Source organism: Zonotrichia leucophrys, chromosome 26, assembly GCF_028769735.1.
Source record: "Zonotrichia leucophrys gambelii isolate GWCS_2022_RI chromosome 26, RI_Zleu_2.0, whole genome shotgun sequence".
Lineage (NCBI taxonomy): Eukaryota > Metazoa > Chordata > Aves > Passeriformes > Passerellidae > Zonotrichia > Zonotrichia leucophrys.
This window is the reverse complement of record NC_088195.1, coordinates 6,209,087-6,316,661: the sequence shown is the minus strand read 5'-3', so window position 1 is coordinate 6,316,661 and position 107,575 is coordinate 6,209,087. Positions and strand designations below refer to the sequence as shown.

Sequence of the window (107,575 nt, the reverse complement as noted above, 5' to 3'; positions counted from 1 at the left end):
CAGATGCACTTCTGCACTCAGACCATCTCCATCCTGGGGGAAATCCTCTTTCCTCTGAGAGCCCATCAGCATCCCAGTCCATGGTGAGGGATGCTCTCCTCGCCCACAGCTCCTCCTGTTTGAAAGCTCTGGAGTTTATCAAGTGAGCACCTGGTCACTGATGTGCTGCCACCAGCAGAACTTGGGGTTCACTCTTGTTCTTGTGCTGTCTAATAACAAATGTTCAAGGCCAGGATGGGACTTGGAACAATCTTATCTAGAGGAAAGTGTCCTTTCCAACAGCCCAGGGTGGAACAAGATGGGCTTTAAGGTCCCTTCCAACCCCAGCCAGTCTGGGATTCTGCAATTCTGCAATTCCAATCTTTTGCAACCTGGATTGAATATTTTCTGTAAAAGCAGAAGGAGCAGCTTGGGATCCTACACAACCCAAGCCTGGGTTCAGCTCCCTGCAGGCTCAGGGAGTGTCCTGCTGCCCCCATCCTGCAGCCCCACAGCTCCAGCCCTGCCCCTCTGCCAGCTCACACCAGCACCAGAACCCAAAGGCAGAACCCACGTGCCCAGCACCAGCCCCCAGCCCCCCTGGGTCCCCTCCTCACCCTCCTGCCTGCTCTCCAGGCCTGGGCAGCTCCTGCAAGGGCAGCTTCACATCAGCAAAGATGGCAGAGGGGACACAAAGTGCCTCTGGAAGCTCCTCTGTGCTCACCTGAGACACAGCCTGGGCAGCTGTGGTGAGAGCAATCAATTCCCATCTCACACAAACTTCCCAAGAATGAAGTCAGGTTTCCTTCTGCAGAAGTTGGGCTGCTGGGCCAACTCCTTTCCCCCCAGATAAACAGGAGCAGGGGCCATACCCCAGACAAGACCTGCTCTCCCTGGCACAGCACAGAGAGGCCACTCCCAACCAGAGGCACAGCCACAACCAGGACAGGCTGGGACTTTTGTAGAAGAGAAGGGCACATTTTTCTCTAGCAAGAGAAGGGCACATTTCAGCCACACTGCCCCACCCAGACTGGGCCCTGCCCCGAGCAACCAGGGAGCTCCTGCCCTTCCTCTGTCCTTGCTGGCCCCAGAGAGGTCTCTGCAAGGGGAATGTTTGATTTTTCACTCCTGTTCTTCCCAATCCAAAATGCTGCTTCTGCTGGAGGAATAAATACCTATTTTTATGTGTGACTTCTGCAAGCTCAGGGCCATCACTCATCTCTGCACTGTCCCAGGATTTCAGCCTAATGGAAAACATAAGTGAGCTGCTGCTGCACCACAATCAGTGAGGCAGGTGCTCCAGATCTCTTCTCCCAGGAAATAAGGGATAGGACAAGAAGCAGCAGCCTTGAGTTGCTCCAGGGGAGGTTCAGGTCGGGTATGAAGGAAAATTTCCTCCCAAAAGGGTGCTCAGGCCCTGGCACAGCTGCCCAGGGCAGTGGTGGGGTCACCATCCCTGGGAGTGCTCAGAGGATGTGTGGATGTGGCACCTGGGGACAGGGTTTAGTGGTGAATATGGCAGAGCTGGAGGAATGGTTGGATTTGAGGATCTTGGAGGGTTTTTCCAGCCCTGTTGAGTCTGTGGTTCTCTGACCCCATCCCAGCAGGCTCTCACTGCCCCTCAGTGCCAGCGCCAGATCTGACACATCTCTGCAAGTATCTGTTAGGAAGGAACAAACATTATCACAATGGCAACAGTTTCCTCTGCTTTACAAACACATTGCAATGAAAGAGGATGAGGTTTAGTGAGAGGAGGGGTATCCCAGAGCAATGCCAGCCTAGCCCAGCTCCTTTTAGCTGAAGTGATGCATAACCACGCTGAATGTGCCAGCTCATCCTTCTGTATTTGTAGAAACTCCATTTCTTTGGATCTTCCAGGCTTTTCCAAGTTTGAATTCCCACCTGTCTGGGCATTGCACAGGCTCTTCACAGGTTTCTGCAGGGATCCCTCATGCAAAGTCAGCACTCAGAGCTTGCTGGTCTAATACAAGCTTGGTCTCCAAGCCCAACCCCAGTGCTGTCATCCCTTCTTTGGGAGGACACTTCCCTCACCACAAAAAGACATTCTTGGCACGCAGAGGTGTTTTATGGTGAGCTCCCTGTTTCTGCCTTTGCTGTTTCAGCTCCAAGCACAGCTCTGAGCTCCCCCCACAGACCCATCCCCAGCAGACCCCACAGGAAGGTGGCATGGGACTATTGGAACAAGCAAAAATCCCCCAAGGAATATCAGGGCAGCACATGGAGCAGGAAAGGATCAGCTGGGTTAGACGGTGCTAGCCCAGCCTGTCCCCTGCTTGGTTAAAATTAACTCCAGACAGTAACAAAAACATAAAAAGCCAAAATCCCAACAGACACCAAAGCAGCCCAAACACTTGACCCACACTCTCCAGTACTGGTTTTATCTTCTTTTATCTTTTCTCTAATAAAGCCTGGATGATGGAGAGACTCTTCAAGTGAATTCCATGTGCTTTAGACAGAGGGCTGCTGCTTTTACTTTACATGTTTAGAAGCTCAGTTCTCACAATGAACAAACACACACACACACACACTTTTACATATATATAAATATATAAAAAATTATATATGTCTATATATAGAGATATAAAATCTGTATTTTAATATTGTTTAATCAGTATTATGATTAAACAAACAGCTAAATTCCTTTAAAACACTACTGTAAGCAGTTTTTCAGAACTTGAAAAACTGAGGTCCACAAGGAGCCTTTGTGTAGCTGCACCTCTGAATTTATTTCCTCACTATTTCTTTTCAACCACCTTGGAGCAAACCTTCTTCTAAGCAAGTGGAATTTTGGACCTGGCAGTCCATCGCATGTTCACATGGGCTTTTCTTTTTGTCATAAAAGACAAAAATTTGTTCCTTCTACCAAGGCCTTTGGGTAGAAAATATTTGTTCCTTCTACCCAAGGCCTTTTTCCTTGATCCTAGATTTTCCTTTTACTACTTGATCCCAGTCTTGTCTGGCTCTAAGAGCAGTTGAGAGCTGAACCTGCAGCTCCATTCTTCTCCTGTGGCTGTTTTATCTCCACTGATGCTCTCAGTGAGGAGCTGTTTCCTCACAGACTGCGGTGCTCACATCCTCAAGGAGAGCTCTCAGTGTGAGATTTGTTCCCTTCTAAATGAAGTGTATGGCCATTTGTCAGGGCTGTACTTCAGCCCCTCTCTCAGAGCAGCACACTCATTTCTGGATTCACAGAAGAGCTGTCTCAGCTCCTTATATTGCTGTGTGTGCATTCTAGAGAAGGTTCCTTCCTGAATCCTGTGTGACACGTGCAGTTGTGTCTTACAGATTATCTCCTGCAGCCAAAGCATCCATCCTTTCCCTGCCCTGGCAGGATCCTGGCAGCTGAACCCCTGCTGGAAGCCCCAATTCCCTGAGCTGCACTGACCCTGGAGCAGCCCAAGCACTCAGCAAATGCTCCCCAACGTTGGTTTTATCTTCTATAAAGCCTGGGTGATGGAGAGTCTTTGAGTGAATTCTGTGTTCTGTAAGGATAAGCTCATGGAATCACAGAATCCCAGGCTGGTTTGGGTTAGAGGGGACCTTAAAGCCCATGCCATTCCATCCCCTGCCATGGCAGGGACACCTTCCACTGTCCCAGGGTGCTCCAAGCTCTGCCCAGCCTGGCCTTGGGCACTTCCAGGGATCCAGGGGCAGCCACAGCTGCTCTGGGCTCTGTGCCAGGGCCTGCCCACCCTCACAGCCAAGAATTCCTTCCCAATATCCCATCTAACCCTGCCCTCTGGCAATGGCGAGTCATTCTCCCTTGTCCTGTCCCTCCATCCCTTGTCCAAAGTCCCTCTCCAAGTTTCCTGGAGCCCCTTTGGGCACTGGAAGGGGCTCTGAGGTCTCTCCAGAGTCTTCTCTGCTCCAGGTGAACACCCCCAGCCCTCCCTGGGGTGTTGGAGCATCTCTGCAGCACCTGAATGGGTGAAATCAAAGCCCTGAGCCTTCCTTGGGTGAGTCACAGGTGCTGTGTGAGCACCCTGGGCTGTTCTGATGCTCCTGGGGTATCACACAACGCAGGAACATCCCATGGACTAAAGGTGGCACAACAGGTACAACCTCAGGATCTGGGCACATGGCACAAACAGGATTTAAACCTGAGTTTTCAGCCTGAAATCCACAGGGAGGGTTATGTAATTTCATTTTTGTCCTGTTTTATGATTAAATGAATGGAGAAACCATAGATTATTCTTATTAAATAAAGAGTTAGGACTTGAGCAATCCAGGGAGGTTTGATGTATTTGGTTGCTACATTAGAAAAATAAATAAAATAAAGAAAAGCAGCAGAATGAGGTGAGAGAGACCTGTTCCCTGTTCTGGTTTAGCCTTTGGAAATCTGGGGTGCACAAAAGAAGGGATGAAAGGGGCAGCTCACCCTCCCAGACTCTGAGCATGTTCTGCCCTCATCACCCTCCCTGAGGATGAGGAATGTGCAAGGGCACACAGCAGAGCCCACCCCAAAGTGAACAAATCTCTCTTGTTTTGTTTCACAGAAGTCAAACCCCAATTTCATCAAGTCTGAGCATCCACATGGGGATGAAAGCCAAGGGTGGGTCTGTGGCATGGAGGCACTGTCACCTCTTCCAGCCTCCAGCCACTGTCCAGGGGCCACAGCTCCAGCAGGAAATGAGAGAAATGAGACACCAATCCTGCAGCAGTTCTGAAGGCACAGCCACCCATGGACTGGGGGCTCCATTTCTTGAATAATTTCAAGCAAAAATGTGGTCATTTCCAAAAAGTTGCACTCTAATTCTGCTCAGTCAATAATCCTGATAATAAATGCTGCTGTTGGAACTCCAGAAGTGTCCTCTGAGCCCCCAGCCCCCAAACTGACAATGGCTGGTCCTGTATGGAATCACCATGCTGAACTCAACTGCATCCCATTCCCTCTGGCACTTTTTGATAAACAGCCATTTCTTCAATGGAAAAAAATAAAGGGGACACAGAGAAACATCTGTAATGATTCAGCTGCATCAGACACTGTGCCAGCTCCAGCTCCAGTTTGTCTGTCTGTCCCCTCTGAAAGGAAGTTATTACAGAGCAGTGGTTTTCCCCAGCATTGCACAAAAATTCTTCCAAGCAAAAAGAGGAAAAAAACCCCAATTTCTCATCCTTTTGGTACTTAAATAAAAAGAACCAGTTATACCATGGAAGCATAGGCACAACTCCTGTACACAGGCTCAAGGCTCTCCTTTACCTCAGCACTTTCAGATAGATCACTTGAGCCAGGCTGAAGATTCTTTTTACAGTCAAAAATTAATGTTTTTTTTAAAAAAAACCCTAACCAAACCCCTGTGGGACCAAATTCCTGCCCAGTTCTGATCCACCCACAGACCCTCCCTGTCACCATCAGCCACAGATGCCCCAAGGCGCTGCCCTACCCCAGTGACTCTGTGCACTGCTGCCCATGGGAAAAGAGGTAAAACCAGCAGGGAAAAAACTTACCAGCAAATTCCTCCTGGTGATGAGGGGAGGGAACACCAAGCCCACCCCGGTTCTGCTGAGGAGAAGCTGTGATGGAGAGTGCTGTGCCTGGGACAAAGATCTGCAGCCCTCCTGTCTCCCTGGGCTCCTGCAGTTCCACCTCTGGCAGGCCCTGGAGCCACATCCCAGCCATGGGGCCCTCCCAGCTGTGTCCTGCAGCAGAGGCTGCTCCCCAAGGGGTTTGGGGGCAGCCCCCTGTGGGCCTGGACACCCAGGGGGTGATGCTCAGAGCCCCAGGCTCCTCTGGCAGCCACACCTGCAGTGCCCCAGCTACAGGCCCTGAACAGCCTTTGGGAGAAGCAGAAATCTCCTTATTGCTCAGGCTTCTGGGATAATTGCAGGTGGGAGCAGCTGAAGGGATCCACCCAGAGGCAGAGCAGAGCTTGCTGTGGCCACAGCCTGGGCAGTGAGGGAAGGTCTCTGCTTTCCGGCAGGAGAAGCTGCCCCACACGGGAATCCTCCATTCCTGCCCCTGCCAAGTCCCAAATTGTGCCTTCAATTCTTCACACATTCAACCTGCAAATAATTTCAGCTTTGGAAAAGCTTTGCAAAACTCTTGGAAAAGCTTTTTTTTTTCTTTTTGTTGTAACATTTTGACCTCCCTCCTCCTTCCAAATCTGAACAGACAAGAATCATCACAGCTTCTGCATTGCTTCTTTGGAAGGTGATTATTTCTTGTCTAAGAGAACCCAGCGATGCAGTGTGGATTCAGAGGGAAATAAAACTGCATTTCAAACTCTCTAAAAACACCAACATTTAATTTTATAACATAACCAGGGGTTTATTCCACAATATAAACTGCAACATTTGATACAAGCTACCCAAAAAAGGAGAAAGCCAAAATACAGCTGTGGCAATTACTTTACAGATTTTTTTTTTCCTGTCTTCTACATCACAGGGCCCTCAGTGACACTAGGATCTAACATTTGCTGTCTGTACATCAACCAATGCTAGAAGCAACACGCTGTTCAGTTGTCATTCCAGTCACTGAAACCAGACATAGAAGTTATTGCTCAGATAAATAAACCTAGTCTACGAAAAACGAAGTGGAAAAAAACTAAAGTCTCCAAAGAGTTAACAGAGTAAACAGGGATTTCCTCAAAAGAGGATTATTGGAAAATTCATGGTGCAGGGGTTTTTTTTTTTGTTTGTTTGTTTTTGCACCCAAACCAAGCTGAATTAAATATGTCTGTAAATCCCAGAGGTAACTGAATGCTGTACAATAAAGGTGCATTTGTCAAATGCCTTCCCAATCGGTGGAAACCCCTGCAAACAGTCAGCATCTCAAACCTCAACAACCACAAACAGATCAAGGGAAAATACAAAAGTGTCAAAAATTGTTCTGAGTTCTGGAAAATGATCCCATAAGGATAGAAGTAGCACCATTTGCAATCTGGTTCTTAAACCAGCCCCTGTGGCTTAACTGGAAAACTGGGAACCTTCTTTACTCGAGTCCTGAAGGGTTTCTGGGGGTTCACTTGCGGCCCTGGGCGTCCTTGCCGGCGCAGCTGGCACAGATGTAATCCTCCTTCTCTGCCATCTCGGGGGAGATGCCCACACACACCTGGTGGAACCACTGGTTGCAGCTGCCATCACACTGGACCCAGTCGACCTGGTGAGGAGCAGACACAGGGGTCAGAGCAGGGCCAGGCCAGGTGTCCCACACTCCTGGGTCATCCTGGGGCTCCTGGTCTATTGGAAATGTCTGATCCACAGCTGGTGCTGGACATTCACTGTGCTCCCTGCTCCCCCAGGCTGTGGGCAGGGCACACCCTCCCTTATCTCCTCACTGCTTTCCCACCTATCACAGACTCAACATCCCTCTTCTCCATTTCCAGCGTGGATGGGCCTGAGCAGAGACCCAGGCACTGCCCACACGACAGAGCCCATCCACACCTGGATCCCAAGAGCAGCCAGGACACAGTGTCAGCATGTCTGTCTGCCCCCTCCCATGGTGTGCAGTTGTTCTGATGTCCCATGGGTGTCCCAGGGCAGGTGGGGTGGGTCCTGCCCATCCCAGCTTCACAGACACCAGCCCTGGGTTAGCCAGGGCCTCTCACAGCCAGGACACAGTGTCTGCACAGCCCCACCTGCCCCCTCCCATGGTGTGCAGATGTTCTGATGTGACACAGCTGCCCCAGGGCAGGTGGGGTGGGTCCTGCCCATCCCAGCTGCACAAACACCAGCCCTGGGTTAGCCAGGGCCTCTCACCCACTCATGAACAGCTTCTCTGCAGTCAAACAGTCCCAGGGCAGCTCCCTGCCCCAGACCCCACCCCTGGGAACACCATGGTGGGTCTGCCCCTCCTGACCTCATCCCCCTCGGGCTGGAGGCAGTTCACAGCTGGGCAGATGGCATCCTCATCCTCGGAGTCCTCCTGCTCAGAGAAGGACGTGTCTGAGGGCAGCAGGTGGCTGTCACTGCAACGCTGCAGCTCCAGGAGCCGCTCCCGCTCTCGCTCCAGTTTGTTACTGCACAGATCCTTTGAGTGACTCAGTTTCAGTTTCTTCTTTTTGGGTGTTCTCATCTTTTTTACTCTCGCTCTCTTCTCACCACAGAAGGTCTCTCTCTCGAAACGCCGCTTCAGCTTTCTCTCCATGTAACTCATGCCGTCCTTCTTCCCTCGGCAACACTCGCTCTGTGGGAAGGACATTTGGCAGGGTTGGAAGCGTGCAGCTAACACCCATTATCCTGTTATTTCAGACCCTGATTTTAGGAATAGGTTTAAGTACAAGTGCAGTGTTTGACAATGCTGCATTTTCAGTAGCATGAGATGTGCAAGAGGAGCCAAGGGCAGGGTCAGGCACCAGGGACAGAACTCAGAGAGAAAACCATCCTCATTTCCTGCCTCTGAGCCCACAGCTTCCACAGCAGCTCCCTTGGAAAGCCTCAACACAGGACAAGAGTCAAGTGTTCAAGGCCAGGATGGGACTTGGAACAATCTGAGCTAGTGGAAGATGCCCCTGCCCACGGCAAGGGGTGCAACAAAAAGAACTTTAAGGTCCCTTCCAACCCAAGCCAGTCTGGGATTCTGCAATTCTATGAAATCAGGACAGATGAACGTAAAGTACAGAGACTGACCATAAACACAGATCTAAATTTCAAAAATCTATTAGGCCACAAATTGTATTCAATATTTTGTAACTAATTTATTACCGACTTCTTGACTCCTTTTGTACACGGAAAATGTATTTTCATGGAAGTGAAATGAAAAAAAGCCCAGTAAAGCCCAAGGGCTGAGGCAGAGCCTCCCCCAGGGTGCCCCAGCTCAGGGCTGCTGTTGGACACTTGCCTTGTCTGCTGTGGCTGTGCTGGGTGACCTCTGCTCTGGCTGCAGGGCTGGGCTCTGCTTTGTGAACAGGGCCTGGTAGAGCTCCTGGATCTCGGGCAGAGAAACCTGCAGCAGCTGGGCTTCCATCATCAGCTCGTCCAGCTCGGTGCTAACCACTAGTGTGAAACACAAGGAGACACAGCAGGAATTCTTCAGTGACAACAACTGCACACATAATGAAAAATCTCAACAAAATCACAACAAAAAAAGGTAAAATACTTTAAAGACTTTAAATCTGCAACTGCATGAGTTAGTTCTTATCTGCTCCCTCTCAACCGCTCATTTTTAACAGCAGGGTTAAAAGGAAAGACAAAGGCTTGCACAGAAGCTCCTGCACTGTGGCTCAGCACCCTGCCATGCTCCCATTCCCTGCTGGTTCAAGGATAAGGCATTGCCATCATTCCTGGCAAATTCTCCTGCTTTGGGAGCTGCAGGAGTGTGACAATCCCCTCACTACCTCAGGGGTGGGTAACATGAACAGACTGTGAGGCCTGTACAGGGAGCCAGAAGAGGAAGAGGAAGAGGAAGAGGAAGGAAGGCTGAGGTTAAGCCTGATGACAAGGCCCTGCTCCATGGTCACTGCCCACTGCTGCTACTGGCTCCAAACTCCAAAGCTCATGCAGGGCTCTGAAACAATCCCAGCTGGAGAGGCAAAAATCTTTGCATAAGTAACAGCTTATTAATACACTACAACTCAAATATGAAAAATAAACCTGGTGACACAAAGAACTGCCTTGTTTGATGTGAACTGTAACATTCCACCATTCCATTTTCTAGCACTGGTATGGACTGAGCTGCACACTCATGAAGTTAAGTCTAGACTTGTGTCCCTGGAGCATTATGCATGAGGAGGGAAGAAATGATAATTAATTTCTGTCACAGTCATAAAATGATGCAATTCACAGCTTGTCTCTTAGTCCAACCCACTGAGCCTGAGGTGAGGATGGCCCAGAGCCTGTGCTGAGCAGAGCAGCCCCAGACCCTGACAGCTGGACAGTTGTGCTGCAGCAAAGCTCACATGGACTCGTGTCCTGTGCATTCAGTATCCCATGGCCTCCAGCACCACATCCCTGCTGCTCCCATCCACCTCCTACACTTCCAGTGGCCCCTCCTCTTTCCTTCCCCCTTCCTGGGGCACAGCCTGGGGGAGCTGTTCTGGTGGGAAGGGGCCAGCCCTCCTGATTCCTCATCCCATTGTGCCACACCTTTTCATCTCACATGGGAAATTCCTATCCTTGAGCAATGCACCCCTCTGCCAAAGCTGGACACTGAGCTCCAAAGTTGCTGAGGAGATGGAGAAACAACCAGGGCTATGCAGACACAGGCCTGCTCAGCCATTTCCTGGGGACCAGGACACCCTCCCTGTCCCACCAAACACAGGGGAAAAAAGGAAGGGGCAGGGGGAAACCTCCCAAACCAAAGTGAAGATTACAAACCATGAAGTGGGATGCAGTGCTGTCCTGTAGAGAATGGAGAATGCAAATACATGGTTCTGTTATCCCAGTCATGAGGCATGGAGAATGACATTGCCCCAATTGTCTGTGACACCTAGAAAACAAAACACAGATAGTTTCACTAAACATGGAGTTTGAAATGCAGAATAACTGTGATAGGATCAAGACTTGTTTCTCTTACAGCAACTGAAAACTTATATCTGCAGGGACACACCAACAGCAAACCCTGCCCCTCCTGACACTGCCAGGGGCCTCTCACCAGGATGAGATCACCCTCTGCCTTCCACAACACCCACACCTCACTAACCCAAGTGCCTGAGCCCCTTGCAGAACAAGGCTCTCCTCAATCCCCACTGCTGCTCCCAAGGGAATTGTTCAAACTCACCCACATTCCTCACTTTGGGCAGTGTCAAAGCAGCCCAGCTCCAGAGGTTACTGAAGAGCTTCTTGTGTGGAAGTGAGTGCTGAATTAGCCCAGATGACAGGGAGAACAGAACTGGGACAGGACAGCCATGGTGAGACTGGATTCACCAGAAAACCACCTCAAACCCAGGGAGCCTGAAGTTTCAGCTCACACCTGCTGGGGGCCTGCCTCAGGAGGGTCCCTGCCTCAGGCACACTGAGGGACCCAGGCAGGGGGACCTGGTCAGAGGCTCTTCCACTGAGCTTCCCAGGGACCTCTGACTTGGAAATGTTGGCACAAGGACCTGGACAAGCTCAGCCAGAAATACTCTGATTTGGAAGGTTTACTGACTTATGGTCCAGACCCCCCAGAAATGGTTACACTGCTCTGGGTGGGAGGAACCTCACAGCTCCACACTCAGCTAACACCATCAGGCAAATAAAATGAAACTGTTTCAATTTCTGGCCGAAACATCAACTTCTGTTTCCAAAATCGTGGCCAGTTCTTTTCAGCTACACTAGCTGACTTAGCAAAATGATACTTTCAGACCTAAATGACCAGGCAAAAATCTCTTAAACACCTAAAGATATTTTAATTTCTATATCTTGACTTGCATGTTTGAAAAATTTGGTCCACTAGCTACTGGCACAGCTGGGTGAATGAGAAGCAGCTGCAACACCCTGTCAGGTGTGGCATGGTTTGTGCTTTAATGTAAGTGAACATGAAAACAGAAACACAGCCTAACTGTAGCTGGACTAGACTAACTAAATTAAGGTGTTTCAAAATGTAAAACCAACAGAGTACATTCCATTTTGGGGTATTTCATGTTCTTCATATAGCACAGAACTTTGATCTCTGCTATTTTTCTGCATTTGTTATTCTCAGGAAAATTCTTTACCTCTTTTCCTTCTTTATGTCTGCTTTTTGCTGATCTTCACTGAAAAAAGACCAACTCCCTCACTGCCCCACCTGAAACAGCTGCTGTGGCCAAACCCAGCAATATGAGCAGAATATTCAGCTTGGGAGGTCTAGAGGAAGTGAGGAGAGGCAGCAAAGGATGAAGACACTTTGTTGAAAACAGCTTTGCCTGAGAGCCAAGCTGGTAATGCACAGGGCAGTTTGTGCCTCTGTCAGTAATTCTCAACACTTATTTGAATACTTGTAGGAGCAGAATGTAAAGACCAACTGAACAGTAGGTGTGACAGTGTTTGCAGGGGTCTTAGGACGAGGGAAGAGACGAGGATCTGACTCCATGTTTCAGAAGGCTGATTTATTATTTTATGATATATATTATATTAAAACTATACTAAAAAGAATAGAAGAAAGGATTTCATCAGAAGACCAGCTAAGAATAGAAAAGAAAAGGAATGAATAACAAAGGCTTGTGTATCAGACAGAGAGTCCGAGCCAGCTGACTGTGATTGACCAATTATTAGAAATAACTCTATGAGACCAATCACAGATGCACCTGTTGCATTCCACAGCAGAAGATAACCATTGGTTACATTTTGTTCCTGAGACCTCTCAGCTTCTCAGGAGAAAAAAATCCTAAGGAAAGATTTTTTAGAAAACACCATGGCTACAAGCATGCACTCCAGAAACAATAACTCAGCAGCTCTGTCCTTAGTGTTGCCACAGCAGAACACAAGAGCTAGAAGAGGAGAGGGGAAAACCAGGCTCTTTGGGAGGAATTGTTCCTGGACTCCAGCAGAAGGGAGCAGGAAGCTGCTGCTGGGGCACACACACATCCTGGCTGAGGGGCACAGCAGGATCAGCTCCTGGCAGCTGTAAAGCAGCAACAAACCCTCTGCCTTGTGGGGTTTTTTGGGAGCTCCAGCAGACCCAAACCCAGAGCACCACCACCCCCTGTCCTCACTGACCCCATGCCCCAGTCCCAAAGCCCATCCCTGGCCCAGCCTCACCTTGTTTGTCTCCGGCAGCTGTCCCGCCGAGCCTTGCCACCTGCTGTACAGTAATCCTGAGCCAACTTTGTCCTGGATGCGTTTTAGATTCCCTGAATACAACATTTGTTGTGCTCTGTGCTGCCAGTTCACAGTTCTCTCGATCATGTAGCGCAGGGCGTCGCCCTCGGGCAGCCGCACGCGGATGCGCTGCAGGGACGCCAGCAGCGGCAGGATCTTCTCCAGCGGCGGCTTCTCGGAGCGCCGGCACTGCGGGCACAGCCACACGCGCGGCCCCGGCGCGGCGCCGGGCACGGGCACGCAGCCCGTGTGGAAGAAACCCCTGCAGAGCTCACACTGGATCATGGGAGCAGCCGGCTCCTTCTGGCACAGACACACCTTGAGCTCGGCGTCCTCCTCGCTCGCCAGCACCTTCAGCTCGTTGGCCGCTCGCAGGGCACGCAGCGCCTCCATCTCCCTCAGCCGCGCCTCCCCCAGCGTGGCCATCTGAAAGGGAGGCAAAGGATGGATGTGGAAAACCAGGGCAGACAGGGAATATTTCTCTGACCTCCAGGGAAGTGTTGCAGCCTGAATTGCTGCTGGTAAAGTCCAAAGTAAAGAAGCAAAAACGGCCTTTACATAATATCTATAGATGTTTAATTCAGCCTTGCAGTGAGATGTTCAGGTTCCAGCCACACACCCATTTCGGGTCCTGCCTTCTCCCCTCCGGGGGCTGACCTTGGTCTCAGAGCAGGATAAAGGTGAGGGGTAATTAGGGAAATGGGAGGGAGTGGCTCAGGAACACGTCTGTTCAGACATAGGAACAGGGGAAGGAGCCAATGGGTGTAACTTAGGAGCTGCCCCCCCAGGGGTCCACAACAGAGCACTGACTTTGACCCTCATCCATGGAGAAAGCTTCCTAGACTTTAAGACAGACTATAATCCACAAAATTGTGAAATAGATTATAGAGAGTAGTGTAGGTGCATCACTTGGTGAGAAATTGAGGTTTTGGGATTTTTAGTGTGTTGTGGATGGAAGCAAGATGGAGGGCACAGGGTGTCCTCCTGAGTTTCTTCTTCATGCTTCTTCGTCCTTCTTCATGGGTTTGGGTGGCATTTTGTAATTGGGCAGAAAAGTCTGCATTGTGGGCTCTGTGGGATGAGTTATTGGGTTAAAAGGGAAAATAATCCAGGTGTCAGTTCTTAATTGGATAGTTTAGTCTTAAAAGACCTTGTAACAAGAGACTGTTGGCCATTTTGTGATTTCTAATGAAAAGCTGCAGAACTCACAGTAGTGAGACTGTTTTACTGATAAGAAATAATGAACACCTGAGTCCAAACACGAACTACTGTCCCAAGTGCTTTCAATCCAGAGTCAGAGAAACTGATGACAGTACCCCAGCAACTGGGACCCCCACAGATGCACTGCTTGTAACAAACAGGGTGCCCCCTGCTCTGTCACCCTGCACACACACCAGTCTCCAGGGCTTTAAATGGTAGAATGAAGCAAGGATGGGGATGTGCAGTGGGGCAGCAAATGGGACTCGAGGGGCAGCACTGGGGATGTGCTGTGGTGTGACTTCAATTCCCTTCCATTTTCTCATGAGGCCCTGAGAGAAAAAGCTTAACCCTTCATAAAAAATAGCTCCTAACCCCTTCTCTCTTCCAAGCTTTTGTGTTTTGTACTACAAAACCACAGTCTGCCTCAAGCAGCTGAAATGCTGAAGAAGTGCAAGTTTGGATTGCAGACACTGCTCTGGCAATGTCTCTCAGCTGTCTGACTCTGGATACTCAGAAAAGCTTCCTGGGCAGTTTTTACAAATGTAGATTTACCTCTCACCCTCACTTTGTACATGCTGAACAGTGCTCAGGGCCATGCCCTGACCTGCAAACTTGCTCTGGGGATTGTGAACAGCAAAGTTCAGGCGTACCCTGGATGTGCTGTTTACCCTCTCTGCAAAAGCTCATTATTCTTTTTTCAGGAATCTTTAACACTAGCTCCTATAAAGACAGCAATGTATTTCAGTTCCATAAAAGCTGTGCAGACCAGCTGCAACTAATTAATTCTATGCGTTTTATAATGTATATGAACACACTGAGAAGGGTTTATAGATATATACAAAGTGGTTATTTCTCACACCATAGCTTTCAGGCATAATTCCTGGACTAAAATCAGCTCTGGAAAAGTTAGACAGCTGTGTCCATGCTGGGCAGACATGGGACTGGGACAGCACATTCTGATGTGCACACAGCTGCTGAGCTGGGTTGGAGTGTGGGAAGGTTCTGGTTCTCCTCGTGTGTCAGAAGCAAACCCTGCCACACTGAATGACCTCTCCCTCTCCTGGGTGCAGCCCCTGGGGTGCCCTGGGTCTCCTTGGCCAGGGGTCCTGGAGTCACCGAGGGCTGAGTGTGACCCAGGGCCCAGCCTGTCCCCACAGGGCCACAACAGGGCCAGTGCTCCAGCTCGGGGCCAGACAAGAGAGGCCAACACCAAAGCACTGAAAGTACAAGTTTCAAGTAGTTGCCATAGGTTAAAACTTAAACGTCCCACATTAAATGACATTCAAACCCCACCCAATGAGCCCCTACTGTACAAGACATCATTACCTGGCCCAGGCAGAGGCCCTGCACTAGATCTGCTGCAATGAAGCCCTTCCCCATCAGCAACTGAGTCTGGTCCGCCCAGAGCAATGTCTCAGTGACTCCATAACTCATGAGGTTTCCTTTAATTATTTAGAATGTTTGTTTTAATTATAAATGGTGCTGGATTATTGTGTTCTTTGAGAAGATCAGACTTGGCCAAACCCTATCCCATTTTTAACAAGGTTTAGGTATGGTAGGGGAAAACAGGTCTCCATTTTTTGTTTTCCTGTGCTCTGCTCAGCTACAGGCACTGCCTAGCAAACTGTGAGGCTGCTTAATGCACAAAGCAACAGATGTTGTTTCCACTGAAAGCAATTTTGGGAAGCCTGAAGCAAACACAGCAAAGTGCAGTTCAGAAATCCTGCAGAGCAGGCACAGTAAAAACAGGGTGGAAGCCACACTCCTGCACAGGAGGCAAACAGAAAGAAGGATTCAAGGACTCAGAAGAAATTCCAGTTAGAAGAGATGTGAGCACTTACTGCAGATGCAGTGTCCTTGCTTTCAGAGAGTGCCCGCTCCAGGTCACTCAGTGTCTCCAGCTTAGTGCTTTTCTTCTTGCCACTTGGCACTGGCTCCTTCAGCTTCTTCTGCTTCCTCTTCAGACTGAGCATCCCGATGTCACACCAGGGACACAACACCTGAGGGACAGAACAGCAGTGTCCCACATGCAGCAGTGTTACACCTGCACTGTTCCTAATGCACCTTCCTGCCTGGATGCAGCCACAGGCAACTGGTGAGAACTACAGTTCCTGCAGTTATTCCATCAAAGATCTGAGGGACTAGGATAAGGTTATCTGGAAGGCAGGGAGAGCTGAGAAGTTGGAACTTCAACTTTGTAAAATGCCCAGACCCAAACAACCCTTGTGTTTCACCCAGACTACTGGGAGGGAGAGAGAGAGAGGGAGGGAGAGGGAGGGAGACAAAATGCTGAACAGCCTCCATGGGACTGAAACTGCAAACTCTGGGAAAGAGCAGAGATTCCAGAGGTTGCCCTACATTCCTGTCTGTCCCAATAGGAGGGGGCTCAGAGAGCCTCAGTGCTGGGCAGAGTGTACACTGCTCATGGACTGCAGGTGTGACACAGCCACAGCTCCAGAGGGGCAGCAAACACAGCCCCAGCCTCGCCCTGGCACACCTGACCCTGAGGAGGATGGAGCAGGTAGGAACCTGCTCACCTGCAGCTCAGCCTGATGCCCTGGAGTTAATCCAGTGCCACAGATTTGTCAGTATTCCCACATTCATATGGAAAATGTTAGACACTGGCACTGCCTGCTCTTGTTAGCCGCTGATTAAGAAGAATAGAGAAAACATAGCTAAATCTTAAGCATTTTAGAAGTTTAAAACTATTATTAGAGCTATAGGACACTAACAAAAGTTCTTATTAAAACAGTTTGTGTAATCCTAAAGCAATTCTGCACATATACTTAATATTTACTGCTCCCTCCTGGCACACACTGAGGAAGCAGCAAATGCACACGCATGACTGAGCTGATCCCCACCCAGGCCTCACCTCCAGAAGGGAATACGGAGAGTTCTCACACAGGAAGGTGTTTGCTGCACACTCCTTCCAGGCCTGCACTTCAGCCACCAGGGCCTCCAGCCTGGGCAGCTGCTCCAGGTGCACGGGGAGGGAGCGGCCCCTTGAGACGAGCTCCACCAGCGTGTCCAGCACGGGCACACGGCCCCCAGCCTGCCAGGGGGAAATGAGGAGATGCTGCATGCACCCAGCACCCAGCACTGCCCAGGTCACAGCAGCCACTCAAGGAGTTCAGGGCAGAGTTGTAAAAATTAATTTAATGCTCAAACAGCTCAGTGACCTGCACTATCAGCCCAACATTTGTGCTGCTTGTGCACTTAGTCATGGACTACCAGACAAAACTAACAACACATTTGGGGGCTGGGATGTGATCAAGTGATCCTTTAAAAAGATAACAGAACAAAATCAGAGACTGCCAACAATATAAGAAGTCTCCCAGTCTCACAGTGCATTCACAGCAGAAAATCAAAATAATTCTGAAATTATAAAATTATACAGTTATTAACATTGAAAAAAGATCTCCAAGATCAATTTCAGCAATTAACCCAGCATTGCCAAAGCTGCCACTTGTCCCCAAGTGGCACATCCACGCACATTTAAATCCCTCCAGGGATGGTGACTCTACCCTGGGCAGGCTGTGCCAGGGCCTGACCATTCCTTTCAGTAAAGAAATTTTCCCCAACATCCAACCTGAACCTCCCCAGGTGCAACTTGAGGCAATTTCCTCTCACCCTGTCCCTTGTTCCTTGGGAGGAAACTCTTGATTCCCTGGCTCCAGCCTCCTTTCAGGTACTGCAGGGAGCTCCAGCACCAGAAGACAATTTAACCCAGGCTGTGCCAGGCCAAGAGTGAGAACCACCCCCAGTATCCCATGTGCCATTTGAGAGCAAGCTCTGGCCATTGCCTTGGCACCCCACACCTCAGGCAATGCAGGCACCACACACCCAGAGGTAAAGCAGCACAAGAGTAATTCCAGAGGTAATTACTAGAACAGGCAGTTGATGTTGGACTGGAGAAATATTCACCAAAACAACCCCAACATCTCTAGCAACTTCAAAGTCCTGATGCCAAGAACTTCCTGCAAGTCACAGTGACTGCAGGCATTTAACAAAACCTTCACAGAACCAAAGCAGAAATTTTTGGTGCAGACAGAACTAGTTTTCCACATTCAAGAGGCAGAATTTCAGAGTCCAGACCAAGAGATTAGCAAGTGCCAAGAAAAAAAAAACCACTCAAATTCTTTCAAGACAGCCCTCAAATGAAAGTTAGTATAACATGAATTTTATTCCTTAAAAATATTTAAATCCAGGAAAATTAGTTTTTTAAATAAGAGCTCAAATTAAATTTTTATTGAAAGCTGAATTTAGGCCAGACAGGCCTGAAAATACCCCTAAGTTAAATTAGAGCTCACTTTATAGAAAAAAAAAAAAGAGGACAAATGAAAATATTGGGCAATTTATACCAAAATGTGAAATCAGGGCTATCCCAGTGCCACTCTGGGCTGATCTGGGCAGTCCCACTGACCCCTGGCTTGAGCACTTTGCAAGGCTGAGCCAGGAACTAGTTTTGTATCACCACTCTGTACCTCAGTGTAGCACAAAAATGTGATTAACAAGGAGTTGTGACTGAGCAACTCAGAAACAGTGACCTTAAGTTGAAGTTCCATAATGCAGTAACTTTTTAACTTTAGATTTTTGCTAATAGCTGTTTTACAGATTTTATTGCAGGCAGTTAATTGCAAAGGTGAAGGAATACAGACCAGAAACAGAAGCAAGAATCAGTGGGTGTAGCTGCTCCATGGCTGAGGAACCAATGTCCCAGACTGGGAGCTCAGAGTGACACCAGAGCCCAGGAGCACACACGGGGAGTGGGGTGGCTCTGGTGACATGAGCAGGGTCACTGTCCCTGCCCAGCAGCCAGGCTCACGTACCTGCAGAGCCTCCACCTCCTGCAGCCAGTCCTTGGCCTTCTGCACGGCATCCTTCAGTGCTGCTCCGTTTGGGAGGTAGGCTGGGATCTCCTCCAGCTCCTTCACTGCTGCTGCCAGGCTGCTCAGGGACTGCCGGGGCCTGGGGGAGCACAAGAGCCCAGATGGGAGATGCTGCTTACAGGGGGGCTCTTCCACTCACCTGGGTTGTTAAATCAGAGGGCCACACCAACTGATGATGTTACTGATGATGTTCAGTACTGGCTGCACCCAGCAGAGCTGGGGTGTCAGGAGCATGGGGGTTTAGAAATGAATGTTTGCTTACTCTTGCCTCCTACTAGAAATATTCTCACATTTGGACTTAAAGAAGATGTACCTTTTATTAACTTTTGGATGACAGACATCCACCAAACCCCAGACCAGCACCGAGAGATTCTGCATTTGAAGGTTAAAACCCTGAAGTGGGCTTTTCTGTATTTCCCAGTTTGATTCTGAGGTTTTAGAAAGGTACAAACACTACACAGCTCCCTATAGAACGTTGAACCCAAGCTTAGTCATTAATGTGCTATTTAAGCTCTCTTAAAACACTGGTTAGTAGTGGGTAAGAAATGTTCCAATACTTCAGGTATGACAAAATTAAAAAAAGAAAGGAATCTTGAGGGAAGAAACCTGGACTTAAGTTTGTGCCACGTTCCTAATTTTAAGTCCTCTCCCCTGCTTTATTTTATAAATCAGAAGGTAAAAATCACAAGAAAATTTTTCTTAGTAAGGATGTACTTGGCTTATTTCCTTCTTCCCTGCACCAATTAATCTGGAAAAATCTCCTCCTTGTTAGTGAGAAACAGTCCTACATGGACTCTATGGACTATGAATTTTTACCTGTTGGTGACACCTATCTGAGCTTGGTCTGAACATGTGTCCTCCAGCCTGAAACTGGGGAGGGGAGAAGGTGGAAAAGAAGGAAGAGGCATCTTAAACCCCTTTCTTGAGTATCCTGGTTTGATAACTTTTCTCGGCATTGTGGTAGCATCAAACCACGACACTGTGGCACAAGGAGAATTTACACAAGATAGTTGAGCAACACAGACACTGCAAGGCAACCCTGACACCTGAAACTGCTCCATTCCCTCTTCTCCCTCCTCCAGCCCGTCCCTTCTGGCTGGCACAAACTTTGCCTTCATCATACTGAAGTCATTGTGTGAATGACATGCTGAACAGCCTCCATGGGACTGAAACTGCAAACCCTGGGAAAGAGCAGAGATTCCAGAGGTTGCCCTACATTCCTGTCTGTCCCAATAGGAGGGGACTCAGAGAGCCTCAGTGCTGGGCAGAGTGTACACTGCTCATGGATGAACAAAGGGGAAAGGGGAGCCCTTCCAAGAGACAGGGCACTTCCATCTGAAACAATGAATTCCAACTCATGGAACTACAAAATGCCACACTGAGATTTAGCTCTACCTGGCCTTTATCAGGTTCCTGGCTTTGTCATCCCAGTGCTCGGACACGGTGAGCAGCTCCTGCAGCTTGGCCATGGCCTTCTCCACAGCGGGGTAGGGCGCGAGCCCCACGCCGGAGTCGATGAGGCGCCTCATGTCGTCCAGGGTGAGGGAGCTGTGCTCGGAGCAGGCCAGCTGCACGTCCTCCAGCCAGCGCGCCTGCTCCAGCCGCGCCCGCAGCTCCGGCAGCTGCGGCAGCTCCACGTCAAAGTCAAAGCTGACGTCCAGCAGCTCCTGCAGCTCCGCAGCGCTGGGCATCTCCTCAGAAAGGAGCTTTTGGCTTTGCTGTTGGAAAGTTTCCACACGGTCAAGGAGATCCTGAAATACACAAATGCAACAATGAATCAGATGAAAAGTCCTCTGCCAAGTCGCTTGACCATGGAAGCGCAGGGTTAACAATGGGAGCACAGGCTCCTGGCAAACCCCCTGCTGCAATGCCACAGTGCACATGGCAAATTACCCAGATGGATGTCTCCTATTTCCTATATTTCTCCTCTCAAGATGTGTGTTTTGCTCCTGAAACTTTCCCTAATTATGAAGGATTTAAGAGTTTTCATTGTGATAGTCTAATGTTATAGTGTTGTTTTTTTTTTTGTTTTTGGTACAAGATGGTGCACCCTGTGCCATTTGATCAGAATGACAGCAGACCCCCACTATTCACTGTCTCCTCATCCACCAGTAACCCCAACACACCCCTATAGCAAGCCCCACCACAACAACCAACCCCATCCCAAGGCCATAACCAACAACACCCCAGCTGGCCCAGGCTTCTGGGTAAGGATCCACTGCCAATGACACTGAATAAACAAACACTATCAACATCCCCCCTAAATAAACCATAACAAGCACCAAAGACACAAAGGAAACCCCCAAGCTTACCAGCCAGCCACACCCTGCAACTGCTGCTACAACCAGCCCCAGCACCCCGTAATAAGGGGAGGGGTTAGATGCAATTAATAACTTATATTAAACCTTATGTGCCAGAGAAAGGAGGTGTGGAAACATAAGAAAAAGTACCAGGAGCTTTTTGTAAATGGCACATGGCAAGTTATCCTGAGGGCTGAAACACTACAATAGTGTCTTCAACACACAGTGTGGCCAGCACTTCCCCATGTGTAGCACGGCCACAAGCTTGGGTACCCCAGAACAAGGCAATCCCAGTGACAGGGTGCCAGAAAGAGGGCTCCAAAGAACAGAAAGGATGGAAAAGGAAATGGAGAACTCCATGGGTGTTGCTGCCTGGCTTTGTTTTGGAATGGTTGAGGCAGCTGAGGAACAGCAAGGCGAGGAATATGAAACAAAACACTGGGAAGGGTACAGAATTTCTGAAGTTCATTTCTGCTGCACTGCTAAGGCTTTTGAGCTGCACCCCACAGTCCCAGCGAGCCACAGGCTCTCCATGCACTCAGCAGCTCATTACCCCAAAAGGTGTTTCTGGGGCTGTTTGCACTTTCCCCAGGATAAAGTACAGCCATCCACAGCAATCCCACAGTGAAGGCTGGGATTATTCTGTATGAAGCAACCTGCCCAGTACCCCCAGTGCTGTCTGAAATGCTGTTCCTGCAGGAAATTCTTCCCTCACAGCTGACACCTTGGCATTTTGCCAGTGAGGCTGTTTCCCAGGGTGGGCAACCTCCCCCAGCATGGAATCAAACATTTTTTAGAGATAGACTGAATTGTGAACCCATCTCCAGTAATATTGGTCATTGATATTAACAGCCTAATTTGCACAATGACACATAATTGAGGCTTGTTGAGGATAACACAAAGGAACACTCTGACCATATGTGTTTGTTATTCCCCTGTTCAGGAATACCAGATGGAGAGGAACTGTTTGCATGTCTGGCATTTCCAAATTTCTGCTTTTCAATCAGCAAGAAAACTTCACAGCTTCAGTGCTACAAACAAATAACTGTAAATAGGACTGCATCGAATCTGATCCACACACTGCAGGGCAGATAAAGCTTCCAAAGCAGCAGTCAAAGCTGAGTAGAACTGGTTTGTTCCCATTCATCTCCATGGCACCATCTGGCATCTCAGTGTTGGGTGGATACTTGAGGGACAGTTCAAGAACTGGACATGGCATCTCCTGGTTTCAAGTGTCACGAATACGCAACGCTCTTCTCCTTTAAGACAGGAATTGCAGCTGCACAGAATTTTTTTTAATTACCCCTCAGTGTGATATGGAACATTTTGGCAAATTCTGAAACAAGATCTTGAATTACTTTCAGTTTGCCTGAGGGCTCATCATGTGGGGAGCACAGAACCAACACAGCTGGTGGTGGTGGGATTCAAAGTGCTCTGACTCCAGGCAGCAGCAGGTTCTCTGCTAGAGAGAGGATTTGGCCAGCCTGGGCTGGGTTTGGCTGGAGTTATCTGTGGAGTTTCCTGGAATGTGGTTAGAGAGCACAAGGAGGGATCTAATTACAAAACTGAGAAAGCTGATTCTGGATTAACAAAGAAGGAAAGTGGAAAGGATGACAGAGCTGTCCCTCAGAGCACTGGGAAGTTTGAATGTTCTCAGATTAACCTGGCTTTACTCGTAAGAGCAGAGCAGTTAACTGACCCCAAACTTTTAACCTGTAGTTACCCAGGTCATCCTGCTCCTTCTCCTACAATCCTTCACACAACATGAATGGTTTGATTTGCCTGTGCATAATAACCTCTTATCAGGCCTTATCATAAGCAGAGCATGAGCCCGGGATCTCTGTCTCCGGGGGGACAGAGTGCCAGAAGCCGGCTCGCTCAGACCAAGAAGCTGTGGTTCAAACCCCCAGCAAGCAGGGTGATATTCAGCACTTATAGTGATTAACCAGCTCATAAGATTTCAGCTTGCTGCTGGGTAAGTTTGCCCTTGGCTGGAGGCTTCAGCAGACTGAGAGAGGAGAAGGAAGAAGATGCCAGCTATTCCACGGAGAAGGCTTTTTAGGGGAGTGAAGGGTCTCAGCTCTTCTTCTTCTAAGTTAGTAGGGATACAGTATGCTACTTTTATAGCCTTGGCCAGAATCCAAGCTTGACCAATGGCAAAGGGTTAGAGGGACCATAAAGTGACCAACAGGTAAGGGTTACAAGCTTTTTCCTTAAAAGGGTATAAAGATAGGTTCTGAGTCGGGGAGTCAGGAACTTCTCTGCTGCTGTGTCAGCATTCCTATTGTTAAATTCTCCATGGCGCCTTTGATAAGGAGAATTTGAGCCTGTGGGCTTTACTACATGTGCAGTATAAAACTCTGCTGACCACAAACAGCAGCTGGCCAGAGCTCCTTTCGTCACCATCCCATGTGCACGAGTCACCCCAGCCTGCAGTGCCCAGTATTAACTCTTGGAGCAAGCAGCGAGATGGGAGATGAAGGCAGTGCAAACCCATCACTCTGTGAATGCTCCTGCTCCCCTCCCAAGGCTTCCCCAGTTACCTTCAGCAGTGGTGTCTGGCTGAGGACACAGGGCAGGGCGTAGAGCTGCCTCACGAAGAGCCGCAGCTCGTTCACCGTCAGCTGGTTCTGGCACTTCCCTCCCCCGGAGCGGTACCTGCAACGACACATTCAGCCTTCAGCTTATCACTGAACAGAAAAATAAACACCAGGAATCAGCTCTGAGGCCAGGCTGGACAGGGCTTGGAGCAACCTGGTCTAGTGGAAGGTGTCCCTGCAGGCAGTGGAAAAGAGGAGCTTTAAGGTCCCTTCCCACACAAACCATTCTGTGATTTATTGATTGCCTGACATCTGCTTATGATTTCATGTCAGCCAGGCCTTCTTCAGGAACAGCAGAATATTCACAAGCATCTAAGCAGCCCAGGGCTCACACACGTGGGAAACCTCAGTCTGCCACTGCAGAACGAGCTATTGTTGAAACACTCATATTAAACAGGATTCTGGAACAACGACTCAGCCTTGGAAGGGCACTGGTTATTATGGAATAAAATTAAGCTTTTTTTTCCAGAACACAAAGCAACTGTGGATAAACTATTCAGTTATGTTGCAGTAGCTGTTGTAGTCAGCTCTGCCCATGTCCACACCAAAAGAGAACAAATCCCAATTCTGAATGGGTTTTATATTGACAGGTTGTGTAGGCACTTCTGAAAAATCCTCTCTACACTGAAATCAGCATTTTTATTTTTATCTAAAAGCTTTGTAGCAAATGAGTGGCTTATAAGTGTTAACAAATGGCCCAATATTAAAAGCCTCTCTAAACTCAAGCCAGTATTAATGAGGTCTGAGAACCCTGAACAGAAAAGGAAAGAGATCCCTTACAATGCTGGCTCCAGTTGAATCCACAGTGTGTTATTTATACAAAAGAGGAGAACAGCCCAGCAGGATATGCCAGCATGACTGGAATGTGAACTCTGTAAAATAAATTTTCATTTACCATTCTGTGTTAAAAATAGGTATTTTTAACAGATACACAGAATCACATTGAGAGTTCCAAACCCCACAGTCAGCTGAACAATAAAATGAATTCAAAGCCTCAGGTACAACGCAGGTTTCTTTACAGTCTGCTTTGTTCTACTGGTGTTTGAGTAAGCTCCACAGCGTCTTCCAAAGAAAAGCACAAGTTTTTAAATACATAAATATTTATATACATATATATACACATATCTAAATGGCAAAGCTGTCACAAGATGTTTTTGAAAACCAGAAATTACATGAGCCTAAGAAAAACCATTGACAGAAGCCAAACCCTTGTTCATCCAGGGTTAATAATCACAAAGATCTCCAAGCACAAACTCTCTAGAGACTCTAAGGAACAGAACAGGCTTCAAGAGACCTAAAGAAGAAAGGGGATAGACAGGAAAAACATGGCAGCAGGGCAGGAACACTGCTGCCTTCCAGTGCCAGGAGAACAAGGGCCACACTGTGCTCCAGCCCCATTCAGATGCTCACAGAGCATCTCCAAACCTGCATCTGTGAGTGTATAATCCCCAGCACCAAGAGAACCAGAGGAAACAGAGATGTACAGCCCATTTTCATCTCTTCAGGTACTGCAGAGGAGCTGGTGAGCAGGAGTCACAGGATTTACTATGATTTATTACCTTCTGTCCTGGTCTTCTCCCCATGAACTGCTGTGTTTACTGCACTGAAAAAGATCCCCCAATGTCACTGACTGCTGTGACTGACAGGGACAACCTTCCTACAGGAAACAAGTCTCCTGCATGACTCTTCCAAAATCAGGATCAGACCAAAATGCTCAGTCCATAATAGAAAGTTTGTCAACAGCACAAATCAAATTTTTGGCAGAATCCATAATCTTTCCTAACCAACATCTGGCACTGGGTGTGATGGAGATTGTCAAGCATCCTGCAGATGTGAGCTTCAGGCATATCAATCTGCATGTGATGTAACATGTATTAGGATTTTAAGCAGGTAATTATCTTCTTTAAGCAGGTAATTGTCTTTCTTCAAAAGTTGTGAGCATTCCCCACTTCAACCTTGTGAGAAAAAAATTAATCAACTAACACAGGTTTTAAAACAACTAAAACTTATGAAGACATGAAATTGGACTTTTCCCAGAAACATGCCAAAAAAGATTCAAGAAGAAACTGTGAGAGGAGGACAAAACCTCTTCTAGAGCAAATAAGAATCTCAATGCAAGCACTGCCTCAACACTGTGCACAGCAGCAGCACAGGGTCAATTACTTGTCACAGCCTGAGATGCTGCAGGAGCTGGCAGGCCCAGCTGTGAGGAAGGCTGAGAGCCTCTCATGGTGACAAAAGAACAGATCTAGTCAAGGAGATGAAAATAAGAATTGCTCCCAGCTCTTCTCAGTCCAAACAAAGTCAGGGACACATTCAGTGCAGGAAGGACCCAGCTGGCACAGAGGAGCAGGGAAGGGCCTGGCTGCTGCTCCCAGTTCAGCACTGGGAGCCCTGAACAAGCACCAGGGATGGGAGAGCACAGGCTGGGGATGCCAGATGGCTCAGCACCAAATGAAGGAGGAGATCAGAAGTGGACAAGTCCTTTGATGATGGTGCCCAAAATCTCTAGGTTGGAGGTTCCCTATCTGGCAGAAGTCATGCCTGTGGGAGTGCTGAATTTCTCATTCCCTGTTGCAGTATTTTCATGTTGCTGTGACAGAGGCTTCATCCTCCTGTATGTGCAGGACAGCAAAAGTGAATTTTTATCAAGTTGCTACTACAAAGGCTTACAGAGGGAACAGCAGGAAGGAAAACAAGAATCATGTCTAAGTGTGACAGCAACATTCAGCTACAGACAGTGTGACAGAACATTGTACCCTAAAGTCCTTCCAAGCCAGTCTTCAAGGTACTGCAAAAGCACAGCAGTGAGGAGCTCTGGCCCCTGCTGAGGCAGGTGACATGCAGGAACCACAGGTGCACTTCTACCAGCACAAAAGGCAACTGCTCCAATAAACACCACGTTGCTCAAAGCAGCAGAAATGGGTGAAAATTCTCCAAATGGGACAAATTACAATCAATTTTTTCTGAAGTACACCACACTTAAGATTGGTGGACATGAATCATACTGTTCTCCACATACATAAACCAAACATTTTCTTAGAAATCACCATCCTGCAAGGCTCAGTGTGCCCATGGTGAGTCTGAGTGCCCTGATCAATGGCTTTAAGTTGAAGTAGAGCAGGGATAGATGGGATATTGGGAAAGAATTGTTCCCTGTGAGGGTGGTGAGACCCTGGCACAGGTTGCCCAGAGAAGCTGCAGCTGCCTCATCCCTGGAAGTGGCCAAGGTCAGGTTGGAGAGGGTTTGGAGCAGCCTGGGATAGTGGAAGGTGTCCCTGCCCATGGTAGGGAGGTGGAATGAGATGAACTTTAAGGTCCCTCCCAACCCACACCAGTCTGGGATCTATGGGTGAAGAATGACATAACAGAAGATGGCAATTTGTGAATCCTGAGAGAAAGGCTCTTACATCAATACAGGCACAACTAGACTTGTGCAATGAGGAGAACTGGCCTTAGCCTTCTGTTCTGGCTCTTTTCAGCTAATTTCAGACATGGAGTGCCAGCAGGACCAGGTAGGCAGTTCACAAATGACACTGCCTCACTTCAAATCCCTTGAGCAAATAACCTGTCTGAAAGATTCAATGTAAAAAGCAGGTATTTTTTCAGACCTCCCATACAACATTGCCACAGCAGCAGCTCAGGGAGTTAAGGCACTTTGTTTTTTCCACAGTACAGAGGGTAATGAATGAAACAACACCTGCACTATGGACAGATTTACAGTGCCCACAGCACAAAGACAAGGGGATTGTATCTTGCTGAGGGTTACTTTGTCAAACATACCACACCATTCTTTCTTTTCAGGGAACACTGGAATGAATTTACAAACTGTCAAACACAGAGGAAGAAGAGATTTGAAAACTCAGGATGTTTAACTTATTACATATAGTAAAGCTGAATCTCCCTGTCAAAGATGCTCTGCTGAGGAGACAAAGATTCTTTTAAATTTTTAAGTCTTGCAGAGCACTAGCAGCCATCACTGGCCACTGACATCCATCTCTGGAGCCCAATTTTGCTGCAGACATGGAGTGGCACTTACCTGGTCTGTCTCTTGCCATTCAACAGCTGCTGGGCCACCGAGGCACATTTGTCTGCGTCCTGTGTCACCAGCCGGAGGTGTCGCAGCAGGTCATTGTCTGGGAACTTTTTCATTTCTGATTCTTCTATCAAAGCCTTGAAACTGATGAGACCTGTTGGGAAAAACATTACGTTAAGAAGTCTCCCTTTGTGAGGGATTTTCCATGGTAAGGCTTAGAAACACAACACATTAAATGTATTTCTATTTCTACTTCAGTTACACTTTGTGTCAAAATGATTTATGGTCTTGTCACACAGAGACAGCTTAGCATCATTCCTGGGACTGTAACAGCTAAAATATTTACTTAAAAACACAAAGTGATAAATGATTTCTTTTGATTATCACATAAGAGAAAAGTTACTACAGTTTGGAAACTAAACACTGAAAAAACAGTCCTTTTAAATGATGTGCTACAGGCAGTAGGTAAAATCCTCACTTTTTTTGTTGTTGATCTTTGCCTCCAGGGCCTCGCTGACGTTGGAAGCCCACTCGTTGTAGGACTCGGCGCGCATCTTGAGCGCGTTCATCATCGGGTACAGCTCCTCCAGGGTGTAGCGGTACCTGCGGGCAGCACACGACTCAAACCCCCGCAACACCGCGGCTGCACGAGGGCCCAGGCTGGGTGGGACTGCTGGAAGGTGCCCCTGCCCATGGCATGGATGGAACGGGATGAGCTTTAAGGTCCCTTCCAGACCAAACCATTTGGTAATTCTAAGATGTGTTGGTCAGTACAACACAGAAATAAGTTTCTGTGTGCTCAGGGTTACACAATTAAGACCTTACAACCACACCATTCCTTTTGAGATAAATGTTGTAATTGCTTCCAAAAGCAATTTCTATGGGACAATTAAGGAGTTTGGACACTGTCTTAGAGCAAGCTACATTCATGTAGGACAAACGACGTACTAAAGAGCACAGCAAAGTTAACAATGGGAAAGAAAGCTCCAAAAAGCACAACAATACTCCTTGGCAAGGACTGGATCTAAGGGACACTGACCTGGTTGCTATAAATAAAAATGCAAACTAACTTAGCTAGCAATTTTTGCCATTATAGAACAAGTAGAGCTGAATGCTGAAGAGGCTTTGTGTGTGAGCACAAAACAGTCCCATTGTTGTGGGGGCACTGGATTTGCAAAGGACTGAAACAGAAACAGAGGGCAGCCCTACTGACAGCAGAGATTACCAAATCACAGTACCTACACAGACAGTACTATCTCCAGATCACGGTGTTAGTTACTACCTCAAGCTTACCCCAGTTTGTATTTGTAGGTGGGACAGGAGCAGAGGTCCTCAACGTGGTACAAGCACACCAAGAGCCCAGGTTTGCAGGGACAATAAACTGCTGACATGAAGCAGGTGGTTTTACACTTCAGGCACTGTCGCTCATCGTCAGGGAACAGCTCAAACGTCACCCTCTCTGAGTCAGTCACTCCCTGCAAGAGTGGCACATCAAAGCCTAATGAAGAAGTGACTGTTCCAAAGAGGAGGTTATTTCAAGCTAAAACATCAAAAGGTGAATTTATCAAAAGAATAATGAAGTTTAGATATAAGATATTCAACTCAGGTAGACAGAAATCTTGGTTAATGAAAGAATCAGTTTTTCTGACCAAATGACTGGAAGTACAAATATTACCTTTAAAGTGACATTCTGAGCAACATTAAAGGGCAGGTACTAAAATAAGGTGCATGATCAATGATTCTTTACCCAGGTGCTCCTCTGAAATCCACAACTTAGGAAGGGACTAAGTACCTCTAAGCCTCTGACACCCCAGTACAAGAACCAGCATGTTCTCACATCACTGTTTCAACTGTTACTTCATTCATTATAATGAATTCCATCCCTCCAAGTGCTCAAGCCCAGGTTGGATAGGGCTGGCAACAACCTGGTCTAATGGAAAGTGTCCTTGCCCATGGCAGGGGATGGAATGAGATGACCTCGAAAGTCCCTTCCCACCCAAACCATCATTTCCTACAACTCACCAGTTTATCAACCTTCTCACGCAACCTCTTCTCCTCTTCAATCATAATAGCCATGTCTTTCTGGACTGTAGATGCCACCACAACGTCCAGGACATCTGCTTTGGAAGCCATCTTACAGATCATCTCGTCGTGGGAGAAGACGCAGTAGCGGTTGAGCAGCCGGTAATGCTCCACGCACTGCCGGCCCAGGGGCAGCTGCGGGGCAGACACAGGGTGCACTTGGGACAGGACATCAAGGGAATCCCTCTGTGTGCTACTACCCAGAAACTGCCCCCAGACAAATCCTTCCAGCAACAACATTCACACTTCAGAGTGTAAAACTAGAGACATCAAGATCCCAAGTTGTGCACACCAGGAATGCTTATGGCTCTTTCCCAGTGTGAGCTGAAGGAGATGCTCTCTCTTGCAGAGGTTGTAAATAAAGGCTACTAAATCACTCAACCACAGTGGGCTCAGGAAGATCCAAGGTAAAAATGCACTGAGGCCAAGGAAGCATCAAAAGGACAAGTACATAAGCCTGGCCTGTACCCACCACTCGAGGGATGCCCCATCCCACACAGGTGCAGGGCACCCTGGGCCTTTCCCCTGCTGACAGGAATTGTGCTGCAGCATGAGAAACTGCTGGCTCAGGGAGCACTCATGTCCCTAACTGGCTGCAGGCACAGCTCACAGCTCACCCTGAGCTGGGCAGGTCACTCAGCTCTGTTTTAGGAGCAGGCAAACAGGGATGCTCAGAGTTACAATGAGGTTATGTGCTGGGTCCAGTGTGAAACTCATGGAAGGACAAGAGGAAAAACCAAACCAAATCAAGTAACATATAAGCAGAGTCAAGTGCAAAAAGCTTTCTTGCAATATTAGTCATCTTCCTCTTCTAATTAATGTTTTTTACATCTAGCAATGTTTTAGTTGGGCTACACTTACAAATAGCCAAGACCTTTTTGGGGAAAAAAAAAAATCACAAGAGAAGTAATTTGAAATATCAGAAGCTTAGAAGACCCTTTGTGAGATCAGACAGCACTGTGTATCTGAGTCACTTTCTATCAAGGTAGAATTACTTGTAACTTAGGAGCAACTGTCCTCCATTTGTGTTTATTTTTAAAAAGACAAAGATCTTACTCAATAACTCTAACCTAATAACTGTAATGTGTGCCCATCTCTGCCAGTTCTGAGAGCTGAGTGAAGCTCGCTAGGAATGATGCACTGCTCAGCAAACCTTCTATCTGAACTTGAGAACTTTCTGCTCTCTTCTCATTAAGGTGTCTTTCCCTAAAAACCTAAAGCACCTCTGCTACCTAAGAGGAAGCTCTCACATGAGGTGCAATTCCTATTTTTTCCCCTACAAGAGGACTATCAATGTCTTTAACTTTCAGTAATGTGCTACATGTATTATCTAACTTTATCACAGAAGCTAAAGCAAAAAAGATGTCCAAGCTGGATTTGGTTTCCAGCTGCAGAAAGCACTTAGAGAATTCCCAGTGCAATAAACTAGGACATTTTACCATTCCATTTTGATTTGAGATGGAATTCGGGGACACAAAAATGAGCAACACTGGTGCATCTCATACTCCAGGCATGCACGGGACTGTGCCTCCCTCCTGCTGCAAAAGTTACATCAGCCCTGACACAAAATTCCAAACCAAATCTTCAGAACCAGAGGCAGCCTGCAGCTCAGTGCATGACAAACCTTCAGCAAACACAGTAACAGGCTCCTTCTGATCTGTGGCCTAGATTTGTGCCTCAGCAATAAATCAGAGCTACAGAGCAGCTAGGAACAGCTTTGGAACTGCTCACTTAGGGAAAAAACTGGTTTGGAACATACCCAGTCCACGGTGCAGAAGTTCACAGCTTCAGCAAAGTTGAAGCCCTGGTTGAAGCCGCTGTGGTAAGCTCTGGGAAAGGTGATAACAAACTCCCCTGCACACTGGTTGGTTCTGTACACCTGGGGGGACAGACAGGCCAGGGTCAGCTCACACCCAAACACAGCTGGGGAGGAGAACATGGATTTCCAACTCGCAGTAACTTCTGTGAGGACTTCCCAGAGTTTAAACCACAAGCCCAAGAATTACAACTGGCAGCTGATAAAGGGTCACATAAAACCCTGGAAAGCCTGAGTTCCACTCAGCCACACCCCTCTCTGAACAGTTCTAGGCTGGCTGCCTGGGCCTTGTGCTCCTCACACCTCAGGGTTGGGGTCAACACAGATCCAGCTCTCTCCAATGTGCAGCTGAAGGGGAAGAGAAATTGGGAACCTTAACATTCATATTATTGTTCATCTAAGACTGTTGGGGCCATACAGTCATCATGAAAGCAGGCAATCATTCTGCATCCTTCCATTTTGGAGGCTGCCATAGGAGACAAACAATTTTGCTATTTTTTCCAGATTTTCCTTTAAGTCCCAAGGTCAGCTCATCAAAAGCCAATTAAGTTGTAAAGGGACATAATTCCCATGAATAATCTAGTATGGAATAAGATGAAATCTGATGAAAAAATGTTTTTTAAATACCTAAGGACTTATCCAGGAAAAATAAGAGAATGTGGATGACAAAATAAACAAAGAATGGGGTTTGGGGCCTTGACAGAAACTCTATGCCAAAAAAACTGTGTCTGATTGAACAGACATACAAGAGCTCCTGCCATTGTTCCAAAGGTAAAGCCTAAACCTTTCAGCTGAGACACAGAAATAGAAATATCCAAGATGGATCTCCAGAGAAGAGTCTGCCAGTCAATTCCAAAGGCAACAATTCCATTGCCCATCTGTTCACACTGGCACATTTTAGTGGATAAGGAAGATGCAACACACATGGAAACCACCACACCACCTCTGTAATAAAAGTGGCTTCAATTATCAGCTTTAAGTAGAGTTCCCATCAAAGAGGGTTGGTTGGGGGAGTAGCACAGGAGTCTGACACATACAGGCACCCCGTGGGCCATCAAAGTGTTCGGGTTCATTATGGTGACAAGTTGGTGCAAGAGATCTGGCTGGGACTCAAATAGCTCTGGAGCAAGTTTCTTCATTACATCCTCCAGCTGCTCAGCTGCGTACCCTGGGGCTCCATACCACGTTTTAGGCTCCCCCCTGCAAGATTATTAAAAAAAGTTAAATATAAGCAAACTTTAAGTTACATTTTTAGTCTTCTGCTTTAAAATACACCATGTCAAAGGAAGGGCATATCACCAGGAAGGAATGCAAAGGTGCTGTACATTCCTGAATCTTCCAATTTTACACAGGTCCCTCTTCTCCAGACCTGTTTTTAACTGCCTACACTTCTGAGCAGGTACTTCAAATATTGTGGGGAGGGAGAAAAAGTCTGAAGAAGTCCTCAGTGAAGTTCTGCTGATTCCAGCACAACTTCAAAACATAAGCTGCCTGTCTTTTCCCATGAACACAAACTCCCTCTCGGGTCCAACAACCAAAGTCAGTTCTTTCTGTCTTATGTACAGCTGCCATAAAAGCAACACATAGGAAGTAGAAATCAAACTTCAAATTATGCAACACTTCAAGGGGAAAAAAAATCCATATCCAGAGTAGGAACAAAGAACTTTCAGCACTTGATGCAAGCCAGCTGAGAGAATTAAGGGGATGCAGATGTGTTCCAGCAGATACTGTTACAAGCTTACACTGGCTCACTGCAGCACTGAGACAAAAATGCCTCCAGGGCCTTAGAAAGAATGAACTTAGAAAAGGTATTTAGAAAGGAAAACAGACAAATCACCTTATTCCAAGACTTCTGAAGAGTTGGCAGACTTAAACTGACCCAACAGTCAGTTCCATCAATCATGAAGCAATTGGGAGAATTCCAAAATATAAAAGTGAAGTGTGAATCCAGAAGTCTATCTCTCACCCCTAGGAGCTCATTCCTGTACTTACACAGCCCCTGTGTCAGGGGAAGAGGAGAGCCAGCAGGATGGACTGTGGAGGGGCAGCTACACACAGGGAGTTACACACAAGTTGTTACAGAGTAATAAATGTAATGTAAATGCCAGCCTTGGACCTGGCCATCATCCTGGCACCACTCCAGGAATCCAGGAAGACCAGTCACAGATGCAACTAAAATCCATTCTGTGTCTGGACTGGGCTAGTTGAGAGTTCTGCTCCCTGACAGATACCAGCACTGAGGAATGGGTAACACAACAGATATGAACTGTGTAAACTTGAAGCAGGATATTGGAACTGGAGGTCTCTGGACTCAGGGGAACAAGTAACAGGCAGTTCTAATGCAGGTGTTGAGGTGCCAGCAGCCTGAGGGAGCAGCAGTGGAGGTCACAGGTTTTTTTGCTCTGCTTCCTGACTGCTCCACATCCCTGCCTGTACAAATACTAGAAGCAATGATGGCAATTCTTCCTCTGTCTAGGACTGACATCTTATTTATTTCCAAGCATCTTTAGAGCAAAGGTTTGGTTTGTTTTTTTTTTTCCCTTTTACAATTTCTAGAACCAACACAGAATTCAGAGTTCTGTAGGATTACTACTGTCTCCAACCCTAGGAAAGCTCTGCAGCTGCAGCCTGGGTCCCTTGGGGTTAGCTGCTCACAACACTGCACCAGGCAGGACACAGGTCCCTCCAAGGCACATGGCAATGTTGAAGATGGACATGCCATCCCTAGGACTCTCCCAAGAACCAGTCCTGCTTTTTGGAGTCTTTGATTCACAGTTTGGAGCACTGTCTCTGCAGAAGCAGGTTGTTCAGACTGCTCTGGCCAAGAACAGCTTTAACCTCAACTGCACATTGCCCTCCAATGCAGATTTAAACCCCTGCATGGAAGGGAAATGAAGGATATCTGCAAATGAAAGGACATCAAGGACTTTTCAGATGGAGGATAAATAAATTGAAAGCAGGTCAAGTAACTTTTTATGTCTGGATGTATCTCATGTATGCACAAGAACTCGTATGCACTGCCACACCTTCCTGGCCATCTGCAGACAACCATGCAATTGGGGGCACACTATGGAGGGCATTCTACGAACAGTGAGGGAAATGCTCCTAGAAGGAATGAAATCTATGCTGCAACCTCCTCTTCCACCCACAGTTTTCAGTCTGACTGAAGACTCAGACAAAGAGGAAAAAAAAAAAGCAGTAACACATGACAAGAAAGATAATTTTTACCATGTAATACTGTCACTCCTTTGCTCACTCTAACATTTGTTTTTTTTAACAGTAAGCACCACGAAAACAAGTGAATTAAGTCACTGGCTCTTGGGCTGCACTGCAGAAGCTGCTATTTCAAGGAGCAGCAACTGAATAACCAACAAAAAAAGGACCCACTGAACAGCAGCTGGCATTGGTTTTACCATTCTGCTTGAATACTCGTATGAACTAGGAAAGAGAAAGAGCTTGACAGGTTTCAGGAAGAGTGACAAGCATAATCCAGACTCTAGAAAAGCTGTTGTAAGGTGAGAAGTTCAAGGAGTTCAGTCTATTTAGAATATCAAAGAGATGGCAAAGATCTGTCCTGATTACAGCTGACAAGTGTTGGCTTGATGAGAGGATTTATGACAGCATGATCCATCCAACAGACAAAACCTGCCGGAACTGAGTTGCTAAGCTGAAGTTGGATGATTGTTAAAAGAAAACTCGCATGGTTTTTAGTTTATATTGAGTATAATAAAACATTTGATGGAGTATCTGCTGCATCTTTCATGGATTTTTTTAAAACTGGGAATGGATGTCTCTTTCCAAAACATGACCTCTTGTCCAAAAGTAAATCAGTGTAGGAATTACACTGTCAGATTTGACCCTGCTGCAACAGGACAGCAGGTTACTCTGGCTGAGCTCTGCAAATGTGCTTTTAGTCCACTAATTAAGGAGAATAGGGAATGAAAGGGAGACTGTTTCCTAGATTGGGTTTATTCCTCAAACTCACCAATGCAGATAGTTAATGGAATAGCTCCAATGGTCTTCTATATGCCAACAAAATGAGGAAAAGCACATTCCTACGTACAGCCAGGGCAGTTTCATCCCACAGATGTCTGCAGTGATGTGAGCAAGCACAGACTGCTCCATCACAGGCATGTTGTTTAAATTCCAGCCACTATCAAGGTATTCCTGAAAATGGAACACAACAGTCACAGGTTTATACAACAGGAAGGGAAAAACCCAAGAAGATAAAGCTGCTCAAGAGCAAGAGAAGAGAAGCACTTTTCCCAACTGAGGAATATAAGAAACAGGTCAATGACTCAAAGACTAAAGCCTCCATTGTCTTTGCCTCTTTCACAACCCTGACCTGCCCTGTTTTGTTAAAATGACACCTTTTTAATTTGGTTTTATTTGGTTTGGAAGTTATTTATTAACTACTAGAATAAACCTATGGCTTTGAATGGCTGATCACAGCAAATTTTATTTATTCAAAATCCCAGTGTAGCTCTGCTCTTAAATACTCTGCCAAGAACACATAACAAACTCTTTGCAACCCAGTTCAATTATTGTGCTTTAAACCAAGGAGAGCTATCCCATGAAAAACTGCAATAAAAACATCCACAGTGAACTCAAAGACCTACCTCTTCTTCTGGTCTAACTTTAAACTTCCCACCTCTAACAGGGAAGCCACTGCCAAATTCCTTTGAAGCAATGTCAGCTCCGTACTCCACTGTCACATCCTCTTCAATGGTACTGACAAGTCTCCAAAATTCTTTTTCAACCAGCTCAGTGGGGACCATCTAGGTATGAGAAGAAAAGGGAGTATGTGTGAGGAATCAGTAGATGAGGAGCATGTGCATCAAAGCTGTCTCAGGGAGGAACCTCCATTAGCTTGAAGATTTTCTCAATTTTAAAATTATTTCAACAAGAGAAAAACAACTGCAGCAGAGATGTGGCTCCAGGAGATGCTGCTGCCCTGTTCTTTCAGGAGTGCCTGACAGTCACCTTTCTCTTCCCTACAGACACTTCTTCTAAAGTGGGAAAAAACCAAATAAAACCACAAGCAGCTGGTGGAACAAGAAACCACAACACCAGCAAGAACCAGGATTTGCTGATGCAAATGAAAACCTCTGATTTGGGATCTCATTCCATTCAAAACCAGAATCCCTCCTTTCCTCCCTCCCTAGAGTTACCTAATTTAGCTAACCACACAAAATGAACTGCACACAACACGAGGATGAAGCAGGAACATACGTGTACTGGCATGTTAAAATAGTCTGACTTGAAGGCATCGGCCATTTCCCCGAACGTGCGCAGGGTGTAGTCTCGTGCTGCTTGCTCAAACCCAAAGGCTTCCTGAGGCTTGTTACACTCCTGCAAGGGAAAAGGAAATTGGTTCTATAACCCATTCACACAACACTGTGCTCAGATTTACACAAATGGGCTCCTGTAACAGCTTCTGAGTGGTAAGAAGGAAGGACAGCACTGAAATGAAAACACTTTCCTAAAGGGCAGAGTCAGAAGAAGAAACTCTGCTTGACTCACCAAATCACAAAATTTATTTATAAATCTGCAAAAACATTAATGAATTAATATGCCTAATCTTTCCTTACTCTAGTAGAGCTAAGCAGGATAAGATACATAAATGATCACACTGAAGCACCCAGTGAGACTCCAATTATAAGTACAGAGAAAAGGTGTCAGTTAAAATCCAAAATGTTTTTCAAAGACACACCAATTTTTGGCTCAAAACAATAAGTGTGAGCTTTGCAATATGAAGCATTTCCAGTCTTCATTTTAGCTTTACCTCTATCACCTTATTTGCACAACCTTAAATAGCAACAAATTGTATTTTCTATTTTTGATCAGGTTAAAAAAAGCCCACAAAATACAAATTAGCCTTTGGCTTTACTGCAGTGATTTGTCAGATTACCTGAGCCAGACACTGGGGACACCTCCAGTCCCCTTTGGGAACATCATGGAGAGGTGGAATTAAACAGAAGGTGTGGTAACTGTCATCACAGCCATCACACAGCAGGAGCCTGTCCTCATCGTTCCCACTGCCACACAGGAGACACACATACAGATCCACCTGCAACACAGAATCCCACAGGAGCAATGGGAGAGCTGAAGGTAACTCAGGGTGAAAGCAGTTTGGTAACTCCCATCTGTGACACTCCCCAAAGCTCATTCTTACTTTATCTCTGCAATGGAAATGAGACAAACACACCCTGAATATTCTTTTAGAAGTTTAAATATCTCCCTCTGTAATTTAAGAAAAGACCACAAGAGCTGCAGGCCCTTCCATGCATTTTTTTCCCCAAGTGCCAGGACAGCTCAGATCAGCAGCACTGTGGCCTTGGCAGGTACAGCCCAACACCTGGGGCTGGGCAGGAATAACCCAACACCTGCTGGGGCTCACAAACCCAGCACGGGCTTTCCCATGTACAGCCTCAGGTGTTTCATTCCCCTCTGAGACCAATTGCCTTGGAAAACAGAAATCTGGAGAAAAGAGTTCCTGTTGCTGGGGATGTTCCTTATTTTCCCCAGAGAAGGCTCCAACCTCCCAGAGGAGCTTTGGGTAGGGGGGCAGCTCTTAATTCTGACAGAGCAGCTCCCAAGGCCTAAGGAACGGGCACAGGCACTCCAACCTGGGATGGGCTCTCTGCTGCCTGTCCTACACCCAACTCTCACCAGCAGTAGCCTGGAAGTCTCTTCCCAAACACAGAACAGAGTCAAGAGGACAGGGAGAACCTCTTGCCTTATGAGCATCTTCTGTTCCTCCCCACAAGCTTTTTTCATTTGGGGGTGATGGTGTCAGGCTCCTGGTATTTGCACCCCTCATTCTCAGGTACCAGCTACAGGTGTGGATTGAATGGGAACATGTTTGGTTTTAGGAGGGACCCAGCTCGTGGCATGAGCAGAAAGAATCTCAGCATTATCTTCTCAGAAGTGAGACAGCTACCACTGCCTTCAGGTGGGGGTTCTGGGGGATAGCTGGTGGCATGTGGAGAGCTGGGGTTTTTTTTTAAGATACATTTGAACAACCAAGCTTCCAATTTGTGCTGAAATTGTGGAACCAAGGGCAGGTCTGTGAAGTGCCATGTGCCACAGCCTGCACAGAGTTCCCCTGAGGTTGCAGAGCAGTGGGGAAGGACCAGCTCACACAATCACTTCCACTGGACTATGCTTTCAAAATGCTTATTTTGAGACTGTACTTTGGAGACAGAAAAAAAGTCACTTTAGTTAGAGATAATGAAACTTAATCATCCTGCCATTCCCAGCTCTGTGAAGCTTTGGCAATGTTGAAATTCCAGCAGGCACAAACACTGCTGTGCTTCAGCCTGGGGCTCCAGGAAGCAGCCAGGAGTCCTCCATGTGACAAAGTGACAGCAGGTTTTACTACACACCCTAGAGAAATCCAGAAATGCCTGCAAAACATGCAGCTGCAGGAAGGCAGGGGGTACTCACAGCATTGGTGGGTTTTTTAGATCTGGCTTTGGATTTGTCCTTCTCTGGCTCCCCAGAAAGTTCTTTCTTCTCAGGGAGCTTCACCACACTGCGCATTTCCTTGTCTGGGCAAAGGAAAAAAAATGAGAGTACTGCAAAGTGTTTCAATGCTTAGCATTCTTTGTTATTATTTCTTTTATTTATTGCTTGTTAGACTGCATCACACCAAGGTGTTTGCTGAATTGTTATCCCCTACACTTGTTTCAGTCAGCACAGGGCAAGACTTGAACTCCTGCAATGCCTACAGAAGCCAGTGTTATCCAAAAATCCCAGCACACCCCCACAAGCCAGCACTGGCTATCACATCCCACAGTTTTTCAGTATATGCCATTTTAATTCATTTTAATTGAATTATGAGCAGGTTTATCAGCTAAGGTTTTCTTTCCATGTGGTGTTAAAGAATGTTATTAAGAGCTTTTTCCTTCTACTCTTGGGGGAAGGAGGCTAGTGCTTAGAGACTCCTTGAAGAAAAAAATTCAAATTACAAAACACCATAATCTAAACAAATTACTGAAAAAAAGATTCTGAAGGAACAAATGAGATTGACAGATTGCTCAGGCAATTTCAATTATTGAGTAGCTGTAAATGGTTCCTGTATTTATTTGGCTAAATTATTTATCAACAAGCTTATTCTTCTGTTTGATGGCATTAAATATTATTTCTCAGTCTCAAATAATTATTTCTTAAGGAGAGAAGAGACTCAGGACTGCTGATAGCAGCAATTTAATCATATTATGGGAACTTTATCATTAAGCTCAAAACAGACTATCTTTTTCTTTCATTAGTTAAATTTCCAGATTTTAAGTCCAAATTCCTTCCTAAAAGTGTCTGATTTCTGATACATTCTTAAAAGAGTTTCTTCTATTTAAAGCTCATGGACTGATGTTATTTAAAATACAAAACAAAAACATTGCTCCAATCTTATTTCTGATTGTTCCAGAAGGGACACCCAAGTTCAAAGAAGTGTAAGTCTTTTTCAAATGAAAACATCATCTTCAAGAAAACTCAACCACTTACAAGAAACCCCCCCCAAAATACTTAAAATCCATAAAATAACTTTTTATCAAAAACTCCAATTTTAAAATTAACTGAAAGTTGGTTTCTTTTATAAAATACTTTGAATAGTTTCAAGTGCTAATTTTAGTTCTGGTCTTAAAACACATTTGTGCAAAATAACAGAAACTGCATTTCTGCTGTGTTTCACTCACCACCTTCACTCTTTGGAGGGGGACAGCCCATTCTGCGTCTCAGATTGTGAGTTCTGGCTTCTGGAGGGTCAGTCTCACTTTTAACATTGGTTGCCTTTAAAAAGGGGAAAAAAAAACAAAACAAGGAAAAACCCCTCAGTAACATCCTTAGCTGGAAGACTCTGGTTTGCCACTTGTGTTTGGGAAGATGCTCACTGCCAGCTGATCTGGCTGCTTGCCCAAACACAGAGAGATGAGTTTGGAATCTCCAGCTGGCTCTGGGAAAGGTTGGCTCTGTGAGTCCCAACTAAACATTTCCTAAAGTCCCTTCCAATTCAAACCACGTGGATTGCACTGGTGTGAGACACAAACACCTCTCTGAGTACCACAAAGGTTCAAGACTTGTAACCTGCCTTGTTCCAGTGAGAGTCAGAGAGACACTATGGGGACTCCAATTAAACTCAGAACCATCTGATACTTACAAACCACTAAATCTAAACAGACACCTGGAGTTCTGAAATACTTCTCTTCAATTATTTACAAGTAGTTCAGAGAGAAATGATGCAGGGAACAACATGGAAGATTGGAAAGTAAATCTTGCAAAATGTCCATGCCAATAATGATACCAGGATTTGGGTTTGCTTTCAGTGGGACCCATTAAGAAGCAAAGCACAAGGAACTCGGTGCTTTCACAGATTTTCTTGTACTCCTGAGGAGCAGAACATGCTCCAGTCTTCAAAGCAGGGACCTTTTGCTGGTACATCTTGGAACTTTCACCACAGAATAATGCTCTTCCATTTAATGCTTACATTTCTTCCCTGAAATTTTGAGATGGTGGGAGAACAATTCTCAAATCCCTCAGTGTTACAAGAGGTTTCTCCAACACTCCAAGAAAATGAGGTTCAAGTCACTCAGCCACTCTCTGAAGCCCAGAAGATGGGATGTGTGGGTCAGGTCTAAGGCAGGACTGGACACAGCCCCCTGTACTCTATGGGGTGGGAACTGTTGTTCAGTCTAAGGGTTTTTTGTTTTTTTAATTTTTACAGAGCTGGTTTTGACAATATTTTCAAATCACTTTTCATGTTCTCTTTGCCCAAATATCTCCATCACACCACTCAGAGGTCCCAATGCTTAAGAAATGCACCAAGAGAAGTTGTTCATTGTGTTCTGCCTCAGGGCCAGCATGCCCTGAGCCTCAAGTGCAGGGATAGGCACCCAGTTTCTGCATCTTCAGCTCCTCTGAGCTGTGCCTTTTGTGCTTCAGCTGATACTGATCTTCACAAGAGCAGCTCTTGGTCTGGCCTGAGCCTTTTATCACATCAGGTCATCTCACTTTCACCTCCCCTGCATTGTTGTGGTCTTTCACACTGAACTGCTCCACATCAAGCACTTAAAGCCTTTGCATTTCAAAGCCAGCCTAGACAGTCATTGCCCTTTTCCTTTCTCATTATGAACATTTTCTCCTGACTGTTTACTCACCAGGTAGGAAAGGGCAAGAGAAAACTGTGGGTGTCTCACAACTGAAAACATCAAACTGGCAAACATGAGAATGAATTTAGGACTCACAGTTTAAGACATTGACAAATCGTTGTGTATTGCATTAGAGCAAAAAATTCAGATATGAACCAAACATTTCTCTTTTACAACCAGGTCAGTGCAAATGCAAACTACTTGGAGCTTCAATGTTGAATAAAATGGATTTAATCACCTTCTCTGTCTGCACTGATATGGAACAGCAAAATTCACATTAACAAATCTTAACTTTAGGAAATTACTGTCTTAAAACACTACAGCTCCTGGCTAAGCCAGCCAGTCCCTGTTGCTCAATTCAGCCTTAGTGCTGTGTGTTCCAGTTATGTTCTTAATTATGGATTTTCTTTCCACAAAAATGAGGTACACAACATCAGTGGTGCTTGGGGCAAGAGCTGAGAGGGCAGCCTTGCCTTTTGGCTTAGGATGTGGAGTTGGTTTCCCACAAAATGACAAAAATGTGCTCTCTCTGTTGGTGCCATCTGAGACCACTGCCAGAGAAACAGCTGGAATTTTAGTGGATATTTGTCCTGCTGTCAATTCCTAAGGGATCCATGAGAACAAGAATCCTTCAACCACAGGCAGATACTTCAAATGGAAAGTTTCAGCCCAAATTACTGAAGTCTGCTCAGAATTATAAATCCACTTGTAACCAGGTATTTGAGTGGAAAAGCTTTAGAAACCCTTAATTGTATCTCATTAACCAAGCATAATTACAGGCAGAGTTTGCAACAGCTATGCTGTACTATTAGTACTAATAAAGACCAAGACCAGAACAATGGGAGTTAATAAGAGTCTGAAACAAACTGTGACCTTCCTAACTCATGATGTCACCACTAATCAGACCCTCTCCTGGGAATATCCTCCCCTGCTCTTCATCTGCTCAAACAAAAGAAACAGGAACTCTCTGGAGATAGGATCATCAGGCTGGAAAGGCTGGAGCCAAAGCAATGCTGTTTTCCAGCAACAAAGGAGACACATGATCTCCTAAAATATGTCTTCACAGAAGATACTGAGATATAACCAATACATTTCATGCTTATCCAAACATTGCTTCTAAAGACGTGTAAGATCATATAAAACCACGCTGACTTGATGGTATACATTTTTATCTTATATTGCAAGGGTAAATTAACACAAATTGATGGAACTCAAGAGTGAAAAATGAATTACAACGATGCTGATGTTATATCTAATAGCTGGCTTCAACTCATGAGAGATGTACAGAAACCTCCTGGTACATTTACAGAACAAGGAGAAGGAACAACAGATCAAAGCTGCTTCATTTCCAGGATTTGTCACCTGTACTTTAATCTAAAGAGCCCCACAGTATCTCCATCATGCTGAAAGCATAACCCTACTGCACAGCCTCACCAACAGTCCCCACAGCAGAGCCTCCCAGAATGCCAAACCTCAGTAACACACTGGGTAAAGCATCAGACAATTCTTACCCATTATTTACGATTTCTGTTATAGATGTATAATGAGATGATTGGCTCTTGCAATTAAGGGATGACTATTGTGTGAATATTAAGAAAAGCTTTAGTGATATATAGTTATGTTATTGTAGTTCAGATGTCCTCTGTTCTCCCCATAGCTCCCTTTCCCCCCTGTATTGTTGCCATCACACAGCCTGGGCTGTCTAGGACAGGTACAAAGAAGCTGCACATGTGTTCCTTACCTGGGGCAGGTGGGAATGGAAAAGCTTGGTGCTTAGGGGGTGAGGCCTGGCAACACCTGACCCCCAGTCCAGTTACAAGAAAGCAGTCTGCACTGATAAATGGCAAAGAAGAGCTGACTGACAGACTTTGAGAGAGGCCAGAGCTGGCTGATGCAACCCCCAGGGGTATAAAAGCCTGAGCATCCATCTTGAAGATGAACTGGCCACGTGGTACCCACAAGGGGCAGTTCCCAGCACTGCAACTTTTTTCTTATGTTGTATTTTTGTTAAGGTTTAATAAACCTTTTTAAACTTTCAAAGTGAGCAGTTGTTTCTCACAATCTCTCAAAGTTTAGGTAGCCCTGACACAGTGAAGCAGCTGTTCCTAGGCACAAACACACACAGAGTGCCCTGCTCCCAGATCACACTCACACACAGGGCCCTGCCCCAGCTCACACTCACAGGGCCCTGCCCCAGCTCACACTCACTCACACACACAGTGCCCTGCCCCAGCTCACACTCACACACACACACTCACACACACAGTGCCCTGCCCCAGCTCACACTCACACACACACAGTGCCCTGCCCCAGCTCACACTCACACACACACACACACACAGGGCCCTGCCCCAGCTCACACTCACAGGGCCCTGCCCCAGCTCACACTCACTCACACAGTGCTCAGCACCCACTCAACAAACGTGCCTGCCCAGCCACACTCACACACCAGTGCCCTGCCCCAGCTCACACTCACACACACACAGAGTGCCCTGCCCCAGCTCACACTCACACACACACACAGGTGCCCTGCCCCCAGCTCACACTCACACACACACTCCACACAGGTGCCCTGCCCCAGCTCACACACTCACACTCACACACACAGGGCCCTGCCCCAGCTCACACTCACACACACACACACACTCACACACACTGCCCTGCCCCAGCTCACACTCACACACAGGGCCCTGCCCCAGCCTCACAGCTCACCACACTCACACACACATGCCTGCCCACCACACACACACACACAGGGCCCTGCCCCAGCTCACACTCACACACACACACAGTGCCCTGCCCCAGCTCACACTCACACACACACAAGGCCCTGCCCCAGCTCACACTCACACACACACACACCAGTGCCCTGCCCCAGCTCACACACACACACACACACAGGGCCCTGCCCCAGCTCACACTCACACACACACACACACACAGGGCCCTGCCCCAGCTCACACTCACACACACACACACACAAGCCCCTGCCCCAGCTCACACTCACACACACACTCACACTGCCCTGCCCCAGCTCACACTCACACTCACACACACAGTGCCCTGCCCCAGCTCACACTCACACAGTGCCCTGCCCCAGCTCACACTCACACACACTCACACACACTCACACTGCCCTGCCCCAGCTCACCTCGGGGCTCAGGCGCTTGGCACGCCGGGCGGGCGGGCAGCTCTCCGAGGGTGGCACCGACTGTCGCTGGGGGATGTCGTGGGGCTTGTACTCCTTGTCCTTCGTGTCACTGCTCAGATCTGGCTTCTGCAAGCACTAAAGAGACAATTTGATTACTTTGTTTCTGCCTCTCCTTGCAATACGAACAGTGCAGAACAATTTCCTGGCTCATGGAAAGAACACAGACAGGGCCCTAATAATTCCTGTGCTGGGTTAATAAACAGCATGTATGACAATGGTAACATTACTTATCTGAACAAGGCACAACATTTTTTTCTCATCAGTTTAACGGCTGCAATAGCCATAATAATGGATCTTAAATAAAGCTGAAGTCATCCTTTAAGTGTTAATGAGCACCAAACATTTCTATGTGGAATACCAAGCCCAACTCTTCTGGCAGATGGGGCTTTGCAGACTGGGTCAGCAGCACTCTGCAACTGCTGAAGTGTCCTAAGGATGAGTGGCTCTCATGCCAACATACAGAGCAATATAAAAGTAAATTACAACCTATCAAACATCCCTGCTCTAACTGAAATACAGCTCTGTACTATGCACATTGCAGGAGCTCCCTTCTTTCCATGTTTTGGAGAGGACAACTGCTGCTTAAATTAAGGGCAGAAGGGAAAATATTCAAGAACAGTTTTAGTTCTTTCAAGCTGCTGAATGAACACACTTAATTGCTGAAAACTGTGCATACCTCTGGCAAGAAACAGAATAATTAGTGACAATTCCCCGTTTGTCAAGCCACACAACACTCAGTAACTGCAGACAAAATGTAACAGTTTTTAATGAGTAAACAACAAATCCTACAGACAGAAAAATCTCATGTTGCCAGGAAGTAATTCATGAAATTGCTGGATCCACACTTCCCCAGTTCTGTTAGCCTATTCCCATCACAAGCATTTTCTCAGCAAGAGAGAGCAGTAAAGGACAGAGAGAAGCACTGCAGTGGTGTGAGGATGATGATGCCCTATAGACAGCACAGAAAACACACTCAGAAACAAATAACAGCCAGGAGGAGGCAGGGAAAAGGAGGAAAAAGTGTTATTTTAGAAGTGAAGTCTATGCTAAAAAACTAAGTATTTAACAAAAAAGGAGTTTCAGTCAAGGGCAGCAGGATGTCATTAACCATCACCCACAGACAGCCTGTGATAATGACCAAAGAAACATCCAGAACTGCTGCTTGTTTCAGACTGCCCCCAGTCTTTGTAAACCCTAGATTTATACTCTGAAAGCAAATGGCTGACTTAATTTCAGCATTAAATGCCAGTACCACTCAACCTTGCAGCTCATGCACACAAGCAGTGAGTCGTGGCTGATGCTCAAAGGTTGGGTCTGGAGCTGCAGAGCACTGCAGCTGCCTCTCCACAAGAGCCTTAAAGCTCCATGGAACCAGAACCACAGGATTGCAGAAGGGTTTGGGCTGGAAGGGACCCTAAAGATCACCTTGTCCCATGGCAGGGACACTTCCAGCAGACGGGGCTGGGACCCATCCAACCTGGCCTTAAATGCTTCCATGGATGAGGCACCTACCAAAGACGAAAGAAGATGATGTGACATCAAAATCAGTGGATGATGGCAAAAATAACAATTTCTCAGAACAGAAAATGGACAAGCAGAAAGTGGAAATGAGTGGGAAAAGGTTGGAAATGAGAGAACAGAAAAGAACTTCTATAAAATCTGGGTCCTTGAATCATTCATTTCCTCATTTGGTGAAAACCAAAATTATCAGAAAAAAAGAGTTTCTACTGCTTCTGATAATAGAGGACATATGGTGCTTGAAAACAAAGATCTAGAAGGCAAACAGCTTTTTCTAAACAAAAGTGTAAGAAAACCTTGAAAACCAACAGATTGTGCCTCACTTCAGTGCAGTGCCCGAACAAATCCAAAACAAAACCAACCAAACAAAACCACACACAAAACAAAAAAGCCCAAAACCCAAAACACCCTCCAAAAATCCAAACTAAAAAACCCCCAAACCTCAGCAACAAAAAAACCAAAAAAACAACCAAAAAACCAACAAAAAACCCACCCACAAAACCCTGAAAAAATAAAAAACCCCAAACAAACAAAAAAAAACCCCCAAACCCCACAAAAAAAGAGCATTAACTGTTCCTTGAAAAACAGCAGAACACATTTCCTAAACAATGATCTTTCGCCACCTATTTAAGCACAAACACTTCCCAGTGCCTCTCTAACCCGAGGCAAAGGCAGTGGGAGGGAATGGCTGTTAATCACAGTATCAGCTGGACCAAGAGAACACCTGGAATTGTTGAATTCTAAGGATGAGAACTCCTCTGTCCCTCCTTTACCCCTACACTGACAATCAACTGGCTCCAACCAAGGACTCAGCTGCCATCTCTGCAGTCCTTCCCTCGTCCCAGCCAGGCTTTGGTGAGGTTGTGCTTCCATCAACCATTCCCCAGAAGCTCATCCCACACACTCTGACCATGATCTCCTTCGATTCCAACAAGATGGTTGCACACACGATCCTTGAACCCTCAGCAGTGACAGGGAGCAAGTGAAAACCCCTCAGCTGCAGCCACAAAGGAGCAGCTCCTTTAGCAGACAAAGGACAGCACAGGAATGGTCTCAAGGCCTTCAGGAAGTCAAAAAATTGGGGGGGGGAGAGGGATACAATTAATCTCCTCTAGGTTTAGACATTTATCAGTAGTAATTAAGTCAGTCAGGCTCCCTGTACTTGTAGAACACAACTGGTTCACCCCTGTTACACATCCATGGAGGGCAAACCCCACCAAGCTCCAGAGGTGCTCACTGCTCTCCAGGAACAATGAAGATGCCACAGAAATGTCTGTTGTTTTGTTTTTTTGAAGTTTTTCTAAGTTTTTTAATGTTTATATTCTTGTAACAAACTTTCTCACACACTTTATGTAAATAACTTATTGTTTTGTATTTTTTTATGGAGAAGAAGAAATTTAATAAATTGTTAGTTTGTTCAGTGTCATTGGAGAGGTAGCACTGTCATCCTCTAACCTATTGTCACTTTTAGAGATCTATAAATGTTAGAGTCAGAAATTAAACTTCCCTCTTTTATAACTTGGATAGTTGCATGTCCACATTGTTTTATTTTGTGTCCTATAGTGATAAAATGTCTTACACTGAAATATCTCTATCAGGGGCACACACATATAAATCTTTGGAAATACGAATCTCACTAAAGCCTTAGTTTGGAAAAGAGACCAGATGCACAACTACTGAGTCAGCTGGATTCACTGAGAAACAGAAGTAAGACCACCTTGAGGGCCCCAAAATGTAGCTGCACTTTAAATCCTGAGACATCTGGGCAGTGCAGCACAGAAGGTGCACTGACAGGAGATCCTGGACACCTCAGTTCATGCAGGGGACCTGGTCCCTCTGGGCACTCAGTGTGACCTCTGGGATGCCACACAGTTACCACAGCTGGGAATGAGAGGTGCAGGTGGCAGGAGCCAGCACCAACAGGTTCACTGCAACTCCTCTGGGGATACCCAAGGCCTGTCTAGTCCAATTTCAAAATAAAGAGGAAAACAAATACCCCCTGTGGAGAGCTGCTTTGGGTATTACAAATGGCTGGTTTAAGGAATTTTTGCTGTTGGACTGAACATGAGCTTTAATGAAAACATGCTATTCCGGTCTATTCCCCTCTGAACAGCTCCAGAGAGTTTCATTATTTCAGCATGTAGATAGAAATATCTCCAGCTGGAATATCTGTCAAAATAACTCCTGAAGCCACTTTAAGATGTATTGAAACCACACAAACAGATAATGCTATACACAGATCTAGATGAGATTAAAGTTATGGCACAGTCATTAGTGGAAACTACATAATTTCATATTTTTGGCTTTTGCAGGAAAGAAAGCAATGACTATTTCAAGTATTACCAAATAAAGAAAAAAAAAATCAAAAGACTCAGTGAATACAAGCAGTAATCTTGTCTGGATGAGCACCAGAGCTGCATGAAGAGCTTCTCTCAACAAGCTGTTGAAGGAGGAAGCACATTTCCAACTGACAGCTGTCACACTGAACAGCCACAGCTCCTCCAAAAACACAGCTCAGGTGCTTACATTACCTCTGAACAGACACACAGTAACAAACACCTACACAAGAAGCATCTGGGTAAGCACCACTTAATAAAAACATGTGAAAGGAAGCCAAAAAGAATCTCATTTGACATGATACTCAAAAAACGTATTGTAAAACAAACTCACTTGAAAGACAACATTGTCAGGAAAAAAAAAATCAAATTAGAGGGAAAAGTGAGCTAAACTCAGCTTATTTCTGTGAATTCTCTCAGGTCATTAAAAAATCTGTGTCTGCCACATATAGGAGGGGAATATTTTAACTGTCTGGGGAGGGGAGGAGCTAAAAAATAAGTTAACCTTCCATGCATCACTTGTCTAGAACTGCCTCCACACGGGTTTGGACAGATGTCAAGTGCTCATTGCAAGGCAGAGCTTGAAAAGTCATTTGAAATGAAGCATGTCCTCATCTAAAGAGGAAAAACCTCTTCTAAAAGAGTTAAATACTGAGCAAGCCATGAAGTGAGTGTTAACTGTGTGACAGACACTCTCAGGAAATTTCTATTCCCAGGATACTATGGTACCATATTCACTGTTTTACAATTTAAATGAGATCTTTCCCTGTGCAATGGCACCTCAAAAATATGGCAGCAAAGACAGGTGTAACAAACACACAGGCTCAATAAAAACCCAAAAAGAAATCACAGTTTTCAGACCTAACATAAATGCCAAGTTTTCAATTAAATGCCTTTAGAAAATGATGCTGCTTTCCATTACTTAACATGAATGTTTGAGGGAAGCCACATTATTTTTGATCCAGCAGTTTCCTTAGCATGAAGATTTTTATCTTCAACTCTATTTTGTTCTTATCCTGTTTGCAAAAGTCCCCTTTTTCTGAAGAGCCAGCAGAATTTAGCTGTTCTTCACTGAGAAGTAATTGTCACTACCTACAGAAAAAGTCTAATTCTAACCTCTCTGGACTTACATCAAATCCCTTCCTCATTTTGGTAGCTTTGTGTAAAGGCCTGTGTTGATTTCTGTACACAGAGATATTGCTTGTAACAGGATTAGGGCATTTATTGCTTAAAAAAGGTCAGCACTCCTGTCTTTGAAAGATCATCACGGAAAGAGCATTTCAAAGAAATAAAAACGGATGTTGGCAACTGCAACCAATTTTGGTTTTCCAAATAAATGACTGCTGCTCTAAAAGATCAGACCTATTCCTCATTAGAGATTATGTGGCCTCCACTCTCAATCAACCCTGAATTATGGTTTAATGGCCAAATCAAAGATTGATGACTAGGAAGGATGAAGATTTAAACTTGAAAAATATCCCAAGTCACGCTGTTATAACATCACTACAGCAGCCAGGAAGCTTTCTGCAACTTGTCCCCCTTAGTGAACGTGCCACAACCCTGCCATGGCTTGGCACAGTCCCTGAGTCACTCTAGGCATGTGCCCACCCAGGCCCACAAGTTGTGGCAAGAGATGGATCTGGAATGCTCCATGAATGTAGCAGTACTTGGCCCTACAGAAATCATTACAGGAACATCCCTGAGCATGAAGCTCTGGTAAACTGCAGAGAGAATGCCAACAGACACTGCTGCAAACAGGAGTCAGAGGCTACCTGGGAGGACTAACGCTAAAAACTTCACTTCTAATGCAAAGTCTGCCTGTGGCTTCCTGAACTGCTGAGCACGGCCTCTGGTCACCTGCATGACACCAGGCACAAAATGCAGCTTCACAAACATTCCAGAAACCAAGAGAACCCTCCCAGAGTGGCTGCTCCATGAACTGAGCAGTTGCTTTCAGCACAGCTTACCAAGAGACTGGCCCCTGACTGGAACAGGTTGTAGGGGTAGAGAATTCGCTCGTAATGCGCGCGGATGTGCGAGCCCACGGCCTTGCCAGGAGCAAAGCCCATCCTCGTGGCTATTTTGGTCCATTTTCTCTCCTTGCAAACCACATCAAATCCTCCTTGTTCTGCAACTAGCTAAAAAGTGAAAATAAAATAGTCACATATTTAATGGTAAAACTATCAGTGTTCAAAGAAAAAGGCAGGACAACATTCCAATTGACATTTTAAACAACAAAAATATAGATTTAAAAAAACACAATTGCCATTGAAGTTATTTTAAGAAAATAACTGGAATATGTAACATATAACCTGTAATTCCTGTAATATATTACTGTAATTCAGGAATTACAAACCTGTTGAATTTACAAAGAAGTCAGTACCTGTGTTCCATGTGCACTCAGCCTACTCTGAGAACTTATTTAGCTGCAATTTGTCACTTTGTATCCCAACACAACTTTCTAGCACAGGACACTCAGTTCTTTTCACTGGAACAAGTGCTATAAAATAAACTCAAAATTTCCCAATAAAAACTGCCCTAAACATTAAAAAAAGAGAAAGAATGTATCCTATTGGAGAATCCCATCTCTTGCTATGAGCATACATTAACTTCTCCACAAGTTTAACGAATTTCATCCTAAAAGTAATTTGATTTTTTTTCTTCTATATTTCTAATGGAAATTCTTTTTCTCTCACTTTTGTCTTTGTTCAGGAGCTTTCCCCAATTAAGCCTAAGCTTATTCTTGACCAGCATACCCAAGCTCAGTTTTAATGAAGAGCTGTAAATTTAAGGTGATCTCCCAGCTCACAGGAAGACTTCCATGATAATGTGTTACTTACAGTCTTTCCCTGATAATTTATTCTTACTCTTACTTCCCATTAGCTATGTTAGCTTTAAACAAAGGAATACTTTTCCCAGCTTAGATATAGCCCAAGATCTCCCCTGACCCACTGTGATACCACCCCAGGAACTGAGGTAACACAGCAGCTCTTCAGGAGAGTTTTTCCATAATGGTCTTACTCTGTTAAGCTGAAATAAATCCAAGATCTTCCTCTCCACATGTGGAATTTTCAGTGTGCATCCTTGAAGCTCCCAAAACTTTGCAATCTGATCCAGAAAATTCAGCTTTACACGAGTTTGAGCCTGAAACCAACCAACCAAACAAGTGAACTGCATGCTAGAAGCAATGTAGGTTTTGTATAAGGTTTACAGCACTGCAGCTGGAGCTGCTTGCCCAGCTTTGCTCTCTGCAAGAGTCATTTTGCATTTTCCCTCTCATCATTTGAAGAAAAATAAATTCCATGCAGATACCAATTGATGGAATTTGTATCTTTTCTTGAGTCACTTTTTGTTACCTTTTACTGCATTGAGAAAAGTACTTTGGGAGAACAGCCAAACAGTAAGTTATTACTGCTAAAAGCTCCCTAAACCAGCTGCATTGTCAGGATTTATTGCATTTACTACATTAATCATTGCAATAGTTTATTACTATTTGGTTTATTTGCAATAAGCAAAACAGAGATTTTTTTTTTAATTTTTGAAGGGTTTTTTTTCTGTTATCCTTTCTCACTCTCAGGTGCATTTGTTTCACTTTTAAAGATACAAATGGGTCAGAGCAGGGCAAGTCTGGCTGGTTGCACAGCAATTACCACAGTTAGATCACTGCACTGCTGCTATGTAAGAGCAGTAACTTAAATTTTGACATATTTTATTTTCAGCACATTCTCTAATTTTAAGGTAAAAACTAGCCATATCTGTACAGATTAGCTTGTCTGCAAACTCCAGGGAGCTCTGAACAGCTTGTGGTCACACAAATCACCCCCTCAGCATTCCAAGCCAGCAGCTGAGCCCCTCCCCAGCACTTCACACAACCACTTCAGGGCTTCAAAAACCAAGAATCAGGAGAATAATCGGGCATAGAGTCACCATTATCCCAAATGGTACCAGCACTGAGCCAACCAGAACTCCTCACACTCCCCTTTAGTGTCAATTCATTGAAGCAGTGAATGAAAGTGCTTGTGAACAGCAAATTTCCACAAACTGAATCCAGATTTTGCAATTGTTTCTTCCAAAGGGCTGGCTATTTTTAAAGCACTCCAAGTGTTTCATCTCTTTTCCTTTGGAAAGATGCTGTATGAGTACAAAATACAGACACAGATCTATGGCCCTGGACAGTTTAACTACTCTGAAGCACCTGTGTGGAAAAGGCCTAAATTATGTTCCTTTAATGAGCATTAACATTACTTTTATGCCTGGAATGTTTCTAACCAGGTTCTCAAACAGATGAATTTCCGTGCTAATTAAAAATTGCTGTTTGTGGTCCAAAGTGCTGTCAGCTCATGGCCAACTCTGGCAAACATCACCTCCCAAAAACACACAGACACATTTGGGAGCAGAAGTACTGCCCAGCTTTCCAGTTTACCTCCAGTTCATTGAGCCTCTGGATCCTTGGTGTGAAGTGAAGCTTGTCCACATCGCACGCGAACGGAGGCTGCCAGTCCTGGAAAACAGAAGGGTTCCATCAAAAGAGCAGGGAAAGGAGAGGAGTTTCTGTGACAGTCAAAAGCCAGGGGAGCCCAAAGCATGAGGAGGCCCCCGTGGCCTCCAGAGCCTCCTCAGCCCCACCAGAACACAGAACTTGGTGCAGAGGGGGCTCAGCAGCCCCAGCCTGCCCTGTGCTGACACCCAAATCCCCTCACCAGGAACAAGTCAGCAGCAGGGTGAGATAGCTGGAGTGAGTGCCATTGCCTGCCCCTCAGAACACCCCACTGTGCTGTGGGATCTCAGCACCTCAGGACTGAGGTGTCACCGAGAGCACCCTTGGGGGGCTCGGGAGTCCTGGAATGTTCCAGAAGTGTCTGGTGGCTGGACTTTGATCCTACACAGGAGACGACACCTGTATGAGGACAGGAGGGTTTCACCGGGGTGAATGGTGAAGGGATTGGTTAATTAGAGGGTGAAACACAGGGTTTAGGATTTCTGTACAGGGGGGTTTAGAGAAGTAAGATGGAGGAATTGGGGCGTGTCCTGTCCTTCTGCTTCTTCTTCTCCTCCATCTTCTGTGGTGATGGTGGCACTTTGGGATTGGTCATTACTAAAAGTGCACCGGACAATAAGAATAAAAAGGATTGGGGAAAAATGATAAATATTGTACACGTAACCATGGGTATAAAGATAGGTGACTGTCCGGAGGGAGGGGAGTGTGCTCATGGCTGGCTGCTGAGCAGAGCTCTGTCGGGCCGAGAGAAAATCTTTTAGATAAACAATTAATAAACACCGAGACCAAAAGAAGAACTGAAGCCTCTTCTCGTCCTTTGATACGCGGGCTGCCCCAAGGCCACTCCGGGCCTTTCCAGGCCCTTCAAACAGCCGAAAACCGGACACTGTGCCTCAACCTGTCCTGTGTTGTAAGCCTGCACAGAACCATGGAATCATTAAGGCTGGAAAAGCCCTTTGTGATCATTGGGTCCAGCTTTTAACCCAGCACCACCACCACAATCACCCCTCACCCATGGCCCCAAGTGCCACATCCACACATCTTTCCAACAATTCCAGGGATGGCGACTCCACCACTGCTCTGGGCAACCTGTGCCAATGCTTGACAATTTCCTTGGCTGCAAACATTCAGGAAGAGCTGGAATATGACCAATTTTAAAAAAGATTGTTATTACTATTGTTATTACTATTACTGCAACTGAACTGTTATTTATAAACACAACTATAAAGCTATTTTATCTTTTAGATCTCTGACAACTACTGCACACTCTTGGTTTGCCAATACACAACTTCACAAAACTAAATTAGATTTGATTTAAACGTGACAGGAATTTATTACATATAAAGTTATCTTATTATCACTAATTACAGAATGAAGATAATGCACAAGTGAGCTACTGACAATGGAATAAGACAAAGCTTTGCTTCAGGAAAAAGAAAACCTTTCTTCAGCATTGGGTGACTGAGGCAACTGAAGTAAGACCAGCATCATAAACACAGTATTTTTTATTTTAGATTCACAGACAACATGAAAATTGGAGTTAAAACCAATCATACATGATTTCCAAAGCAATTATCTTACAAACAAACAAGGAGCAAGATTCACCAAGAGTGTGGAGAAGCTGAAGAGCAAAGAGAGCCACCAATCCATACATTTTACCAAGCGTGCATTGATTAATGCAGACCTCAAAATTGGCAATAGAAGTTCTGATCTTGCAAGGCACTTGCAGCACATCACAACTTGACAACTCCAATTGGAATTAACATTTGAAATGGAAATTAGACAATGGTAAGGGGTCAGGATGACAAATTATCCAGAGAATACTCAATCCTTGACCAGTGGGATATGTCTTGATTACTTTCCTACTTTTAACCACAAGACTGCCTGGTGCCCAAAGATGTGTTCTTGAGAAACTCGATAACACTAACCCTTCTTTGACTGCCTATTTATGCCAGAAAACCAAATGCAATGAAACCACCAAGTCTGAGGAAGAGAACTGACATTCTTTTCTAATATCCTGTTGTCTGATGAGTCATTTAGAGCCCTCAAGCTGTAAGATGAGTACAACTGGGAACAACTGGGCAGGATTTGAAGTATTGTACTTCAACAGGACAAATCTGACTCTCAAGCTGAACCAACTGGTTACATCATGAGCCACAACTCCAGAGTGTGCTCTGTACCAAAGACAGGGAGAGAGAAGACAGGCACCAAGACCAGGAGGGGACACAGCAGCAATGACACACAGGACCCTTGAGACACTGGGGACTGAATTAAACTGCCCAGGGGAGAACTGCAGGGAGCTTTGCTTAGGCTGAGAGTAAATGAAACCAAGAGGGCTGTGCTGCCTCTGGCTTTGCTAAGCAGTGAGCCAAGGCTGTTCCCATATGGACTCTGCATTGCCCCAAACCAGACCCTCTAACAAGGCTCTGCAGGGGACAAGAACCAGGAGTAAGAGGAACAGGGGCAAGAATTCAGCTCATGCAGGCAATGATACCACATCTGACACTGTCACCAGCCCAGGCTGCACTTCAGGGCCACCACCTGCAGTCACTGCACTGGCAACAGTCAGGGCAGCCAAGGAAGGGAGGGCACAGCACAGGAGATTTCTGGTCAGGCCACATGTCTGCTGGCACAGGCTGCTGCTGCATGCCACTGGGCACAACAGGAGGAACAGGATCTACCTGCTCCTGCAGGCTCTGGCTCATGCTCAGACTAAAGAAATGGAGCTCCAAGGGTGCCTAGGGCAGACACAGACCCAATCCAAGCCAGACAGCACAGAGCAGGCCAGTCCCCTCTGCTTATGGAAGCAAATGAGGAAGTTTATGTGCATGATCTTACAGAAACACCTCATTCACAGCTTGGCACCCGAAACATCCTGCTCCAGAATGAGCTGATTATCTCCATGATCTCCATGTGTCTATTTATTACTGACTGATGCATGTTTGGGGACAGCCTTTCCTGTTTGGCCAAAGACACTGGCTCTGGCAAAGCACCAGTCACCTACTGTGTTGGAAGAGTAACATGACTCCAGACAACACAAGCTGCCACAACAGGCATTTCCTACTCCTGCAGCTCTGCAGTTTACCAATGACTGAATGACCAACACACACACCAAGACGCCCTGATGGCATGTCAGCTGTTTCTCAAAGACAAGCTTTGGGAGCTCCATTTATTCAACAGCACTTTCAGAAGGTGACTTTTCAGCCCATCAGGCAGATGGGGTCATCAGCCAGAATCAAACATTTAACAGCCTTAAAAGTGTTTAATTTTCAGCAAGGAGAAAGTCATTGCAAGCGCTTCTGCTGGGTGATGGTAAATTGGGTGAATGAGAGGTAACACAGAATTGACTTCAGCTTCTGAGGTTTTTAGCAGGTACCATAGAATATGTTGAGTTGCAAGGGATCACCAAGTCCATCAGGATCATCACATCCAATTCCTGACCCTGCACAGACACTCCAACAATCCCACCCTGTGCCTGGGAGCGTTGTCCAAACACTTCTTGGACTCGGACAGGCTCGGAGCTGTGCCCATTTCCCAGTTGTTCCTGTTCAGTGCCCCAGCACCCTCTGGGGAAGAACCTTTTCCTGACATCCAACCTGAACATCTCCCAGCTCAGCTCCAGCCATTCCTGTGAGTCCTGTCACTTGTCATGAGAGGGAAGAGATCAGTGCCTGTCCCTCTGCTGCCCCTCAGGAGGATGTTGAAGACCCCAGTGAGGTCTCCCCTCTAGGCTGAACAAACCAAGTGCCCTCAGCTGCCCCTCATGAGGCTTCTCCTCCAGACCCTTCACCATTCTCACAGCCCTCCTTAGGATGCTCTCCAATAGCTTAATGTCTTTTTTATATTGTGGCACTCAAAACTCCACCAAAGACTTGAGGTGAGGCCACAGCAGTGCAGGTAGAGCTGAGGGAAACAACACCATACATAATATTTCACATTAGATTACTGTAAAACCACTCCTGGCTTTACAAACACACTACAGCACATCCCACTGCACACAAGCTGTGTCAGACCCACAGCCATTCACCATCTGGAGAAACGACAGCAGGTATAGCAGACAGTCCATCCTGACAGTCACTGAGTCATTTAAAGTCACAAGTTTATTTTGGAGCATCCAAACTACTCAAAGTTGATATAACAAATAAGGCTAATATTTATCTTTCTCTATTCCACAGTATGGCAAGCTCCTCAAGTCCTAAACAAGATACTTTCAACTCTTCTTTAACGTTTATTATTTACTCAACAAAAATCTTGGACACATTTTGAAGCACAAGTTACCAAGCCAAATGCGATGCTCGCTTGCAGGCCCCTGAAAAGACATTTCTGTGAGACAGAAATGCCTTTATGCACTTGGAAAGGCAGCAGCACCACGAGAGGGAGCTTTGTTGTGCAGGATTCACTTGCCAAGCTGCTGAGCCACATGAGCAGCTTTGCTGGGGAAGAGACCAGCCCCCACCCCCAGCTCTCCAGGCTCTCTTCCCTAAAGCTCCTGCCTGGGAATCAGTAAGGCTTGTCCTCTCCATCCAGATCCTCAAAGGAACTGGTTTGGATTCCCCTGTTTTAAAATAGGAATTTTAAAAGTGTAAGTAGTTCAATTTGAAGTGTCTTCCAACAGCCATGCTGAGTATTAAGTATATAGAGAGATAAAGAAGACATTAATTTCCTAAAAAATCAGTTCTTACTCCACCAGGACTCTACATTTGAAATTACTCTATTGTGTTCTCTTGTCCATCCCTGACTGTTATAAGCCTACAAGGGACAAACAAAATCCTGTGCCCACCTTGGCCTGCAATTGTTATAAACTTGTCACCAAATCCAGGCAAAAATGAGATTGACTTCAAAATTCCAAACTCTTCCATAAACTTGAGGGACAAATCCAGCCATGCAGAAGGCACGCTCTAAGGATCACATTAATATTTCAAGCAGTAATGTGAACTACAAATGGTCAGCAGAATTATTTCTGTGATTTCCATATTCCAGCTCCCAACTGAGCAGTTCCAGGGATGTCAGGCTTCAGAGCACTGCATTTCAGCTGGCAAACCTGCACCTCACCCAAACTCACTAATTAAAATTTAACCACCCCCACCCCTATGAATTCAAGTGAACAAGAAATTACCAACCTCCCTGCTAAGCTGTTCTACAAGTTGGTTGGCTTCAGCTTTTCTTCCTCCCTTATCCTCATGTCCTTTATAACCAAATCCCTCGTCTGCTGGCTGCCAAAGCAGCTATTCCTGAATCCCTCCCAGAAGAAATGCTTCAAGACATTTTTCAATAAACAAATACCTTTTTCCTTCTCTTGACAGAACCAGCTTTCCAGTCCTGCAAATAAAAGGGCTTTTTTCCTTGGGCTTTTTTCTGAAGTCTCTTATATTTTTTCAACACCTTTTGAAAACTGCAAGTAGCATTTTACTTGCAGTCTCTCCCATGTCAGACACACAAAAAAAAGAGACAGCTCTTTCATTATTTTGCTAGATAGCAGCTCATAGTAAGATCCAAAGGAATATCTTAGCAACTCTTGCCAGAGAAACACATCCATTCAGTAAACTGCAGCAATTCCCCCCTTCCTGGGATGCCCACCCTGTGAGCCTGACCTACATTCTTTGTTCCCACATCTATGATCTTGCCTTGGCAAAGGTGTTCCATGATTGCTGCCTCTGAGAGGAAAGGAGCACACTCAGTGACTCAGGAGGTCCCTTTCAGCCTCCTGGTTTTATGCCTACATTAAAAACACGCTTGGAGCTCAGATGGCAGAATGCACACAAACCCATTATCAGCCGGCAGTGGGTCAGCCACAAAGCTCCTGTCTAACGGGAACTAATCCCTCTGTGACCCTGTTAAAGGCTGACATCAGTTGGAAACTCCAATCAGCAGCTAACCCAGTTTGTGATGAACAGTCCTTCCTTGGCCATTTTAAATGGTGCAGATTTTTTCATCAAACCCCCTGAATTCCTCCTTGCCAGTAAGGGAACCTGAGTGCACTAACCCACCTCATGTGCAGAACTCTCCAAAAAGGAGCCTGGTAGGGTATTTCTTATTTGAGACAAAATTGGGCTCTGTTATGTATTGCACACTAGCAAGGGAGAACAGGCCCAACCACAGATCCTTCCCATCTGAGAACCACAGCAAATGAAAATGAGTGTACATTGGGAATCACTCCTCCAGATCCCAGTGCTTCTGTGCCAGCTCCACACCTGGAGAGAAATAAAGGCTCAGGTAAGCTGGAGGTGATTCTTAAGTGTCAGGGCCAGCTGCTCCTTGGGACAGAAAGGCAGAAAGGACAGAAAATACATGCAGGGTTTGAAGCTCTAAACACAACAGGCAGCCGGGCTCACACACAGGAGATGCCAGGCTCCTCTCCATGGAGGCACCTGCATGCAAGGAACAGACACAGCACCAGTGCTCCAGCAGCACTGCAGGTACAGCTGGGGATGGACAGGGTGTTGAGATCAGCAAATGCCAGACCCCTGATTCACTTCAGAGCACTGACCAACACCTGAAACAGGGCATGCATCAGCCTGGGGCCAGGCCCAGCTGTGGGTGTGTGAGGGCACCAGACCCCAAGAGCTGGAGCCACCTCCCCTCACTTTGCTCTGATCCCCAGTACATTCCCAGTGTGTGACCAGCAGGGACAGCGCACTCTGCTCCTCAGGCTGTCCCATCACAGCCCTTGCAATGATTCCAAACCCTCTGCAGAGCTCTAACTGGCAGCTTTCAAACCTTGACTTCACTGCCAATGTAACTCAGCTTAGGAAAAGAGCTGAATTTCACAGCCACCCAGAACAGCCATGGGCAACTCCACCAGCCTCAGCCACGAGCAGCTGCAGAGCCTCAGCTGCCCAGGGATTCCCTGCAGCTGCACCATCCACTGCCCTGGCTCTGCACAGCATCCTCCCCTTCCAGCTGCTCAGAACACCTTTCACTCAGGCACTCCTAAGGGCAGCAGCCTGGAAGATCCCACAAGTTCTTCTTGATTTCTAAAACCACTCAGCCTGGTCTCTGGACATGGACACAGCACTGCCCCCAGCACATCTCAGACACAACCCAACCATGTGGGATGGAGAGGAAGCACATCCTGATGGATACACAGCATGGTTTGCTTCCATCCACTGACAGCTTTTGTTTCATTGCTGGGCAAGGGAGCCATGTTCAGTTTTAAACTCCATTTTCAGCTATTAGCTATCTTAAGTTAGATAGAATTTCGGTCATTTTTTATGTTATTCTTGCCCCATATGGAAAGTTCTGGACTAAATAGTTTCATCTTAAATTTTCAACGAGCTGAAGAGTGTGTGTTGAAAATCCCACACTGAAAGAAACTGAGGCAAGGAAAGGAAATTCTCATTGTTTTTTAAGCCTACGCCAATGTTTCAGTGTTTCTGAAGAGCAGAAACCACTCGTGGTGACCACAGCAGCCTTGTGCATGGCCACTGCCATTAGTAAAATAAATAATAAACTAAAAATAATTCTTCTTTTGCATATTTTCTTGCTAATTAGAGATCAGTAAATAACCCACTCTGAATTTACCTGATTCCACAACACAACCCCTGTGATGAATATGACAAGTTCCTCATTTAAAGCCAACATTTCCTAACGACCTTTGCTAGCAGATCTACTTTTCTTCACATGAATTGACAGCAGGGGAACAGGAACCTCAGCACTAAAATATCTCTTCCCCTCCCAAAACCTCATTCATTCCTGATCCCAAAAGCAGCGGGTCTACCACTTTCCACCCTCCATGTCCCCTTCCAGCTGATCCTCTCTCAGTCAGAAATGCCCTCTTTGCTGACCCACCTGAGCCTGGCCCCTGCTCAGCAGGACTGACAGACGTGGCAGCACCTCTGGTTTCTCCCACTGAAGCTCACTTACATGTTGTAATTGAGTTATCTCTGTGTTTTCTTTCTGATAAAATCAACTGACTGAGCCTCTGTGTATTATCAAATCTGAAGGATCATCACCATCAACTTCCTGTTTCAGACAAAGTATCACAATTCTCTGCATTAATTCCTGTTTTAGTGGGGTTTTTTTACGGCTCCAGGATTAGATTGTCAGAACCTTCAGTCAAGCTGCTCCAAAACTGAACTGGTTTTTTGTTTTGTGTTTTCTTTTTCTCCATAAAAATGAAAATAAATCAAGCAACCAGCTGAATGAGAAGCCTAAACAGACCTTAAGAGATCTAAACAACATTTAAATCAATCTTGCTCCTCAAAACATGTCCCAGGAGGAGGAGGTCCATTTCTCCCAAGCCCTGAGCCTTTAGGTTTCACCACTCAGGCTCTGTTAAGGTTGAATATTTCAAAATTCATTATTTCATGTGCTGAACTTATCTGATGCATCTCTGTGTCCTCTCCAGTTGTCAATTTTTTTAAATCCTCCAACGAGCGCGAGGTCCTGAATGCAGAATTTTCTACTCTTGTGCTGCCACAGAGGTAAAATCCCCCCATTTCTCACAGAGAAACTCCAGAGCTCCCATTCCACCATTTCACTGCTCCCCACAGGGATCCACAGTTATTTTTCTGCACTCCTTCCTCCTCTAAGATGCTCTATGCTCCTTTGTTCCAAAGGTAAACCTCCTCACTGAGTCCTACTTAAGTGATTACTGTTTCATAATATCCACTGTTTATTGGGCAACTGGGATCCCTCTAAAGCAAGGAGCCACCACCATAACTCCATTCACAATCAGCTTTTGCTCTTCTAGACTTGTAAAGAAAATTACATACCCTTGGCTTGAGGTTATGAGACACCATTAGAAAGGGATCCTTCATTAGTTGAACAATCATTAGTTGAAATAATTTGTGATTTGGTGTATTAATTTTGCACAATAGTAATTTCTGTAATTAGAATACTGATCACAATTTCTAGATCTCAGGCAACAACAACACACAAACACATGGAATCATGGAAAAAAATAAAACTAATTTGACCACATCAGTGTCCATACAATTGTATTCCACACTATCACCCTCCAAGTTTTTATCCAGGACTATTCCAGACATTCTTCCACTCTGGAGCTAGAGGGGGTCAACTCTTGCACCCACAAAGAACTTAAGGAAATTCATTTTCCCCATTCTAGAGTTCACCACTATTCCAGGATTTACTGAAAACTGACAGTCAATAATTTCGATAACTCCTTCAAATTTCCAGCTCTGCTAACACAGACTTTCTGATCTTTAAGTGCTCGGTTTAAGTTACTTGGAAGCCTTAACAGTACTTCTCCATATTCACATTATTTAAAGCAATGAAATTTAGCCTGGATGTTCTCAATTTCCATGCTTGGCCTTGGGAAAGTGATGATGTTTCTAGTACATTGTACAATACTGAGTATTTTGAAAAGCATTTATATGTTAAGTAAGGCTTAAGTAATCATTATGTATTATTTCTTCACAGCAGCAAAGCAACGACACAACACAGTGAAGGAAGAGCCCATCTTCAAGAAAGGCTTGGAGCATTTGATACCACTCCTGCTCCACACATTGCCATTAACTCTTGAAGCTCAGCTTCACTTTTGTGAGACTGTTTGCTTCCATTAATTGCTATTAGCTACCTACCTTGAAGAACAACTCCATTCTCAAGCAATTCTTCATTTGACTCCCCTATATGCCCTCACTGACTTGCAGAGCTATCACAAGTTTCTAGAATATAAGTCCATCACTTGACATGCCAAGTTTTGGAGTAAACTTAGTTTATTCCAAACTATCAGATACTGTTTAAATGGAGAAATGCTAATGAAAGATGGTTTTGGTTAATTGAAAAAAATTTTAACGCCAAAATGGCACATGATGGACTGCAAGCAAGTACCCCACCCACTTTCCTGCATCCAGCTGCCCCTTCCCCTGCAGATCCGCAACAGGCTCAAATTTACATCTCCACTTTATGCAGCTCATTAACTGCCAGGAACAGCCCCATCCAAGCCCTCTGCTGCCAATGGGACTCTCTACTCACACCCCACACTGCTGACAAAAAGCCACAGGGAGCAGTGCCAGTGAGCTGGTTATGGCTGCACCCTCCAGCAGCCACTGCAGCATCTTAGAATCCCCAAATGAGAGCAAAACTCAGACACTGGTGATGGCTGGAACAAACTGAACTGGAATGAAGAGGAAGAAAAGTCTTTTTGAGTGCTCAACTGGAAACTGCCATGCAGAAATTGCACCTCCTGTTATATTCCTGGATGTTCTTTCATCTTGTGAACATGCAGTGATCACCCAGAATCCTTTGTCTTCTGCACGTCAGCTACCTCGATATCTCCTCACTAAACAGGTCACTGTCCTCCAAAGCTGCTACACAAGAAGCCACTGCAGGTGTGGTTTTCTCTGGGCCCAGCTGGTTCCCAGCTAATGCCAGCAGAAAGGGACCAGAGAAAGCCCTGCTGCTGCTCCTTCCAAGCCCAGGCAGCTCTCCTGTGCATGCTCAGCTGCTGGAGCATCAAAGCCAGCTCTGGAGTAAGGGCTTGTTCATAAATAAGTGGGGAAGTTACAGCTGGGCACCACCAGCCTCACACAACATTACTCCATACTGCTACTCATACACAGACACACAAATTCATCTGCTGATAACTACACAGCAGAGTTCAGGCTAAAATAATGCCAGCCCAACATCAAATTTTCAATTCCTCTCTCGGCACAGATCCTGCCAGTTCATGGTGCTGCCTACCTGCTCCCCGGCACGTAACCAGACTGCGCAGGCCGGCAGGAGATTCCCTGGGATGAGGAGGATTCCAAAGGCCGGCCATCACCAAACAAGGCATCCAGCTGGAGCACACACACTGCAGTGCACAGGGCAGGCTCTAGCTCACGGAATTACAGACCCCTCTATTACACCAAAAAGAACAATAACTGAATATTCACTGCGGCTCCTGCTCGCAGGGGGAAGGCCAGGAACTACGTCAACTTCAAGGGTTTTCTGGTCGCTTTGGAAGAGCTCCCTCTATGCTCCAGGCCGCTGAACCAAGCACGCACTTCACAAGTCATCCCAGGCATTATCCAGGGAAGATAAAGCCAAGGGAGCTCAGCTCTCCCAAAGCCAGGCTCCACAGAACCACCCGTGCTCAGCCCTCAGCAGCTCCAACTATTTTCATCCTGCTTCTAAATACGCTCAAAGAGCTGATCCCACGGCCAGGCAGGCACAGCACCTGGTGTAATATCTGCTGCAATACCTGCCCCTTCGGGAAGGGGAGAGCGGCTGAAAACGCAGTTGCAGTGAGTAATTCAGTCCTTTGGAGGGCTGCTGATTTATGATCTCCAACAGATAACCTCCTACTAGCAGCTTGCTGATAAGGTTTTGGCTTTTTACACAAGCAGCCAAGAAACATGGGATTTTTTTAGATGAGATGTTTCTAAAACAAAAAGACACCCCCCCTCAAAAACATCCAAACAAACAAAAAAATAACCCTCTCAAGAAACCCAACCAAACAAAAAAAAGCAGTTCTGGTCGCAGTTGCTGAAACATTGTTGGCAATTTGGCAACTTAAAACCCCAAAACATCTACTAAAAAGTACTACAGATCTTCAGTGGTGACTGTAACAAAAACCATCTTACCCCCTTAACTCTGAGCATCTGGCTGCCCTGCATGAAAAGAAGCCCTGGCACATTCTACCAGGACACAAATTCAAGAGCTCTCTTCACACAGCACTCGGGGATTATTCTTCCAGAGAGCTGGAACACCTTCCTTCCTCTCCAGCAACATTCACATTATTCACTCTGCCACAAACATTTCTGCCACCTCAGACACTAACTCAGCAAGTTATTACTATTTTAATTCAGAAGGAAAAGAATGGACACAACAGGAGTCCCAGCAACAACCAAAACACAAAAGTAAGGAGTGTGTGTTTCTGAACATTATTTCTTTGAAGTCAAAGTCTCACTCGCAAAACTTCAGCCTACAAACTGTTCAGTCAGCTTCCCCCCTTGCTGGAGGAGATGTAAGCTCAGTGCCTGTTTAACATTCTAGTTGTTGCCGTCATGTTAACTGCCTTACCTGGCTGCACCACCCCAAGACTCGCACCACGCTCCACTTAGGGGAAGGGCAATTCACTCAAAATAAAGATGGTTCACACATTGTTTAATTAGATTTTTACTTCCAGAAGCCCCTCTCCTCACCAGTGTGGGTGTTCATTCCTTTAAACAAACTAACAATTCTGACTCCACAAAACTGTGGTTCTAAGATCGTCACAGCATTTCTTAGTAAACTGAGTCGACGAACAAGGGGAAATCAGAATTCATACCCTAATTTTGAGCTTACTACACCATCGGTTGAGGTGATGATGATGAAGATGAAGGCTTACCACTTCTTCCCACTGTGGATTGCATTCTAAAATGGTGGCCATGTCTGTCTAGGCTTCAGCTCGCACAGCCACCAGCCAAACTCACGGCTGCGGAGTTTGGTCTTGTCCAACTTGAGGAACAGTTCCCTGCGCCAGAAGTGCGCCGAGGCCGGGGAGGCCGCGGCGGGGCCGGGGGCTGCGGGGAGCGGGTCCCCCCGGCCCCACACGGCCACAATGCCAACATGGAGGGCAGCACCCCGGGACCTCCTCCGGGGTTCGGCGGGGCCGCTCCGGGCGCGAGGCCCCGGCCAACCCCAGGAACCGGAGAGAGGCCAGGCCCGGCCGGGGCAGCTGCCCCCCGCCCCCGCTCCCTTCACGGCCGCTCTGGCGACTCCCCCACCGGGAGCTCCGACACTTAGGAGCCACTTCGCGGGGGAAGCGACCGCTTCCTTCGGTCCCCTCAGCCCCAGCCCAGTGAAACTTCTGAGGGGCGGCCTCGCCTGCCCGGGGTCACCTGCGCGGCCGCGGGCCGGGGGAGCCGGGCCGGGCCCCACACAAAGGCCGCTCCCGGCGGCGCCATGCGGGCACTCACCGGCGGCGGCCGCACCTTGCAGATGCCGGTCTGCTCGGCGATGGGCCGGATCTTGTGGATGAAGGCGAAGGGGTCGGCGAACTCCTCCCAGCTGGGCTCGAAGACGGGGCACTCGGGCGGGGGCAGGAACTCGGCCATGGCCCGGCCGGGGCGGCCGCTCCGCTCCGCGCTCCGAACAATCTCCGGAGCCGCCGCGCTCCGTGCGCGTCCGCGGGGGGGCCGGGGCTGGGAAAAGAGTCCGCCCGGCCCGGGCAGGGGAGGGGGCGCGGCTGCCCCGCCCCGCCCGCGCCTTTGTGCGGGGGCCCGGGGCCGGACCGGAGAGGGCCCGTTGGGGGCGGGGGGAGCAGGCAGCGGCGGCTCCTCCGGAGCGCGGCCTGGCCCGCGCGGCGCCGACCCCTCGTCCGCTACCGGGCACCGGCGGAGAGTGAGGCCCAGACAGCGCCGCTCACCGCGGCCGCCCGCTGGGGGTCCCTCCCGGTGCCCCCCGCCCCGCCGCCTCGCGCCCCCCGCTCCCGCCGCCTTTGTGCGCGGGCCCTAGCCCCGGGCGCGCTGCGGCCGCTCCCCCCAGCACCGCTGGTTCGGGGAGGCCCCCGGGCCGCGCTCCCCGCCCGCCGTGCCCCCCGCGGCCCGGCCGCTCCGTCCCGCCCCCCCCGCGCGGGGCCGCCGGCGCTGTGTTTACATGCGCGGAGGGATCCGCACAGCTGACAGCGGACCGCAGCCGGCGCTACTTTTTTTAAAGAGCCTCTCCGCGCGCCGCCATTGGCTGAGCACTGGTCGCGTCACGCGCGGGGCGGGGCCATCCGCCTCCGCGCGGCCGCATTGTCTGCCCCGGCCGCGGAGCCCCCACGGCCCCGGCCCGGCCCCTTTGTTCGGGGGGAGCCGGGCCATTGTCCTGCCCGCCGGCCGCGGGCAGCGCGGGGGGAAGGAGCGCTCCCGTTCCCGAGGGAGCGCCGCGAGGTGCCCGCCCCCGCGCCCCGGCGGTTACCGGGGCTCCCCCCGCCGGGGGTCCCACACTGGGCGGTCCCGGCCCCAGCAGCGGGGCTGGGGGGCGGTGCCGGGCGGGGGAGGGGCGGCCCCGCCGCAGCAGGCGCCGCACGTAGCGCACGTGCGCGGGGGGGCGGCCCCGCTCCCGCCCCCGGCCCGGCCCCCCGGCCCCGCTCCCGCCCCCGGCCCGGCACCGCCCCAGGGACCCCCGGCACCGACCCCCGGCCCGGCATCGTCCCCGGGCCCCAGGGACCCCCGGCCCGGACCCTCGCACCGGCACCGCCCCCGGGCCCCAGGGACCCTGGCCCGGCCCCCGCACCGCCGGGGCTTCCATGGCCCCCGAAGGCACAAAGTCACTCTCGGTACTTCAAGTCACCGGTCCAGAACGGAGCCAGCGCGGTGCTGTCACATCCGACAATGAAACAAACAATTGCAACTTTTGAGACGTGCAGCAATGCTCAGGGTGTCATTTCTTGTAAAACCTCACTTACCGGCTTCAAATTTCACTAAAACTCAGAAAAGCGTCCCCTGTTAACTGCCGTGGCTGGAGAAGTAACACCGAGTTGCAGAGCAGGGTTGGGGCAGCAAGGCCCCGAGCTCACCCCGCTGCACGCTGCCGCAGCAGGGAGGGATGCTCATGGAATCGGCTCCATGTCACACCGGGCTCCCACACCTGCCCCGGGAGAGGGGATGAGGAGGCAGCTGACAGCTTTCCACTCTGCTGCTCACGGTTACACTGAATCAAAAATTTGTACAAAGTGCTCAGGGCTAGTTTAGGACAAACATAATTCTTTTCCTCAGTTAAAAATGGAGGAAAGAAAGCAAGGGGACACAGCTTTTGTAAAGCATTTGTGCAGGCGGTGTCACAGGGAGAGATCCTCCCCTCTGAGCTGCCCTGGGGGGATGCAGAGGAGCAGGACCCACACCCCGGGGACTGTCCCTGCCAAGGGCACAGGACAAGGCACCGCCTCCGAGCCTGGCAGCCCAGGCTGCTCTCCATCCCACCCCGGGCTCAGGGGCCGTGCTGGGCCAGAGCCGGTGCCGAGCCTGAGTCAGCACCCGGCCCCAGGCAGCACAGCAGCGCTGAGCTGAGCTCTGATTGTCCCACCCTGGCAGGGACAGGGTGGGCCCAGAGTCACCCCCAGATGCAGCTCCAGGAGCCCAGGCAGGCTCAGCTTCTGGGAGCCCTGCAGAGTCCTCAGCCAGCAGGAGCATCTCCAGTTTCCAGGAGGCTCCTGTCCTTTCCTTCCCCCAGCCTGACCTACATCTGATGGAAGTCACTATACCCCTCTCCTTGTACAAAAGCTAGATCAGGTTTAGTCAGGGAGTTTTAACCATAAATGTGAAATGCACCATATCTGTTTGTATTTCCATTTACAACAAGAGACCCCACGGTACAAATCACCAAATATCACCATCTGTAGAGAAAACAAAGCTGGTTCATCACCTTCCAACAGCTGATCTGCAGCACATCCCAAACTTGAGGGGCTCTGGCAAGGAGCAGAAAACTACCTTTGAAACTTTGGGTCTGAGTGTCCCTGAGGGGCAGGGATGTTTGATCAACAGTGGATTATGGTGTTCCACAAATAAATCCATTTCTGCAATGATTCCCCGAGGACTCCTTTCATCAGAGCTGAAGGACCACATTCAGCAGGACTGTGTCTGCTACTTCTGTCACATCTAAAGGCCTCCCATGGGGCTGTGATGAAAAAACACTCAGACACAGGAGTTTTACTTGAGTAATTCTGATGGAGGAGAAAAAACACTTGCTGCAAAGATCTGAAGATGGGCAAAGCAGGGAGATCAAGGGATGACCCAGGGATAAAAAACGGGTGCCTTGAAGGGAGGGCAAAGTGGCTCAGGGGTGGATGAGATGGAGATTTAAGGTAAGCAGGAAGCCCTGGAGGGTCTGTGCATCCCATCAAGCACCTTACTTGTCTTTCCTGCTAACCTTGCTACTGCTAATGAAAACACTTCATCACCACAAATGTGTACTTCTGCACGTTGCCTTCTCTGTATCTTCCTTCTGCTGTGACATCTGCAGTATTTGTTCTGTTCAGGGGATTAGTGTGGCACAGCACTGTCTGGCTTAGAAACCCAATTCCCCAAGTGTTAGAGGCACAAGCTGCAGCAAGAAAAGCTGATTTCCCTTGGCTGGAATGAGAGTGCAGACATTCCTTCTTCATGGTTCAGTTGACTGCCATTAATTAACCTTTTATTAGATGGGCTTTCTCCCAGCCTGTTCCATTTGTGCCCTGTGAGCAGAATTCCCCCATTTGCTGCAGCTCAGTGTTAACCCAGGAGCAGCTGCAGGACTGGCAGGGACCAAGCAGGGACAGTGAGAAACAAGGGAGCAGGGCTCCAACACACAGTGCAAGGGCCATGCAAAGGGGTTAGCCCAAGGTGAGGGGTGCCAGGGCTGCCAACTGAAGCCAGGCATTCTTCACCACATCAGGGATTTGTTCTTGGCAGCTCCTCCATCCTCGCCCAGCTGTGAGCTGCAAACAGAGTATCTGTCCAGAACATTCACAGCTGATGTCCCTTTGCAGGCTGCTGCAGCACAGCTCACTCACACACCATCTGACTACTGGAGTCCCATCAGCCTGGAGGAATATATAGCAAATCTTTTGTGTTTTCTTGGATGGACACCATACCCTGAACTTCCCTACTAGTGCAAACTCCCCTTCATTCTCCTGCACCAGCCATCACCTGCCTGGAGCACTCTGTTCACACAGCCTAGGCTGACCTGTTTGCATTGATGTATCTGACTCAGACACTGCAAGGAAGATCACAGAATCCCAGACTGGTTTGGGCTGGGAAGGACTTCAAAGCTTATCTTGTCCCACCCTCTGCCATGGGCAGGACACCTTCCACTATCCCAGGTTGCTCCAAGCCCTGTCCTACCTGGCCTTGGACACTTCAGGGATGGTGCAGCCACAGCTGCTCTGGGCCAGGGCCTCAGCACCCTCACAGGGAGGAATTCCTTCCCAATATTCCATCTAACCCTGCCATTTGTCAGTGTGAAGCCATTCCCTTGTAAATGGCCTCTCTTCATCCTTCCTGTAGGCTCTCTTCAGGTAATGGAAGGCTACAATTAGGTCACCCCAAAGCTGCTCTTCCCCATGCTGAACAATCCCAATTTTGTCAGCCTTTCCTCACAGGAGAGCTGCTCCATCCCTCTGATCAGCTTCATGGGCTCCTCTGGGCTCACTCCAGCAGCATCACCTCCTTCCTGTGCAGGGGACCCCAAATGCAACTCTGCAGTTGGTGTCTCATGAGAGCAGAGTAAGGACAATCATGTTACTTTTTCCCTTTCTGTGTACCTGCCCCTGCCATTCTAGACCAGCTCTTCTCTTCAGACAAAGGTTGGCTACCAGTCCCTTGACCCAACACCTTCCATCCCAGTTTGGGTCCGTTTGGTTTAATTCTGTGTCACAGCAAGAGCTGCCACTGCAGCCCTGGTGCCATCAGCCTGGCACAACAGGAGCACTGAGAGGAGCAGCTTTAGGAAACACCTGGACTTCTCAGAAGATATCTGCTCTTGGGACACTGGAACAGCCAAGCAAACAGCTGCCAGAGGCTCTGCAATGAACAGTACTCAGGGAAATATGGTCACACTCCAGAATAACCCAGAAGTGAGCTGGAGATGCTGCCCAAGGGGTGCACTGCCATGTCCAGGCACCATCAGCACCACTTGGGAGTTGAAATTTCACTGAAGCCAAAGCCCTCATTTCATCAGCACAGTCTGGCCTAATTAAAGCTCTACATGTTCAGAGGAGTACAGGGCAGGGAGAGATGTGCTGAGCTTCTCTGCTCTTTAAGAAAATAGGTTCCTGGGAACAAACAGATTTAGTAAGCAGAATCTCTGACAGATCAAACCAAACCAGTTTTCCTGGGCAAACCAACAGCCTGCACAAACCTGCCATGCAGTCCAAGTGTCATCATCAAGGCTAGAGAAGGGGTTTACATTTTCCAGCTGCTCCCAGAGAGGGTGATGCACAGCAGTCCTTGAGAAACAGGGCTGTTAGTGACAAGGCACTGTGATCTTGGGATCCTGGTCAGATTATGGAGTATTCTGAATACACTGGGCTCTGGCATTTACAGCACAGCTCCCAGCTCAGACACTGCACTGGATCTTGCTCTGATGCCAGGCCAGATCTCCTCTCTCACACTGTGCCCTGGGTGAGGCTCAGCAGCAGCACCCAGGTGGGGAATCAGGGACTTTGCAGGCAACTTTTACTACAACAGAACCATTGGTTTTAATCTAGAGATGCCCTGGTATGTCTCTGCCTTTCCTCCAGAAGCTGCCCCTCCATGTGCTGCTCCCTGTGATCCCTTCTGCACTCTGGGGCAGCCAAAGAGCCCCAGCAGCTCTGAACTCCTCAGGCTGGAGCTGTGAGCACAGGAAACCCAGCTGAGGGGCCTGCAGAGGGGGCAGGCAGGAAACCTGAGCCTGGGCTGTGGGCTGGAACAGAGTGGCCGAGCACTGAAGTCCCCCAGCTGCACACAGGTCCAGTGGGGACTGTCAGCAGCCAGGTAAGAACAGCTGGTGAGCATGTGGAGCCAATATGGAAGCTCCCCTGCAGTTGTGCAACTGCCTTCAGCATTACTTTTATTAATAAAATACTGTAAGTCCCTTACCCTATCATTAACTGCTATTAAAGCTGAGTAAAGCCTTACTCCAAATCCTTGCCCAGACTACCCTAAGAACAAGGATAAGCAAACCACAGCTGTTGGAAGTGCTGGAAAGGCAGAGCTGAGGTGCTGTTTCACACGCCTCACCTTGCTCTCAGGCACTCACTGACTCACACTCAAGAAATTTGGGCTGCACCTTCCTGTGCTCCAGCAGTGTGGGACACAGCCTGCTCCCAGGCAGGACGTGCAGCAGGTGGGATTCTCATGGTGGGGAGGCTGGAAAGGGACCTGGCACCAGTGCAGCACTGACAGGCAGTGAGGGTGAGGCTTTGAAGTTCTTTATCTTAAGGCAGGTGCCTAAAATAGGTCAGAGTAACCTCACCCAACCCCCCTGCTGCTCTGCACTGCCAGTGCAGGGAGCCTTGGGGTGACTGCTCAGCCCCAGGCCTCAGTGCTTGAGAAAGTGAAGCCCTGGCAACAACAGAGCAACTTGGGAAACACACTTTGCCACAATGTATAAAACCACAAAAGTCTATCTTTTTTCTCAGAAAAAAAAACAAAAAAACACTGAGACATGAAAATCCAGCCCCTTGATGCAGTGAAACAAAGTACCATCAGTGCTGGTCCCCCAGGAGGATCTGGACTCAGCTGTGGCTTCTGCCAGGGCAAGCAGAAGTAGCAGAACTCCCCCAGCTCAGCAGAGTGCCCTGTGCCAGCCCTGCACAGCCCTCTGTCACTGTGTGTGCCACCTCAAATGAACCCCTGCCTCTCCCACGGTGCTGTGACACCCCCAGGCCCAGGCAAGGAGAGAAGCTGGTTCTGCAGAAAATGTTGAATTAGCAATTCTTGTTCCTAGTCAGGCTTCCTGCCTCTGCTGCAGCCAAAATCCCCCTGGGTTACCCAGACTCGCTCTCAGACACACCAGGAGTGGCATTACCAAGGCACTGAGGACACTTCATTGACTTGGGCAATGGCACAGCATTCAGGGATCCTCACACCCAGGGACCTGCATTCCAGAGGGATTTCCACTCTCAAACTCTCCCACCAAGCTACTAGCCAGGTTTCAATCAGCAAGTACACACAAAGCCATCTAAGCACCTGTGGATCACTTAAAATACACTAAAAATGTCCAGTCCAAGGCTGAACAGACAAGTTTGTTAAAACTTAATCAAGTCTGCTAAAACCCAAGTTAAAACCTGGGTTTTAAACCACTCATTCACTGACAAAGAGCCATGGAAAAACTGCTCCTAAAAAGAATTTAAAGGTGCAGAAATAGTTGCAGATCACTTGAGTACAATGGAAAATGTGCAAGAGCTACATGAATTAAGGCAGAGAAGACATTTCAGTCAGTGCTGATGGCAAAGATGACAATGTCAGCAAAGCAAAGGTGGCAAAAACCCACATGAATCATACCAAGGAAGACTGATAATGAGTATGGGAGATGGCACACAGGTTCAAAGCAGCTGGGGAACCAGCAGGCATTCAAAGAGGAAAGAGTGGCATTAAACAACCTGCAATGGAAAGAATTTAGGAGCTTTACAGTCAAAAATTAGGCCTCCAAATGCAGAGTTCTGAGGGAGCTTCACAAAGGAATCTTAGCTTACTGTCTTCATACCTGGAACCACACACATCTGAGGAAAATGATGTAAAAAATTCAAGGTCTCCAACAGACTTTAGAGCATCTTCCACAAGGAAGTACAAGACTAAACAAGAAAAGCCTTTAGTGACCACAAGTACAATAGTAAGGGTTACTCTTGATCTGCCAGCACCTACAATTAGCAAGAAAAAAAGAGGTGTATGAGCACACAGGTGCTTCAGAGAAGTGCCTGCACTGATCATGTATGAGTGTTTAATACAACCAGCCCAAAGTAAACACAGTCCAAAGCAGTATGGGGTCAAGCTGCCCCCTCAGCCTCACCAGGCAGATCCAACACATGCAGACACTCAGCAGACATGAAGTACTTGCAGGCAGTGACAGTAACAAAGCCAGGCACATATGCTCTAATAGACAGAGCTGGAGCCAAAACACTCTGCCAGGATCTGCAACAGCAGTGAACAAGCAAAGAAACAGGCACAGAATTTGAAAACACAGAGAGGAAGATAAACACTAAACACAGCAACAAGTAAAACAAGAAACAGGAGTACTCGGCATGGAAGTGCCAGTAACTTGCTGGAATGCTGAGGGAAGTGAGGAAGAGGAACCCCCATCTCTGGGTGCCATATGTTCATATGATCACAGCAAGGCATTAACAGCAGATTCAAAGGCATTTGTGGACAATGGCAGAAACTGTTCTATAGCACACTGAGACGTGACTGGGACACTTCCATGCACACATGGGCTCTGCCTTCCACATAAACACATCCCAGGAGTTGGGAAGAAAAAAGGCAGAAACCATTCTGTCCCCCTCAGCAGGGAGCAGAGGAGTCTGTGGTTCCACAGCAGCTGCAGCTAAGCCCTGGTACCCCAGTTCCCTGCTCCAGCACCCAGCTGCTCCTACACTGAGTTTGGGGCAGCAAAGGAAAACTGGGCCCTTCTTGCAGGAAGGGATTTTTTTTTCCCTCCAATTTAACAAAAGCTCAGTGCCAAGGGCAATGTAAGAGTGAAAACACGATTGCATGTCCAAACAAGGACAGTGATAGCCAGCAGGTAAGATCTAAAATATACATATATGTGTGTGTATATATATAATATATATATAAAATATATATGCATATACCTTTTTTTATCCCATTTAATACAAAGCTCAGTGCCAAAGGCAGTGTAAGAGTGAAAACATGATTGCATGTGTGAGACAACAAGGACAGTGATAGCCAGCAGGTAAGATAGAAAATATACATATATATATATGTGTATATACATTACTATATATGTGTATATACATTATATATATATATAACACATATATGTAATATATATATACACATATACTTCTTTTTATCCCATTTAATACAAAGCTCAGTGCCAAAGGCAGTGTAAGAGTGAAAACATGATTGCATGTGTGAGACAACAAGGACAGTGACAGCCAGCAGGTAAGATAGAAAATATACATATATATATATGTGTATATACATTATATATATATATACACATATACTTCTTTTTATCCCATGTAATACAAAGCTCAGTGCCAAGAGCAATGTAAGAGTGAAAACATGATTGCATGTGTGAGACAACAAGGACAGTGATAGCCAGCAGGTAAGATATAAAATACACATATATATATATATATATATATGTGTATATATAATATATACATATATAAGAAAAGTAACTCAGCACAGGGCATTGCTGTGGCAGCTTGTGCAGAATTGCACAGAATAAAGTCCTGAACTGCTGGAAGACAGCACCAGGCTCAGTGTGGGACGCCACAATCTCTTGAGAACACTGCACACCAGCAGCAGCACCCAAGGCAGGTTCCACAACAGGGTTTGGAAATAACTGAAAAGCCACAAAGATCCCCACTCTCAGCAGAACAAGTGAAGTGCAGCTTTTGCAAGTGGTGGTGAGGTAAGAGCATGAAATGCATTTGACAGTTGCAGCCACAGAGCTCTAACAAAAGGAAAAGCAGCACAAAGATGCTGAAGGTCTTTGCAGCCTTCTCGAAGAACATTGCTTGGAATTCCTCCCTAATTTGGAGTTCTGCAACAAGTCTCTCACAGCAGCCACCTCTGAAACAGGAACACTGACAGCCAGTAACCTCAGGGGTTCTTGTCTAGGAGAAAGGACAGATGAAAACTGCAGGGCAAAAATCACAGAAACATTGAGACTGGACAAAACCAGAATCCAACCATTCCCCCAGCACTGCCATGTTCACCACTAAACCACATCCCAAGTGCCACATCCACAAAAACTTTTCAAAAATGATGTGGTGGAGTCATCACTTCCAGGGATGATGGCTCCACCCTGCACTGGGCAGCCTGTGCCAGTGCTTGACCTCCTTTTGGGAAGACATTTTCCCTAACATTTAACCTCAATCTCCCCAGGCTGTTTCCTCCTGTCCTGTGCCTGTCCCCTGGGAGCAGAGCCTGTGTCCCCTGGCTGCCCCTCCTGTCAGGAGCTGTGCAGAGCCACAAGGTCCCCCTGAGCCTCCTTTGCTCCAGGCTGAGCCCCTTCCCAGCTCCTTCTGAGCCCAGTCTCAGCAAGTTTGAGCCATTTCAGACAGGAATTTGTTCCAGTTTAAGCCTTCTGAAGTCAAACACAAATTCTGGACTTGACAACAACAGGCACTTGCTGCCTGGTGTGTAAGGAGCAGAGACAGGTCTGCAGATAGAGCCCAGCACAGCCTCTCACCACTTCAATCCAGAACTATTTAGAGATGAAAGAGCTGCAGCTTAGGAGGAAGCCACAAACAGGCCCTCAGCACAGGGTGATGGCAGCTCAACATCTCCCATCACCTCCCTGGGGAGCAGAGCTGCAGGGGCAGAAATGCCCCAGGCAATGTCTGGGGCAGCCCTTCTGGAGCCCTGATCAGACCCACATGCACACAAACCCAAGTCATCTGGAACATTCTTTTCAACTTCTCTCAACATCTGATCTCCAGTCCCAAGCCTATAAAGTGAATTTCAATATTCCTGCCTGTGATCAGGACGTGCTTGCCACTTTTTTTAAACCCTTGTTCCTCCCTCAGCTTTGCAGCTGACGTATCAAAATCACAGCTGCACATATTGAGCCAAAATTGAGAGACCACTCACACATTTACTCGTGTCACACAGAAGCCTGGAATAGTTCTTAGAGCAAAGATGAGCACATCCAGTGGGCTGCAATGCTTCATTTTAAAGGGACTCAGATCCACCTCCTTTTTTTTCTCATAAAGAGTAATTCTCTTAAGATTTCCCAAGTCTCTCTGAATTTCTAATTAACTGTTCAGCATTAGAAAAAAGTAATTCCTAAATGTTTCCAGAATGTTGTCTGGATCTTCAAGCTTAGTGTTTACAGCTATTGTTTTCTAGCAAACATTTGAAAAGAAGGATTTAAGTTTTTGTGCACAAGTACCCAAAGCTCCTGACGCAGACCAGGGAAAACAAAATAATGCTACAGAAAATGTGGGAAACCTGCTCCTGAAAGTTGGCTGGAAAACAGGGTAGTATCTCAAGATCTAAGAGTATCTTTAGACAACTCAACACATTTTATATCACATGAAGCTGGCCATGCAAAGGAGGGACTGCAGAAAGCCAAGGAAAGACAGCAGAAAGATGGAGACCAGGGTTTAACTGGCTCAATCCACTGAAAGGCTCCACACACAGCACCACTCCTCATGTGACTCTTGCCCTTTTTATTTTTAATTTAATATCCTGGTATTCTCAGCATCTTGTCAGCCAACACCTACAAAACCTTCAGAGCAATGTAATTTTCCCCATTTCATCATGCTCTCATTCCTCTCCCCATTAACAGCCAGTTGAGACTCCACATCTTTAATCTACTTGCCCAACTTTTAGGAGAAATCTGTAGATCAAAGTCTCTGCACAGCCTGAAGTTACACTGTTAGTCCTTTTAGTTCAAACCCAGATAGAGCCAAGGGATTAATCATTATCACCTCCCCAACACACACAGAAACCCTACAGCCCTTCCAGGGACTCCTGCAATACGATGGAAAATTGTTCTTCAGCTCTTTACTGCTGAATTTACTTACAAGCTCAGTCCTTGTTTTTGGACTTCAGAAGAAAACACTTTTTTATTTGAAGTAATTCCTTATAAACATGACAAAACAGGCAAGATCAGGAGTCACCTCATTCAGGATCTTTTTCCTGACAGAAGCCTCTGTGTTTTCCCAGCCAGAGCAGCTCACAGCTCCTACCCAGGATATGGCATCTCCACATTTAGTACCAGGCTCATTTTTCTAAATAAACTTTTTGGAGTTATAAAAGAAATGTGACTTCAAAGGTCCCTCTGTGAGGGTGGGGAGGCCCTGGCACAGGGTGCCCAGAGCAGCTGTGGCTGCCCCATCCCTGAAGTGTCCAAGGCCAGGCTGGATGGGGCTTGGAGCACCCTGGGACAGTGAAAGGTGTCCCTGCCCGTGGCAGAGCATGGAGTGAGATGAGCTTTAAGGTCCCTTCCATTTTGTTGCCACAAAACTTCAGCAAAGCCAGTGAAAAGCCCACCCCCTGCACAGAAATAGCTCTGCACTATAAATAGTGACCATGGCAGCTTTGTTTCCGTGCAGCATCTCCTACACACAGGAAACCATGGCCTGCTGCAAAGGTTTATCTGGCAGAACAGAGCACTGGGCACAGAGCTGAGCTCTCAAGCTCTCTGACAGAGCTCACAGGGACTGCACTGCAAAGCAGTCACTACAGAACCATGCCAGCCTGGCCTCTCCTGGGGAATCTGGAGGATTCCAACAGGAAAGCCAGCAGGCCTAGCAAGGCTGAAGGCCTGGGACAAAACACCAAAATTGTGCAAAGATGCTCCTGTAAGCAGGCATAAAGTAATGGAATGAGTGAATGGGTGAACCTTGCCTATTTGACAGAATTTTAAGTATGTGAGGCACAAAAGTTCTTTCTGATATTAACTGAGATCAGTTTATCTGTAGTAAGGAGGTAGAGGCATGTGTAGCTGTGGGCTTATGTTACCTCTTTCATCATACAATTACACTGTGGCATACTTACTACAGAAATCAGAAATGTACATAATTATATATATAATATAGATATTAGCACATTAAAGGGGATTCAGATTGCTTTTTCAGAGGGGAGAGTGGGTGGAAATCAAATTCTGCTGCATTGCATTCTCCTGGAACAGCACCAGAACTATCCTAGAACAGATCTCACAGATAACACCAGAATTTACCACAAAGTTCACAGTGACCGCCATGGCTCCAACTCATTTCCTCCTCCTCCTCCACCTCATGACTCACACAAGTTTTTCTGTCAGGTGAGAGCTATTAATTGCCAATCTCAATACTGGAGAAAGCTGTGTCACCACACAGGTAAAGATATATTTAGTTACCACTAGATAATGCCTGCACTTCTGCCAGTGCAAACAGGCACATGACTGTGCAAAGCACAAGTATGGGCATTTCTTATCAAACAAAACAACAATTAAAGTACAGAATTGGAGAGAGGCTTTCAGAGTGCCAAGCAAGCAATTTCCTTAAAGTCACAGCTAACATCAACCTCTGCAAGTTTCAGAAGTTCACACTCTCACACTCAAATTTTAATTCAGTGCAAGTTCTCCTCTACATTTCAGGAAGCAGATGAGCCACACATTTGCTAATCCAACCATAGAGTCAGTAATTAGAACATGTTTAAGGGTTTCTGCAGCTCACTGAAGCAAGAGCAGTTTTAGCAGGATTTTCCTGCTGTAATTGGCTTCCTATCTGAGAAAAACCCTATCTTATCTTAGCTCAGCATGCACATGCCTACACAGAGAGCAGCTGCCCACTAGCTAAAGCAACAGGGTTTCTTAATACTAATATGATGAAGCTTCAAGTATGATGTAGGCTGAAAATGTATAATGTGTTTTCAGCAGCAGTCCCATGGCTACCAGGTGCCAGAGCATCTCTTGTGAAACCTTCCACCCATCATGCTGCAGATTACATCTTCTCTAAGTAACATTCCATGTCACTTTGAAAAATTAAAAGCATAATGCTTCTCATCTAATGCCTGCAGAGAATGCCATTCCCAGGTTTTCAGAGCTCAGCATTCCATATGCACCAGGATTTTACATGACTGAGTGCCCTGCACAGCCTCAGCACTGAACACACCTCAAACAGACACACCATGAGCCAACTCCCACTGCAGAGGAAGTGGCCTCTACACAAGTAATCCACAATGCAGTAAAAACCAGACACTGTTTGCAGGAGAGAGTAGGCCAGGCTTCAATGAAACCAAATTCCTCACAGAAAAGCCAAATCACTGCTAAAAGATCCCACTAAAGGCCAGTTCAGAAACCCACAACTCCAACACAATTAACTTCCAAAGGAAATGATGGTGCTGCACTTGTGGCACAGTGCAGTTCTCCATGATCTGCTGGCAATGCAGGATGTTTGGGGTGAAAACCTGACCCTTGCATGGCACCAAACAGCCCAGTGCACGTTCCTCTCTGGGAACTGCCATCCCATTAAAACCTGAATGATTGCCAACACGGAGTCCTTCTGACTGGAATGAATTGTGTCTGTCCCTGGGCCCCACCAAACACATTTGCTTAATCAACCAGTAAGCAGGAAAATATGTTAATCAACAGGACTTCAAATTCATGACAGTTATGTCTACCCTGGAACATAAAACCACAAGGAAAAACAAATGAGAAACTCACTGAAACACTGGCCACACTAGCTGTGCTGAATGGCAGGAGGTGTGATTGCCACACATCCTGCACAGCAGCAGGGCTGCCTGTCTGACACAACCATGGAGGTGATAAAGCACTAAGACTGCTCTCCCCATCTTTGTAAAACTGGTAACTTCCAGCTGCAAATCAGATTGACTCAACACAATGGCTAAAAAAAAAAAATACAGTGATCCAGAAAAAGAGGAGCAAAAGCAATTCCTGGTCAGCTCTCACAGACCAGATTGTTCTGGGACCTTCCATCAACAGCAGCAGCCTGTTACTCTGAATTTCAGGTGACACCCCCACCTACAAGTGCAGCCAACTGGGACCAGGAAAAGGGCCCCACTTTGTGAGGGATGTCAGATACTGCAGCATTACCTGGGCACTGAAGCTTCCATGCAGAAAGGAGTTCAGGATCTTGCATAATCCAGCTGAGACTCTGCCAAGCAGGTGTGCACATCTGCAACTAACACACTTCAAGCTTGGCCTGAATCATGCTCTGCTATTCAATCAGAAGGAATATGAGTAAGTTTGAAATTGGATGGGGAAAATTCTCCAGCCCAAATCTCATCTTTGAGTCAGACTTTGGTATCCTGTAATCACATTCAGTATTCAATCATCAGATTAACTATTCCACCTTTGGCATTGCTGTGGGGGAGACTGCTCAGTCATCCAGCTCTACAACAACGCAGTTATCTGGTTTGTGCTTCACTGTGTGCCCAGGCCCCCACTCAGTCGGTGCAGAAGGTTTCAGACAGAGGCTGCTCACATCTGAAGATAAACCTGATTAGCCAAATCCTCTCCTGTTCCATCAGCTTACACAGAAGGATGGCAGCATTCATATCTGAAGCCATGGAATAATTACTTCTGCAAAAGACTTCATTTTAGGGAAAACTAAGATGTTTAACTGTGGCCAGTTAACACAGAGATTTTTCTCCAGATAGCTTCAGGAGAAGTCTGACTCTAGAGAGCTGCAGACAAGAACTGCAGTTCCTTCTGTGGGAGGGCACAGCAACACAAGGGCAACCACTGCTCAGGCTCTGGCTACAGTGGCAGGTCCGCCATGCTATGGCACACCCCTCAGGACATCTGCTCCCCATCCAGGCTACTGCATCTCTAAGTCATGGCCCTCTCTAAGAACAGGAGACAGCTAACCCAAACAGCCTTCAGTTTTGAAGGTCTTGCATCTTATATGGGTTACACAGCTCCTTTTGCCTCTTGTGACACCAGCTCTAGAGTCTTGGAAAATAAATACCTAACACCTTCCAGGAAAAGCTCCAGCTCATTCTAGTCTCATGTTCTGGGCACTAATAGCTCTTCACATAGCAATGCCTTAAGGACAAGAGCTGACTGAACCATAGCATGGTTATTTTATTCAGCTACCTTCTTCAGAAAGGAATTCCATCTCTTGGACTGCTGACTGCATGCAGTTAATGAGTGTACATAGTGTTTGGACACTACCAAAGTTCTTGATTAAAGAAGTTTATTCCAATCAGTTGACATCATTTACATTGCTACTAAAGAGGCAGTAAAATGGCAAAGACTTGCAATTCACTGTTGGATTTAATATTCTTCTCCTTCATCTTCTCCATCCATCGAGTCTGTGCCCACTTCTTCATAATCCTTCTCAAGTGCAGCCAAATCTTCCCGAGCCTCTGAGAACTCCCCCTCCTCCATCCCTTCTCCAACATACCAGTGAACAAAGGCACGTTTGGCATACATCAGGTCAAACTTGTGGTCCAGGCGAGCCCAGGCCTCGGCAATGGCCGTGGTATTGCTCAGCATGCAGACTGCCCGCTGCACTTTGGCCAGGTCACCCCCAGGGACCACCGTGGGGGGCTGGTAATTGATGCCAACCTACAGGAGAGGTGGAAGAGACCATGAGTTTCTCAGTGGTATTTGACAGTGACAATAATCAAAGTCAGACAACAGGAGTTGATTAAAATGTGTCATTCATAAAAAGGCCTGCATGAGAACCTAAATCTCCACATCTCAGAATATAAACCAGGTACCTACAGAACAGCTCAGAGCAAACACACTCCCTTGTGGGAACATACCAGAGTTTTCCCCACCTGTCACTGACATCTTTTTATAAAAATCCTTTCTTTAAGATTTTCCTCCCTTCTGAGAAGCTGTAGCCTCAGCAACAAAATGTAGACAATGGTTATCTGCTGTGGAATGCAACAGGTGGATCTGTGATTGGTCTCAGGAGGATGTTTGAATTTACTGACCACTCATGGCAGAGCTGGGTCTCACTCTCTGCTGAGACACAGAGCTTTGTTATTCATTCCTTTTCTATTCTTAGCTTAGCTAGCCTTCTGAGAACTTTCCTTCTATTCTTTTAGTATAGTCATAATGTAATATATATCATAAAATAATAAATCAAGCCTTCTGAACATGAGGTCAACATTCTCGCCTCTCTCTTCATCCTGCAACCCTTGTGACCACTGTGACACCCACCTAGGCTGAGAGAGAAGACATCCCCCATGGTGCTGAGCAGCACTATTGCCAATCTACATTAGATTGCTTCCCCCACTGGCCAGTTGACCCTGCCCACCCCAACTGCTCATCCCTCATCCCTCCTACAGGTTGCTGCCCTTTGCCCTGCCCTGTGCCCTCAGGTCATTGTCACTGACCCCACACAAAAGCCTGTGCACAGCACATGGTTGTGCCTTTGTCCCTGATCCCTTGGTGTGGTGGATGCAATAAACCTTCACTGGAATACATCATACAAAGACCCTTCCTGTCTGTCCTCTGCTGAGCTATCTGTGGGGGGTGTGTGTGCATGGACTTGAAATGGCTGCTCTTGTGGCCCTACTCTGAGCAGCTTCTGAAGGAGATGCTTTGAAGAAGAGTAGTCAGAAGCTTATGTTGTTTCTTCATGGGAATGCTATGTCTGGGGCTCCAGTTATTAGAGGAACTAGTCAGATTCCAAACCCTCCAATTATAATTGGTATAACCATGAAGAAAACTATTACTGGCAGCATTTCCACCACCCTGCCCCATTGCCACAAAACAGCACCCACCACCCAGGACAGTGAATGAGAAACCTAAGAAATCACGGTGGAACCGAGACTTGCCTTAAATCCAGTGGGACACCAGTCCACAAACTGGATGGTGCGCTTGGTCTTGATGGCGGCGATGGCGGCGTTGACGTCCTTGGGCACCACGTCGCCGCGGTACAGCATGCAGCACGCCATGTACTTGCCGTGCCGGGGGTCACACTTCACCATCTGGTTGGAGGGCTCGAAGCAGGCGTTGGTGATCTCAGCCACGGAGAGCTGCTCGTGGTACGCCTTCTCCGCTGAAATGATCGGGGAGTAGGTCACCAGCGGGAAGTGGATGCGAGGGTAAGGCACCAGGTTAGTCTGGAACTCGGTCAGATCCACGTTTAAGGCACCATCGAACCTAAGGGAGGCAGTAATGGAAGACACGATCTGACCGATGAGGCGGTTCAGGTTGGTGTAGGTTGGGCGTTCAATGTCCAGGTTCCTACGGCAAATGTCATAAATGGCCTCATTGTCAACCATGAAGGCACAGTCAGAGTGCTCCAGCGTGGTGTGGGTGGTCAGGATGGAGTTGTAGGGCTCCACAACAGCTGTTGAGACCTGAGGTGCAGGGTAGATGGCGAATTCCAGCTTGGATTTTTTCCCATAGTCAACTGAGAGGCGCTCCATCAGCAGAGAGGTGAAACCAGATCCAGTTCCTCCCCCAAAGCTGTGGAAAATCAGGAAGCCCTGCAAGCCAGTGCACTGATCTGACTGCAAGAGAAAATACAGGTGTTCAAGACATTGTGTGCATTAAGAATCCCCAATCAAGCTCAAGAAAGACAGCACTGAATTCTGACATATACCAACTGTTCAAGCTTCAGAAATACAGAATTTATCCATCAAGAGTCAAGGAGGTGTCCCAGGATAAGCAGCATTCTTGGCTGGTTTAAACCCTCTTTGTATTGGATGATGACCACTTCAAATCGCTAGCTTAAAATTCCTTCTATCCCCAATTCTCAGCTGGGGCCATTAACAATGAGCAAGAAAAGCAGGAATATTCAAAGACCTACACACTATCTATCCCTTACAGTTACTTGGCATTCTCTAACTGCACAAAAATGGAGCAATCCCCCATCCCAGAGCTACTGTAGCAATGCTGCAGGAGTGCCAAGTGTGTATCTGCGCTGGGGGAATGAGCTGTCACAGCCCATTACAGCACCAGTCCCGTTCACCCCACTCAGGAGACAAAACCAGACAGCCCTGTCCTCACAAAGAGGTGCCACATGATGCTCTGCTCCCAGGACTAACAGGGACTGCCAACAGCTTGTACAAAGCAATCATGACTGGTTTTCAGGTCAAAGTAAAGCCTGCTGCAAATTTATCATTGCTTTAATTAGAGACTGTGGCAGTCAAGCGTTGAGAATAATTCCAGTTGTAATCTGCAAAAGGTGAACTTTATACTAAGACTCAGCATTCCATATCAAAGCACCTGGAATTTGTGCAATGAGAATTCCCACCTTTGTGACACAGATTGGGCAATGGACATGCTTAGCAGCCCTAAATGGGGAACTTGAATTTCCTAAACTGCCCCTTCATAAGTTTGCCACATGACTGAAGAACTGGGGAAGCTGAAACATCCCAACTTACTGAGATTTATTCCTTTTCTACTGTTATTATCATAAAATTAATCCAGAAATCATAATAGCAGGAAATGCAAACAATAGTCCAAACCACAGAAGCAAGCACTCTTATTTAAAATTCCTTGAAAGAGCCACAGCCAGACACCAATCCTTCTCCAGCAGGAACTATGCAAATCATAATTTTTCGTTCTGACTTTCTAAACATGAAACTATATATGAAGTTTTAGGTGCCTGATCAGCATTTTAGGCCACTTGAAAGCCATATCTGACAGGAGAAACCCAGCCATTCTCAGCTGGCTAAGAACAAAAGCAGATGCACACTAAGTCCACAGATTCTCACACCACAAAGAAATGAAAGCACAGTTGATGTATTTGATAACCTCATTTCCAAACCCTGTAAAACAGATGTTTCAGAGCCTGCAGTGGAGTCTCACCAGCTTCCTGATGCGCTCTAGAACCAGATCAATGATCTCCTTCCCCACTGTGTAGTGACCTCGAGCATAGTTGTTTGCAGCATCTTCTTTGCCAGATATCAGCTGCTCAGGATGGAAGAGCTGTCGGTACGTCCCATTCCTAACTTCATCTGGGGAGAGACAAGATACATATTATTATAGAATATAGAAATATTTTAAGTAAATTTTCTATATAGACAAGCTTTTTTAAACTTCTAAGGGTGTCCAGAATAATGTATTTAAATCTTTAGAGATAAAAAGCAAATACCAATCAGTAGGTGACATCCTACAGCCTAAATGCTGAATAACTAAGAAAAATTAAGTTATTGCTTAGGAATCTGCTCTATTTTACAGCAAAGTTTGGAATTTTTACTTGTCAGAGCAATTAAAAACTGGACTATAGCAGAACAATTTTTCCAGTTTAAGACAACTTAAGGCCCATTTTGCAGCCAGTAGCTGAAATCCCATTTTTCCCCTTCACTTCCCAATCCCTCCAGGATTCTGCTTGACCCCAGTTTCTGTGGGCAAGCAGAGCCAACTCTGCTGACACATCCCTTTCTCTTCACTGTACTTTGTGCCAAAGGTAGAGAAGGGTTCAAAAGAGATGGAGATGCTTTTATAGCAATTATCTAAACCCTGAGCTGCAAGCTGCAGCACCCACATCCCCCAGCAGTTACACATTTGGAGACTGATTTGGAGCCACCAGTTCCCAGAAATATGCACTTAAATCCAGCAGGCTAAAGCTCTGTCCTACCAGAAAGATACAAAGACACTCAGCAGAGCTTTGTCTCTGGTTTAGCTCAAACCACTCTTCTGTGCTATTGCAGTATTGCATTCTTTAATTTAAATCAGGTGGACAGCAGAGAGCTTTATTAACTACAGCTGAAGTTGCCTGCTTGCATGTATTCATTAATCTGTAATAGAACAAGCAAGACAAAGAAAAGTAAAACTTAAGACATAAAAAAAAAGTTAGCATTTAAACCAGTTTAGGCTCAGCAGCTCCCACTCCAGTCTGCAATCCAACAGTCTAAAGTATTTCTAAGACTGTATCAAAAACAATTTGGAAAAGTTTACCATCCAAATTCCCATGTGTCTAAGACTTCCTACAATACCACTCCACATTACAAGGGACAAATATGGGAATAAGGGAAAAATACAGAACCAAAATGAAATGGTTCTTTATCCTGTGCAGACAGAGGTAGCACAAGGATGGTCCTTGGGAAGTAACAAAACTTGTAGAGTTCAGAGGATCAGCCATAAAAGTGTGCCTGGAACAAAGGACTTGGGTGAGGGGACAGCCAAACCAGCTTGCCCCAGACATGCTATCCTTCATGTTTTCAAGTCTAGCTGGGGTAGACTGCTAAAGACACTTGTGTTGAATTCCCAGATGGCACTGCCCTATTTTGATGGTATTTTCCCACCACATTCACAGAGGTGGTGCATATCCACCATCCTGCTGCTTTGGGCAAGGCCAGCACTGATGTGGAAGGACAGAAACCCCTGTGCACACATGGCAGCTGCATGCACAAAGATGGTTTTCCATAAATTCAGTGCACAGGGACTTGCTGCATGAATGGGGACTCATGAGCCCTGCCCAGGGAACTGGGGCAGTAATTTCCACATTAGCCAGGGAGGAAAAACAGCCCAGAAAGGCACAGGATGTAACTTTTAACAAAAACCCCTAACTTTGAGTATTATTCATCTTCCCACACTACACCTGCATCACCAACATGCACTAGAACACTCTCTACTTTTTAGCATTTGTTCCAAGACTCACCAGCTCCTTGCCCTGTTTTGCCACCTGTCTCATCTCCTCTCTGAGCTGTTCCTGGTTGCTCAGAGCCACCACCTGGCCAGAGCAGAGGAGGCAACAGCCACAGGGCTCAAAAAAGCACAAAGCCAGACCTGCAACAGCTCCTGGGAATATCAGTGCATGGCCAAGGGTGCCTGGGCTCATTTCAAAGTTATAACCCAGCACTCCCATCCTGAAACAGCCACACAGCCTTCTGCTCCCCTGAGAGGTTCACCTGCTGTGCTAGCCACAAGAAGGGGTCTGGTGGGTTACACTGAACAGAAGTTACAGAACAGCCATGGTTTGGCTACAGAGGAGTGGCCACAGTCACATTTCCCCAGATCTGCATTACAGAAAGATAAACCACAGCAGCTGCATAAGCACAGGCAACACAGACCTCTGCTATAACAGCCCCAAATCACTATTTGAGGCAAGATAGCCCAAAACCAGCTCCAGAACAATTACTTCTGGCACACACTGGTGAGAGGAAATCCAGGATTCCTGACACAGGGGATGAAGGTCTTGTGAAACCAGGAGCTGACATTGAGCTGGCAGTGCATCCACTCCCCCAGGATGAAGGACTGGTCAGTAGGTGATGCATGGGATCACACCTGAACACCATGAGATGGTGTTGCCAGAGCTTGGAACAGAACACATTTTCAGGAGAAGACTGTTTCTCTAAGATAAGGCAGCAGGAAGATGAAGTGCATGTTCAGAAATCTCTGAATTTAGGCCAGCTATGGGGACTCATTTCTGCAAGCACTGTTCAGCTTCCACAGATTGCTTTGGGAAACTACAGCAATCATTCCTGTGCACAATAAGGAATCTTCCTAATGATATCTATTGTGTCTCTTAAAGAGGTTCTACTGACTGAAGCACACTTCATATGCCATGCTGCTCCAAGGGGCTGTAACTGCTCCTTGCATAGCAAAACCATGAAATGTGTTCAGGAGACCCATTTAACTCCACAGCCTGGCAGAAGACAATGCTGAAATTCCTGAAAGCTCCACAGAGCACATTTGCCAGCCTCAATGAAAATAAAGCCAAGCATTTTCCATCACTAGGAAGGTGTAGGCAAGCTTAATGCACTAAAAATTTAAAGCCCAAAGCATTTTTCAGGACTAGAGGAATGGATCCCTCAGCCAAAACCAATAGTCAAAAGTATTTATGTGGCAATAACACGTGGCAATGTTCTCCAGTGCCTTGTGAAATACAAAGCTGTGTTTGGTGTCAGGTACATACAGGCAACGTGTGCATTTGTGATTGTGAAATGTGTGGAAACCAACCATGGGACAGTTATAAAGATAAATTCTAATAATAACTGAGGAAAGTAAAGCATGGAGGAAGGTCTTTGAACCTGTCTTTTGTTTGCAATTAACCTTTATAAGTCTTAAGAATTAAAGCGTTAAGGATGTCGCTCTTTGACAGGAACTTTCTGCTTGTAGTTAAGCCTTAAAGAGTTCTGCAATAATAACCTTTTGAAGTATAATTTTAGAATATTGCTTGTATGCTTGAAACTCTAGCTTTGGAATATATATAAAGGAAATATGCTTATCTCATGCCTTAACAGAACAGTGAAAAGCAGCTTCAGAAAGGAAGATGAACATCACCTCAAGGATTTATGGTTTTGACCAAGGGAAGCTGGGCATCACTGTTATGAGATTTATAGTCCTTGCAATTAAAAGGTGGACCCACATCTGGGGAGCTGGACCCCACCAGATGGGATTCTGCTTCCTTCTTTCAGAAACCAGACCAGCACCATCTGGGGATGCTCCTTTTGGGATACATCCTGAGAAAAACTAAATCACAATAGTGTATAGAATTGTGATGCAAAAATTGGGAATAAAAACTGCTGATGAGTAAAAATTGGATAGAAACTGCTGAGAAAGCTGATGAGCATCCCTATAAATACCTGTAACCCTCAACTATTGGTGTGCAGCTGGAGGGAAAACTTCTCCCCAGTGCTGTATTGCTCATACTTTACCATATCAATTAATAAATTGATTGCTGCTTGAACATTGGCCTAGCCAAGCCTCTCATGAATAACACCTTGCAGTGTCAGTGTTACCTATGACTGCAGGCTCGAGGTCCACAAAGACAGCCCGCGGCACGTGTTTCCCCGCCCCCGTCTCGCTGAAGAAGGTGTTGAAGGAGTCGTCCCCGCCGCCGATGCTCTTGTCGCTGGGCATGTTGCCGTCGGGCTGGATGCCGTGCTCCAGGCAGTAGAGCTCCCAGCACGCATTGCCGATCTGCACGCCCGCCTGCCCCACGTGGATGGAGATGCACTCGCGCTGCGGGACAGGGACAGGGACAGAACGCACGGCTCAGCACAAACACAACTGCCCTTGTTCAGCGCGCCGGGGGCACCGCCAGCCCGCAAAGCCATTGAAACATTGGCCTTGTTGTCTCGGTGTTGGGGGCATTTGGCACAAAACACAACAGGACACAAAAGCCCCTTTGAGACATCATCAGCTCCGCCCAGAAAAAGCCTTTTGGACATTATCATTTTTACAAGCTCATTCCTCTTTGTTATTTTTCAATCAGACAGGAAGAGTCTGATCAACTCTTTCAAGTTCTTCAGCCAATTTCTCTCTTCATAACAAACCGAATATTTAGAAAAGCTGATGATCACACCTCTCATTGGCCTAAGTGTCCAGAACAGCAACACCCAGAGCCCAGCCCCAGAGGCAGCAAAATCCTCCCAGGACCAGGAAGCATTTCATTTAATGTATACAAAACAAAACAAATATTCTCCAGACCCCTTGAGGAAACTTTGTCACTCAGTAGGAAAGGCTTTGCTTAACAAACCCCTTCATAACCCTCCATAAAGACAAACCCATCAGGCCTCAAACCACGCTGCTGTACACAAGGTACTGAACTCCTCAACACCAGATAAAACCACCTCATGAAAGCCATGAAGAAAACAGTTCATGGCAGCGAAATTATCTGTTCCTACCCATTTATGGATTCCCAAATTCCCTCTAATGTCCAGAGTTCCAATCCAATTTCTTTAATATTGCAGCACAGGACTTCAAATGGTAAAAGACAAACCATAATAGAAACCTCTCCAAACTCCTGGTCCATCTATAGCATTTTATATTCATCATCTAGTTTTCAGTAAAGCACATTCTAGAAGAGCCTACACAGACTTCAGTTTGATGTGACTCTTACTCAAAACTCTGTTCAGACTCCATGACTGGATGGGACAATTTGGTTCCCTGGAATTCCAGGATAAGCAGGAGTATTTTCAGGCACAAGTACAGGCCAGGCAGAGAATGGACAGAGAGCAGCCCTGGGGAGAAGGACATGGGGGTGCTGGTGGATCAGAAGGACAGGGGGGCGCTGGTGGATCAGAAGCTCAGCCCCAGCCCCGTGCTCTGGCTCCCCAGACCCTCCCTGTGCTGGGCTGATCCCCAGGGGGCAGCAGGGCAGGGGGGATTCTGCCCCTGGGCCCTGCTCAGGTGAGGCCCCACCTGCAGAGCTGCCCCAGCCCTGGGGCCCAGCACAGGAAGGAGCTGGAGCTGCTGGAGAGAGCCCAGAGGAGGCCACGGAGCTGCTCCAGGCCTGGAGCCCCTCTGGGAGAGCTGGGGGTGCTCACCTGGAGAAGGACCCAGGGAGTCCTCAGAGCCCTTTCCAGAGCCTAAAGGGGCTCCAGGAGAACTGGAGAGGAACTTTGGACAAATGAAAATGGCCTTAAAATGCAGGATGATAGGGTTAGATTAGATATTAGGATGGAATTCTTCCCTGTGAGGGTGGCACAGGCTGCCCAGAGAAGCTGTGGCTGCCCCGTCCCTGGAAGTGTCCAAGACCAAGCTGGACAGGGCTTGAAGCAACCTGGTCTGGTGGAAGAGATGAAGCTGGATGGTCTTTAAGGTCCCTTCCAACACAAACCAGTCTGTGATTCTATGACCTGGAACTGCCTATTCCACACCCATAGTCAATGCAGAAAAGCAGCACAGTCCTTTCAAACTCATTGGGAACCCCATTAAATTAAAAATTGTATTTGTCAAAAAAAAAAAAAAAAGAAAGAAAAAGAATCACCTGTTCTCAAGCACAGCACTGAACTGTTCTTAAGCTCCCATCCATCCAAGCTGTACATTCAGGCGTCCAGCCCACATCCTCTCTGCAAGCAGCATCACTCAGAGCTGCTGCCACCCTTCTCCCCTCCAAAGCCATCACACCACCACCCTCCAGGCTGAGGCACTGAGCTGGGCCAGTGCTGCCATGGCAGAGAACACACAGCCAACCTGCACAGTGTGCAAGAGGTGACAGGAAAGCTGACAGCAGTGCCACAGAGAGCAGACCATGGCAGTGACTCAGGGAACATCCCTTCAGGACAGAAACTTTTCTGCAGGGACAGCAGAACACAGACCACCACATCAGCCTGGATCCTCACCTGGCTGAGGTCCTACCAGTGACCTAAGCCTTGCTGGAGAAACCCCCAAGCAGCTGGGAAAGGTCACTAAGGTGTGTAAGGACTACACCAGAGATGGAGGGGGTAAAGAAGAAGTGGAGCAGCTGAGGCCATGGGCTTGGTTAGCCAGGAGAAGAGAGGAGACTTCATCATGGTCTAGAGTTCCCCACACAAGAAGGCTCTTTGGTGACCAGTGAGAGGACCCCAGGGAAGCTGTGCCAGGGGAGGTTTGCCTGGTGATGAGGAAAACATCCTTCCCCCAGAGGGTGACCAGACAATGGAACAGGCTCCCCAGGTCACACCCCAGGGCTGACAGAACTCAACACAAAGAGTGGGACTCCTGGGGGTGTCCTGAGCAGGGCCAGGAGCTGCACTCAGTGGCCTTTGTGGGGCCCTTCCAGCTCTGAATGCACAGCTTGGCAGCACAGCCACAGAGCAGGCGCTACAGGTGCCACATGAAACGTGGCATGTTTACTTGGACAAAATACAAAGTTCAACACATTGGGCAATAACTCCCTGCACAAACAGCATAACTGAGAGGGAGCCCTGCTGCAAGGATCCTGGAGGCTCCCACACAAACCAGCCTGAATGTCCCACGGGTGCTCTTGTCCTCAGAAGGGCAAGCCATGTGCCAGGGAACAAAAGGAGACATGAGGGCAGCACAGGAGAAGGCTCCCTCTGCTCTGCAGGTGGCTCCAGGGCAGATTCTCAGAGGTTGCTGCAAGGCTCAGGTTTGTGTCAGGAAAACCTCCCCAGCAGAATGGTGTGGCCCTGGAACAGGTCACTGCAGAAGTGGGAGGGGATTTCCATCCTTAGAGGCTTTCAAAACTTGGCTAGACAAGGTCAGTGATAAAGCCTGGCCTGGTGCTACTGTGAGTCCTGCTTTGAGAGTTCTTTCAACTGCTTTCCTACAGCTCTAAGCACTTTTAAGTAGTATGTGGCTATTCAATGAAGCACAAATCTCTGTCAGACACGAACAGATTCTCTGCCCATTTTGTGCTGTATGGCCTTTTCACAGCACCAATAATACTGAAGAACAAGGCTCAGATTTTATTCCAAAAGCACCAGCTCCACGCTGGAATGACAGGCAAGAGAACTGCCACACTCATTATAGCTCGGGGCCTTCACACATCACTGACGAGCTTCAGAATAAGGATTAAATGTATACAGACAGTGCTGGTAAATGATGTATTCAAGCCACTACAGAATCCTCTTATTTACTTAACTAACACTTAAAGCTTTCCTCACACTTATATACACTATTTGCAGGAACACAAAGCTTCAGGCAGAATTTCTCCAGCCCAGTCTGAGTTTCCTTTCCCTACAGGATGTGCTCCAGCTGAAGGGCACTGCCCTGTCCTGTCACTGCCCTTCCAGCAGCTGCAGTCTCAGCCCCTTGCTGTACTCACTGCTGGGCTGCAGCCCCCCAGCTCCCCCACGGCACTGCTGGATCAGGCTCTGGGTCCCTGCACTCCCCAGCACGGTGCCCAAGGTGCAGCTGCACCTGTGTGAGGCTGATGGAAAGCCAAGCTTCCTGAGAATGGCTGTGCCAGCTCAGACCAAACTTAGCAGCACATCACATGGAGAAACGCTGTCTCCTTGGGATGGGACTCCACGGAACCTGCATCCTTTGCAGAGACCAGGGGCTGCATTCTTGATTTGACTTCATTTGAAAACCGTGACAATAAACAGCCCCCAAGGGAAAGGTTAGAGCAAGAATCTCAACACATCCCACCAACACTCTAACTTACAATAATTTTCAGCTCAACAAGTATTTCCCACACATTCACATGCCTCCAGCAGCAGTCTTGCTACATTTGTAAATCCATGTAACCTTCTGACAATCTCTTTTCAGAGCTGGAGGAAGGCAACACCCCCGCGGGGAAGAGCCGAACGCCCACCCCAGCCTCCAGCAGCGCTGCCCAGCTCAGCACCTGAACCGTGTCCTGTGGGACACCCCAGCCCCGTCACACCTCTCAGACTGCCCTTCAAGGTGACTCAACCTATCAGCTCATTCTCGCCAGCCCGTCTCACAAAGTCCTTCAGGAACTCTGCCCATGAGCCCAGCCCCCGGACAGCCGCGGGGCAGGAGCGGGGGAGCGGCACCTCGGCACCTCCCAGGCCGGTGGGCCGGGCTCCTCCTTCCCTCCCTGCCTGCCTCCGGCCCCGCGGGTCGCGCACCCCGCGCGGAGCTGCCCCGGCCCCACACGCCGCGGGAACCCGGCGGCTCTGCCGCGCTCTGCGGGCCCCGGGGCCCGCACAGACAGACACCCCGGGGGCTGACGGTGCCCGGGACGGAGCTGCAGCCCCTGAGGGTCCCGGGGGCCGCCATGTTCTCGGCGAGCCCGCCACCATTTTGGGACGAGACGGCGGGAGCGACAGGGCGCGGGACGAGACACGGCTCGGGGCAGCGAGACCCACTGCCCCCACGGCTCGGCGGGGCCGTCCCGCCGCCCATCCCGTCCCCCTCCCCTTACCGCTGCAGCTCGCGGAGTTGCACCGGGCTACCCCTGGCCTGCCAGGCCCTCGCCCCACTCACCATGGCTCAGGAGCGCCGGGACAGACGCGCAACGTGTCTGGGCAGCACCGCAACAGCGGCGGCTCTTACCGGGCTCACCTTTTATAAAGTGAGGGGCGGGGCGCTCGGCTCCCTGCGCTGTGCTCATTGGCGTGGCATGCGCTCACCTGTAGACCATTGGGTGATAGAAATGTCTGTCACCACCCTGCCCGAACTATTGGCTGATTCGTAACAAAGGGCGGGAAGGGGGCGGGGTTCAGTCTTCCCGCCAACGAAGGCCGGCATCTTCCCCCTTCATGCTCTGCTTCAGACCGGGGATCGCTCTGCCCCGGGCCGGGGGTCGCTGTGGCCAGGCTGGGGTCGCTGTGGCCGGGCCGGGGATCGCTCTGTTCGGAGCCAGCGGCTGAAGGGCGGGGGGCTCAGCACTGCCCATCCCTGGCTACTGGCCAAGGGCTCTGAGCTCAGCCTGGGGAGCCCAGAGTCAGCGGCTGCTGCCCTGGGAAGGAGCCCTGAGGGACCAAGGGCCGCTTATTCCCTCGCACCCACGGGGTCCTGGATGAGAACTCTCCCTGTCCCGGCGCAGTGAGCCCGGGGAAAGGCAGCAGTGAAATACCCGGGCAAAGCTGGGACCAAGGCATGGGCACCCCGGGATCTGCTGGGGGACAGCCCCAGAGCCCCACATCTGCCCGGTGGGCACCCACAGGGCCCGTGCTCCAGGCGCTCTGGGCTGAAAAAGAAAAATCCCTGTCCCAGGAGGGTGGAGGCAGCTCCACTGCAGTCACACGGACTACAGGGTCAGTGCCAAGTGCCATTAGTGGGATGGAGAGTCACAGAATGGAAAGGACTCAAAGCTAAAGGGCCAGATCTGGAGATCCACATAAGTTCTACAGGAATCATTAGGTCTGGTATTTAAATGCCCCAGTTGAAGTTGGATATGAAGTGGAAAGCATGAACCCCCTGTGGTATGTCCTAAGGGTTACATTAACAGAAATATTCCTGCAATTGCCAAACTCACTCCCTGGGTAAGAGCAGCTGCTGTGTGTGCAGGTCTGATATTTGATACCTGGAGTTCCATCCATCCTTGAGGGCCTCAGCACCAGCATCGGTTTCAGGAAATTCCTTCTTCCTGCACTGAGCTGAGTTTTTGCAGCAGGGGAGGGACGTGAAACAGTTTTGAACAATAACAAAGTAGGTGATTTTTCCTCTTCCTGTACAGATCTCCAGCCCTGCAAGCAGCGTGGATAAAGGTGGTACTTTTAGCAGGGGTGTGGTGGAATTGTGCCAGGCTGGATCTGTACATGGAGGGGAGGGATGAACTGATCCCCAGAGCAGGGAACTGACACCTGCTGAGGATGCTGCTCCTGCTGTTATCAACCCCATTGTGATCATCTGAGCCCAAGGCATGGAATGAAACCTGTGTGGGTGTGCCCTGGAAGGAAGGAAGGGCAAAAGCACTCTGGCAAGGAAGGACCAGAGGATTGAGAGAGGGTCATAGGTGGAAGAAGGGGAAAAACCCACAAATAACACTGATATAATTGTTTTTCCAAAGAAGGATACCTAGTGTAATGTGTGACTGAAAAACAAGTGGGCTATAAGAAAGCACTAAACTGTGTTTAGGGAATTTGGCTGATGCATTAAGTTTTAGCTTTCGTATTTTCCAGATTCTGTACTGCATTAGTATATAGCTCTAAATTTCATTTAGAGTGTCAGCAAGTTCTCCTAACAGTTTAGTTAGACAAAACAAGGACACGGCTGCAGCTTCAGGCCCTAAAAGTGTAAAAACAGAGAACTGAGGAGAGCAAACTGGGAGGATGGGACCGCATAACCTGGAGCTGGAAATGGACAATGAACCCCAATATGGAAATGAACCAAAATTTATAAAAGTGTGAGAACTCATGGTTTGCCAGCTGTCTTGGGTGTGCCCTCAGCAGGGCTCTTGTACTGCACAAGGTGTATCCTTTGAAGGCCTTTTTAATAAATACCTCCTTTATTCCTTTAACACTGTCTAGCTCTGCTCTGAGTGGCCTCTCAAGGCACCACGGACATCCCACAGAGAGTGGGGAGTGATCACACAAAGGGGTACCTGTGAGCTGGGTGATGGACACCAAGGGCAAACATACACCAAGGTGTGCAATGTGTTTTTTAAAGATAACTCTTCTCTTTCATGTTTTGTTCCTCAGCAAGCCCAAATTCTTTGCTTAGTGCTTTCAAGCTGGTATATATTTGAAGAATGCAATCAATATTAAGCTACTAATAATCCCCAAACTGTGCTCCAAGAGACCTGAAAGAACTTCTCTTCCTGTTCGTTTTTCTCATTTGTTTTATCCTAATTGCTTGGCCTAACCTCGCTGAGCATGACCTTGGCTGCAAAGTGCTTTTAGCTGTGATCATCTCCTTAGTGAAGTTGTTTGGTAAAGAAGACCAGGATGGTCCTGGTAGTTTGAGACAGGAAAAACTGAAATGACAGAGCCATGGAATGGTTTGGGTTGGAAGGGACCTTAAAGCTCATCTCATTCCACCCCTGCCATGGGCAGGGACACCTTCACTGTTCCAGGCTGCTCCAGCCCTGTCCAGCCTGGCCTTGGGCACCTCAGGGATCCAGGGGCAGCCACAGCTGCTCTGGGCACCTGTGCCAGGGCCTGCCCACCCTCACAGGGAGGAATTTCTTCCCAACACTGAGTTTAAATCTCTCTTCTTTTAGTTTAAAACCATCCCCTGCCTAGTCCTGTCACTCTCTGCCCCTGAAAACCTTTGCAGCTGTTGATGTTCATGATCAGGCAGGAGGGATCCCTCCTGCAGTGAGCTATTGGAGGATGAAAGAGATAAATAGTTACAATATTTTAGTTTCTTTATTTCTTTATTATTAAAAAAAACACTTAGATGTCCTTTTTTTAAATTTTTTTTTTTTATTTTAACCATCTGTTGTGCTTTTCTCAGTTGGAAAAAAATACCAGCACTACATGTCTAGTGACACCTTTGCAAGCCCAGATTTAGGAAGACTTTTCCTGTGGGTTAAAAGAGAAAATAGGTCAAAATACATTTAATTCTTCCACTTGTTGCTATTGTATTACAAATATTTCAATGTTCTCTTTTTTCCCTTCTCAAAGCCTCCCATTTTAGACACCAGGTACACTGTGAGAATTTCATCTGCTCTTTTAAAGCAATACATTTTGTTCTATTGTTCCAAATTTCTAAAGAAATCTTCAACTTATGACCAAAGTTTAATCTAAACTGCAGAATATATGGGAAAAAATGTGCCCACACTGATTTAAAAAACAAAATCATAATTTTTAAACTTAGTAATAAGACTTTAAAGATTTGATTTATGCTTTTCAAATCCTCTGACCTGAAATAACACTCCCACTGCTCCAACTGTCCTTCAGCTCTGCCAGTGCAGTGGGGCAGGGCCAGGACTGCCAGTGGTACAGAGTCACACACTCAGAGGGAATTTTATTTATCCCATTTTATTCTCTGTTAGAAACATTGCAGCACCACCACATGAGATGGGCCAGACCCCTTGCTAAAGCAGAAAATTCAGATGGTATTGCAGAGTGCAGTGAGCATTGTTTTCAGCTCAGCTGACAAAATCAGATTGGGCTGGGCTGTGGTGTCAAAGGTGCCCTGGTCCAGTTTCAGCTGGGGTTTTGACAGGTTTAATTCCTGTACTCAGTGCCTGCTCTGACTTGGGCACCTGCATCCTGTGCTGGCACTGCCTCAGCCCCACTCCCCGGGCTGTGCTGGGTGTCTCATGTGGCATCAAGGGCAGGCTCAGGTTGGACATCAGGAAGGATTTTCCTCTCTGAAAAGGTGATTAAACACTGTAAGGGGCCTCCCAGGGAGTTCCCATCCCTGGAAGTGTCCAAGGAAGGACTGGACATGGCACTCAGTGCTCCAGGCTGGTTGACAAAGTGGGGGTTTGGTCACAACTTGGGCTTGATGGTCTTTGAGGTCTTTTCCAGCTCAATGATTGTGTGATTCTGTGAAAATGATATCACAGCAGTGATTCCACATGTTTGGAGCTGAGTGTGCCTCAGTTTCCCTCAGTGTGCCCTCCCACAGCTGCTGCAATATCAAGAATTCCCCCAGTCCTACAAAAGCTGATGCTGCTGCACACCCAAACCCCATTCCTTGGGACCTGAAATGCTTTTGATTTAGTTTGACTCAACGGTCATGTCAAGTCCAAGGGGCTATTGGGGGTTTCTGGGACACATTCTTTCTTCCTGCAAGAGACCAGTTCTGTGAGCAGCAGAGGTTTTTGTTTCTCCAGTGTGAGAGCCTGAATGAGGGATGTGGGACTCCAGGGGCTCTCCAAAATGCAATTTATTGTATCCAAGATGTCACAGCAGTGCAGGGTTGTGGGTGACAGAGCTGTGCCTACAGCTGTCAGCTCCAGCTGCAGGCAGGCCTGGAGACCCTTTGGTTTTGGTTACATTGCATTATATTATTTTCTTTTGGTTACATTGCATTATTTACTTTTCTTTTGCTTACAATGCGTTATATACTTTGCTGAGCATCTTAATACAGTAGAACCAATCTGTACCTTAACTTTTATCTATAGCCTATCATAACTACTATAATTACCATATTCATGTTACTGTTCTCCAGTCAATCAAAGTTAGTACATCACAATTTAAGCTAGAAGTTGTTTTTCAGTTTTCTTGCAGAGGAAAATTCTGAGACCTTTTTTCTACTTGTAACTTTGCTGACTTGTTTGCCTGTGCTATCTTTCTGCTTGGTAAAAACATCTTGTTTGAGGTGGGTTTATCCTTTGCTCTAAGCCATAAAAACCCCTTCTAACTAACACACCCTTTGCCTCTTTGGTTATCCAGCAAGACTGGCTCAGCAATTCTTCTGTATCAAAACTTGCTTTCATTTCTATTCCTTCTTCAGATTCTACATTTAAAAATCTTTCTGCTAAGCACACATATCTGTGAGACCTTCTTGTCAAACTTTCATCCTTCCCAACACTCCAGGATTTCCCTGTGCCTGGTAATGCTGTCGTGGCCCCAGGCACAGACTTTGGCTGCAATCAGTATGTTCAGTGAATATGACACCTTCCAAAAATTCTGGCCTAGCTGTGTATCTGTGATACAGTCTCTGTGGCTGTGCTGTGGGCCTGGGGCTTCTCCAGCAGCTTGGATGAAACTCCTTTGAATGTACAGCTCTGCAGCTCTTGCTTTCTGTTCTCTCTCAGAAGAATTGGAGAAATAATGTGTGGAAAAATAATTCACTTCTATCACTGAATTCCCAAAACCACAACAGCCTGCTCTGAGTACCTGGGGTGGCCTGGGGATGCCCATGCACATTTCCCAGCACTCAGATGGACAGGGGCAGCCTGCTGCCTGCATTTCAGCAGGTACTGACTGAGGCAGCAGCTCCTCTCATGCCCAGCTCACAGCAGACCCACCCAGGTGTGGGGATTGCTGAGGGCAGGTGTGTGGTGAGAGTGAAGCCATCAAACTGCACCACTCAGGGGACAGTGCTTCACCACAGCTCCATTGTTTCAGAGCTCAGGGTCATCTCCTCCTCCCCAGGTACTATTTCACACATCCATCCTCAGTCCTGGGCACTCAGCCTGCTTTTAGACCTGGCTTCTTCCGGAAGTGTAGGGCCCCTCTGAGTGGATCAGCAGGGACAGACTCTCCCTTCCAAGTGCCTCCTTTGTGGAGGCCAAGGAACCCAGCCCAGATGCCTGTGGGGACAATTCCCACACAGGAGCATGGCAGCTGGGGAAGGGGGGCTGGCAGTGACTTTGTGGGATTTCCTGCTCTGGTTTAAACTGATCCCACAGCCCATTGCAGGCTGGATCAGGGGGTGCCTCAGCAGTGTGGGGACTCTGCTCCTCAGTGATAGGTTTTATTCTCTGGCTCTGAAAGACCCTTTCTCTCTAATATATTTGATTTTATTAATTATTTTAAATTTTAGATGGCAAGTCCTGGACATCAGCTGGGATCAGGTGAAGGGATGTGTCCTGCTCCAGCAGCAGGAAGGAGCACACTCCAGCAGCCAGTTCCTTAACACGGATTTCACTTTCTCCAAAGGAGAACTGCATTTCCCAGGTGGGTGGGGATCCTCTGGTGTGCCCCGGGGGGTGTGGGCAGGGCCTTGGGAAGGACAGGGATGTGCAGGTGGGGATGCTCCTGGGATGCACCAGAGAGTAGCAACAGCCCAGTGTCACAGACATCTTTTGTGGAAAATCCTTTCTTTAGGATTTTTCCTTCTTCTGGGAAGCTGAAGCCCCCAGAAGAAGAATGTAAACACTGGTTATCTGCTGCTGTGGTATGCAACAGGTGCATCTGTGATTGGTCTTCTGTGAGTGTTTGGATTTACTGACCACTAGCAGGAGAGTTGTTCTTGTTTTCTGCCTGGACACAGAACTTTGTTGATTCATTCCTTTTTCTATTCTTAGCGTAGCAGCTTCTGAACTTTTCTCTCTATTCCTATTAGTATAGTCTTAATGTAACTTATATCATAAATTAATAAATCCAGCCTTCTGATCATGAGTCAAGATTCTCGTCTATCTCTCTCACCCCGAGGAACCCTTGCAAAGCCATGGAACAGCCCAGTGCACATCTCTGGTCTTTGACTGCAGAGCAGGATGTTCATCTCCCCACACAGATCTGCACATTTGCCCTGGTTTCAGCCAGGACAGGGTGAAATTTTTTCCCAGCAGCCATGTAAGGCAGAGCCTGGAGCCATGTGGGTGGGTGCAGGTTGTTGCTCCATACCATGCACTTCACTGCCAGGGTGGGAAGGTGGCAGTGAGGGATTCCCCCTCCCTGGGGGAGAATGACATTCCCTTTTGGTGGGGAAGAGCTGTTGGGTATTGTGGTTCTCCATAGAAATAAATAATGCCTTATACCTTGTGTTATTAAATATTGTTGCTATTACTGGTCAGTTTCTTACCTCATAGCTGTCTCCAGTAAATTGTTCTTAACTCATTATTTGCAAATTTTGTGCCTCCAATTCTCAATCCCATCCCCTCTCCAGAGCAGGAAGGTGGAGGGGAAGGGGGCAGTGAGAGGCATCTGGTTTTGGGGAGTCTTGATGGTGACACTGAATTGGGAAATATAATTTCTAAACCACAATCTCCTATGTCATCACACAGACCTGCACATTTTATCTCAAGTGCTGCATTGCAACAAACAGAGCAACAATTCAAGGAGAATGATTAATCCACTGACCTCAGGCCAAACCTTGATGGGAGGACATGGATTCTCCATAAGGGTTTTGGGAATGTTTGCTGGGTGCCAAGATAAATCTTTCATTTAGAGCTGAAAACTATTCATAACTAGACAGCACTGAATTAATTCCTGTTTTAAACAGCCCTGATCCAGATGGGCTGGGAATCCTTAAATACAGGAACTACAAGGCAGAAGGCACAGGCAGAGTGGTTTGTAGGGAAGGCCTGCAGAACCCTGGCTGTGTGCAGTAGGTGTATCTCTAATTATGTGATTAAACCCTGTTTGTACCTGATCCTGCCCCCGCAGGGAGTGTCCAATTAAGTGGCAGGATGTGCCTGAGTTGTCAGAGTGGAACCCCAAAGGGCTGGGCTCTGTTTTTGTTTGTGAGGTTCTTTCAGTGCAGCAGTGTCTGCCCACAGATTAACATTTCATGAGCAAGATTAATATCAGCATTCTCTCCCTTGATCACTTGGCTTTGTAACCTCACCATGCTATTAGCCTGGCTTCTTGGAGGTAATCCTTAAATAAGTGCCTGGTTTAATGACCTTAAATACATTCTCTGCTTTTAAATCTTAGATTATTTGTTCATCCAACTGTATTAATCCTGCTCCTGCAAGCCTGGACTTCGCTACCTGCCCTATTTTTTTGTTCTCTGCAAGCCCACATTGCAGGGGCTGCTCACTTTAAATATTGCTTCAGCCCAGACTCTTTCAGTGCTGCTTTCCTGCCTTTCCTGCTGCTCTGTGGTTCCAAACCTCCACCTGCCATTTGTCAAAGCTGAAACAGCTTCTCTGGCAAGTGCAGTTGGTTTTCATTTAGAATTCAAAGCCTCCTGAGGAACTCACCCACTGGGCCATGGCCTCTCTGTTTAGGGGTGCTGTGTCTGTGCTGGACAGTGCCCCTGTCTCAAATGATCCCAGACTTTGGTACCTGAACCTGTACCCAGTTCAGTTTGTTACCTGGGAGTGAACTGTCCCTAGCCTACACATTTTGTCTTCTCCACACTAACTTTTGGTTTAGATACTGAAAATGTATCTTGTCTTGTCCTGCTAGAGGAATTGGTCTCTCTTTTAGGGAAATTAATTGGCTTTTTTGGGAGGTATTCACCTGGAGAAGGCTCCAGGGAGACCTTAGAGTTCCTTCCAGTGCCTAAAGGGGCTCCAGGAGAGCTGGAAAGGGACTTTGGACAAAGGCTTGGAGTGCCAGGATGAGGGGGAGTGGCTTCCCACTGCCAGAGGGCAGGGATGGGTGGGATGCTGGGGAGAAATTCCTTCCTGTGAAGGTGGGGAGGCCCTGGCAAAGAGAGGCTGTGGCTGCCCCATCCCTGGAAGTGTCCCAGGCCAGGCTGGATGGGCCTTGGAGCAGCCTGGGATAGTGGAAGGTGTCCCTGCCATGGCAGGGGTGAAAACAAGATCAGCTTTAAGGTCCTTTCCAACCCAGACCATTTAGTGATTCTTTTAGTGTGGGTAACCAAAATCACCCATTTAGCCAGATCTCTCTTGGTGTGCAGCTTCCCTTCCCTGCTGCTCAGGCAGCAGCACCAGGGCCCAGCTCATTCCTGCTCCCAGAGCTGGGATGTTCCCATCTGTACTGACTGTGACCACCTGGCAGAGGGGCAGTGAGTGAGTGTGGCAAGCAGGGCACATCCTGCAGGCCTTTGGGCTGGGGCAGGGTTACAGCTCTCCACGGCACCTTGTGGTGCTGTTTGGGATCTGTGCTGAGCACAGCACTGATCCCACAGGGATGATTCAGCTCCTGCTGAGTCAGGAGCTGTTCTGCCCCTCACCCTGAGCCACCAGCGCTGGGCCAGGGGTGCACAAGGAGCTGGGGGGACACAGCCAGGACAGCTGTTCCTCTCTGACCACAGGGATATCCCAGACCATGTGATGCCATGCTCACCCTGAAACAGAGGGTGGAGGGATGGTGGGGTCTGGCAAGCTTAGGCTGGTTGGTGATGAGCAATTACTTTCTTGTATCACTTTCTTTGGTTTCTATTTTCCTCTCTTTATTAGTTTTCTCCTCTTACATTTTTAAAAAATTCTTTTTCATTATTTTCTTGTCTTCATGCCAATCCACCAGTTTTCTCACTTTCACCTTCCACTTCTGCCATTACTGTGTGGGGGAGAAACGAGGGTGTTGGTGCTTAGCTGCCAGCTGGGGTTAAAGCACAATACATCCACAGTCCAGACTCCTTCACATGTGATGGCCAGGCAGCAGAGGCTGGGGGAAGTGTCACAGACCTGACTTGGTTCTTGCTACCCAAAGTGTCACAGACACAGAAAAATCCTTTCTTTAGGATTTTTCCCTCTTCTGGGAAGCTGAGGCCCCAGAGAAAGAATGTAAACAATGGTTATCTGCTGCTGTGGAATGCAACAGGTGCATCTGTGATTGGCCCATGTTGGATGTGTACAATTAAGGGCCAATCAAAGACCGAGCTCTCTCTGGGACAGAATCAGAGAGAGCTCCTTTGTTTATTCATTCCTATTCTATTCTTAGCACAGCAAGCTTCTGAACTTTTCTCTCTATTCCTTTTAGTATAGTCTTACTGTAATATATATCATAAATCAATAAATCCAGTCTTCTGATCATGGAGTCAAGATTCTCGTCTCTCTCGTCACCCCTGCAACCCTTGCAAGCCCGGCAACACCCAAAGTGCACACAGGGTGGCTGTACTGAGAATCCTGTGCAGTGCTGAGCAGTAAAGCAGGTAGGAACAGAAACTGCTCAGTCCACTGGCTCAGATTTGAGACCTTCTGGGAATTCATGGTGACACTGCTGGATTAGAGCAGGGCACCAGGACAGAGCTGAGCATTCATGCCCCCATTAGTCCTGAGGAGCTGAAGCACTGTAGGCACTGACCTGGCTGGAGAGCTCCAGTGCCCTGCCCAGGGGTTCATTGACAAGGCAGAGGTGCTCTGCAGTGTTCTGCACCACAACCAGTGCACCCAGTCCTGCACATGGAACAGCCTCTTTTCACTGCCCTCTCTGCCAAGACCAATTTTACATAGCTTAGCTGTATCAGCAGCACAATGAATTGTCTGTGAAAGCAGGGAGGGGATGCCAAGGAGTGAGCCAGAGGGTCCCAGTAAACTGCACTTCATGTTGTGCTGCCCTGAGTTTGTGCAGCACTGGCACTGTGGCATCACCTCTCCCAAAACCAGGAGCTGTGTCTTGGGTACCATCCAGCTACACACAAGACATTCCCTTTTGGTTCCAGCATACTGGGATCCCAACAGAAATCCCATATCCTAGCAGGGGCCTTGAGGAAAGGAACCAGATTCCCCTGAGCAGTGCTGGCACCAGAGCCAGGCTGGGACACCAGTGGCTGCAGCAGGGACTGAGCTGGTGAGGGCACAGAGCCCCCAGATCGCTGCTGAGGCACAGCCCCAGCCCTCACACTTTGGTGGTCCAGAGTTTTATTCTGAATAAAGAATCCAGGCCTCTGAATGCAGCACCAGCTCCAACAGAACTCCCTGAGCCCGTGGTTCCTGTTCCTTTAGCCCCGGGGAGAGGGGCAGGGAAGGGGCAGGGAGCCACCAAGCAGGGACAGGAGGGGAGGGACAAAGGGACAAAGGACACCTGGATGGCCCCAATGCCCCCCAGGGGTAGAGGGCATCCTTTGGATCTACCAATCACTGATGCCCTTCTGGAATGCCAGGACTGACAGACAGTGCTGGGAGGGGACAGGAGAGGTGACTGACACACCTGGGAGGGAATGGTCAGGGGAGGGACCCGAGGTTCTGGGGTAAACCTTGAAATCACACCACAACATTTGGCCTTTTTTGGTGCCAGCCCCTTGGACATGCCATGGCCTGGCAGAGAGAACCAAGTCCTCCAAGAGAACAGGAAAGAACGAGGCAACAAGTTCTTGAGGCCATGTCCTCACGTTCCACTGCCAGCTATTCCAAATTACCCAGCGATTGTGCAACGAGCCGTGCTCTGGCTCTTTGCCATGGACAGCATTCCAGGCAGCGTGCAGAGCCAGCTGCTTCGGGAGGGGAAGGATACCTGTGCTGACACGGCTTTGCTCATTTTCCCTTGCTCTCAGGGCATCTCCTCCAGCTGGGCAGGAACAATGGCACAGGGTACTCGGGGCAGCGAGCAGATGGAGCGCTCTGCCTCTGCACGCACAGCGATTACAGCAACTGTCAGCTCCCCGCAGGGAACCGAGAGCCTCGGCAAGATAAGGAACATGAAGGGGGGGCAGAGCCCAGCTGAGCATACACACACCCCGCTGCTTCCCCAGCGAGGAGAGGCGGGCACAAACACACCCACAAGGAATCCTCCCAGCACAGCTCTGCCCCAGGGACGCTCGGATCCCATCAGCACAAATTACCCTGAAAGGTTTGTGAAGGACAGACCCGCCGGCAGCTCTGCCCTGTCCTGCTACAGACAGCCGGGGCTGCTGGAAACACGCGGCTCTGGCTCTGTGCTTCGGCCTCCCGGGCGCCTGCTGTGGCAGCACATGCCCCACTGCATTCCTGGGCTCTGCATTTCTGTCCAGCTGCATTTCTGGGCTCTGCATTTCTGGGCTCTGCATTTCTGGGCTCTGCATTCCTGGGCTCTGCATTTCTGTCCAGCTGCGTTTCTGTCCGGCTGCATTTCTTGTCTCCAAACCTGCCCCGGGCTGTCCCGCCCAGCTCAGCCCACACGGTGGCTGACAGGCAGGTGCCCTTCCCTCCCTGGCAGGGTTTCTCCAGGCAGAAGCTGTATCTGACTACTTCAGTCTCTGTTCATATCTTAAGCCCCCAGGAAATGGCCCTGGGATGCTCAAGGGACAGATCCTCCTCCCCCAGGTGCTCCCACCCCTGCAGCTCTCCCAGCGTTCCATGTGCAGCACTTCAAAAACAAAATTGCAGCAGCCATTGGGGTGGACTGTGCCATATTCAATTCAGTTTTAGAAAAGATGCAAGAAACACTTTTTCCAGACCTGCTTCCCCCTCTCTGGAGATGGAAGTGTTATCTCAGCAACCCTGGAACCTGCTCACTCTCCCTCAGGGGTCGCATGAAGGGAGCCAAGCACTCGATTTTCACTCTGTGTAAGATTGGGTCATTTTCAGGTGCTGGGGCACTCACCCCACAGCACACTCCTGTGAAAATTGCCTTCTCTCCCTCCTCCAGCCCCACAGGCTCACCTGCATTGCTGGGCTGCCACCTCCCCCCTCTCTGTCACTGAGGGGCCCAGCTGCGCTCATACCAAAGCTGCACTGGAGGGACCTGGCTGCCTCACAACTCAGCACTCAAGTATTTATGCTGAAATGCATAGTGTTGGTTGAAAGAGAACAAAGCTGGCTTTGATAAAAGCCCTCATGCTCTCTCTGCATTTTTATGGCCAGTTCCACTCATCTGCTGTGGTTTCCTTTTGTGTCCCCAGCCAGCTTCAAAATACTTGGTGGGTTTTTGGCAAAATACTTGGTGTTTTAGTGCTTCTTTGATTCTGGAGTTTGGCCTGTATTAACCTGACTCTGTGGGAGGCAGGGACGCTTTCCCTGCACCAGTTGTCCAAGGACTCTAAAGCTATTTCATCTCAATTGTTTCCTTTCCTCCTACTTATGTTCCTGCCAGGGAGTGTAATGTCAGATATGTAAAATTACCTTCAGGGAAATTCATAACACATTTCAGAAATCCCTGTTCCCTCACCAGCTCCCTGCAGAACTGCCTGTGCTGATGGGGCAGTCCCTGCTCACACAGAGGTTCAGGGAATGCAGCAAGGTGAGCTGTGCAGGACAGGGAACACCACAACCACCTCCCTGGCCAAGCTGGCCCTGCTTTCATCAGCCACAGCTCTTCTCTGAGCTCTGCTGAGCCATTCCCCTCCACTCCTGCAGGCACAGGTCCCACAGACACACTGTGCTGCAGAGATCTCACTTCATCCCTGCTGGGCTCCTCTGTGAGGCCTCAGCTGGATGGGAGAGCCCTCAGACACAGCAAACAGCAAAGTTCTCCAAGCTGCTGCTTGAGTCCACTCTGTCACCACTGCCCTGGTGAGGATTCCCTCAGACAGAAGGGAGGAATCAAGGAGAGGCCTCAGGTCCTGGCAGGTCCAGGCACCCAGGTTTGCTGACTTGCAGAGCTTGGGAAAGAGGGAGCCTTGAATCCCAGCCTCTGCTCCATGCACCACTTACCTGGTTCAGTGAAATGTAACTCATTTAGGGAAGGAAGAGTGTGATTGTGACCTCTGTGCAAGGCATGACTTGTGGCAGCTCCCCAGGACAGCTCAGCTGATCTCACAGCCTGCAGCTGCCAAAAAGGAGCACAGGCCTCCATCCTGCCATTGCCCCTGGAGCATCCCACAGGCTGCATGTGCCAACCCAGCAGCCAAGAAAGGAAACTTTAGCCCAAGTTATCAAACAGAACACACAAAGGGCTCAGCAGCTGCTCCAGTGGGATGTTTGGGAGGGAATGGGAGCAGAGAGGTGAAGCTACAGGAGGTGCCAATGCCAGAACCAGACCATGGGTCTGGGCTGTGAACCCATCCCAGTACCAGAGCCAGACTGGAGCAAGGTCTGCTTTTAACCATCCTGAGCACATTTAGGGCACATAAACAGTAACCCATACAAACCAGGC

The 107,575-nt window shown here is 47.6% G+C and overlaps 3 protein-coding genes across 4 annotated transcripts; 1 reads left to right on the top strand and 2 right to left on the bottom strand.

Annotated features, from left to right (window-relative positions):
- Window positions 1-6,235: 6,235 nt before the first annotated feature.
- On the bottom strand, window positions 6,236-66,605 carry KDM5B (lysine demethylase 5B). 2 transcript variants are annotated; one of them, XM_064732909.1, is made up of 27 exons: window positions 66,134-66,605; window positions 53,214-53,291; window positions 51,812-51,934; window positions 50,758-50,928; window positions 44,877-45,011; window positions 40,280-40,370; window positions 39,030-39,133; window positions 37,492-37,650; window positions 36,813-36,932; window positions 36,200-36,358; window positions 35,566-35,747; window positions 32,618-32,780; window positions 31,524-31,643; window positions 29,705-29,899; window positions 28,976-29,157; window positions 28,161-28,285; window positions 27,686-27,836; window positions 23,590-23,704; window positions 20,142-20,497; window positions 18,687-18,825; window positions 16,730-16,909; window positions 15,699-15,857; window positions 12,598-13,083; window positions 10,255-10,366; window positions 8,780-8,934; window positions 7,799-8,125; window positions 6,236-7,099 (listed from the first exon to the last, which is right to left on the bottom strand). In XM_064732909.1, the coding sequence occupies exons 1-27, from the start codon at window positions 66,269-66,271 to the stop codon at window positions 6,962-6,964; spliced, it is 4,563 nt and encodes a 1,520-aa protein (XP_064588979.1). In that variant the 5' UTR covers window positions 66,272-66,605; the 3' UTR covers window positions 6,236-6,961. The 2 variants fall into 2 exon arrangements, with proteins under 2 accessions (XP_064588979.1, XP_064588978.1); XM_064732908.1 differs by having other exon boundaries at window positions 40,277-40,370; window positions 66,134-66,604.
- Window positions 66,270-67,538, top strand: LOC135457972 (basic proline-rich protein-like). Its single transcript, XM_064732823.1, has 2 exons — window positions 66,270-66,557; window positions 66,672-67,538. The coding sequence occupies exons 1-2, from the start codon at window positions 66,270-66,272 to the stop codon at window positions 67,536-67,538; spliced, it is 1,155 nt and encodes a 384-aa protein (XP_064588893.1).
- Window positions 67,539-81,484: 13,946 nt separating this feature from the next.
- On the bottom strand, window positions 81,485-94,013 carry LOC135458018 (tubulin alpha-8 chain). The gene is made up of 5 exons (XM_064732899.1): window positions 93,846-94,013; window positions 88,961-89,183; window positions 85,083-85,231; window positions 83,099-83,779; window positions 81,485-81,875 (listed from the first exon to the last, which is right to left on the bottom strand). Exons 1-5 carry the CDS (start codon window positions 93,846-93,848, stop codon window positions 81,582-81,584), a joined length of 1,350 nt encoding a protein of 449 aa, XP_064588969.1. The 5' UTR covers window positions 93,849-94,013; the 3' UTR covers window positions 81,485-81,581.
- Window positions 94,014-107,575: the final 13,562 nt, after the last annotated feature.

Coding starts and splice junctions, on each gene's coding strand:
- LOC135457972 (XM_064732823.1), top strand. CDS start 66,270: ATGGCCCGGCCGGGGCGGCCGCTCCGCTCCGCGCTCCGAACAATCTCC. Junction 66,558..66,671: donor CTACCGGGCACCGGCGGAGA/GTGAGGCCCAGA, acceptor CGCGGGCCCTAG/CCCCGGGCGCGCTGCGGCCG.
- KDM5B (XM_064732908.1), bottom strand. CDS start 66,271: ATGGCCGAGTTCCTGCCCCCGCCCGAGTGCCCCGTCTTCGAGCCCAGC. Junction 35,748..36,199: donor AAGTTAGACCAGAAGAAGAG/GTAGGTCTTTGA, acceptor TTCCATTTTCAG/GAATACCTTGATAGTGGCTG. Junction 23,705..27,685: donor AATGGCAAGAGACAGACCAG/GTAAGTGCCACT, acceptor GTGTCGTTGCAG/GTACCGCTCCGGGGGAGGGA.
- LOC135458018 (XM_064732899.1), bottom strand. Junction 83,780..85,082: donor TAGAGCGCATCAGGAAGCTG/GTGAGACTCCAC, acceptor TTTCTCTTGCAG/TCAGATCAGTGCACTGGCTT. Junction 81,876..83,098: donor GGTGTCCCACTGGATTTAAG/GCAAGTCTCGGT, acceptor CCTCTCCTGTAG/GTTGGCATCAATTACCAGCC.